Source organism: Sapajus apella, unplaced genomic scaffold (genome assembly GCF_009761245.1).
Source record: "Sapajus apella isolate SASKATOON/1434 unplaced genomic scaffold, GSC_monkey_1.0 scaffold9, whole genome shotgun sequence".
NCBI lineage: Eukaryota > Metazoa > Chordata > Mammalia > Primates > Cebidae > Sapajus > Sapajus apella.
Window position 1 is genome coordinate 856,334 of NW_022436949.1, and position 144,179 is coordinate 1,000,512.

At 40.1% G+C, this 144,179-nt stretch overlaps 3 long non-coding RNA genes and 1 pseudogene across 4 annotated transcripts; 3 read left to right on the forward strand and 1 right to left on the reverse strand.

Moving 5' to 3' along the window:
• Nucleotides 1-32,053: 32,053 nt before the first annotated feature.
• On the reverse strand, nucleotides 32,054-78,555 carry LOC116551248. The gene is made up of 3 exons (XR_004268795.1): nucleotides 78,501-78,555; nucleotides 61,755-61,761; nucleotides 32,054-32,114 (listed from the first exon to the last, which is right to left on the reverse strand). It is a non-coding gene; the product is annotated as an uncharacterized LOC116551248 (long non-coding RNA).
• On the forward strand, nucleotides 50,246-50,769 carry LOC116551246 (annotated as a pseudogene). The gene has a single exon (XR_004268793.1). The product of XR_004268793.1 is annotated as a 10 kDa heat shock protein, mitochondrial pseudogene (transcript).
• Nucleotides 78,502-83,821, forward strand: LOC116551247. The gene is made up of 4 exons (XR_004268794.1): nucleotides 78,502-78,585; nucleotides 81,326-81,419; nucleotides 82,600-82,672; nucleotides 83,039-83,821. It is a non-coding gene; the product is annotated as an uncharacterized LOC116551247 (long non-coding RNA).
• A 5,743-nt stretch (nucleotides 83,822-89,564) lies between these two features.
• LOC116551249 lies at nucleotides 89,565-115,136 on the forward strand. Its single transcript, XR_004268796.1, has 4 exons — nucleotides 89,565-91,511; nucleotides 93,733-93,791; nucleotides 110,550-110,682; nucleotides 114,555-115,136. It is a non-coding gene; the product is annotated as an uncharacterized LOC116551249 (long non-coding RNA).
• Nucleotides 115,137-144,179: the final 29,043 nt, after the last annotated feature.

Sequence of the window (144,179 nt, forward strand, 5' to 3'; positions counted from 1 at the left end):
AGATACTAAAAATTCCCTGTCATTTGAATGAAATTCCTGATACAAGAAAGCATCCTTTGCAGAGCACAGTGGCATCAGAGGTAGAATTTTTAAAGCAAAGAAGTGGATCAGCAATAAAGGAGATTCAGGACAAAGAAAGAAAGAATTTGCACAGAATCAGTGAAGGGATATTTCTTTTAGTAACACCTGGCTAAAAGTTTCTCCAATTGGGAGGTGAGGAAGAATGAGTATTTTACTGTATGTTTACATGCCTAAGTTAACTGTTTAATAGTCTATATGCAGTCAATTCCAAAATAAGCATTAGTTTAGCCATTCTTAGCAGGGGAAACAAAAATTTTAAACCTAAAACCCTTAAAACCCTTTTCTAAAATTAAAAGCAATTCTAAGTCATAATGTTGTTTGAGAAGCCAAGGAAGAAAAGGAATTCTGTATGTCAAGTGCTTTGAATTTTGAAAGTGCTTCACTGCTGAGATAAGGATATTTACATTCTGTGGCCACAGCAACAGAGCCAGAAAGTGCAGTTAAGAGAACGGAGGGGAGGGGGAAAGGCAGTATTTAAATTTAAATTTACACAGGCTTTGTCTGTTATTAAGTTTATTGGAAAAGAGCTAGAAGCTTCTGGACAGACTCGGTAGCTATACGTTTTTTTCCAGAGATATCCATTTAACGTTAACTACAATATTGCTGTTCGATATTCATAGATTGTAACCTTCTACTGCCACATGTACAAAACATTCCATTATTTACTTAAAGCACATTTGTTTTGTAGAAAATGGAATTTGTTACTTAATTTGCAAATAAGGTAACAACCCTGTGCTAATCTATATAAAAATGATCCTCACATTAGTTGGAAAATCCTGCCATTTCAGGAACGTCTGTTTTTTCTTCTTTGTGGGTTGCAAGTAAACTCATGTCTTTAGCAGGTTCAAATCCAAATACAACAGGAGGATTGGTTTCTGTGACATGATAACCTTAATTTGTTGAGCACTTACTGTGTGCCAGGAACTATGTCATGCACGATACCTGCCATTTGCTAATCGCCCTCTATGAGTCAGAGTTCAGCTGGGGAAACAGAGCCATTGTGACTGGTTTGAGTGGAAGCGGCTTATTCAGCAGTGCACTGGAGCTGGCTTGCATGGGCTGCTAATACTCATGTGCATTTCTTCCTAACTCTGAATTTAGGGACTTAATGTTGGCGAACTTGAAAGAAGGGAGTATTTATACCACAAAATCAGCAAAGGCTACAAATCAGGCTTTCTCAGGAGAGCAGGTTTGTTACATATCCCTGCAAGGAGCCAGGAAAGTGAAAGTCTGGAAGAGGATGTTGGAGGGTCAGAGATGCCACTAGTTCTCCTGAAGCACTGGCTCAGGTGGGGAATGCAGAGCTTGCAGAGAAACCAGAAAAGACAAACACATCCACTTGCCAAAGATGCATTGCAAAGGGGAAGTTCTTGGAGAGGAACACGGGAAGCTGCTGCCCTGTGGGGTACAGTTAAACATCTAGTGGTGGGCTTGGTCAGCAGAGTCAGCAGTCAGCAAGACAAACTAGACATGGAGCAGAGCAACGTCAGTGTCCACTGGGATCCAGCAGACTGTATCTCACTCCATCACCATCATCTGCCTGTCCTTCCCCTCTCCTCTGCTTCATTTCTGCCTCCCAAATTTTATGCAGATTCGTTTTTTGCCCAATCTTGTATTGAATCATATAGGAAACAGGTGTCTGAAAAACACAGATCTCAGCCTAATCAAGTTGACATAGCACAATCCAATACATGTCCCAGTAGTGTAACAAAACAGATATTACATCTCCATTTTTCAGAAAAAAAAATCCAAAATCTAGCAAGGTAACTTGTCTGAGGATATGCAATACGTCACTAGGCCTGTTAGAGTCCAGAACTTGTATTCCCTTAACTATAGAATACTGGGAGTCTTGCTTTTTTTTTTTTTTTTTTTTTGGTTAAATAATGACTCTAATAAAATAATCCCATTTCAAAAGTGCAATAGGAAAGCACTTGAGATGGATGAACCCATTTGACAATTATAGTCAACATTTTAGTCCACTGAATGGTCAGGTCAAGTGAGCATTTTTGCAAATGTATCTTAAGGATGCTTAGTTCAGTCTACATAAGCTATAATTTACCCTTAGCTTCTGATGTACAAAGATAAATGACAGGATAGGATTTTTGCCAACAAGGAGCACATAGTCTATTTGGAAAAATAGACATAGAAATAATTTTGGTACCAGACCTTTTAAATTTTTAAATTTTTATTCTTTAGACATGGGGGTCTTACTCTGTTATCTAGGCTGATCTTGAACTCCTGGCCTCAAGCGACCTTCCCACCTCAGCCTCCCAAAGTGTTGGGATTATAGGCACATGCCACCCTGCCTGACCCTAGGCCCAGACCCTGGAATGAGCCTCCAGATTTCTCAGCTCTACCTGCCTGCCAGGGCTGGGATGTTTGCTCCCTGGAGACCCTGGCCTCCGCAGCCACCGTCTGAATCCTATCACCACTGCCCACCTGAGTTTCAGCATGAGCTCTGTGTTGTCTGCTGAAGTGGAGGCCCTAGGGCTTCTTGGTTCAGATCTGACTTGACTGAACTCCAGGTGTGGGCAGGGGAGCTGAGAATTCCCCACCACTCTGACTCTCAGAGGAAGCATCACATTGTTGGCTGTGAAACTGGTTTCTCCAGCAGCTTCCAGGAAGGCCTGACTGTCATAACTCAGAAGTGGTTCTGGGAGTTGACACTTGGTGACCTTTGATCAATGATAAACAGGAGTGGAGGATGCTGGCAGATAAATCATGCCTTCCTGTCTACCACAGACTATTCTGAGGTCCAGTGGTTCCAGAGAGCTGTCTAGAAGTGGGGGTCAAGTGATTGAACAATGGTGTTTTCTAGGAGGATGCAGCCAGTTGAGTAAATTGCCACTTTGTTTATGTCTGCCTCCTTTCCTTCCTATTCTCCTTCTCCCTTCACTGTTACTGCAGTGGGATGGTGCCTCCTCTAAAGCCTTGGACTCTAACCTTTGCCTCAGGCTCTGATCTCTATTTAGCAAAGTAAACAAATGCTAAATAAATGCTAATAGTAGCAAGTGTAAAATACTACTGGGAATGATTGCTAAAAAGTATTCTTTACTTCTGTTTTGATGCTTGGCTTGTGTTTCATTGTTTAAAGCCCAAGCCTTTGATATTTGCTCAGTAACTTCTTAAATTAATCCTTAAGTGTTCACATGCCATGATGTGATATGTTATAACCATCAGTTAATATGTTTTCATTTTAAAAGAGATTTCATTAGGCCAAAGGAATGAGTAGTACATGAATTTCATATTGCGCAGTGTGGAATTCATAGGGAGGAGGGATGCTCAAATCATAGCCCATTGATGATGATCTAATTCATCCCAATATGACAATCTTATGGGTCAGACTTACAGGACTGTATGTTGTAACACTTGTTAAAAATTACGTGAATTACCTATATTGGGATGTAGACAACTACACATTTTATTTGATGGAGCTAGTGGGTGCTTTCTTTAGAAAAAACATGCGACTATTCTACATGGCTAGGAAAAAACAAACAAAAAACCTCACTTTATCCCCAAGATTTGTAGTCTCATCGCCTGGCTCTCATGGTAAAGGCACACCACAATGAGCAGAATATGGGAAAGTAATAGATACTTTGCATTAATGATTAATGTATTAGGAAAATTTAAAAAGTATATTTCAAATCTCAGGGATAACATGCATGTGTTCATATTTTAAATGAGTTTGTCTGGCAACTGCAGAACGGGCAAATTAGCTTCCTTTATTATAAGAGAAGAACTCTCTCCAATTAACTTTGGAGACTAAATCCCAAACTGCAAATAATTGAAAATAAAGGTTAAAAATGAATACGCTGATACAGCAGTCTCTTAGAACAGAATGCATCATCACTATACAATTATAGCTGGGTTTACCAAGTAGAAGATTAAAAGAGAAACTGCCAATTACAACATTTTAGTCACAAAGATTTTCAGCAGAACTTTGTGGTAAAAATTAGGACAATGGTAAAATGGTATATTTAACCTAAATCATCTAAGAGTCTTCACAATAATCAGAATTTTTTTTTTCTATCAAGATTTTACCTTTTCTTTTCTTGGTTAGAGACAGAATCATCTCAATGGAAAATTAGCAGTCACAGAGCAATGTTCAATTTCAGTAAATTATGGCACAATTCTGGTTCTGTATGTTATCAGGAGCCTTTAATGCCATTGCTGCAGGACAATCAGAGATTTTTTCCAGTTCTTGGTACTTGAATTGCAAAGGAGAATATTAATGAGATAAAATCCTGGGATGGAGAAATCTTTCAACTCTGAAACTCTATGCCTGGAAGAATCGTAAGATAGCATTTTCTCTTAAAGTGCCTTTGCTTAAGAAGATCCACAACCCTGATTATTATTCAAACCTAATTTCATCTCACAAAACTTAAGTAAAGGACAATCTTCAAGTTCTGAGGATTATAAAAGATGACAGCATATGGACTTTTGATAAAAAATGCACCAGGGGCAACAGCTGCCCACCAAAAGGCGGCTCAGAGAGGCTGTCAGTCAGAAAAACAGGGAGGCGAGTCAGAGCAAATCACCATGTCAGGCTCACAGGCGAGAAAGCCATTACTCCTTAAATGCTGGTTGCTGTACTGTGTAGATGACATTATGATATTCTTGGTTAGTTATTTAACTGTAGTTTTCATTTAACATTTACGTACTTGAAAAGGCAACCCAAATTACCATTGTCCTGGTTAGGGTTTGGAAACATAGTATAAGGTTCATTTCTTTCCTTCAACCAATATTTATTGAGGGCCTACTATTTACGAGGCACTATGCTAGATTCTGGGGCTGTAAAAATGATTGGGTCCTGATCCCTGTTCTTTAGTAGCTTATAGTCTAGTGGGATATGAAAGTTGGAGGTATAATTAGAGATCATTTAATTTTATAGCTTAGGACTCTTAGGCCGAGAGAGAGCTAGGGGCATATTAAAGGTGACCTGACTTGCTGGAGACAGAACTGAGATGATTCAGGTCCTCTGATTTCCAAAAAAGAGTTCTTGAGAATTCATTACTCATTGATTTATTTACTCATTCAACACATACGTATTGGGTGCCTGCTCTGGGCCTTTCACTTCCTTCTTCTCTTGAGGGTAACACTTTAGCAGTAAAGCTAAGCATCAAAGTGATGAAGAAAGTACAAAATCCTTAAGCCATAACTGAGATCTATAAATAATGTCACGGAAGTTTTTAACAAGTAAATTTAAACAGTATTGCAAGCATCCTCCTGCTGATGGCAGATCATGTTAAATGTAACATGATCAATTCCAGGTAAATCGTGTCCATATCAGTTTTCATTCTTTCCATCTCCATCAGGGTTGATTTCCAGTTGCCCCTGGAACTTATGGATTGTTGAAAAGGCCCATCTGGTTCTAGGTCATCGTCTGCTAGCGCTGTCAATATTTGCTGAGCGGTCTGATTTCCCTCATCCCTGACACTTGTCATTAATTTCCACTGGGATCTGCTGATACCCATGAACCCCCTCTGGTCTGTGCTGCTTGGGTTCCTGCCGCAAAGCCCCTGGTTTGGGATTCCAGGCTTCTCAGGTCATACACTCCTCAGACACACACTCTTCTTTACAGAAAGAAAAAGTTTAAAAAAAATTTTTTTTAAGTATTATCTTAGAATGGAAAATTCATTTGTCTTCTTCCAAATTTGTTGTTTAGGTATAAATATAATGCCTTTAAGTTCTTCGAGGCTTTGTCTTTTGATAGTCAAATGCTAGGATTTTTAGACTGCAACTCTAAGTCCCTCAAGTCATTGCCATAGAGGTGATTGTTGAACTGCTTTGAAACTCAAAAAAATAGTTGACACATTTTTCTTTCAACAACATAACCTGAGGGCAGTGGTAAGGGGTAGGGTGCTGTGTTAGTGATTGCTCAAAGCGGTAATACTTATTTATCATGCCTCATGGTTTCTGTGGGTCAGGCATTCAGATGAGGCACAGTGAAGACAAGTTATCTCTACTCTGCCGTATCTGGGGCCTCAGCTGGAAATCATCAAACGTGATGGGCCGGAATCATCTTAAAGCTTGGAAATGTGGTATCTGGAGGTTGCTGTTGGCTGGGGGCCTAGCCAGGCAGTCAGCTGAAAGAATCTCACATGGCCATGCCATCTATGTGCTGTGGGCTTTTTCACAACATGGTAGCTGCATTCCAAAAGCTAGATTAACAGAGAGGAGAGAGAGAGAAAGAGAGGAGAGCTGGGGAGAAAAAGAGAGGGGTGTGTGTGTGTGACAAAGAGAGAGAGAGAGAGAGAGAGAGAGAGAGAACTAGATGGAAGCCGTATTGTCCTTTATAAGAGACTCTGTCAATCACCCAACATTCTTTTGTCAGTTAGGGCAATTGCAAAGGTCTACTGGTGTGTTCCAGGGGAGGGAATATTAACCCTGTGTCTGGATGGGGAGGCTTATTCATGTCACCTTGTGAGCATATGAAATCGTATATATATTCGATATTGGTGTGGCCATCTTTGGAAAATATAATATGCCAATGAGATTTGGCAGGAAATATATATCCCATAATATTATTTTGTCACATAAAAGACTGCAACTCATAATCATCATCCATGTGTGCAAATGTGGCCCCAAAGTAAAATGTACATTGATGGAGAATCAAGCTCTCCCTTTCTCTCTCTCTTTGTGTCTTTAATCTGTCTTCTTGGGGTAAAAGGCACTTTTCAGTTATTTGTTCTGTAAAGGAACTGTAGGTCTGCAGTGGGCCTGTATCTGTATGGGCCTGCAGAAGAAATAATTCAGCTGAGGGGCATAGGGCAGAAAGAGAGACCAAGGCAAGTTTTAGAGCAGGAGTGAGAGTTTATTAAAAAGTTTAATAAACTTTTTAAGCAGGAATGTAAGGAAGTAAAATATACTCGGAAGAGGCCAAGCCGGTGACTTGCAAGATCAAATGCCCTGCTTGACCTTTGACCTGGGGTTTTATATGGTGGCCTGCTCTGGAGTCTTGCATCACGTCTCCCCTGACAGCAGGGTGGGCTGTCTGCATGCACAATGGCCTGCCAGCACTTGGGAGGGGAGCATGCACAGTGTGTTTACTGGAGCTGTGCACATGCTTGCTTGAGGTGTTCTTCCCTTACCACTTGAATGTCCCTAGGAGGTCACATACCAGTCAAACTCTGCCATTTGCCTCTTAATGTGCTTGCTTGAGCCCACTCGCCCAACTCCTGAGATCTTATCAGGAAGCTGCTGATCACATTTCAGTTCTTTTCTGTCTATTGGGAGATGGCCTTTCCCTGGTGCAGGTTGTGACCAATTATTATTTTAGACAGACAGTTAGCTGCCTGACCATCACCTGACGGTTGCCTGAGATTCCTAGTGTGTGTGTGGCAGGGGGAGCTCTCTCCAGCTCTGCTCATATCTGACTAGTTATCTACTATAACTGGTCTGCCCTAGCACATTTACAAAATAGCTAGGCTTTTCCTCCCTAGTCACTCCTTTTGCTTGTTGCCCATGATGGTTAGTTTTATGTGTTAACTTGACTGGGCTAAGGGATGCCCATGTAGCTGGTAAAACATTATTTCTGGGTGTGCCTGTGAGGGTGTATCTGGAAGAGATTGGCATTTGAATGGGTAGGCTGAGTAGAGACAATCATACAATCCATGGAGGGCAGGCATCATCCCAGTGTGAGCAGGACCTTATCAGTGTATGCAGGTGTCATCTGTTCTGCCCAGTTAGAACAAAAAGGCAGAGGAAGGGCACATTCTCTCTCTCTTCCTGAGTTGGGACATGAGTCTTCTGCTCTCAGAATATCAGCAGCACTCTTGGTTCTCAGGCCTTTGGACTCTCATTGAATTTTACCACTGACTTTCCTGGTTCTCCAGTTTTCAGATGGCAGATGGTGGACCTTCCTGGCCTCCACAACCGTGTGAGCTAATTTCTATAATGAATCTCCTCCTCGCATGTCCCTGTATAGCCTATTGGTTTTGTTTCTCTGGAGAACCCTGACTAATCCATTGCCCTTTCTCTACTTTCCCCAGTGACCGAGTTTGTTTATGCTGAATTTCCCCCAACCCTGTCACCAGTTCCTGCTCATTTTTCCTTCTTTCCTTTCCCATATCAGAATTTAACAATCTAGCCTTTTGCTAGGGAATTAATTGGAGTTCCCATGTCCCTAACTAATAATAGTTTGTTTTTGCTTTTGCCCATGCATTTTAACAGCTGCCTAATTGAAGTATCTGAAGGGAATAACTAATAGTGAGAAACTTAGGTTTTAAAAGCTGACTGCAGGATTCATTTGGGAATAAGATCGGGCAAGGTAGGTGAAACCACTCAATGGCTTCTGATGGTGCCATGCAGATACCATCTGTGTGGCCTGGGCCCAGGGCTGACCTGCTTTCAGCAGGCCTAATTAACAAAAGGAGAAGAATTGCCTTCTTCCCATGTCCATGGGAAGGGGCTGATCTAACAGAATTGTGCAGCCCAGTAATTCTCTTCCAAATGAAACACTTTTACTATTTTATTCTGGTGATAAATTAATGCATGCCTACTCTTAAAAATTTAAACAATTCTTAAATGTATAGAGAAAAAAGGGGAAATCATCTGAAATCTTACCACTCCTACTAAACTGTTGTAATATTTTGGTAAACAGAATTTCGTGTGTTTCCATGTGCTATAGGTATCTGCAGCTATACCCATGTGTAACTGTGTATAAATAGTACACTATACATATAGTTCTCTATCTTATTTTTTCCCTTCAATTATTGGTGGTAGGTTTTTTTTCATGTGTCAATAAATATAGATCCACACCATCATATTTATTGACTGCGGAGTATTCTTCAGTGAGACATACCACAATTTACTTAACTAATCTCTATTGAACACAATTATGCTGATTGCATTTTTTTGATATTATGATCAATGCTCTGAAGAGCTTTCTTGTACATCCATTTTTATCTATTGTTTAAAGATCTCCTTGGGATAAATTCCCATAGGGGAAAATCACTAAACTTTTTTTCTTTTAAAAAGGACAATAGGAAGCCATGGGGGAAAGAAAGCTGAGTTAGCAGCCTAGTTCCAGAGAATTTATGCAACCAAAATGCATAGAGGCCTATGCTGTGTCAGGAGACTAATCTAGACAGCTTGAGATACAAAGATAAAATAAATCTTCAAAAAACTCTAGACTGATAGGGTAGATACACTGACTCTTAAACACATAATTACTACAATGAGATCAAATTCCCAATAGAAGTATGAACAAAATACCATGAGGAAGATAAAAGAAGGCAATTAAACCTGGGCAAGAGAGTTTGGGAAATAATTTAACAGAGAAAGCAACCATTGAATTGGTCCTTCATTAAAGAGGTAAGTGTATTATTTGTGTGGGTTTCTATAACAAAGTACTGCAGACTGAGAGGCTAAAATGATCAAAGTGTATTTTCTCACGGTTCTGAAGGCTGGAAGTTTGAGATCAAGGTGTCAGTAGGGTTGGTTCCTTCTGAGGATCCTGAAGGAAGGATCTATTCCAGGCGTCTCTCTATGGCTTGTAGATGGCTACCTTCATCCTGTGTCTTTACATTGTCTTCTCCCCATATGTGGCTGTGTTCAAATTTTTTCTTTTTATAAGGACATAAGTCACATCAGATTAGGGCCCACTCTAATGACCTTATTTTAACTTTCCTCTGTATTTCTCTCTAAATACAGTCACATTCTGAAGTACTGGGGTTTAGGACTTCAACATACAAATTTGGTGGCGGGGACGGGGGGAGGGGGACACAATGCAGCCCATAAGAGTGAGGGAATGCAGAAATGCTTGTAAAAAGACCCAGAGTCAGGCAGGGGTGCTGTGTGATTATGGAAGACCAAGGAAGCATTGTGATGTAGGTGGAAAAGGTCTATAGGCTGGGAATGTGGAAAGGGAATCCTGACAGGAGATGCATTTATACTGGGAGTCAGGAGCTTGCAAACAGCCCTGAGGAAAGTGGGCTGAGAAATCAGGGATGAGTTTAAGTGGTGGAGCGGCATGGTCAGATTTGTCTTTCATTTAGATGTTGCTGTCAGAATACCAATGTGGGTGAGGATTTGGAGCACCTGATGAGCAGCTGGTGGGATTATAAAATGGAGCAATCATATTGAAAAATAATATGGCACTTCCTTTAGAAGTTAACCATACACCTATGATATGATCACGTATTCCTCTCCTAGGTATTTATTTCAAGAGAAATGAAAGCATGTCTATATAATGATTTGCACATGAATGTTAATAGCAGCTTTATTCATAATTGCCAGAAACTGGAAACAATCCAAACATCCATCAACAGGTGAACAGATAAACAAATTATGGTATATCCATTCAATACAGTACCCCTTAGAAATAAGGAAGGAACCATTAATAACCACATGGGTAAATCTCAAAATAATTATACTGAGAGAAGAAGCCCAAGCCCCAAAAACAAAAATATGATACATATTATAAAATTCTGTTGATATAAAATTTTACAAGATGCAAATTAATCTAGGGATGAAGACTGGGGATGGGTGGGGCAAGGCTGGGAGAGAGGTATTACAAAGGGACATGAGGAAAGTTTTGAGGGTGATATAAATGTTCCCCCTCTTGACCGGGGTGATGTTTTCCTGGGTGTATAAATATGTCAAACTCATCAAATTGTACACTTTAAGTACAGGCAGTCTATTGTATGTCAATTATACCTCAATTAACAAAAAGCAAACAAAACCAAAATAAACAAGAAAAGAGGCATGTCAGTGTATTAAAAAACAGAGCACAGACTTGTGAAAGAGATACCAATTAGGAGATTATTCCAGAAGGCCAGCAAGGGCTTATGAGAGTCTGAATGAGGCTGGGTAGGTGGTGACCACTTGACTCTGCTCTTTTTCTGTTCTGGGACTCAAGATTTTAGGAACTGAACACCTGCAGGCTGCAGAAGGGCACGTTGTCCCTGTGTGATGGGGGAATGTACCAGACTTCCTCCTACTCCCTTGTATATGCTAGCAATAATTTTAGGCATTCATAGCAGTGGTAAGACAGGCAAATAGCTGTTGTGTTCATGAGGGTACGTTTTAGTGAAAGACAAAAAGTAGTAGATAGGGGTAAGCACTATGAAGAAAAAGCAGGGTAAGGGAGCATGTGGTAGATGTGAAGGGATGTGAAAGCTGCTTTAGAGAGGTGTTTAGAAAAGGCTACTCTGAGGTGACATTTGATCTCAGATCTGCATGAAGTGGCATGCTGGGTCCAACCCACAGACCCTAACCCAGCAATGGATAACAAATGCACTCAGACACAGATATCCAATGAAAGAGCCACTCACAAACACTGAAGAGGGTGCTATAAAGAGTCAGCAGCAACAGCCCTCATCAGGTGGTGCTGTGGGCATTTATTCAGTATAGATTTAATGACAGAGGCTTTGAGTCAACACACTTGTGGATAATTAATATGGTCACCCTCCTTGGAGAGAGCAGTCCTACGAATGATTAAAGGCCAGGTTGTGAGGCCTAAAGCAAACACCATTTGTGGGTAATAATATTGTTGACCCCCTGAGTAGAGAGCAGTCATGTGCCTGTAGATGCCCATGGATGTTCAAAGGTCAGTCTTAGGACCATATGAGTAAACACGCTCTTTAGATAAACTCCCTTATGTTGCTTTGTACCTACTCCTGCCTAATTGCCTGAGAGTAAGAACTGCTACCTTTGGCTCATTCCTTCCCGAGGCTTTTGCAAAAACCTCTCAGTCTTCCAAGAAGGTTTGTGTCCTTTTCTATATAATTTTTCTCTTATAATTTCTCCCACCATCCTGACTGAACCCCTACAGTGGTAAAGGGAGGTTAGTTGAGATCAGGGACAAGTACCCTTGGCTAAGAATCTGACAAGTGCAAAGGTCCTGAGGTGGTTGTGGAAGTGGCTTGTCAAGAAGAAGACTGAAGCAGCTAGAAAAGTAGGAAGGGCAACAGCCACGGCTGGAGTAGGTTCCTGATTTGCCACCCACATGTGCCTAGACAAGCCTCCTGGTAACTTACACTGGGCACTTCCTACAACAAAGTTCATGCTAGACTGTTGAAAATGTTAAATACGATTTGAAATATTGTTCATTTTACTGTAGCTTCAATTCTCTTATGCCTTTTTTTAATAATAAGATTGGGATTGATCATAGTATTTGTTGTAATGGGATTTAATCTACATCTTATTAGCTTCTAAGGTGTGAAAAGTCTTACAACAGTGTCTTTATTTACCATCTATCTCAATGCCCATGGTGAGTGGAATCCCAAATTAAAACAAATCTGGTTATGACAGAGAAATGGATACTCAGAAGTGGTTGACAAGTTAAGACCACTGATACATTTCTATTAATATAAATTCTGCCTTTAAAATGGTAGTATTAAGAGGAAGCAACAGGCATTCTCAGCCAGCTATTATGAGGTGAGCATTTCTACATGTCTGAATTAATTCTCTTAACAATCTTGTTATTAACACCATTTTGCAGCTGTAGAAACTGAGGCTTAGAAGCATTACAGGACTTATCCAAGGTCACACAGCTAGGACATACTAAAGCTAGGATTTGAAGTCACATCTGCTGCCTCCTGGCTTGGGTTCCTGTCACTGCACCCTGGCAGTCTTGAGTGCTGTGCCATGACATCCATAATGTCAGGCTGTCATGGACTGAACAGAAGACAGTCCTCTTAAGAAAGCAAACAGCTTCCTTGAGAAAAAGCCCCATGGCTTTATTCTCTTGATCGTCAGACCTACCTATCTGTCTGAATGTTGCAGAGGATCTTGTGCCTGACTTTAGCTGGTCCTCCCTTCTGACAAGAATTCTCCAAAGGGACTGGCGGCAGGAGGCTGGGGGATGTGGCTGGGTCAGCCAGGCATGATTGAACACTGTTCCAGTATCGAGACCTGATAAAAATCTGGGGCTGCTGGGCACTCGATTTTTAAAGTAATCCTGTCAGTTCCCTAATAATAGTAATAAATTAACCAAACAGCAGATTCAGTGGTATTTTATGTCCTAAGGGTATTGCTTTCACACTTCAACTTGATAGCATGATTTATCAAGAGATAAATTACAGCTGGGAATGAATGGATTTACTGATGTCAGGGAGACGACAAGTATATTCTGAAGATGTTACCAGTGATGGGCATGTACCTGACAAGCATGCTTGAAGATCCCCAAACAAAAATGCTTCTCTTCAGAGGCTGAATAACTTTTCGCTTTCTATGTAGGTCATTGCAAGGACAGAAGGATTTTGGTAGTCTAATTAGCTCCTTCCCGAAATCATTGTCACCCAATAGTATTAATTACATTGCTCTTTGTGGGTGGGCTTCTTCCATCACCTTTAAGCCTTTTCTGAAACCAGTAAGGAGGATCAATAAAGAAAGGAATGTGGGGTTGTGCTACTGTGAATGGAAGTTCCTGTGCTACCTCCTCCCACTCCTCCACTCCCAATTCGCCATTACTGTGTATCTATCATTCTTGTTACATAAAGGCACTTGACTAAGACAGAATTTGACTGTTGGATTCACTCACTGAGCACAATCCTCTCATTCCTGGCTGTAAAGGCAGGAGGGATTAGTTCTGGGAAGTTGCTCAGGAGAGTAATCAGAAAGCAGAACTGACAAAGAGAGCCCAGGGAGAGGGCAGAGATGACTTGGGCTCTCTAGTTGAGAAGGACTTCCCTGCAGATATGTGAAGATGGCCTTGAGGTAGGCCTGGAACTGTGAGCTGAGAGTGGGGTTAGCAGACGCCTATGGGTCTATCTAGAGTGAGTACTTTCAAGGAAAGGCATAGTAGAAGAATTCTTGGTGAGGAATGGTCTAATGAATGGGCTCTTAAAGGCTTTTTGAGGTTTTTAATGACAATAAGAAGAGCAGGCTTATTTTTGTGTGTGTGGAAGGGGCACACAGTGATAGGAAGAGCTGGGGGTAGGGCTGGGTGCAAGTGATTAGACCTTAATGGTATCTTGAAGGAAAAATAATTCTAAGCTTGGAGCATCTACTTCATAAAAGAAGCAAGTTAAAGATGCCTTGAGCCTTGGACATTTAAAACATGTTTTAAAAAACAAACTGCAAAGTCTAGGCAATGTACAATTAAGAAGCCAACAAATCAAATTGTGCCCAACAAATCAAAGTGAAAAGTATAAGTCATTAGAAAAAGTAGATGTAGAAATAAGATTTAACTTCAGAAGCAACCAAGCAAATAAGCTCATTAATGAATAGTCCACTCGAGGAACAAATAGGATTTAAAATGCTTTCAGCTTTTGGATGGTTTAAAGCCAGCCATAACTGAGTAGCTATGTACACAGATTAAAAGAAAATGGTGCAATGCAGTTTCTTGTTAAATCTCTGTAAGTTTACCAACAGCCTGAAGCATCTGTCAAAATCTCAGGGAGGTGCTACAAAGAACTATTTTAAATCTCCAAATTCAGGGCACCTGAAGTAGAGGTGCATGTCCTTTTCCTCTTGCAGACAAACAGCTTTGCCATACATAAACAGTGAAAACTATTATAAACATCTAACAGTTTCCACCATATAGTCTGTGTGAACATCTCTGGGCTTGCATTTTTTTAATTGTAAAAATATTTGTTTCATCATCTGTCTTTTTTTCTGACCAAATTCTGGGCACATTTTTATAGGAAAAAAAAATGATCAAGCATGAGACAGGACCCCTGGATTCTGGGGAAGCACTTTGGTTCAGGATAGGCCTTAAAGATAGGACCTTGCCATCTTGACATCTGACTTCCAGATAAATCCTCCAAAAAAGAAAAAAAAAAGCCCTAAGGACGAGAGAAGTCATCTTTAACATGCATATTCTCTTAGAGAAAATATGCCCACGGCTAATGTGAGAGGCAGAGCAGAACTGAACTGTGGCTTTAATTTTTCTACCTGAGAGTCAGAGTTTGTGTGTGGAGATGAATTTTGATAGATGTCATAAAGCAACTGTTGGCCTGATGCTCTTACATTTACCCACACTTCCAGTGAGTGACCCAGCGGGTGCTAATATTGGGAGGCAGGGCCACTGAAGCCAACTGTATTCAAATTGAGGTAGACAGAAACCCAGATTTGGCTACCTGCCAGCCTGCTCTGCTACCTCTTTCTCAACTGACATTAACTCAGGAGTAGAAGTTGGGGCAAGGGATGAATTCTTCTATTTCTTCTGTTATTGACCTTCCTTTGAGACCCAATTTAGCCCAAGATGGGTAAGAAAAGTGAGACTGCTGATATTATTTATTTTGACCTCCACCCAGAAACATACTGCTTCAGGCTTTCATCTTTTTTGGACCAATTGACACAAGTGTTATTTTTTGTTTTGTTTGATTTGGCTTAAAATGGTGGTTATCATTTTTTTTTCTGCCTTTGGTTTGTTGAAGCAAAAGTTGCTATGAGTCACAAACTTTGCCTGCTTTACATAGCCATTTAACTATATTAGAAAATTACATTAAATATATTAAAAATAATATTTTATAATAGTAAATATATTAAAAATTATACTGCAGGAACAAATGGGAAGAAATAGCACCATTTTAAAGTAAAGTATAACATACCATTTATTAAACAACTTGCCCTATGAATTTTCACAAACAACAAACTGAACATTCCCATGTAAGCCCCACCCAGGTAAAGAAATAGAAAATTAACAGAACCCCCAGTTTCACCCCTTGTCCTCCTTTTAATTTCTTTCTGACAAAAATGACCACTGTTTTGACTTTCATCACAGATCACTTTAAAAAAATCCACTTTAGGCTGGGTGAGGTGGCTCATCCCTGTAATCCCAGCACTTTGGGGGTGCCAAGGAAGGAGCTTCACTTGAGCCTAAGAGTTCACCACCAGCCTGGGCAACACAATGAAACTCAGTCTCTATAAAAATAAATAAAATTAGCACACACCTGTAGTCCCAACTTCTATATTCTGGAAGTGACGTGGGAGGATCACTTGTACCTGGGAGGTTGAGGCTTCAGTGAGCTGTGATCATGCCACTGCTTTCCAGGTCAGGCAACAGAGCAAGACCTTGTCTCAAAATAAAAAAAAATTTTTTTTAAGTAAATAAATTTTAAAAAATTACTTTGACTAAATAATGTCATACAGTTTGTATTGTTGTGTCTATATTCTTTCAACATTATGGTTATGAGAGTCATTAGTGTTGTTGCTATAGCAAAAGTCCAGTGATTCTTATTGCTTTAGTATTTCATCTGGTGAACTCGCCACAGTTCATTTACACTTCCTACTGTGGATGAACATGTGGAATGTTGACAGCTTTTGCCTATGATGAATAATGTTGCAACGTACATTCTTGTACATATCTTTTGCTAAACATACGTACCATTAGTGTTGGCTGTACACTTAGGAGTGGAATTGATGGGCCAAAGAGTGCACATATGTTTAGCATTGCTAAATACTGAATAATTTTCCAATGTGATGGTGGCAATTAATGTTCTGGTTCAAGAGTTTGGCTCTATAGTCTTACCATTACTTGATGTTGTGCCTTCTACATTTTAGCCCTTCTGGTAGCTGTACAAATGGCTTCATTTCTGAGAATATATATTGTCTAACACAATAGTTAAAAACTTTTTTAAAAAGCTATGAATATTTGTGTTTTAAGATTAAATAATATCCTGAGAGAGACAAATCCATGGATGACCTCACAGGGGAATACTGGTGACACAGAATTTATGTAAGAACAATGTTTTGAGGATAGATGGTCTAAATTATTCTATGAAAGATGTGCAGAATTGCTTTAAAATGTGGGACTTTAGAATTTTAATAACAACAAAACATTTTTCAGTCAGTTTCATGCTCTTGGGCATTTTGAAGATTTGCGATCAATACATCGCAGGATATTTGACCACTGGTTAAGCTACATAGCACACAAAAAAATGCTTGCAATAGAGCCTGTTCATATGCTAAACACTCTGAAGCATTGTTCCCTTAGGTAATCTAAATTCTGCTGTTATTTATTAATTCACCTTCCATTATTTCTACAAACTTTAAGTTTTGGAAGGAAGTCTACATGTATTTCTCATGGTATTAGAGCTGTTAAAATATGCCAGCCATTACTTAAAAATCACATTGAACTTATTCACAAAGTGCCTTCCTCTGTGCCGACCATGCAGCAGCATCTGATTCCAAATGTCAGTTAGGAATGCATTTGGTGCAATAACAAACAAATTGACCAAGAGTAGCTCAAGCAACATGCTTATTTTTCTCCCATAATGAGAGAGACATATTTGCTGGTTTCAAGATATATTTACCAGCTAGTTGCTGGTATTGTTTCAGCTATTCAGCAACGTGATTAGGCATCTGGCTTTCAATCATTCTACTCCAGCATCCTTCATGCACTAACTTTCATACTTGTGCTATTGCTTTGTGGTTGTAAGATGGCTGCTCTACTTCTGGCATCACATCTGCATTCAAGAAGCAAAAGAAGAAAAGAGGGGGTGATTACAGCTATATATTTCCTATTTATCAAGAAAAGGAAAGAGCCTCCAAAGACTTCTGCTTATAACTCTGTATGAATTATCTATTCTGTAGAACAAATAACCCTCAAAATCAGTGGTGAAACAATCACCACAATACTGCAGGGAATAAGACAGATGAAAGCAAAAACCAAATAATTATTATAATTTCTATGGATCAGGAATTCCATTGAGGCTTAGCTAGGTGAGTTTGGCTCAGGATCTTTCATGGAGCTGCAGCGAGGATGTTGGCAGGAGCTGCAATCATCTGAAGACATGACTGGGGCTCGGGAGTCTACTTCTAAGATGTTTCACTTCCAAGATGAGCCTTACTCACAGGCTTCCTGATGAGTTTTCAGAACATGGCAGTTAGCTCCCTTCAAAGCCAGTCACTTGAGAGGCAGAGAGGCAGAAATCACATTATTTTATGAACTAGCCTTACAAGACTCACACTATGTTTTGAATATAGCCTCTCCAAAATTCAGGTGTTGCCAATGTGATATTATTAAGAGATGGATCCTTTCAGAGTTGATTAGGCCAAGGAGGCTTCTTCCTTATGAATGGGATTATGACTCTTTTAAAAGAGGCTTCACACAGTGTTCAGCTAGCACACTCGCTTGCTCCTCTGCTTTCTGCCATGTGAAGACATAGCAAGAAGCCCCTCACCAGACACCAAATGCTAGTGTCTTGATCTCGAACTTCCAGCCTCCAGAACTGTGAGAAATAAAGTTCTGTTCTTTAGGAGTTATCCAGTCTCAGGTGATTTTGTTATAGCAGCATAAAAGAGACTAAGACAGTTATTTCTATCTTTTAAAGGAAGAAGAACTAAATAACGTGTGGACACATTTTTAAACCACTACTGCCTCATTCACCAAAATGGATTCACTTCTTCAGTCTAATTACAGTGGAGCCTAGGAAGTAAATTATCATTGGAGGTTATGCCCATTCTTCCCTTAAACAAATCAGAGGCTCAGCAAAAAGAAAGATCATTGCAAAGGCAACTATCTCAAGAATCTGTATGGAGTTCTTGAGAACTTCACCAAATAATTCTAGAGTTGATCTGAAAAAGTAAACAGGTTAGAATGTATGTAAATATTTTTAAAAAGACTTTTTGAGGGTGAACAGGAAGATGACCAGACCTACTAGGCTTCAAAATGCAAGATGAACCAATATATAGGCAAATGAATGGAAAATAATATATAGTACATACATAGATCCTAATTAATAGGAAACTAAGATTGAAAGGGATAAATTTTTAAATAAATGATATTGAAAAATATCTATTTACATTTACATTCTTGTTATATAATGGAGTAAATTCTAGATCAATTAAAAAGTAAAACATGAAAAAGATAACAACTTAAAGAAATTAAAATGAACTTGTGGTAAATATTTACCTGATCCAAAATGGGGAAGGACTATCTAAGCATATGTACAATGGAACAGATAGCAAAATAAAAGATTGATTTTAATATTTAAAATTAAAAACTTTGTGTCAAAACATTATAAAACTTTAAAAGCAAATGAAGAGATTGTGCATTATTGATATTTCAATGGGATATATTAGCAAAAAAAATACCTTCCCTTTGCTTGAGGTCTATGGGTCTTTTCTATGGAGTAAATATTTCAGAAATTAAAAATAAAACGGCAGGAATATGTTTGTATTAGTCCATTTTTCACACTGCTGATAAAGACATACCCAAGACTGGGCAATTTACAAAAGAAAGAGGTTTATTGGACTTAAGTTCCACATGGCTGGGGAGGCCTCAAATTATGGCCAAAGGCAAGGAGGAGCAAGTCATATCTTATGTGGATGGCAGGAGGCAAAGAGAGAGCTCGTACAGAGAAACTCTTATTTTTAAAACCATCAGATCTCGTGAGACCCATTCAGTATTACGAGAACAGCACAGGAAAGACCTGCCCCCATGACTCAATCATCTCTGCCCAGGTTCCTCCCACAACACATGGGAGTTATGGGAGCTACAAGATAAGATTTGGGTGGGGACACAGAGCCAAACCATATTATTCAGCCCCTGGCTCCTCCCAAGTCTCATATGTTCACATTTCAAAACCAATCATGCCTTTCAAAGTCTCAACTCATTTCAGCATTAACTCAAAAGTTTACAGTCCAAAGTCTCATCTGAGACAAGGCAAGTCCCTTCCGCCTATGGGCCTATAAAATCAAAAGCAAGTTAGTTACTTCCTAGATACAATGGGGGTATAGTCATTGGGTAAATACATCTCTTCCAAATGGGAGAAATTGGACAAAACAACGGGGCTACAGGACATGCAAATCCAAAATCCAGTGAGGCAGTCAAATCTTAAACCTACAAAATCATCTCCTTTGATTCTCACATCCAGGTTATGGTGATGTAAGAAGTAGGTTCCCATACTCTTGGGCAACTCCACCCCTGTGGCTTTGCAGGGTATGGACTCCCTCCCAGCTGCCTTCACAGGCTGACATTGAGCATCTGAGGCTTTTCCAGGTGCACAATGCAAACTGTCAGTGGATCTAACATTCTGGGGTCTGGAGGACGGTGGCCCTCTTCTCACAGCTCCACTAGGCAGTGCTCCAGTGAGGACTCTGTGTGGGGGCTCCAACCCCACATTTCCCTCCTGCACTGCCCCCGCAGAGGATTTCCATGAGGACCCTGCCCCTATAGCAAACTTCTGCTTAGACATCCAGGCATTTTCATACATCTTCTGAAATCTAGGCAGAGGTTCTCAAACCTCAATTCTTGACTTCTGTGCACTCAAAGGCTCAACAGCATGTAGAAGCTGCCAAGGCGTGAGGCTTGCACCCTCTGAAGCCATGGCCTGAGCTTTACATTGGCCCCTTTCAGCCATGGCTGGAGTAGCTGTGACACAGGGCACCAAGTTTCTAGGCTATACACAGCATGGGGACCCTAGGCCCTGCCCATGAAACCACTTTTTCCTCCTAGCCCTCTGATGGGAGGGGCTGCTGTGAGAACCTCTGACATGCCCTGGAGACATTTTCCTCCTTGTTTTGGAGATTAACATTCAGCTCCTAGTTACTTCTGCAAAGTTCTAAAGCTGGCTTGAATTTCTCCTCAGAAAATGGGTTTTTCTTTTCTATTGCATTGTCAGGCTGCAAATTTTCCAAACTTTTATGGTCTGCCTTCCTTATAAAACTGAATGCCTTCAATAACACCCAAGTCACCTCTTGAATGCTTTGCTGCTTAGAAATTTCTTCTGCCAGATACCCTAAATCATCTCTGTCAAGTTCAAAGTTCCACAAATCTAGGGCAGGGGCAAAATGCCACCAGTCCCTTTGCTAATATATAACAAGAATCACCTTTGCTCCAGGTCCCGAACAAATTTCTTATCTCCATCTGAGACCACTTTAGCCCGGATTTCATTGTCCATATCATTATCAGCATTTTTGTGAAAGCCATTCAACAAGTCTCTAGGGAGTTTCAAACACTCCCACACTTTCCTGTCTTCTTCTGAGCCCTTCAAACTGTTCCAACCTCTGCCTGTTGCCTAGTTCCAAAGTCACTTCCACATTTTTGGGTATCTTTTCAGCAGTGCCCCACTCTACTGGTACCAATTTACTGTATTAGTCTAGTTCTTACTGCTGATAAAGACATACCTGAGACTAGGTAATTTAGAGGTTTATTGGATTTACAGTTCCATATGGCTGAGGAGGCCTTACAATAATGGGGGAAGGCAAGGAGGAGCAAGTCACATCTTACATGGATGGCAGCAGGCAAAGAGAGAGCTTGTGCTGAGAAATTCCTGTTTTTAAAACCATCAGATCTCACAGAACCCATTCGCTACCATAAGAATAGCATAGGAAAGACCTGCCCCCATAATTCAACCATCTCCCGTTGGGTTCCTCCCATAACACGTGAGAATTACAGACCTACATGATAAGATTTGAGTGTGGACACAGAGCCAAACCATATCAGGGTTAATATGTAATAAGTGACTATAACTGATAATAAGACTTCTGTTTTCTTAATAAAATAGGCAAAACCATAAACCTAGAATTCATACAAGAGATAGAACAAATGGCTAATAAACAGGAATGGATGGCCAGCCTCCTTAGTAAACCATTCTGACACAAATGAAAACAGAAACAAAACTTAATATTTTATCTATCAGAGTAACACAAATTGTTTAATGTAAATATTCAGGGCTGGCCAGGCTGTGGTGAAAGGGAATTATTTAACACTGCTAGTTAATTTTACAGTCTTCACCAAGAGCCTTCAACATGTTTATACTTTTTTATCTGATAATTTCCTTTATAGGAGTCTAGTCTAAGGAAATAACAGTAATACACTTAAAATGTATGTATAAAATGGTGTGTCTTAATATGATTTATAGTAGAAACAAAATTATCTAATTGTTCCCAATAAACCCATGGCTAAACAAATCATGGACTGTCCATATGACGGGATATAAGTGCTGTTAAAATATTTTAATGAGTTTCAGTGACTTTGAATAATGTTTATGACACAATTTCAATTATAAAAGCAACACAGAACATAAAGTATATGTGATATATAAACTATAGAATAAGTATTATATAAGAGTAAAAAAGTTTCGGAGAAAATAGAAGAAAATGCTTACAGTGTTTTCTAAGAACCATTTTTTGGAGGATTGTAAGATTCTGAAACTTGTGTCTCATTTAGATTTATGTATTTTCTGCAATGTATTGCTTTCATGATGAGAAAAAAGTGCTTTGTAAACTCTAAATGAACGATTTTAATTATATCATTTCACCTGTCTCACTGCTCTGGGGAGTTGCTGTGTGTGTGTGTGTGTGTGTGTCTGTGTGTGTGTGTGTGTGTGTGTGAGAGAGAGAGAGAGAGAGAATTTGATTTGTGTCCTATAATTCTAGGAAATATATGTATAAAAATGGTAAAACTCATTTTGTTAGGAAGTGGTAGATTAAATCCAACAATAATGCATTAACTCTTTCAGGCCACTTAGGGACCAATTAGTGAATTATGCTAAGGGGTATTAAATTGTATCCTACTAGCTTGGAGGAGACCAGGCATGTCCCGGAGCTCTAACTCATATCACCACTGGGAAGTGATTCAAATCTGGGAAGAAGCTGGCTCATTGAATATTAATTGAATGGGTGAATAAATGAAGGGAAGGCAAAGAAGGGAGCTAACAAGCTAACACTTATTGATTATTTACTATGTGCCAGGGGCTTCCCATTTATTATTTCATTTAATTCTCATGGCAGCCTTATGAGGCCATGTATTATTATTATTATCATTTTATGGGAGAGGAAGCTGAATGTATACCCCAAACATAAAGAGTTTCCTGCCCTTCCTGTGGGGAAGATGCTGGTGCTGACTTTAGATAGTCACTTATTTGCTGTGATCAGGAATATAATATCCTTCTTGGACCCACAGAGTCTTCTTTTAGCCTGGCTGATTTGTAAAATTCTATAGTTCAAGATAGCATTCCTCTGCAGAGTGTGGCTTTTCTGAGTATTCCACAGTAGTTAGTATCCTTGGGAAGACTGGGTGGGAAAGAGATCTGGGCAGTGGAAAACGCTTTGGGATATCAGTCATTTACACTGAAATAAGGCTAAATTTCATGTTGCTTTCTGAGAACTATATTTAGTTAAAAATGAAAAAAGTAGAATGAAGCGGAGGAGAGGAAAAGATTGCCGGGCACCTGAGAGCACAAAAAGGAATGCTCCAAAGGTAGAAAAAGACACAGAATAAGGGGCCAGGGATTACTACCTGCTAACTGGTGGTATTGCTAGAGTGCCTAGAAACCACTGCAGTCCTTTAATTTCCTAAAGGCAAATGGCAGGCATTTGCAAGATAGTTGTCTGGGCTGCCTGGCAGAGATGGTTTTTGTGCCTCGGAGTAAAGGAAATTGGTTTCTAAAGAGAATGTATTCCTGACTTGTTTCATTAACAAGAAGCTGTAGCCCAGGAAATCGTAAATGGTACCTGAAACTGATGTAAGCAAACACAGTATCAGAGTGGAATCCATTTCTTACAGTACTCCTGGGCCAGGAAAAGAGTTCCGTACTCTGAGTATTTCTATTTAGAAGTTCTTTTACATCTGAGAGGGAGCATTTTTCTGTACAGGTGGTGAGACACAGTTTTACATTTTGGACAATTAACAGTTTTCAGTACAAAGTTCTCCATGTCTATAATTTTAATTTCAAAAGACAGACTTTAAGACATAAAATGAAAGTTCTAAAAGAAGCCTTTTTATTCTTTTCTGTTTCTTAGTTTGGGTACTTTATATTTAGGCTTTCAAGGAACAAGGGGGCAGAATTTTTCTTTTTAGAAAGAGAATCCAAACAAATGACAACTTTAAATAGATTTACACCCAAATTATACACTGTAAGTCTACAAGCAACTTTATAAAATAGCATCCACATAGCCTTTTGTATTGTGATCATTTGTATGATACTGAAACTCCTGTAGGAAGGAGAAAATAATGATTAGGCTTAAGCAAAGTGAAAAGATATTTTCTCAGCTGGAAGTTGTTAATACTTCAGCTGATAGAGAGTTGGAAAATAACTCCTCTGTTATGTGTTTAAAAAATAAATACACAAGCAGTGGAATAATTCACAGGAAGGGAAATCGCAGGAGGGAGATAACAGCCAAGCAGATCTGAGGCTGATCGTTTTCCTGCTTGTGGGGATGATGCTCTTTTGCCCTAAGTCTTGGGCTGACAGCTCTTCTGGACGAAGTCTCCAGTCCTTTGGGCCTTGCTGTCTTGGAGTAAATACTAAATAGCCAAGTCAGTGGAGGGCTTTACATTTTCATAGAAGACATAATTATTGGAGACATAGGCAGAGCATTCAGAATTCTAAACCTCCTCTGTACTTAAAAATATTAAATATAACTTCTTTTCTTTCTCGCTGTAAAAACAATACATGTTCATGGAAAACTTAAAAAATATGAAGAAGCAAAACGAAGAGGCTAGAGAATAATTCTACTAGTGAGAAACTCACCAGTTAGAAGTAGACTGTCTCAATTTTTCTCTTCTTTAATCCAGTGGGAGTATATTTTACAAAAAGTTTTCTTCAGATGGTATGTGCAGTTTTATAATCTTTTTGGGTCTACTCCCCAGTGCGTTCTGATGGGTAATAGTTAAATGTCTACACTCTGGAATCAGATCCAACAGAAGGTAGAATGCTGCCCCTGCTACTTACCTTCTAGGAGACATAAGTCTCCATTTTCTCTTCTGCAAAATGAAGATAATGTTACTTGGATTGAAAGGTGTTTGTGAGGATAGAGATAATGTCTGTAAAGTGCTCGGCATTCAGCAAATTTTCAATAAATGGCAGCCATTACAATTTTTCTTTCTGTCCTTCTTTTTCTATCTCTACCACATTGGTGTCTTGCTTTGTTTTTTGCTCTCTTTAATATTAAAATTGCATATGCCATTCAAACACACACACACACACACACACACACATCTATTATCTATTATCTATCTATCTTAGGATTTAACTTGACGAGGAAAAGAGTACGATTTTTCACCTGGGTATGATCATCTGCTTTAAGGAAAAGCATACTGAATAGGTTTGGGTGCTGCTTATATTTTGCCTTAGAATCTATAAAGATTGAGGATGTTTTGGACAGGTCAGGATAGTGTGGCATTCCAACATCTTGATTACCAGGTTTTGCTGTATCTGTCTCTTCAAGTAAGATAAAGACTTGAGCTAATAGTAATCAAGATCTCACTTCTCTGATACAGGGCTCCAAGGACTGAGAGAATGATGTCTTTACTGCTACTTCTGTTTTAACAATTTTTGAGGAGAGGGAAGTGTGGGGCCCAGGCCCTGTTTTGATGCAGGGAAGTGACATGAAAAAGTTGAGCCCCTAATCAAGGATGAAAGCTGCTTTGGGACACATTTCCCTTGTTCAGACTGGACGCTTCTGACTTTCCCTGGGACAAGCGAATGACGGGCTCTGTGCAGTAACTGTTAAGTCATGGACTAACAGCAATCATGTATAGTGGCATATCTACTGTCCGTCATATTTACTTTCGGGGAATGCAGTAGGACAATAGGTGAAGCATGCACAATGGCCCTTACTTCTCCTTTGTTTCCTGCACTCAGTAAGTGGAGCAGTTTCTTTGTCAACGTGTCTGGTGTAACGGAATGCACTACTTAGTTGGTCAACATGAGTGGGCCTGGGAAACCTGAGAAAGATACTTTGGCTAAGTGCAGTGGCTCATGCCTGTAATCTCAGCACTTTCAGAGGTCCATATGGGAAGGTTGCTTGAGAATAGGAGTTTGAGACCAGCTTTGGCAACATAGTGAGACTCTGTCTCTACATAAAGTTAAAAAAAAAAAAATAGCTGGGCATGGTGGTGCATGATGCCTGTAGTCTCAGCTACTCAGGAGACTGAGATGGGAGGATCGCTTGAGCCCAAGGGATTGAGGCTGCCATGAGCCGTGACCGTGCCACTGCACTCTAGCCTAGGTGACGAAGCAAGATCCAGTCTCTAAAATAAAAATAAAAATAAAAAAAGATTTTTTATGACTGAATTTTCAAGTATACACAAGATTGGAGAGAATAGTACAAATGAACCCATGAACTCACCAATGTCAGAAGAGTTCAACATCTTCCCAATTTTGTTTCGTCTTTTGCCCCTTGCCTCACTTGTTACCACAGTATTCTAAAGCAAATATCAGAAAAGAAATGCTCTAAGTACTTCTGTAGCTATCTCTAAAAGATAAGGACATTAAAAAAACCCATAATCACAATCCTATTCATACCTAACAAAACTAGTATCCTTTATATCACCTAATGTCTATTTCAAGTTCAGATTTTCCTGATTACCTCAAAAAAACCCTGTCAGTTTGTTCAACTCCAATCAAAGCCTACACATTGCACTTGATTGTTAGTTCTTATAAAATGCTTTAATTAAAACAATTCTTCTCCTCCTCCCCTATTTTAACACAATTTAGTTTTTGAATAAACTGGATGATTTCTTCCTTGGAATCAGGGATGACTTCGGATGAGCTGTTTTTTTCAGGCCGTAAGATTTTTGGCTAGCTTGGAGGTCAAATGTAATAGGAGGTCAAATGAAATAGGAGGTCAAACAATGTAATAGAAGTGTGTCTGTGAACATGTTAATGTCACCCATCATGGTGAGATCAGATGATTGAGTGATGGGACTTGGGAGAACAGCTTCAGCCACGAGATATGGAGTTGAGAATCACTGCTCAAAGGGAACTTCTTATGCAGAGAAACTTAAAATGATATTCTGGCAAGACAGCTGCCTTGTGAATGATCTCATTGATCACACTTCTGTTCTTTTAAGAACTCCTCCCGCCGGACGTAGTGGCTCAGACCTGTAATCCCAGCACCTTGGGAGACTGAGGCGGGTGGATCACGAAGTCAGGAGTTCAAGACCAGCCTGGCCAAGACTGAAACCCCGTCTCTACTAAAAATACAAAAATTAGCCAGGCATGGTGGCACGTGCTTGTAATTCCAACTACTCAAGAGGCTAAGGCAGAGGTACCAGTGGGCTGAGATAGTGCCACTGCACTTCAGCCTGTGCAACAGTCTGAGATTCCATCTCAAAAAAAAAAAAAAAAAAAATAGAATCCCTCCCTGGTCTACTGGTGGTATGGTGTGTGAGCCTGGTCTTCACACTCTTTTGTGTGTACTGACTCTACTGTCCCCCAGCAGCTATGGCTGGATTTTGTTGGTAATGCCCTGGCTTTCCCCTGTAAGACTCCCTTGGCATTTCTAATGAGCACTTTGGGAGTGGTTATTCACATACTTACTATGTGCTCTGTGGAAGAACAGATGTGTGGTGATGCCATTTAAACCATTTCTGCTTTCTATCCCAAATTCAAACAGACTAAGTATCTATAGTTTTTTAAAGCTGCTTAGCTGATTCTTCGGACTTTGAAGCCAGACAATCCTGGTAGGAACTGAAAAACAGAAACGAATTCTTTGTTAAGCTGACCTCTGGGTTACTCCGGCATTGTGCCATTGTTGGTCCTAAATGGTTAGGAATGGGGTTAGAAATGGGGCATAAAGCGGTGCTCTGGCTTCCCGCACAGCCTGTGCCTACGTGGACTGCTCAATGTTTCTTGAACCTACTTCATGATTTTCCACCGTCGCATGCTGCTTTCGGTTTTAGAAATGCGCTCCTTCTTTGTCTCTTTGAAATCTCTTCGAGGTTCTGTTAAGGAGACGACTCCTTCATGAGGCCTGTCCTGAGCTCCCCAACCAGCGGTGCTTTTCTCTCCTCTGAGCTTTCAAAGCACTGACATTCAATGGACCCGCTGGGACTAGAACTTGTGCAAAGCCTCCTGCCACTTGTCCTCTTTCCTCTAAGCCCCTCTGAAGCTCATGGCTAGGTATTGGACCAAAGAGAAAGGGACACACCACCAACTGGCCAGTAAAGAAGCAAAACTAACCTAGAATGCCAGTATGTAATGATGAGCACTCGGTGAAGTTTTCTTACGTATACCTTGTTTGTGAGTGAAAATTTGAGTTCAGTTCAGTACACTTGCTTAACTTTTTTTTTTTTTTTTTTTGAGGCGGAGTTTCGCTCTTGTTGCCCAGGCTGGAGTGCAATGGTGCGATTTTGGCTTACTGCAACCTCCACCTCCCAGGTGCAAGTGATTCTGCTGCCCCAGCTTCTGGAGTAGCTGGGATTGCAGGTGTGCACCACCATGGCTAGCTAATTTTTGTATTTGTTTTTTAGTAGAGACAGGACTTCACCATGTTGCCAGGCTGGTTTCAAACTCCTGATCTCAGGCGATCCACCTGCCTCAGCCTCCCAAAGTGCTGGGATTATAGGCATAAACCACGGAGCCCAGCCAACTTTATTTTTAATGTTTGCTATGAGCTAAAGATGATGTGAGACACTGAGAATACAAAGAATAATAATAACCTAAATGTTACAATGCTTATGATACATCACACCATGTTCTAAGCACTTTATAGTTATTATTCACTTAATCCTCATAACAATGCTATGAAGTTGGTGCTATTATTATCTCTAAGATTTTCTCCCCAAAATAGAGGCATTGAGAGGTTAAACAAGTTACCCAGGTTACACAAGCTGTAGGTAACACAGCTGAGATTTGAACCAAAGCAGTCTTGCTCCAAGATAAATAAGACATAGTCCTTTAGTCTCCAACTGCTTAGAGTCTGAGGATCCTAACCAAAAGTGCATTATGGTTCTTTTTCAGTCTCAGAATCACAGACACATTTCACAGACCTGGATGTAACCACCAATGGGGTGCAGTGTAAGCTTTGGGTTAGCAGACTGTTGGACCAGGCCACAGCTGAGACAAGTGTTGAGAAGTGGTTGTCTTAGCATGCCTCAGAGAGGCAGTTGTCAATAAGGGCTGGGCTGAGCTCCCCGTTAAACTGCAAATCCTTATGCAGAGGGCATTGTCCATCAGACGGGACTAGGAGCATCACTGCATAAGGAGACTGGTCCTTCCCTTAGGAATTTTCGTTTTGTTCTGGTTCACCGTCATCATCAGCGAATGTAAATGCACAGTGCCATTTTGTGGTATAGACTCATTGCTATAAGAACTGCTCTAAGGAGATCCTGACATATAAATAACCATTTGGATATTTCCTTAGAATTTCCTTCCAAAGTAACCGATCATGCTTCAGTGATGAAACTCTGCTAAACTGAAGCCATGTGGAATTGGAGCCAAATGCTAGGACAACATAGCAATCTCCACAAACATTTCTTTGGGGATTCGGGAATGTTCAGAGTAACCCTGCATCTTAAACACTGTGTTTTTTAGCCAAATGGGTTTTCTGAGAAAGAAGAGGTTTTAAGAGCGTCTCTGGAGATAAATGAGCATATAATCATCTGCTCTAGGGGGAAATGGTTCCAAAGCTCTGGCATAAATCTGGGAAGTTGTTGCTTAGAAACAACTAATGTTGTGTAACTCTCTTCCCTGGACAACCATTTAGGGTCTCCATAATTTGCTCACTTCTACCCACAGTTTCTAAACCTTTAACCGCAGGTGAGAGTTCCTAATCTCCTTCCCCAGTGAGCACTGTAGCAAACAATCTTTCTCATCTCCCTAGAGATTAAGCACTTGGTGGGGACTGATCCTCTTCTTCTTATGTGAGATTCTGTTGAGATGGCAGAGACAAGATAAGTCATGACAGAACCACTTGGGGTTCCATGACATTTTTCCTGCTCTGCCCATGACTCAGGAGTTTCCTGGGATGCAAAATTTTCAGTGCTAAAGCCAGAATGGTGGTTTCCCTAAGTAGGGACATGAACAGCTCTCCAAGAGAGGACACAGCTCCATGGCCTCTGGGCTCTAGACAGCTCAGAGTTCCTCCCCCAGCATCATCTGTAGAGGACAATTCAGAGCACAGTCTCTGTTGAATTGTCCAGTGATTGTTCTTTCAAAGAAAGATTCCCCCATAGAGTTACATTAGAGAAACTGTTGGAAATATTACACACAGCCAGATTCAGTTCAGCTCATTCAATTTTCTCAGTGTATCAAGCCTACAACACATGACACTGAACTAGAGGCTGGGGATACGAAGATGAACAAAGCACAGTCTTGCTCACTAGGAGCTCTGAGTCTAATGGAAGAGATGAAAATGTAAACAAAGGAGAACTTTTCACTATGAGAAATAATAGTGAATAGTAATAGAAGTGGCAGACAAGGTGTGGGGAATGAACATTAATAGGGTAGTTAATTACTTGAAGTCAAGAAAGGCATTACAGAAAATTGATACTTCAGTGGACAGATTGAGAATGAGTCAGTGTTTGCCCATTGGACAGAGGAACAAAAGCACAGAGACAAAAATTGATCTGGTCAAGCAGACACTTTCTGGTATATTTAGGGAACTAACAGATAAGGTCTGAATACAGAGTTTGAGACAGAAGGAATGGTAGGAGAGGAGGCCGGAGGCAAGGGGCGTGCGAGAGAGACCATGAATGACATCGTATGAAATTGTAGTAATTACTGTTGGCCACCTACCCAGCACATTTTCCCACTTTGTTAATTCTGGTCAGGTGATCCACCCCCCACCCCCGCCATAGTTGAAGACTTCTTTAAGCCAATCACAATGATCTAACTTCTCTTGTCAGTGGCTTGTTTAAGATTTGTACAGGGACAAAAGAGATGCCAAGAGATGTGTGTCTGTTGAGAGTTCTGCAGGAAAAGATGCTCTACTCTCCCACCAGAAGCTGCCATGTTTGCATGTGAGGCAGCCATCTTGTGACTATGAGGATGGCTGGCTTGAAGATTAGCTGACTTGCTGAGGGTGATAGAGCAGAAAGATGAAAAGCGCCTGGGGCCTTGGAGTCACTTTCCCTTAGAAAAGTGACATTTTGTTATGTGGAATAAGAATTCTTCCTCATTGTTTCATCCATTTTGAATAGAGATTTCTGTTAAAGAAGGTTTAAAACACAAATTAGATGGCATAATGTGTTGCAAAGTTGAGACTTTAGGTGACAGGAGAAAAGGAGTAATGTCATGAGTTTCGTTATAGGACATCAACTTTTAATTAGGAGCCACGTTTCTTGCATTTAAATTTTAGGTGCAGAAACTCATTCATTTATTCACCTAGACCTTGTTTTGAACTTTATATGACGCATCATTTTAGATGCTGAAGATGTGTTGTCAAATAAGATAGGATATCCCTTCTTAGGGGACTTGCAGCTTCTTAGTGGAGATAGGTAAGTAAATCAATTTCACTGTGGCAGGTGAAGCTGTGGCAGGTGCTTTGATAAAGTTACCCCCAGGGGACTGTAGTCATGCTCTAAGGGCTCCTAAGTCAGTCTTATAGATTGTGGAACATTTATCAAGGCTGTGTGATTGGACTGAACCAGTTGAAGACTCCTAGACCAGTAACTAGTCATCTGGAGAACTCCCTCTGGGCCTGTGCACCCTCCCATCCTTGACTTACATGTTTCCACTGTGGTTCCTCTGACTTCAACTCATTTCTGGATGGTGGAGACCTTTTTATGTACTCATCTGGTCTCAGCTCTGCTAGATTTAGTTTCTTGCTTTAGTCTCTTGGATTGACTAGTTCGAGTCTTCTAAGTTGCGTTTTTGTTGGTTCTAGCTTCCAGACTCTTTCTGAGCAGGTGTTCGTCTAGTTTTGATTTCACAGATTTTGGCTTTTTGCTGTCTATTTTTAGATATGTTCTGATTCAGGAATTATCTGCTGAACACTTCCAGCCTGTCTGGTTCTCCACACCTTGCCTTTCACATAGTCTATACATGGCATTAGTTGTCAGGGCACATAGGTTCAGAGTACTAATAATGACTGCGGCTCAGTCATGTCGTTGTTTTGGGACTGATGTAGAAAGTTAGATTGGTAAAGAAAACTTTGAAGTAGGTAAAAATTAAACAGAAAATAATTGCCATCTTCCTTCTTGGCATCTTTGTTTTTAGGGGGTTTTGGGGGGATCTCAAGACTTTTCAAACATCCAGAGAAGCTATATATGCATAACAGTGTAACGTCCCATTTACTAAAATTATTTGCATTATGAATGATGTTGTTTAATGTGGGGACAGTATTAACAACCTGTTAATATTATGTAAAAATCCTTTTTTCTACAGGGTGAAAGATAAAGAAGAGTCTGTGGCTCATGCAGCCTTCCTGAAAATTGATTATGTGAGGTATCCACAGAGAGGTAAGGACTGTGAGAGGTAGGTGGCTTTTCTTAGGGCCCCTTATAGTATTAAAATAGCTTAATGTTTACCCTCTAGGATTACAGAGCTTGGAATTCAGTAAGTAATGCCAGGCTTGGTGGCTTAGGCCTGTAATCCCAGCACTGTGGGAGACTGAGGCAGGAAGATTGCTTGAGGCCAGGAGTTCAAGACCAGCCTGGGCAATTTGTTTCTTAAAAGAAAATTAGCCAGGTATGGTGGCACACACTTGTCATCTCAGCTACTTGGGAGGCAAGAGGATCTGCCTGAGGCAAGAGGATCTCTTGAGCCCGGGAGTTCAAGGCTGCAGGGAACTCTGATTGTGCCACTGCCCTCTAGCACCCCAGCCTGGGTGACAGAGTGAGACCCTGTCTTTATAAAAAGAATGAAAGTCAGTAGGTAAAAGAGGTTTAAGTAAACAGAAGACACAGAGGTGCATAATATGCATATATTACTTTTAAAAAATTAGAGATCCCAAATATTAAGCTTCTCTCAATGAATATATTTATTTTCAGAAAGAATAACTCTAATGAGCTTATAAAAACAATATAGCTCAATATAAAGAAGTCAAGTAGCAAAGAAAGGTACAAAGAAGAAAGAAAAATGGTCACTCCATATTCTGCTATACGGAAATAGCCATCATTAACAAAGGGCAGTATCATCCTATGTATCTCTCTATATAGAAATACAGACAGAAAAAAAAATACAGTAAAACTGAGTTTGGAATATTCTATATAACATGATCTAAAATAAAAAAATATTAACTGTACTTAATTTTAAAAATTCTAAAACAGTAAAATAAAGCAAATTAAGTACAAGAAATATTAATTCCTGAAATATTTTCTAAAGTTTAAAAAATAAGATATAAAAGAATATTAAAAGATTGGTGTCATGATACTTTTTAACTTAATATGTCAAATATAGGGAGTATTTATTAACTAAATATTAAGAAAACTAGGGAAACTGCTATATTACTGTTTTTATGTAATTTCTCTATATATAACATTTGGTGTTTGTAACCGTTGCAGTGTATTATGACAGTTATTTTGCCTTGTTTTGTATGTAAATGAATTCAGTGCTTATAACCAGCCCTTTTTCCATGGCCTCTCTATTTTTGAGATTTTTGTTTGATCGGCATAGTCATGACCGAATTTCTTCAAGGAGTAGGATGCTCCCTCAAAGAATGGCTGTGATTCTTTGTTTGCTTCTGCCCCTCAGAACTCTGGAGACTTTGCCTGACTCTGTATCACTAATTTCTCTAGCAGTATGTGCTCTTCATCTGCATTCCTTCTTCATTTTCAAAGTAGCTATATCTCAGCTTTGAAAATTGCTAATGATTAATATTTATCTTATGAAATATTAATTGTATAGTACCTACCTGATGTTAGTGGGTATCAGGCTACCTACCAGGTAGAAGTATTACGTAGATTGGCTACTGATGTGGAGCAATCACCAATTTGTTAGTTTTCTTGCCTGGGTGGTGTGGGAGGCTCCCCATTCAGCTCAGTTCTAGGAGCAGCTGTTGCCCACTCAAACGTCCCACATGTCACAGTCTCACTGTGTTGAACTCTGACCATTACTGCCTTCTCTTCCTTCTTTACCCAGCTTTCCATCTGTTGGTTTCTCTTAGGTAGGATGAGAAGTCCCACTGAACATTGTTTCTCCTGAGTCCACCTGTTACTCTGCAAAGTCTATCTGCACCTCTAAAGGGCTATTTGCTTCTTGCTGCCTACCACATTTGTACATCTTATTTTTGCAAACAAAGTTGTATTTGGCTTGGCCTCTATGACGGACCTGCACAATATTTCAACAAACAGATAATTGCCTTATTTTCTAATGGTTAAGAATGGTACACAAAAATATGAATTTCTCCCTTCTCCTGAAATATCAATGATTTGATGATACTGGGACCACATTCCCATAGTCATCTAGAGGTAGGATGGCCTGCTCCAAAATGCCATAGTCCCCACTCCCCCTGATTCTCTTTGACATAGCCTGTGTCAGCCACTTACATTAGATGCTGTCCCACTGTAAGATTTGAATGTGTAATCACTGTTTAAGCAAAGCATCTTGCGATTAAACTTTTTGGGAATAGGGTGATAGCTTATTGGGTAAACCTTCTGAGTGATTATTTATGGAGCACCTGTTACATATCTGGCACTGTGTCAGATGCTAGAGATATAAGACAACAAGATATAGTCACCACTGCTAAGGAGTTCTGTCTAGTCTAGTGTGGCAAATAAACAGCCAACATATAGAAATTGTATCTTTTGACCTGTGCCTCTGTTATATATATAAACAATCTGTCAAGGCGTTCATAAAAAATACAACTAGTTCTAAAGCATGTTTTAGGAATAAGAGTGATCCCATCTTGGAGTCTTCAGGGCAAAGTATTTGAGCTGGTTCTTAGTGGTTTTGGAGTCTTTTAATTGACAGGTGGGTGAAAATTGAATGCCCCCAGAGGAGACAAGGCCATAGACAAACCAGGGCAGAGAGATGAACAAGAGAGGAGAGGAGCTGGGCACTGCAGCAAACAGTGCTGCTAGCAGGAACTAAGGCTTCATTTTTGGCAGTTGGGAAAGATATGGCTTGAAAAGTAAGTTGGGGTGAGATGGGTAATGCTAAGATTTGAGTTTTATCCTTCATACAGTGACAAGTGACTTCAGGATATAATGAGGGGAATGACACAATCAAAGAAAGGTTTTTGTTGGATTAGATATTCTACTCAAGCAGGATAAATTAAAAAGAGAGAAATGCGATGAAACTAAAATTTATGAACTACTTGTTAGATACAAAGTACTGTGATGTTAAAAAAAGAAAAACCTGGACACTTATGGGATTTTCTCCCCTAATATCTGAATTTTAAGATATGTTTTGATGTGTGTATCAATATATTCATTATGTGATACTTGGTGAACCCTTTCAAACGGAAGACTCGTGTCTTTTTTAGTGCAGGAATGCCTTTATTTCTTTGATTATTGATCTTTTGAATACTCTGATCTCTCTTTCCGGAATTCCTGTTACACATAAGTAATAGATCATCTGGATCATCCCCCCCGTGTTTCTTATTGATTTAATACTTTACCACCTTTATCTCTTATACTCTAAGTTATGCGGAAACTTCTTGAACTTGTGCTACAATTAAATTATTCAGTTTTAATACATAAGCCATTTGCTATGTACTGCATTGATTGCATTCTACAAGTTATCTGTCATTTTTAACCACTAATAAATATTTTCTGATGTCAAAAAATAAAATAGCATTATAAATGATATTTAAAAAAATGCTCTATGAAGTTATCTCACTTAAATCCTCAGGAATATACCCGTAGGAGGCATTTTTATTTCTATTTTAAAGAAAAAAACACTAAGGTTCAAAAAGTTTATGAGTCTTACCTAAAGTCTCAAATCTAGAATGTGAATGTGCCTGGAATAGCTTTCCTGTCTGACTTCAAAAAACATGGTTTGATCCCTTCCCCAATATCATGAGGAAGGGCTGCATCATGGAGAGCTCATAATAATTATTATGCTTGTATCACATGTACCAAGACACTAAAGAGATAAAAATGCACAACTTATTCAGGGTCCAATTTCCATCCTTCTGACCTTCTAATTTTTGGAGAGAATTTTATAGGCTTGGAGAAGGCTGTAAAGTATATCCTTTAATCCTCAACTGGTCTATTAGATCCTGACCAGAACAGCTGGAGCAAAGACTCTGAAAATGCATATTTCATTAGTAAACTTTCATATTTAATTTCTTCATATCCAAAGAGAGTCTTTTAAGCTCTCAAGGGAAGGAAGAAAAGGTGGGCAAGTTGTGACAAGTGTAATGAGACTCTTCTGCTCCAAATTATTCAGAGCACTTTAGCCATCTGCTTGGCCCAGAATCGCCACGCTGGCAGATACCAGTAGAGAACAAAGGCAGTGGTTTTTGGAGTGGTCTAGCGCAGTGGACCTTCTTTTCACCTGCCTGCAGGCATGTGCATGCGTGTTTGTGTGTGTGCATATACTAGTCACACTGACACAGCTGTTAGAATAAGCTCAAAGTTTTCCTATCTTAATCTTCAGGATCTTCTTCTCTCTAGTGCCAGGTAATAATATATATACACATATATATGTATAGATTTATATATTTTGTATATATAAAATCTAGAGATGCAAATATTCACTTAAATGATTTAGAAATACCTTTAAACAGTTTTATAGAAAAACTGTGAGAAACACAGTTTAAAAAGCTAGCTCAAAGGTATTGTGAGTAGATTTTAGGAAGATAATTTTGATTTGATTTTTTAAAATTATACTTTAAGTTCTGGGGTACATGTGCAGATCTTGCAGGATTGTTACATAGGTATACACATGCCATGGTGGTTTGTTGCCTCCTGTATGTATCTAGGAAGGAGAGAGGAAAAAGCCTTAGAGGGTATGCTAGCTAGGAGATTGTGGGACAGGTCCAGGATTTCCCTGGTTCCACTTATGCACAATTCCCATTCCACTTCTTCAGTTCTTGGTTGACTAGAGGCGGACCTGGGTCACCAGCAGCCTCAGGAGCCATTTCCTGTTTCTTTGTGTTTCATCTTAGTACAAAGAAAAAGGCCACAGCACCAATGTATGGGAAATAGGGCTAAACATGTTTTCCAGCTTCTTCTTCAGTGTACCTGGACTTGTCAACATCTAGTTTTGCTATGGAAGAGCAATTCATTGAGACTATTGCATCAAATAGTATTGAACATTCATCAGTCACAATAATTACGATTAAGGCTTAATGTGAATGACAGCTAGTGGCTCTAGGTTTCTGCTATGTATGACAGCAATCTGGCAAAAACCTGTAACAGCCTTAGGGATAATGGTTGGACCAGAGCATGGCATCTTCCAACTATATGCAGGGTGTTAAGTTTGGTTTTGAATGCCACACTGCGGAAGTGACAGGAACACATTTGAGCACATGAAATGAGGAGAGCAATGAAAACTAGACAGGAAGTGCCCAGATACTGGAGGTACCGCCAATGCTTCATCTATAGGAAAGAACCTGAAGGGGAACATTGTCACCTGGGGTAGACTGGTTGTGTGCTGTTTCAGGAAAAGATAAATGCATGCTAGAAGTGAGTTCTATGGAAGGAATAACTTTTCTAACAATGACTAAATGGGCTACTATAAAGGTAGTGAGCTCCCAAGCATCAGAAATGCTCAAATGTATGCACCAGATGACCTACATCACTGATTCTGTGATCTTCTGATTTACTAGAGCCTTGCACGTGACTTATTTAAACAAGTCCATGTACAGCTGCCAGCTATGGTTGATGCCTCTTTCCTTTCCTCACAGTCTCCTCAACCCAATCTAAGCTGGCTTCCATTCCAGCAACCTCATGGAGATTGCTTCTGTCAAGGCCACCAGCATCTCTCAGTCACCAAACCCCAATATTCTCTGTCCCTAACAGATTTCACTTTTTCAGAAGCATTTAGCACAATGGTAATTCCTACTTTCTAAAACTAGATTCTCCTACTGGCTGCCATGAACTTATATTAACCCAGTGGTTTCCTTCCTACCTTACTGACTTTCATTTTGCTCTCCTTTGCTAATTATTCATCTTCTGCTCAACATCTCAATGTTGGCATGCTCTAGGGCTCCCCTTACGATTCCCTGTTCTTCTCTGTATTGATTCTATGCAGTGGTTTTAAAACATGTGTACAAACTCCTTGACACTCCTCTCATCCAGAAGTGAGATCTATGTCTTCTCCCCTTGAATTTGGGTTGAACATAGTAATTCATTTGTAATCATTAGAATGCAGCAGGAGAGATGATTTGTAACACCAAGGGCTAAGTCTAAAAGACCATGAAGTGTCCAACTGGTTTTCTTGGGACATTAGTCTTAGGAATCCTGAGCTTCCCGCACTAAGTTGGTCACACTGAGAGGAAGCCCAAGCCCCTCAAGAGGCCATGTGTAGTGCTCCCACTCAGGACTCAGGCATCATGGAGCAGAGATAAGCCTTCCTGCTTCCCTGTTGTGCTCTGCCAAATTTTTGACCCACCATGAGCATAGAAAATGGTTGCTTTAAGTCATTAAAGTTTGGGGTGGCTTGCTATGCAGCAACACAACCAATACATTCCCTAAGGGGGCTCTTGCTGTAGCATGACTTTAAGTACCGCCTATAAAAGCTTATGAGTTCCAAACCCACTTTCCAGCCCCGACCTGTTCCCTGAACTCCAGGGTTTTTTTCTAGGGTTTTTATGGCGTTAGGTCTTATGTTTAAATCTTTAGTCCATCTGGAGTCGTTCTTTCACACTGGTCCTCTAAAATTCCATTTTCCACACAGTCGCCTATATTAGTTATTTATTACTGTGTAGCAAATTACCCCCCAAATGCAGTAACTCCAAACAATAATATTGATTATCTCACAGTTACTGTGGGTCAGAAATCTGGGCACAGCTTATCTGGGTTCTCTGGCAATGATCTCAAAGCTTGACTGAGAGAGAGCTCTGTCAATGGATTGACCAGTGCCTCTTAGCTCACTCATGTGATTATTGGCAGGATTCAGTTTTACCAAGGGCCCAGCTTCCTCACGGACTGTTGGCTGGAATCCTGTGGTTCCTTGTCATGTGGGACTCTCCCTAAAGCAGCGTACAACATGGCAGTAGGCTTCATGAGGGAGAAGGAAAGAGAAGGAGTTACAAAACGCAAGTGAGAGCGTTTTGTAACTTAATCATGGAAGTGACACCCCATCACTATTGCCATGTTCTGTTAGAAACAAGTCGCTCAGTCTGGCCCACTCTCAAGGAGAGGGGTTCATACAATAGTGTGCATACCAGAAGGTGGGAGCACTGAGGGCCATGTCAGAAGCTGCCTAACATATAGCCCCAGAGTGATATTTTAAAATCATAAATCACCCCTCCTTAAATCATATCACACTCCTCCAATAGCTTTTAAAACTTCCAATATTTGTAGGAACATGGATGAACCTGGAAACCATCATTCTCAGCAAACTGACAGAAGAGCAGAAGATCAAACACCGCATGTTCTCACTCATAGGCGTGTGTTGAACAATGAGAACACATGGACACAGGGAGGGGAGCACTACACACTGGGGTCAGTTGGGGGGAAACAGGGGAGGGACGGTGGGGGGTGGGGAGCTGGGGAGAGATAGCAAGGGGAGAAATGCCAGATGTAGGTGATGGGGAGGAAGGCAGCAAATCACACTGCCACGTGTGTTCCTATGCAACAATTTTGCATGTTCTTCACATGTACGCCAAAACCTAAAATGCGATAAAATAAATAAATGGGGAAAAAAAAAAACTTCCAATAGTTTTTGCTACTCTTCAGAATGAAATCTGATATCCCATTGTTTTCCAGAGCCTCACATGTCTAGCCCCTGCTTGCTTGTCTCACTTCTAATTTTAGGATGCTTTATTTCATCAATTTCACTCTAGCTTCTTGTTTTGCTTTCTGTTTCTTGAATTCTCCAAGTATGCTCCTTCCTTGGGGCTGTGCATTAGGTGTTCCACCTTTTGGATCACTTTCCCTGTTTATGTGGAGATGGCTGGGTTTTCTCATGTAGGTCTCCACTTCAATGTCACTTCCTCAGAGAGACATCCCTGACTGCTCAGCTTAAGTGGATCTCTAACCTCTATCACATTAACCGCTTTCATTCTCCACATTGCTCTTATTCCTATTTCACAACATTCTTATTTCTGTATTCACTGTTTTACTCACCATCTGCCTCTTTCTTCCCTTCTCTCCCCTAAGTAGAACAAATTTAATGAATTGACCAGTTCCAACTTTGGCTCATTCACTCTACACCTTTAGAGATGTATTAGAGTAATAGAGACTGATTACTAATATCAGTCTCTATTAATAGAATTGGCAGTTACTCTCTGGTGATTTTCATTACTGCACAATTTTCTGTACTACTACTACACAATTTTCATTACTAAGTTTATAACAATGGCTAACAGTTATATGATTCTTATAAGGTGGCAAATACTGTTTCAAATGCTCAGTTAATCATCACAACACCCACCTTCTACAGATAAAGAAAGCCAGGCACAGAGAGGCTAAGTTGCCCAAGATCATATAGGTAGTAAGTAGGATGGCTGGATCCTACTTTGGAGGATCTAACTTTGGAGTTCTTGCTCTTAATGAGTACACCCTCCTTCCGTTCATAATATGTAAAATTCTGCACCATCTCTCCATCATTACTCAACACAGGAATAGGCAGGTTGCCAAATTTGTGCAATTCCCACCAGTCACTGGAAGGCATTTTTCCCCCCAAGTATGCACAACTTGTTTTTAAATTTGTTTATTGTCTTAACTATACTTCTACCATTTTAGTGCCTGTGTTTCAACTATCTGGGACAGGGAGAGGAGAAATGTTGAAATGTAAAGAGATACTTTCTCCAACGTGCTCTTTGAAGCCATCGTTTTACCCAGGGAACAGATTATGTTTCTAAATATCTCTCAGATCTTCCCAGACCTGGAGTCGCGGGAGGGCTTTCAGAAGTTTTTCTGGCTTTTTGGCAGGAAGAGAACTGTTAGCTTGGTTATGACCTAAAAAAAACACTCCCTTGCTCTAAAGATGTTATTGACTCACGGATACTCTCTGTGTTACACCATCAAACACCCCCCTTGGCTGTAACAGTGTAGGGTTTTTCTGTGTAATTGCTTCATTCTCCGTCCTTGTGGAGCTACCTGTATGGTTCCACTATCCCATCTAGTCCCCGTGCAAACTTCTGTCCACACACATTTTGAAATTTAGCTGGTAATTTTCTAGCAAAGAAATTTCTCTTGCCCAGATGATGATGATCCCATGGCAGACAACAGGGGCAGGCCGGCTGCCAAGCACTGAGGTGGAATAAACATCACCCAGCTTCCCTTTCCCTCCCTTCTGAGAAGGAACAGTGATTTCTTGAGAGTCAGAAAGAAAACAGTGACCAAATGAACACGATTTATTGAAAAAAATGCAAGCCTCTGCTGGGAAATCTGTCAAGAACGTTGTCTCCTCAGGGAGCCCGCCTCTTCTGCTCACTGCACGCAGAAGGCCTGCATGTGGCTGCCATTTTCTTTGGTACCTGCTGTCTCCAGGTAGAAAGGCTGCTATTTTTTGTTTAAGCTGAACATTCATCTGAACAAATAGCAGATGTTGATGAATATTAATTTGCACTTAGATTAATGCTTCAAAGTGTCAATTTAATTTCTGTTTTACTATTCAGGCCCTGATTGCAATGAGCTACTTCAGGATGCTGGGGAGCATACACCTGGCTGGGGGCGGGGCTGGAGGTCTTCAGGGAGTGAAGCCGGGTCTTCGGGCTTTTATCTCTGCAGTGGGACAATTGCAGAGATAAAGTTCTTTCCAGTGGAGTCCAGATGTCCCCTGGAAGTCTCCCAGCTGTGCACTGGTCCGGTGGAGACATGGCAGCTCCTGAGAGACGGGGCAGGGGGCTGGTGCGGAGAGAGAGAGAGAATGAGAATCCCACTGGGAAATAATCTGGGAAGGCTTTGGGGGGTAATGTGTGATATGTCAGGGATTTAGAGAGAGCGAGCACTGAGCAAGTCCTTAAGCTGGGCTCCAGGCTCCGAGTGGGACAGGCTGCTGGGATGGCTGGGATGATCCCCTCATATGGTCTCCTTTTAACATATCTCAGTCCATTTTTGTTGCTGACTTTTTAGGCTCCTGAGAAGTTTACTTCTAATTTGTATCCTCCTAAGTCCACATGGTGAGGGGAACAGAGCATGAATTTGAACTCAGGCATATCAGAGTTTAAGTCTCAGCCCTGGGTCTCAATAGCCTCGCTTTCTTGAGTCTCAGTTTCCTCACTGGTAACACAGAGTTAGTGAGGGAACTAAGTGGTACCTATGTTCCATGCTTATCAAGGACCTGGCACCAAGTGGCACTCAATAAATTAGATCCCTTTCCCCATTCCCTTCTAATAGATAAACTCATTCTCAAAGAATGTAAACCTTTAAATTTTTCCTTATGAAGTTTTCAAATATTTCTCTGTTATAAATGTTTACTTCTTTATGTTGCCCAGTTTCCTGATTCTCTGTCTGACTTATTAGCAACTTGGTAAGTAAACATGACATAAATGTTTCTATTTTGAGTTTTTCTGCCAGAATCATGTGAATGCCATGGCTTTGCTTGTTTTATTAAGAATGCTTATGGCACCATATTCCATATTTGTCTTGTTCTTCCTTGACCTGTATTGCTACTTCTCTGTCAACTGGAGAAATAGCATGGATTTCTGTCGCATTGAGAATTGTCCTTTGTAGGGTGGGCGAGGTGGCTCAGCTGGGCACAGTGGCTCATGCCTGTAATCCTAGGACTTTGGGAGGCAGAGGCGGGTGGATCACTGAGGTCAGGAGTTTGAGACCAGTATGGCCAACCTGGTGAAACCCTGTGTCTACTAAAATACAAAAATTAGCTGGGGGTGGTGGAGGGCACCTGTAATCCCAGCTACTTGGGAGGCTGAGGCAGGAGAATCACTTGAATTCGGGAAGCAGAGTTTCCAGTGAGCCGACATCATGGCATTGCACTCTGTTCACTCTAGCCTGGGCAACAGAGTGAGACTCCATCTCAAAAAAAAAAGAGAGAGAGAATTGCCCTTTGCAGACCCAAACTTGTCCTACCTTGAACTTACCTTACCATTTTGCCTTCTTGTTCTTTCCACCCTGTACACACACTATCATCCCACAGACCCCAGGTTGTGGGCACATAACTAACTGCACTCAAAAGAATCCTGAGTAATGGCAGTGTGTAGGATTTCAAGGTCTAGAGTTCCTGTGGTGGAAACTGTTGATGGCAGGTCTCAGCATGCTCTATGGATTCCCACCTCCCTCTAGTTTTCTCTCTGTTATGTTCATTTCCCAGGGGTACGATAAGAAAGTAACAAAATCTGTGTGGCCGAAAATAACAGAAATTTATTATTTCATAGTTTTGGAGACAAAGTCCAAAATCACAGAGTTGACAGGGCCATGCTCCTTCTGAAGTCTCTAAAGAAGAATACCTTCTTGCTCTTCCAGCTTCTGGTGGTGGCCTTTGATCTTTAGTGTTCCTTATGTCTCTGTCTTCCCATGATGTTATTCTTGTGTTTTCACATCATTTTGTCTCTGTGTGTATTTGTGTCCAAATTTCCCCTTTTTATGAGGATAGTAGTTGTATTGGATTTGGTCTCATCCTAGAGTTAAATTGGTTACATCTAAAGAGACCCTATTTCCAAATAAGGCCATATTGTGAGATATTGATTGTATCTGAGCTCAGGACTTCTTACTTCAAGTCTATTTCATCAGGGCAAAATTGTATTGATTCAGCAACAACCTTCATTTTCTCTTCAACTGTTAACATCTCTATCCTTGACCCTAAGAAATCCTGTCTATCCTTGAGTTCTTTTCTCTGTCAACTTTCTCTGGTCCCTCTGTCTTTATCTTTGGGATTTCTGTGACTCTGACCCCCGCCCTCAGTCTCTGCCAGCAGTTTTGCCTCCTGCTGGGTGCTTTCTCCTCTGCTCTTCTCTTCTGTTTCCTTGCAAGCTCATTTCTTTTCCTTGCCCTTCTCCCTTCCATCTTACTCTCTTGTTACTCTTAATTCTATAAACACTGCAGCATCCTGGTCCCTGATATCATTCACCTATATTGAAAACTGGCTGGTAGTTTTGTCTTTTTTTGTTTGTACATCAACACAATTCTTTACCACTTTTTGACACTCCTCTGTTTTGTTTGTTAGTTTATTTTTTTCAAAGCAACACACATAGCTCCTGGTGTATTTTAAGTAGCCTTAAGACACCACTTTATACTGGAATACAGCCCAGTTTCCTACCTCTGCTGCCTCTTCCAAACACGACATGGGTGTCCTGGGGGATATTGCCTGTCCTTTCCCAAGCACTGAGAGGAGCCCTCTTGCTAATGCTATGGTGTGGTGCTTTTTCAACAAAACTTAAGGAGTATAGGTGGCTGCTCTTTTAATGAGCTTAGTGCCTTCCTGGGAGAGTTGCTTGAACTCATTTGAAGGATTACCTGGCTGGTAGTTCTGCCTGAAAGAATAACTATCCCAAAGTACCTTAGGTAGGTGAAAATATAGTCTACATTTAAAACCTCCAGGAAAGGAGGATGAGTTTAACTCCCTTGATAAAAAGAATCCCCTATTTCAGGGCACCATATTTTCTTCTGCTGTATTGTACATTCTTATGTTCTGAGTGACCTGATCTTCTTTGTCACTTTTAGTTACTGTTTGTGTGCTGGAAAATGTCAAATCTAATTCCCTTGGCTTAATGCCTTGCACAAGCTCCAGATCTACATTTTTAGTTCTCTGCCCTCTACCCGGGTGTCCTGTAGGCACCTCACGCTTAGCTTTCCTCCCTCCCTGGTGTCTTTTCCGCTTGTAGTATAGATTTTGTTACCAGCCTCAGTCACATCCTCTGTCTCCCATGTTATGCAGCATTATCCCTGGTTGTGTTTTCCATCAGTTAGTGAACCCTACCATCCCAGCAGAGGAGGACTCTATTTCTGTTTTCTTCTCATCCTCTTCCTCAGCATTTCTCACTGAACCCCAGGACCTCTGCTAGTCTTCCTCTGCAGTCCCTCTTCATGCCAATCCAAGTATACTTCTTTTGAAAAAGTGAAGTTGACCATGTAACTGTTTTTTTCTTTGAAACTGCTGCTGGTTTCCCGTTGCCTGGGATCAATTTCTAAACTCCATATGTTGTCATTCTGGGCTTCGCAAATCTGACTCTGACTTCCTCGTTCTTCAAACTTTGGCTTTCTATTCTCTCTCTACCCGCAGGCATATGCAACTCTGCCAAACCATGCCTCTCATTGTGTCTTGGAAACAGCATACCCTTTCATGCCTTTGCACTTTTGCATATACTGTTTCCTCTGCTTGAGATGCCCTTTCCTCCCTTCTTTACTGAACAAATTCCTTCTCATCTTTGAGACCTAGTGCAACGTGAAATTCTTGGTAATAGTAGTCATAGAACCCCCCTTGCTAGAGCTAATGTTCCTCTCTACTGCATCCCATGGTGCTTTATTCAGAGTTGCCTGTTGTGACTCTGTACTTTATAATAAGTTGCCTGGTTTCTCCTTTGTCTCCTTCATTAGCCTGCGGACTCACCAACAGCTAGTACAGTGCCTGATGTTCAATAGGAAAGCCATGAATGTTTTTTAGTAATTGAAAGCTTTATAGAATGGAACTCAACTCTGTCTTCTTATCTCCTTTCCTTCTTTTTTTTTTTTTCTCTCCTTGGAGAAAAATCTGAGATAGCATTTCAAAATCTACATCGTACAAACTAGCAAAAAACAAACTAGCTGAGGTTTAAAAAAAGTGGTGTCAATGGAATACTGCTCAGCCATAAAAAAAGAATGAAATCCTGTCTTTTGCAGCAATGTGACAGGATTGGAGGCCATTATCTTAAGTGAAACCATTCAGACACAGAAAAACAAATACCATGTGTCCTTACTTACAGGTGGGAACTAAATAATGTGTACCCATGGACACAGAGTGTGGATTGATGACAATGGAGGCTTGGAGGGTTGGGGGTGAGGTGGGAAGGGGCTGGATGATGGGAGGTTGTTTGGTGGGTACAATGTGCATTGCTGTAGTGGTGCAGACACTGAAGCCTCTGACTTCACCATCTTTCAATATGTCATTGTAGCAAAACTGTACTTTTATCCCACGAATACAATCACATAAAAATAAAACAAGATTTGAAAATGAAATCAAATTAAAAAAAATAAATAAATGTGGTGGGATCAAGTGAGGGATGGGGTTAGTGTATCTGCTGCCTATCTTGAGTACCCCTGTGCTAGAGATGGCTGCAGAACATTTTTCTGAGCTTCCCAGCAGCACAAACAGAGGGTACAAGATCAGTTTCTACAATTATTAGTGCATATGTAACAAAATAACTCCTTGCACTCCAAATCCTGAGACCTGGGAGAAGTTTCTCACAAGGGCACTGTGACTTAGTGAACACTGCCATCTTCTCCCTCCGATTTCCTGGCTGAGCTACAGAAAAAGAGTGTAATATTTGTCCAGTGTTTACATTAATGAGTTTAAATTAGGAAATAAATATATTTTCTTCTGGTTGTGTCTGATGGACAGAGACAGAAAAAAAGCGTGGAGAAGGGAGAGTCACCATTTTTGGATAAAATCCCTGATGGATTGATTCATTCATTTACTCATTCATTCATCAAGCAATAAGTCTTAATTAAATGTCTACTTTATAGGAAACTTCCCTTCCACCTCTAATGTGCAATCTCTCCCATCTTTAAGTTTGGCTGGAAATTATCTTACCACATATCAGCTCTTTCCAATCAAAGGCCAGAGGATGCATCGCCTAAATTGCTTTGTAAGGATTCAGCGCTACGGCTGGAGGTTTTTCAGTGGCAGCTAATGGTTGTCATAGGGAGGAACAAAAATGGCTCTTGGACATGCTTCTTTTTAAGCATCCCGGGAACATTTTCTGGCTCTGGAAAGATTGCTTTCACAGAGCAATTTTAGCCATTATCAACTGAGAATAAAACCTACTTTACAAAATTAAATTAGCTAGTCTTCCCTCCCAGATTCATTTTTCCTCCTTTAGTGAGATGAAACCCATCTCTATTTAGCAGGCCATGTAACCTCTCCTACCTCGTTGTTCAAATCATTTAGAAAAATAAAAAGGCTTTAAAAAAGGAGGTTGCAAATATAAACACTAGTGCAATTAAGATCTCAACTCCATTACATTAATATAACTACTTTGCATGGAGTTCATTATGATGCGCGTCAGGGTTTTAATGTTTTCTCCGGTTTAGTGCTGTCCTTAGTTAGAAGGAAACAGCCTGCTCTAGGAAACAATTGCCTCTTGGGTTGGAAAATAGTTCGAATAGGATTCCATTGTGATTAATTAAACTCACACTTGATAAAGTAGAGAGAACCAAACAGTTGTTCTCAAATCGACAGCATATTCGGTAAATAAAAAAATTTTGTAACACCAAATTTAAATTTTCCTGATGTAATAACATAGTATGGAAATTACTCATCTTTATTTTTCTATTTTTGCTGGAAACGCGGTGAGCCTTTATTTTTTTTTCCCAATACCAAAAATAGAGGCACAAACAAGAATGAGGGAAATTGAAAAAAAGGACTTAATTAGTAAGCGCCGGCATGATAATATGGATATAAGCCTTTATTTTCTCTCCATTACCCGCAAATTATTTCTCCCAAACATTTTATCAGAGAATTCCTCTTCACAGTCAGCTCTAAATGTGTGCTGCCACTGTGAGGAGGGAATGTCCATCTTTCTGCCTCCATAACAGCCTTCCTTCCTGGAAACCAGTCTCCAAATTGAAAAGCAGCTCCTCTCCCATTTCACTTCCTCTCCTGACCTAACCCACGCCTCCGCTCCACTCAGCAGGCCCTTTAGGAAATAACCATTGTCAGCCCTTAGAAATATGAGGCAAGCTACATCAGTGACATTAGAAAACTGTAACTAACATGTCTGAAAGGAAAATAATGAGCCCTGCTTTGGAAAATGTTGTTTTCACTCAGCTTCTCCTTCTCTCTGTCTCCTTATTTTGTCTTTGCCTTGTTTTCCCTCTCCTTATGCCTTTCTTTGTGCCTGTGTTTTTCTGTGTCTGTCCATCCTCCTCAGTAGGTCCATCCATTTCCTCTCCCTGAGCACCACCTCATCCTGGCATCCTTCTTTGCCATCTCTTTCTCCCTCCTCCCTTTTCCCCTCCTCTTAAATTCTAAGTCTCTGGTGGCAATCAAGATCGTTGAAGCCTGCCTGGTGTGGTGGCTCACACCTGTAATCCCAGCACTTTGGAAGGCCAAGGTGGGCGGATCACCTGAGGTCAGGAGATTGAGACCAGCCTGCCTGACATGGTGAAACTCCATCTCTACTAAAAATATAAAAATTAGCTGGGCATAGTGGCATGTGCCTGTAGTCCCAGCTATTTGGGAGGCTGAGGCAGGAGAATTACTTGAACCCAGGAGGCGGAGGTTGCAGTGAGCCAAGATCATGCCACTGCACTTCAGTCTGGGCAACAGGAGTGAGACTCTGTCTCAAAAAATAAAATAAAATAAAATAAAATAAAATAAAATAAAATAAAATAAAAATCCTTGAAGCCAAATAAGGAGTGATGGAGCACGTCTCTGGAGAGTGTCTTGTATTAACTGGCAAGACTCAGGAACTGCTATTAATGAATCAAGGCAGCTCCCCAGGGTCAGCCAGTGTTACTGGGGCAGCACATTCAACTGCTTTCGGTCATCATTAAGAAACTCAGTTTGGGCCTTAAGTGCTGATTTCTTTTCTGATGGAGTGTTGCTCCCAAGGCTGCAGCAGGATCTGTGTGATACTTAAAGTTCCCTCTCTTGGTGTGGTCCTTTGTCGACACTGTCACCGCCATGCCATAGTCCACAGTGAGCTCTGTGAGCTGACCCAGCTGGAGAGGAACACGGGCTGGGATAGGATTTAAACTTACCTTAGCCTTTAGGGGAGGGGTGTCCAGTGTTTTGGCTTCCCTGGGCCACACTGGAAGAAGAATTGTCTTGGGCCACACATAGAATCCACTAAATTAACAGTATCTGATGAGCAATACACAAACAAACAAAAATACACAAAAAATCACAATGTTTTAAGAAAGTTTATGAATTTATGTTGGGGTGCATTCAAAGCTGTCCTGAGCCACATGCTGCCTGCAGGCTTTGTGTTGGATAAGCTTGCTTTAGGGGGCACCAAAGAAATATGTCCCCTTAAACACTTTCTACATTTTGGAGGAAAGCCGGCTTCTCACAGCAGACTGGTAGCTTTCTGATAAACAGCCTACTGGGCTAAGACACCCATAAGCGTACTTGTTTGTGATGTGCAGGCTTGAGAAACAGAATTACCAAAGCATTCTGCAAATCCAAAGAGGTGAAATATGATAGAAACTTTATTGATTTGGCACGCTTGACTCTCCCTTTCTGAGCTTTTGATGAATGTCTAGAATGAATGTATAACAAACACCCATGGTCTAACTGCTGTCTCCTGATTTGTGATTCTTTTTCCCTCCGTGACTTCACAGACCTTGTTTTACAGACTTTTCAAGACAGTTGAAATAATTTATTTTTAAAGAATAATTTATAAAATGAAAACTTAACCCAGGTTTTAGCCTTGTTCACCTACCAAGAATAGAGAAAAAGAGTTTAAAATACTTTTAAAGTCTAGCTATTAGGAAATGTAGTAGCCAAAATTTTTTTTTTTTTTTTTTTGAGACGGTGTTTCACTCATGTTACCCAGGCTGGAGTGCAATGGCGCGATCTCGGCTCACCGCAACCTCCGCCTCCTGGGTTCAGGCAATTCTCCTGCCTCAGCCTCCTGAGTAGCTGGGATTACAGGCATGCACCACCATGCCCAGCTAATTTTTTGTATTTTTAGTAGAGACGGGGTTTCACCATGTTGACCAGGATGGTCTCGATCTCTTGACCTCGTGATCCACCCGCCTCGGCCTCCCAAAGTGCTGGGATTACAGGCTTGAGCCACCGCGCCCGGCCTAGTAGCCAAAAATTTACTTAACTCTGTTATTTCTTACAATTTTTCAGTCCTTGGAGCCATCTATAAAGTTAGAAAAACAAGAATTAGAAAAATCTCAGGTTTGTTCATTCTAAAACATATTTATTAACTACTATGTACCAGTTACTGATATAGGACAAGGATCCTGGGGTGAGTAGGTCATGGTTCTTGCCCTCAAAGAGCTTACAGTCTTCATGGACTTCTCAGAGATTTTATGAGAAAAGTGCACAGTAAATGTCACTTTTCTTCCTTTCACCTGGATATAAGGACTTTCTAAGGACAGTGGGCAAGCTCCCGTCAGAATCCTTTCTTGGCTAGGTACAGTGGCTTACCCTTGTAATCCCAGCACTTTGGGAGGCCAAGGTGGGCAGATCATGAGGTCAGGAGTTCGAGACCAGCCTCACCAACATGGTGAAACCCTATCTCTACTAAAAATACAAGAATTAGGTCAGCATGGTGGTGCATGCCTGTAATCCCAGCTACTCGGGAGGCTGAGGCAGGAGAATTGCTTTAACCTGGGAGGCGAAGGTTTTAGTGAGCTGAGATCATGCCACTGCACCCCAGTCTGGGTGACAGAGCGAGACTCTGGCTCAAAAATTCTTTCTTGCTTTTCACGTGTCGGGAGGGCCGTATCGCGGGTCTCTCCTTGCCACGGTGCGCCAGAGCGGAGTACGAGTCTGAGGCTGAGGGAGTCATGGCAGGACAGGCGTTTAGAAAGTTTCTCCCACTCTTTGACCGAGTATTGGTTGAAAGGAGTGCTGCTGAAACTGTAACCAAAGGAGGCATTATGCTTCCAGAAAAATCTCAAGGAAAAGTATTGCAAGCAACAGTAGTCGCTGTTGGATCGGGTTCTAAAGGAAAGGGTGGAGAGATTCAACCAGTTAGCGTGAAAGTTGGAGATAAAGTTCTTCTCCCAGAATATGGAGGCACCAAAGTAGTTCCAGATGACAAGGATTATTTCCTATTTAGAGATGGTGACATTCTTGGAAAGTACGTAGACTGAAATAAGTCACTATTGAAATGGCATCAATGTGAAGCTGCCCATTCCAATGAAGTTCTGAAATCTTTCATCATGTAAATAATTTCCATATCTCTCTTTTATAATAAACTAATGATAACTGATGAAAAAAAAATTCTTTCTTAAGTGGTCAGGTTTCTTCCTGTTTTGTATTCTTCTTGGTAAAATGGTAGCATCTTTGTACTCATGTATCGCTTTGCATGTACTCTGACTTCTAAACTGTGACCAGGGTATGTTTGTTAAATGCATACATGCATGAAGACCTGAACTGTTTTTAAATTACTTTTAAAAATCAATTCGTCTTTTACTTTGGACCCTATGACCTCTTCCAGGAGGAGAAGGCCATGTCTTTCTCATCTTTGTGTCCCCAGATAATATGTGCTCACAAAAACTCTTGGAGTTACATTTAATTTCGTGCCTCCTTCTTTGGGTATAAAAATGGGATGCTTTTCTCCTTGCCCTCATCCCGGACACACTGGGTGTGGGATTGTTGTGAGGAAATATAAAGTGTGGATCTCAGTGGATCTGAGTAGCTTGGAAAGGGTGGTTTCCGGGGTGAGTGGTGGGAGCCATAATACATTTATGAACAAACATGGCAGTGTGTTTCTGGCCTGGGTGTTCTGCTCTGAAACTTCTGCGGAGACCAATTCTTAGCAACAATTAAGTAAGCATTTTTTTTCCTCCTTCTGCCAGCTTGAAATGAAGGTGTTGGCTACCTTCTGCTTCCTCTAAATTAGCATACTCCTCTCTTGATTGGAGGAATTGTATATAAATCCTCTGTAGGTGCTTGTTCTTCAGCTCTGTAAAGTTTCTCTGGGTCTCTCTTCCCTTCCTTCTCTCTGAACCTCCCTCACATAAGCTCCTCATGGTTCCTAACCCTTCAGGGTTATCACTTTGTCTCACCATCCTCTTGCCTGGTTTAGAGGTGGTAGCCTGATTTTGGAATTCTTAAGATATTACGGCAAGGAACTGCCTCCACAGTTGACTTCTCAACAGTGGCCCAGAGGTGCCTCACCTCACTCTCATCTCTGGTCCATGGAATGCAACCCCTAGGGCTCTCCGCCTTGTCATGTATCTGTGGAGAAAGATGTGATTCCCATAGGATGAGCTGATGCTCAGACTGACTCCAGCTTTCTGAATTAGAGGTGCAGGAGTAGGGGAAGATTGTGGGTGGATCTAAGGTAAGCATCTTTCTGTCTTATTCACAGGACATGCAGCTAGCCTTACTTTCTTGCAGGTATACAGCAGAAGACGTTTGTGGCATCATTTGCATCTCCTTGCTAAAGATAGGCAGGAAGATTATATGCTGCCTCCTAGAAGGGAAATGCTGGGAAACGCCATAAAGAACTTTTTTGGGATTAGGAACTATTGAGAATTCTTGCCTCATTATTAAAAAGATTCTAGAACAGGACAGACCTAAGGAGATACATCTGATCCTGGACTTTCTTTTTGGTGGGTGGGATGGAGTTGTGCTCTGTCACCGAGGCTGGAGTGCAGTGGTGTGATCTCGGCTCACTGCAACCTCTGCCTCCTGGGTTCAAGTGATTCTCCTGCCTCAGCCCCCCAAGTAGCTGAGATTACAGACGCCCACTACCAACCCAGCTAATTTTTGTATTTTTAGTAGAGACGGGATTTTACCATGTTTGTCAGGCTGGTCTCAAACTCCAGACCTCAGGTGACCCACCTGCTTTGGCCCCCAAAAGTGTTGGGATTACAGGCGTAAGCCACTACTCCCAGCCTGATCCTGGACTTTTAAAGTCATTCCTCGACCCGCAGACATTCAGCTCCAGAGAAAGGACAGTGTCAAGGGCAAAAGCAGCAAAAGCTAAAGGTTTTGTAGAGTGTTTAGCACGGCCAACTTAGGGGCCTGGCTCTGTAACTTTTTCTGACTTTTCAGTTGTCTCCTTCAACCATGGGAAGTCTTCTAGATGCCCAAATGCTGGGTTCTGTGTCCTCCCTCTGTGCTTCCGTAGCACACTGTGCCCACAGTTCTGCCAGCACCCAGCACATCCCAGTCCCATGTTTGTGAGACCATAAGAATACTGAATGCAGGGGCTGCACCTTTTCCTGTATATGCCTGCGGATATGTAATATCACACAGGCATTAGAGGCATTCAGCGGGGACTCACTGAATGAGTAGATTAGGCAGCCCTTTACAGCCTGGGTGCTCCACTCTAGGAAAAGCCCTGCAAATGTCTCCAAATGTCTCCAAGGTAACTTGTGCCCAGAATGTGCCTGTGGAGTATTAACTTTAGGGTTTAATTTTTTTCTTTTTAATTCCTACGCAAAGTCTGTGAATGAACATAGTACCTTCTCTTCATGAATTTATAAAGACCATTCTTGTCTTAGCTCCTAGCAAAGACGCACGTTTGATGAGTGTTATTTCTTTTTTGATTATATGCAAACAACACTGGAAGAAGTGGCATTTTACACTGTCCAACTGGAATTAGATAAAAATCTGGAGAAATTTGTGGAGCAGGCTGTTGTACCAGGAGAGAGCACAGAGAGAATTAAACAAGTGAATATTTGAAAAGCACATAGTCAGCACTGTATAAGCCCTTGTTAAATGGAGAAACAAAGCATTACTGCTGTCACTGTTATTATTAGACACTAAAACCTTATGCAGACTAGAACATTATCGCTTGAACCACTGAAGTTCTGATATTTCAAAGAGAAAATGTTTTACATTTTGGAAGTCTCCAAAATACAACATGAAAGTACTGTTGGCTTGAGGTTTATTCTATTTAACACCTTTCAATAGGGCAACATCTGGATGTTATCAAGGCTTGGCAAGATGAGATGCCAAAATTACAAATTCTGGAAATGCTGTGCATTAGGCACTCTTGTCTTTGCCTGTAATTGCCTTAAAGATATAAAAGAGCCTGATTGTAATAACTCCCCTAGTGTAACTATTCTTCATTTCTATTCCACAAGAGAAGATAGCAGGAAGTAGTATCACTCTAAGGGTATGAGTAGGGAGAGGAGGAGCTAATCCTTAAATATGTGTGCCCTGCATTTCGAATAAGCCCTGAACAACAGAGCAAAAGTATTACCGGTAATCTTATATATATCCCTTAACCTATTAACTGGAATAATTGTTGCACTAAGATAAGACGCCCCTAAGTATTCCAGGCTAGGTGGCCCTAGGTCAGGAAGCATTTATTATTTATTTCCTAAAGTCCTGTTCTCTAGTGATAGGGATGGAAATTTGGCAGACTGGGTCTCCCCTTGTCAAGCAAGTGAAATGGTTGCTTCATTTTTAATCTGGTTCCTTTGCCCTGACAGATAAATCTGAAGAGTGCTGTTAAGAATGTGATGAATTGGGCTTCTGGTGATGTCTGTGGGAGAGGGAGCAAGATACAGCAGCCTGGAACTACTTTCATTGCACACAATTGCAGGCCTTTTAAAATGAAATTGGTAGAGCCAACCATTTCCGAGAAGACTTAAGCAAAGAGAAAAATCTGTCTCAAACATGCCTTGAATTCACTCAGTGCACTTCATCTCTCTTTTCAGGGAATGTGTCAAGGGTCTTTGGATTGAGCTGGAATGATGGGAAACGCTTGAGTACTATTGTGGCTGAATTAATTTGGCCCCTGGGGACCATGATGCTTTGTGAGCAGAGAAATGGGTGCTTCTGTGTTACAGTTCAACAGCTCTAGTTGGATGTGAGCTGTATAAAATGAGAGGGTAAGGCATGTCTGAGTCACCCTTGGTGTCATGTGGCCAGATACCATGCCTGCCAAGCATAAACATAAGCAGCAGTTTAATCCTCATTTGAGTAATCTGAGCTGAGGAGATAGCCAAACTGTGTGATAGCTGTTCCCAACTAGACTTTTGTTTCAGACCTAAAGATATTTTAGATTGAATGCTACATATGATGAGGAATCATGGCAGATTTTTAGCAGAGAATTGATAGAATTTGATTTATGTTTAGAGAGAACAAAAGGGGAGTGGATGTAGTGGCTCACGCCTATAATCCCAGGACTTTGGGAGGCCAAGGTGGGTGGATTGCCTGAGGTCAGGAGTTCGAGACCTCGCTAATGTGGTGAAACCCCATCTCTAACTAAAAATACAAAAATTAGCCAGGTGTGGTGAGGAGGTCAGGAGTTCGAGACCTTGCTAATGTGGTGAAACCCCATCTCTACTAAAAATACAAAAAATAGCCAGGTGTGGTGCTGGGCGCCTATAATCCCAGCTACTTGGGAGGCTGAGGCAGGAGAATCTCTTGAACCCAGGAAGTGGAGGTTGCAGTGAGCCGAGATCACACCACTGCACTCCAGCCTGGGCGACAGAGTGAGACTCCAAAAAGAAAGAAAGAATGAACAAAAGCGGTAAACCAGTCAGGGTTTGGTCAGGAGACAGACACCACAATGCACAGTTATGAGCCACATAACAACATTTCTGTCGAACACAGACTGCATATATGGTGGTGGTCCCATAGAATACAATACTATATTTTTACCATGCCTTTTCTATGTTTAGGTGTGTTTGAATGTACAAATGCCGTTGTGTTACAATTATCTACCACATTCAGTACAGTAACATGCTGTACAGGTTTGTAGCCTAGAAGCAAGAGACTATGCCGTATGGCCTAGGGTTGTAGAAGGCTACGCTGTCTTCCAGGTTTGTGTAAGCACCTGCCATGATGTTCACACAATGATGAAATTGCCTAACAACAGAATTCTCAGAACATATCTCCATCATTAAATGAGACATGACTAATAGTTTGGACAGGGAAAACTGAATCCTGCATAAAAATAGGAACTAATTAAAGGGTATTACCTACTAAGAAGTATAAAGGGAATGCTCAAGACAACTGGGGTGAGATACAGGGGGCAGTCACTAGGCAGATGGCTGAAAGACAGCATTCAAAGAAGGCATAAGCTTGGAGGAGGTCCTTCCAGTTCAGTTTCAAGGCTGTGATTCATTTAATGTGGTCTAGTAGATGTCAGAGAAGTCCACTGAAATGAGGCAGGATGGGCTGCCGAGCAGGAAGCCACCTGTTATGGTGACGGTGAAACCCTTTGGAGGGTTTGCGTTATCAGGTCTGCTGCCTGCTGCTGCCAAGGGAGCTGCTGGTGGCGAGGAAGCAGCTCAGTGGTTTGTAAGAATAGAGCTGGAACCAGAAGAAAGCCCCTTCCTCGTGCAGTGTCCCATTAGCGCCCTCTATTGACAAGGCCTAACATTGTACCCGCTAACGAAAGAAATCAGGTCCAGCTCCAGTTACCATAATGTAGGGCAGAGATGGGCCTATGTGGGCCTCAAAGACAGTAAACTGGAACAGGCATAAGTGGTGAAGTTAAGATTGTCTTGGAAAGGGGAGAGAAGGTTGGAGTGGGTGGAGCTACGGATAAAACTAGGATGAGACTGAGCGATGCACTGACCATGGTCCTGAAGCGTGGCTGGAACAGTGAGGATGGACCCAAGGGGAATTAGAAGGATACTGAGGGTATAGATTAAATAGATCTCTGTGGCGAATGAGCCAGAGATGGGCCAGAGGGAAATGGCAGGGATGCACTCTAGGTTTGGTGGCCTTCATATCTGGGAAAAATAGCAGGCTTCGGCTTCAAGGGAAGATAATGAATTGTTCGGACTTGTCAATTTATGGTACCTGTAGGTTATCCTAAGATTTAGAATTTCCTGGAAAAAGCACAACAGATTCAAATATGTAGTGGGGCTATAGAGTTCCACAACTGATACAAAACTCACATATAAAGAAAAGGAATAAAAAACAAATTTCCACCTTAAGAAGAAATTCAACAAAATTTATTTTCAGAAATAAACTTTCTTCAAATTCATAAAAATCTAATGAATTTTCATTAAAGCTTGAGCCTGTAGTACTTGTTTTTTTATAATATGGGAAGTTGTAATTTAATTTTAAAAAGATTTAGAGGTGGGATTTCACTATCTTTCCCAGGCTGGACTTGAACTCCTGGGCTTAAGGGATCCTCCCATCAACTTCTAGAGTAGCTGGGATTACAGATATGCACTGAAACTGTAATTTAAGTAAAGATCACCATTACAGATTAGTGTATTTGTGTGGATGTGTTTTTGTATGGAGTTTTGTTGTTGTTGCGTACAGAAAGAAACTTAAAAAGCCTGTACATAATTTCCAAGTGAATGAACTTTCTATATTAAACAGAGTAGAAAATATAATATTTTTACACGCTGTTACATTTTATTGCAGGCCAAAAGCTGGTTCACTCTTTTCTATATATACACATATACCCAAAGGAAGGAGGTGGAGCTAATGGGCTGAGAAATCAAAAAACAAAAGCAAAACTAAGCAAAACAAGTATAATTTTTTCTCAGCTCTCATTTCTCGAACCACACATTATAGCACTTAGTTGTATTTTGTATTTTGTGTCTAGTTGCTTCCTGTATGTAAATCCTGCTTTCTCTTTTATACTAATTCCTAGAGGGAAGGACATATACCACATGCTATTTATTCTTCACAGTTTAATAAGAACTTATTAATAAAGAATTCATTTTTATTGTTCAACACATGCTTACTAAGCATCATTCTGAGCCAACACACACCCAGGTGATCCTTGGAACAAACGTGAAAAACACACAGTTCTTGTCCTTGAGGTGCTCATGATTTAAATGAAGAAAAATGTAAAATTTGGCCATTTTGACAAAACATATTTGGGCACTTAAAGAGATGATCCATTCTTTGGTCAGACTCTTGAATTTTGAAAGGCTCTTTAACAAAAGGATCCAGGAAGTACCGTCCATTCTTCCCACCAAAGTTTGTGAGTTTACTGGGTATCAGACACCATGTGGGCTAATCAGAACTCCAGTAGAATTTGTATGCAAAAATCAAATGAATGTTCCCATATTATATGTGTAGGGAACCAGCCCTACATCACCCGTGGATACCCCATGTTTGGTGGTGACAAAGGAATGAGAAAAAGACAGATTAAGGGGCCATCACCCATTACTTTGGAGGAGACAGTGAAGGCCCTGAACTCTGATCATCCACACTGTTTGTTGGTTACAATCACTTTGATCTACAGGGGAGGGGTGGAGTGATGGTGGGGAGAATCAGTGAGCCAGAACTGGTGTGCCATCCTAAGGATTGATAACAGTCTCGGTTTGGGAGTTTCACAAAAAAAGAACATGTGGTTATATTTAGTTTATTATCTATGTACAGCTGGTGGAACATGGACCTTACAAGAAGCCTGCAAGTCTGGCTACATCATAGTGCTATAAAGGGATTTTACGTCCTTGAGCACAATGTTTATGTAAGAGAGCCGAGGTCACCCTGCACTGGAACTTAAGGCATGGAGAGGCCTTCCTCCTCAGAGGCCTCCTGCAGTCTTCTGCAGTTTGTTGTTCCTTGTTTATGTGTTACTCATAACCAACTTACATAGGCACTCTGTAAGTCCTTTCTCCTTTACTGCTTTTCCCAACAATATGGAATTGTACTGGAGAGAACATCAGAACAGTCTAAAGCCTTATAAACTTGACAAGAACGTTGGGAAGAATAATGATCCTCAAAATGCTTTGAACACAGAAAGTACCAACATAAGTGCTAATTATTATTATTAGCCCCAAGACCTTTTTCCTTTTCCCTGTACTGTTAGATCTATCATAAACTTTCTTAACTTCAAGGGAAAGTATGTTCTTTACATGAGTATTTTTGCGAAGTCAAATGCTAATCTATGCATTTATGGAAAAACACCTCTTTTGTTATTCTTTTTATCCTCCCTTGAGGGCAGACATTGTGTCATTTACCTATTCTGTAAGGTACCTAGCAAAGCAATGTGCGTTATGTTACTCTATGTTGGCAATGGCTGGCTTGCCTTAAAAAGAAGCAAAATATATATTTAGAATCTTATCTGGGGCCATGCATGGTGGCATGCCCCAGTAGTCCCAGCTACTGGGGAGGCTGTGGTGGGAGGATCACCTGAGCCTCAGGAAATTGAGGCGTCAGTGAGCCATGATTTTGCCACTGCACCCCAACCTGGGTAATGAAGCGAGACCCTGTCTCAAAACAAACAAAAAACTCAACAACAACAACAGCAACAACAACAAGAAAACCCAAAAGAATCTTAGCTAGGACTGCAAACTAGTGAGATTTAAAAATAACAGAACGTAGGTAATCTAAAAAGATTTGCATTTTAAAGTGGTCACTAGGGGAGACTATAGAGTCTGCGCTATCAGAGCTCGGTCATCACTCCAAATATTTTGGCTTCCCTCATCTGGAATTGCCTTCAGAACCACTTGTGAAAACCATGTTAAAAGCTAGTGTCATTACTTTATTTAACACCTGATACACAGAAAAGAACATGAGAGACCAAAAGTGAAAAATGTATCCAAAGGGAGTGCTCTGTGTTGGGGTGTGCAAGGCTCAGAGAGTCAATGAGTTAGAAACACATTTGCAGTGATATGAAGCAAATCATTCTAATGCTATACACACCCACATAAACTCGAGAAAATTTCAAACACAAGCATTGAAAGATCTTAAAGCATTTTAAAATTTCAAATTTCTGTTATACTAGATCTTGTGGGGAAAAAAATCAAAATCATGTTTAAACCACATTCACTGAAGAAAGAAAGAAGACAAATAGGGAGAATAACCTCCACACACCCCCACCCCCAACACACACACACAGACACACACACACAGACACACACACACACAGACACACACACACACACACATGCACACACACTCTCTCTTTCTCTCTCTCTCTCCCCCTCTCTGCTCTCTTTCTAGGAGCCCAATCAAATGTTCTGAAAAACCAGCTAAGGACCACCACTTCTGCTAGGTTGTTTCCTTCTTTCTTTCTTCCACCACATGAGACAATAATAGTCAGAAACTTTTGGTTACTTTCTACCATTTTCCAGTCAACTCATTTGTTGCCTGCAAGAGGAAAGAGAACTGGAACATAGAGCTGGCTGGTCACAGGCTTTTATTTCTTTCCCTATCTCATACGTCTTTTTAAGGCTTGTATTGGTTTGCTAATGTTTCTGTAACAAAGTCCCGCAAACTATGTGGCTTCAACAACAGAAATTTATTGTCTCACAGTTCTGGAGGCCAGAAGTCCAAGATGAAGGTGTTGACAGGGTTGTTTTTTTTCTTAAGACGTGGGAAGAATCTGTTCCATGACTCTCCCCTAACTTCTGGTGGTTTGCTGGCAATCTTGCTGCTATTTCTTGGCTCGTAGATATATCACCTTGATCTCTGCCTTGATATTCACTTGCTGTTTTTTTCTGTGTGTATGTCTGCCTCCAGAATTCCCCTTTTAATGGGACACCAGTCATATCAGATTAAGGCAAACTCTAATAATCTCATTTCAACTTGATTATCTTTGTAAGACCCTATTTCTAAATAAGGTCACATTCTGAAGTACTTGGGGTTAGGACTTCAGCATATAAATTTGTGGGGAACACATTTGACCCATAACAGGCTAGAGTGAGGGTGGACAGAGAAATGCAAATGTGGGAAACAGAAAGCTTAACAGGTAGACTCTTTGCACCATGACATATATAAACAGGAAGTTGTTCTTCTCACTTTCATAAATTGTCATACTAATAAGAGTCTGAGCTAAGACACCTTTATCATATCCATCTCAGGTAAATTTCTGTATCACTTTGCTTGTACCTATGACATTCATTATTTTCTGCCTGGTACTCAGTTTATTATGTGCACAATTTATTTCTCTTATCAAACTATAAATTCCTTGAAAGCAGTATCTAATCAATCTCTGTTTCTGTTTCTTGACCTAGCACAGTACCTTGAACATGATTGATATTCAATAAATTATCATTGAATCCATAAATGGCTGCCCATACTTTATAGTTACAAAGTTCAAAAAGTGTATAAACTCACTGTTAAGCACTATGTTGGTCAGGATAAGTTAGGTTGTGCTGCAGAATCAAACAACTCCAAATTCTCAGTGACTTAATACAACAAAGTTTATTTCTTGCTGATGCAAAACTTCCTACAACTCCAGGCAGTTCCTTAAACTGGTCATCCTCCATGTGGAAGCAAAGTATCCTAAAAAATTTCATCTTAGCATTAAGCAAGCCAGAAACGTCAAATGTCAATCTCATACACCCTTTCTTTTTCCCTAAAAAAAGTATCCTAGATTAGCATTGTGTTTTGTACAGCATTTACTGAGCCTTACTATGTGCCAGGCAGTATTGTAGATACTGGGATCCAACAGTGAAAAAAACATACTAGAGGATACATTTCTATATAGAACAAGGAGAAAAAAAGGAGTGACCAAATAATGAGATATTTGCAAAGAATTGTAAATACCATAAAGAAAGTAGAACAGGATAATATTGCATAAAATAACTCTCCTGTGATCTCAGTGCCAGTATGTTCTAAAAATCTTAGTCTTCTATTAGAAAATTAGTCATGGGAAAATTGACTCACACAAAATATTTAAGAAAAGAAAAAATTTCTAAAAAATTTCTAAAAGGATACACATACACTCTATTTCAGCTCTCTATTGCTGTAGAATAAACCACTCTGAAACTTAGTGGCTTAAAACAATAACAATTTTACATTTACTCACAATTCTCTGATTTGAATAAGACTTGGTGGGAAAACCTCATCCGTGCTCCCTATCTGTTGGACTGTGCTCCATATCCAGAATGTCTTTTTTATTCACATGACTATTGACTCAGTTGAATATCTAAAGTGTAATGGCTCTCTGAGTGTCTCTATCTCCACATATCTACTCCAAATGGCTAGCTTAGGCTTCCTCACAGTATGGCAGCTGGGTTTCAAGATGGAGAATTCCAGGAAAATACGCTCAAGTGCCTATCCTTTGCTTGCATCACACTTGCTAATGTCCTGTATACTAAAGGTAGTCACATAGTCATCCCTAGAGTCAACCTGGCAGAGAACTACACAAGGGCATGATAAGAGAAATGGTTCATTGAGAGCTACCAAAATATCTTTTTATCACTGTCAACCATCTGGCCTCTAATAATTCTCATTCCTCCTGCAATACACTCTGCTTTTGCTGAGATGCCCATAACCTCATTCTATTACAGCATGAGATTCAAACTTGAAGTCTATAATCTCATCATCTAAATCAGATCCCAGTGAAGGATGAGGCTTCTTAGGTATAATCACTTTTGATCTAAATACCTGTGAACTGAACAGATGAAGAGATAAGTTATATTCCCCCTCCTGCCCATAACCATCAACATATTATGGTGAAGCAAGGACTGAAAAACGGCAATAAAAGGTTCCATTCAAAAAGGGGTAAATGGGAGAAGTATAGCAGTTACCAATCTGTAGCAATCTGCAATCTAACTGGGTACATATTTTCAGATCTTAGGGCCTAGTTCTGATATCTGAAAGTGATTCATTATGGCTCATGCTTACAACTGAATGACTTTCAGTCTTCATCCTGCTTATAGAGGGTTGAGAGTACAGAGGCTTCTTTTTATTTTGAAATGCTTCTGTTCAATCTGGGAATGTTGTGCTAGTACAATTTTCTTTAAAACTTTGTGGGTTTCTTATGTATCTTATTAGGGATTAACTTCATTAGACAAAAGTTATACCCATAAAACTCTTTGAAACCAACTCCTTTCTAATTTTGCTTGCAAGTCAGGGTGCTATGGAACAATATTCTTACTATTTTTAGAAGATTCTTTTTTTCTAGTTGAGTTTGAGGCAAGTTGTGAGGATTCTTAGGAGCCCCTTTTTCTATCCAAGGGAGTTTATAGGTCAGAGCCCTAAATCTTTCTGAGATCTCACAAACAGTATTATTGATTTGATCTTTACTTTGAGGCCCTATTTTATTGGCAGTGTCCTGGATTTGATATGAAGCAGTTTTTTACTTTGAGAATATTTCTCCAGCAAACACTGGGGATGAGAATTTATTTTTGAACCCCAAAGCCTTTGCATTTTCTTCAAATTTTTCTTTAAAACAGAATAGCTAATTCTTTAGTTCATCTTACACTTCCCATAACTTAACTTAGGCAACTAAATACAGCTAAAAGTTGCAAGATGCTACTTTAAACATTCTGCATGGATATCTTCATAGTTGGATCCACAAGTTAATTAGATATCTTATCTATTTTGCACATTATTGGTGGTAACAGTTTTGCTAATGAATCTACCCATCCATAACTTGGGGTTTCTTTTCTTTAACTTCCAGAAAGCAATTTCCCCTTTGTTCTTTTAACTAATATTAAATGTCTTCTTGAGATTTATCAGTTCTCCACCTATTGCATAATTCCGCATCCCTCATGTGTTGGCTTTTTGTTGTAGCAGTACTCCACTTTGGGTATCAATTTCTGACTTCCAGGTTACTTCAGGGACTGTTTTACCAAGTGTTCTGCCAGCACATGATGCAAGTTCTCTTTTCTCCAGTGTCTGATAGCTGTTTTATCACTGCCCTTCCACTCTTCACTAATGCAGAAACTCAAACAAAAATCTCTCAAGTTATATCCTTAGGGCAATAAGTACACATTTAATTTAGTCCCCTGTATTTTCTGGATCATCATTTTCTGCACTGTAAAGTCATAATTGCAGTTATTAAAATTTCTCAATTGCCAAATATTCCATTTTCTTAGAAAGATTACAATCAATAATTGCCTTTCTTTCCTTTCTTTTCTCCCTGCCCTCTGCCTCCTCACCCTTCTTCCTTTCTTCCTCCCTCCCTCCCTCTGTACCTACCTCCCTTCCTTCCTTCCTCCCTTCTTCCTTCCTTCTATCTATGTACATATTATTTGGCTCTTGGGTGCAGATGTAAATACATTTTTTTCTTCCATGATACTTACTGTCTAGTAAGAAACTTACTTGTTATTTATCTTAAAAAATATATTAACCAGAAAATCTATGTTGGTTATTGGACAACCCAAGGGAAAATTTCAAAGCAAACAAATCTTGCCTTTGGCTCACCTCACTTCCCCTGTTGGCAAACTTTTCTCCACTTTTGGAAACCCGGTCACTGAGGTCTACTGTTTTTTATTTTTCCTAGGAAGCCTTTGTCCTTTGCTTGATTTCTTCCAGAACAGGCCTCAGAAACTATCCATAGTTTTCCTGCTTTTCTTTTCACTAATACGTATATATCTCTACCTTCTTCTTTGATTTCCTCAGGGACTTGGTCTTGACTAAATTTTCCCAAGTTGTTTTTTTTTTTTTCCCCAGTAATGCAATATTGGGTCATCGTTGTTTTCTCTGATAAAATGGTAACATTTAGACAGATATTTTTTCTATAGATGAAACATGCTAACATAAAGAATGTCTAAAATTATGACTGGCATATGAGGAAGATATGTGGCGGTAAACTGGCCTTTCTGACTTCCTGAAGTTGTCATGGCAACTCCATGTGGCTTCTGTCTCCCCTCCTGGGATGCTCCATGTGACCAGGCCCTTGTGCTGGACAAGGCATGCTTTTAAGTGTGGATAGAACCAGTGGCTGTGCAATTAAATTTTTCCAATTTGTTTTCAGGACAGAGAGGTTTGCAGTGTAGGTCTGGCTTTGTACCCTTACTTAAGGAGTCATCTTCTGGCTCCTCAAGGACCTGAAGGAACCTAATTAGCCACATAGTAAAATCTGTACTTTGTGGGCACCAGACGCTTGATAGCAAGTGTAAGTAACTTTGTGACCAGCATTTGCTTTTTATATTTATTTGAAATAAATCTATGTTATCTCTTCTGTGTATTTGACATCTGAAGAAAAAGATTTCTGACCACACCCTTTTTCTCTGGTACCATTTTCTTTTATAATTGTTTATAATGTAGTCTGCTGCAGCTGGTCCGGACATCAGAGGGGAATCATAAGACAGGGAGTATGGGCCTGGCAGGGTTTCAGCTCTTTACCTGCATTGGGATTATTATTATTATTATTATTATTATTATTATTATTATTGAGACTCTGTTGCCAGGCTGGAGTGCAGTGGTGCAACCTCTACCTCCTGTGTTCAAGTGATTCTCTTGCCTCAGCCTCCCAAATACCTGGGACTACAGGTGTGCACCACCACACCCAGCTAATTATTGTATTTTTAGTAGAGACAGGGTTTCACCATGTTGGCCAGGATGGTCTCAATCTCTTGACCTCGTGATCTGCCTCCTCGGCCTCCCAAAGTACTGGGATTACAGGTGTGAGCAGCAATGTCGGCCTAGGAGTTTTATCTGTGAGGATTAAGTGAGGTGTCAGGACCCAAGGAAGACAGCTGGGCTGAGGGGGATGCCCTCGAGTCTGTTCCCAGGGAGGAGGTGGCCAGAAGCTGCTGTAGCCAGGCTCTGCCTCTTGCTACCTATGGGACCTGTCGGGTGTGGAAACAAATACATTTCTATAAATGTGGAATGATCTCAAATGAAGAGAAGAATGAGAAAAGCTCACTTGATCTCTTTGATAGTAGTTTCTTTGTTTTTGTTGTTGTTTTGAGACAGGGTCTCACTCTCTTACCCAGGCTGGAGTGCAGTGGCATAGTCACAGCTCATCACAGCCTCCACGTCCTGTGCTAAAGCGATCTTCCCACTTCAGCCTTCTGAGTAGCTGGGACTATAGGCATGTGCCACCACGTCTGTCTAATTTTCTTTTTTTTTTTCTTTTGTAAAACTGAGGTCTCACTATGTTGCCCAGGCTGGTTTCAAACTCCTGGGCTCAAGTGATCCTCCCGTCTTGGCCTCCCAAAGTGCTTGGATTACAGCAGTGAGCCATTGCAGGCAGTCTTCAGTGATAGTTTATCTTAAAGTATAAAATGTGGATAGTAACATCTGCCCAGCCTTCCCAAAGATGAATTATATTTACAGTTCTGACCATCTTGGGGATGAAGGTGTTCATAATTTCTGAGAGTTTCTGCAAACCAAAACAAAAATATCTTCCTGCAGGGAGGAGCAGGTTTCTCTGACTTTCTGACTCAGCTTGAGTTCTCTTTGGTGGGCAAGTAAAATTGCTTTTCTGTGCTTCTTTGAGAGCAAGTTGAAACCCAGACAGGGAGGGACATTCCTTTGTACATTTACTGCTACCTGGAAGAATTTTCTTTTTCTTTCTTATGGGAATAAAAATAGGATCAAAAAATGTTCTTTTTCTTTAGGGGTAGTTAGGTGTGAAACAGCTTAAAACCATAATCTAAACAGTTATGACAAAGCTACTTCTTTTTTCTGGGAGGAAAGGTATAATCCTATTATCTTTGTGTGGTTATCAGCACCACTTGAAATTCCAATTAGTGCAGCTAATCACCATGGGCTCCTCTAGTACTTAGCTGGCAAATAGCTAAGTCTAATTAATACTTTGGAGTGGTAGGTAAATGGCATTTATTTTACTCCTGTAGACACATTTTCTAAGATTTTGATTTGGGGCTTTTTTCATTGCAAATGGACATTTTTAAAGAGGAACAACAACAACAATGAAATTCTGTATGAAACTAACAAAATAAGATCCTAAGTGCTCTTATCCAATCTAAAAGGAACCAGAGAGAAAGACAGTCCACTCACTCTTCAGTCAAAGACATACTTCTTATCCACTTATTGTTAAAAAAGTAAATCTATAAAATAGGAGATGATTTTTTTCATTTGAATACAGATTTGTAAAGAGGTATATTACCATTTGACTCTTTAACAATTATTTGATTAGAAACAGGATAGAATATTATATTACTAATAACTTGGACCTCTGAGCTTTTTAGTGCAAAGGACTTAGAGCCTGGAATCTCTGGCAAGTCCATTATAATAGCCTGGCTGACCTCCATGAAAAATGATACCTTTCCTGTGGCCAGTGAGCGTCTTATTTACTTATTTGTTTGTTTTTAATAAATATATTAATTGTTTTGAGGCAGAGTCTCACTTTGTTACCCAGGCTGGAGTGCAGTGGAGCAGTCTTAGCTCACTGCAACCTCCACCTCCCTGGTTCAAGTGATTCTTCTGCCTCAGTCTCCTGAGTAGCTGCAATTACAGGCACCCACCACCATGCCTGAATAATTTTTGTATTTTTAGTAGAGATGGGGTTTCACCATGTTGGCCAGGCTGGTCTTGAACTCCTGACCTCAAGTGATCCACCTACCTCAGACTTGGAAAGTGCTGTGATTACAGGTATGAGCCACCACGCCTGGCCCCAGTAGGTATTTTAAACTTGAACTTGGCTGAGGGGCAATCCCTGTTCTTCCATGTAGAAACTCTGTTAGCAACATCCTGTAACTGTCAATTCAGAGTGCCATTGTCTCCTGTCCTAGTGAGGTTCTGGAGTTGATTTAGATGAGGGTCAGCTTCACAGGGTGAAGCAAGGCTTGATCAACTGTCCAATGTTACCTATTGCCCCATGTTGACCACTGTGGTCCACACATGTCTTGGAGAAAGAGACTGGAGGGTTCACAACTTAGTCAAACTCACTGTGTCTTTTGGCAAATCCATTCTTATAGTTGGTCATAATTGTCCCATCAATGTTTGAAAATAAGCACTACAATATTAACCCAAAGAGTAAGGGTGTATTAGCTCATTTTCATGCCACTGATAAACACATACCCAAAACCGGGAACAAAAAAAAGGTTTAATTGGACTTTCGGTTCCACGTGGCTGGGGAGGCCTCAGAGTCATGGCAAAAGGTGAATGGCACTTCTTACACAGTGGTGGCAAGAGAAAAATCAGGAAGAGGCAAAAACAGAAACTCCTGATAAACCCATCAGATCTTGTGAGACTTAATTCACTATCACGAGAATAACATGTGAAAGACGGCCCCCCATGATTCAGTTACCTCCTCCTGGGTCCCTCCCATAACATGTGGAAATTCTGGAAGATACAATTAAGTTAAGATTTGGGTGAGGACACAGCCAAACCATATCATTCTGCCCCTGGCTGCTCCAAATGTCACGTTCTCACATTTCAAAACCAATTATGCCTTCCCAACAGTCCCCCAAAGTCTTAACTCATTTGAGCGTTAACCTAAAAGTTCATAGTCCAGAGTCTCATCCAAGACAAGGCAAGTCCCTTCCACCTATGAGCCCATAAAATCAAAAGTAAGCTAGCTAGTTCCTAGATACAACAGGGGTACAAGTATTGGGTAAATACAGCCCTTTTCAAATGGGAGAAACTGGCCAAAAGAAAGGGCTACAGGCCCCATGCAAGTCCAAAATTCAGCAGGGCAGTCAAATTTTAAAGCTCCAAAATGATCTCCTTTGACGCCAAGTCTAACAACCAGGTCACACTGATGCAAGAGGTGGGTTCCCAAAGTCTTGGGCAGCTCTGTCACAGTGGCTTTGCAGGGTACAGCCTCCTTCCTGGCTGTCTTCACCGGCTGGCATTGAGGGTTGGAGGCTTTTCCAGGTGCACAATGCAAGCTGTCAGTGGATCTACATTCTGGGGTCTGGAGGACAGTGGCCCTCTTCTCACAGCTCCACTAGGCAGTGCCCCAGTAGGGACTCTGTGTGGGGGCTCTGACCCCACATTTCCCTTTCTCACTGCCCTAGCAGAAGTTTTCCATGAGGGTCCTGCCTCTGCAGCAAACAGTTGACTGGGCATCCAAAACATCTTCTGAAATCTAGGCAGAAGTTCCCAAACCTCAGTTCTTGACTTCTGTGAACCTGCAGGCTCGACACCACATGGGAGCTGCCAAGGCTTGGGGCTGCCAACCTCTGAAGCCACAGCCTAAGCTCTCTGTGGCCCTTTTCAGCCATGGCTAGAGTGGGTGGGACACAGGGCACCAAGTCCCTAGTCTGCACACAGCATAGGGACCCTGGGCCTGGCCCAGGAAACTACTTTTTCATTCTGGGACTCTGGGCCTGTGATGGGAGGGGCTGGGGCTGCCTTGAAGGTCTCTGACATGGCCTGGAGATGTTTTCCCCATGGCCTTGGGGATTAACAGTAGGCTCCTTGTTACTTATACAAATTTCTGTAGCTGGCTTGACTTTCTTCCCAGAAAATTGGTTTTTCTTTTCTATTGCATTGTCAGGCTGCAAATTTTCCAAACTTTTATGCTCTGCTTCCCTTATAAAACTAAATGCCTTTAACAGCATTGAAGTCATATCTCAAATGCTTTGCTGCTTAGAAATTTCTTCCACTAGATACCCTAAATCATCTTTGTTTTTTTTTCCCCCATTTATTTTATTGCATTTTAGGTTTTGGGGTACATGTGAAGAACATGCAAAATTGTTGCACAGGTACACACGTGGCAGTGTGATTTGCTGCCTTCCTTCCCATCACCTACATCTGACATTTCTCCCCCTGCTATCTGTCCCCAGCTCCCCACCCCGCACCATCCCTCCCCTATTTCCCTCCAACTGACCCCAGTGTGTAGTGCTCCCCTCCCTGTGTCCATGTGTTCTCACTGTTCAACACCCGCCTATGAGTGAGAACATGCGGTGTTTGATCTTCTGCTCTTCTGTCAGTTTGCTGAGAATGATGGTTTCCAGGTTCATCCATGTCCCTACAAAGGACACAAACTCATCGTTTTTGATGGCTGCATAATATTCCATGGTGTATATGTGCCACATTTTCCCTATCCAGTCTATCGTCGATGGGCATTTGGGTTGGTTCCAGGTCTTTGCTATTGTAAACAGTGCTGCAATGAACATTCGTGTGCACGTGTCCTTATAGTAGAACGATTTGTAATCCTTTGGATATATACCCAGTAATGGGATTGCTGGGTCAAATGGAATTTCTATTTCTAGGTCCTTGAGGAATCGCCACACTGTCTTCCACAATGGCTGAACTAATTTACTCTCCCACCAACAGTGTAAAAGTGTTCCTATTTCTCCACATCTCTCCAGCATCTGTTGTCTCCAGATTTTTTTAATGATCGCCATTCTAACTGGCGTGAGATGGTATCTCAATGTAGTTTTGATTTGCATTTCTCTGATGACCAGTGATGATGAGCATTTTTTCATATGTTTGTTGGCCTCATGTATGCCTTCTTTTGTAAAGTGTCTGTTCATATCCTTTGCCCACTTTTGAATGGGCTTGTTAGTTTTTTTCTTGTAAATCTGTTTTAGTTCTTTGTAAATTCTGGATATCAGCCCTTTGTCAGATGGGTAAACTGCAAAAATTTTTTCCCATTCTGTTGGTTGCCAATTCACTCTAATGACTGTTTCTTTTGCTGTACAGAAGCTGTGGAGTTTGATTAGGTCCCATTTGTCTATTTTGGCTTTTGTTGTCAATGCTTTTGGTGTTTTGGTCATGAAGTCCTTGCCTACACCTATGTCCTGAATGGTTTTGCCTAGATTTTCTTCTAGGGTTTTTATGGTGTTAGGTCTTATGTTTAAGTCTTTAATCCATCTGGAGTTAATTTTAGTGTAAGGTGTCAGGAAGGGGTCCAGTTTCTGCGTTCTGCACATGGCTAGCCAGCTTTCCCAACACCATTTATTGAACAGGGAATCCTTTCCCCATTGCTTGTTTTTGTCTGGTTTGTCAAAGATCAGATGGTTGTAGATATGTTGTGTTGCCTCCGAGACCTCTGTTCTGTTCCATTGGTCTATATCTCTGTTTTGGTACCAGTACCATGCTGTTTTGATTACTGTAGCCTTGTAGTATAGTTTGAAGTCCAGTAGTGTGATGCCCCCTGCTTTGTTCTTTTTGCTTAGAATTGACTTGGCTATGCGGGCTCTCTTTTGGTTCCATATGAAGTTTAAGGTGGTTTTTTCCAGTTTGGCGAAGAAGGTCATTGGTAGCTTGATGGGGATAGCATTGAATCTGTAAATTACTTTGGGCAGTATGGCCATTTTCACGATATTGATTCTTCCTTACCATGAACATGGAATGTTTCTCCATCTGTTTGTGTCCTCTCTTATTTCGTTGAGCAGTGGCTTGTAGTTCTCCTTGAAGAGGTCTTTTACGTTCCTTGTTAGTTGTATTCCTAGGTATTTTATTCTCTTTGAGGCAATTGTGAATGGAAGTTTGTTCTTGATTTGGCTCTCTTTAAGTCTGTTATTGGTGTATAGGAATGCCTGTGAATTTTGCACATTGATTTTGTATCCTGAGACTTTGCTGAACTTGCTTATCAGTTTCAGGAGGCTTGGGGCTGAGATGATGGGGTCTTCTAGATATACAATCATGTTGTCTGCAAATGGAGACAATTTGACTTCCTCCTTTCCTATTTGAATGCCCTTTATTTCTTTTTCTTGCCTGATTGCTCTGGCTAGAACTTCTAATACTATATTCAATAGCAGTGGTGAGAGAGGGCATCCTTGTCTGGTGCCACATTTCAAGGGGAATGTTTCCAGTTTTTGCCCATTCAGTATGATATTGGCTGTTGGTTTGTCATAAACAGCTTTTATTATTTTGAGATACGTTCCATCAATATCTAGCTTATTGAGGGCTTTTAGCATAAAGGGCTGTTGGATTTTGTCAAAGGCCATTTCTGCATCAATTGAGATAATCATGTGGTTTTTGTCTTTGTTTCTGTTTATGTGGTGAATTACGTTTATAGACTTGCGTATGTTGAACCAGCCTTGCATCCCCGGGATGAAGCCTACTTGATCATGGTGGATAAGCTTTTTGATGTGCTGTTGCAATCGGCTTGTCAGTATTTTATTGAAGATTTTTGCATCTATGTTCATCATGGATATTGGCCTGAAGTTTCCTTTTCTTGTTGAGTCTTTACCGGGTTTTGGAATCAGGATGATGTTGGTGTCATAAAATGATTTGGGAAGAATTCCCTCTTTTTGTATTGTTTGGAATAGTTTCAGAAGAAATGGTACCAGCTCCTCTTTGTATGTCTGGTAGAATTCAGCTGTGAACCCATCTGGACCTGGGCTTTTTTTGGGTGGTAAGCTCTTAATTGATGCCTCAACTTCAGACCTTGTTATGGGTCTGTTCGGGGTTTCGGCTTCTTCCTGGTTTAGGCTTGGCAGGAGGCAAGTGTCCAGGAATTTATCCATTTCTTCCAGGTTTATTAGTTTGTGTGCATAGAGTTGTTTGTAATAATCTCTGATGATGGTTTGAATTTCTGTGGAATCTGTGGTGATATCCCCTTTATCGTTTTTTATTGCATCAATTTGGTTATTCTCTCTTTTCTTTTTTATTAATCTGGCTAGTGGTCTGTCTATTTTGTTGATCTTTTCAAAAAACAAGCTCCTGGATTTATTGATTTTTTGAAGGGTTTTTTGTGTCTCTATCTCCTTCAGTTCTGCTCTGATCTTAGCTATTTCTTGTCTTCTGCTAGACTTTGAGTTTTTTTGATCTTGCTCCTCTAGCTCCTTCAGTTTTGACGATAGTGTGTCAATTTTTGATCTCTCCTTGCTTCTCATGTGGGCACTCATTGCTATATATTTTCCTCTAGAGACTGCTTTAAATGTGTCCCAGAGATTCTGGTATGTTGTGTCTTCATTCTCATTGGTTTCAAAGAACATCTTTATTTCTGCCTTCATTTCATTGTTTATCCAGTCAACATTCAAGAGCAAGTTGTTCAGTTTCCATGAAGCTGTGCGGTTCTGGGTTAGTTTTTGAATTCTGAGGTCTAGCTTGATTGCACTGTGGTCTGAGAGACTATTTGTTACGATTTCCGTTCTTTTGCATTTGCTGAAGAGTGATTTACTCCCAATTATGTGGTCAATTTTAGAGTAGGTGTGATGTGGTGCTGAGAAGAATGTATATTCTATGGATTTGGGGTGGAGAGTTCTGTAAATGTCTATTAGGTTTGCTTGGTCCAGGTCTGAGTTCAAGTCCTGGATATCCTTGTTAATTTTCTGTCTGGTTGATCTGTCTAATGTTGACAATGGGGTGTTAAAGTCTCCCACTATTATTGTGTGGGAGTCTAAGTCTCTTTGTAAGTCATTAAGAACTTGCCTTATGTATCTGGGTGCTCCTGTATTGGGTGCGTATATATTTAGGATCATTAGCTCTTCTTGTTGCATTGATCCTTTTACCATTATGTAATGTCCCTCTTTGTCTCTTATTATCTTTGTGGCTTTAAAGTCTAATTTATCAGAGATGAGAATTGCAACTCCTGCTTTTTTTTGCTCTCCATTTGCTTGGTAAATCTTCCTCCATCCCTTTATTTTGGGCCTTTGTGTATCCTTGCATGTGAGATGGGTTTCCTGGATACAGCACACCGATGGGTTTTGTCTTTTTATCCAATTTGCCAGTCTGTGTCTTTTGATTGGGGCATTTAGTCCATTTACATTTAGGGTTAATATTGTTATGTGTGAATTTGATACTGCCATTTTGGTGCTAGCTGGGTGTTTTGCCCTTTAGTTTAGCTGGTACTTGTTGTTCCTTTATATGTGTAGAGCCTCTTTCAGGAGCTCTTGTAGAGCTGGCCTGGTGGTGATGAAATCTCTGAGTACTTGCATGTTCCCAAAGGATTTTATTTTTCCTTCACTTATGAAGCTTAGTTTGGCTGGATAGGAGATTCTGGGTTGAAAGTTCTTTTCTTTAAGGATGTTGAATATTGGCCCCCACTCTCTTCTGGCTTGTAGGGTTTCTGCTGAGAGATCTGCTGTGAGTCTGATGGGCTTCCCTTTGTGGGTAACCTGACCTTTCTCTCTGGCTGCCCTTAGTATTTTCTCCTTCATTTCGATCCTGGTGAATCTGACGATTTTGTGCCTTGGGGTTGCTCTTCTTGACAAATAACTTTGTGGTGTTCTCTGTATTTCCTGGACTTGAATGTTTGCCTGCCTTGCTAGGTTGGGGAAGTTTTCCTGGATAATATCCTGAAGAACATTTTCCAGCTTGGATTCATTCTCTTCGTCGCATTCAGGTACACCTATCAAACGTAGATTAGGTCTTTTCACATAGTCCCACATTTCTTGGAGACTTTGTTCATTCCTTTTTCCCCTTTTTTCTCCAGTCTTGCCTTCCCGTTTTATTTCATTGAGTTGATCTTCGACCTCTGATATCCTTTCTTCTGCTTGGTCAAGTCTGCTATTAATACTTGTGCATGGTTCGCGAAGTTCTTGTGTTGCATTTTTCAGCTCCATCAATTCACTTATATTCCTTTCTATTTTGTCCATTTTCGTTAGCATTTCATCAAATCTTTTTTCAATGTTCTTAGTTTCTTTGCATTTGGTTAGAACATGTTCTTTAAGTTCACAGAAGTTTCTTACTACCCACCTTCTGAAGTCTGATTCTGTCATTTCATCACATTCGTTCTTCCTCCAACCTTGTTCCCTTGCTGTAAGGAGTTGTGATCCCTTGTAGGAGGAGAGGTGTTCTGGTTTCGGGTGTTTTCATCCTTTTTGTGCTGATTTCTTCCCATCTTTAAGGATTTATCCACCTGTCGACTTTGTAGTTGCTGGCTTTCAGATTGGGTCTCAAATCTTTCAGATTGACGTTCTGTTTGTTGATGATGAGGTTATTTCTGTTTCTTGGTTTTCCTTCTGACAGTCTGGCCCCTCTGCTGTAGGTCTGCTGAGGTTCACTCCAGGCCCTGCTTGCCTGGGGTTCACTTGCAGCAGCTGCTGAACAGTAAGGGTTGTTACCAGTTTTCTTCTTCTGCTATCTTTGTCCCAGAAAGATACCCGCCTAGCGTCAATCTGATCTCTCCTTTATGAGGTGTCTCTTTGGATATATAGGGGTCAGGGAGCTGCTTGAGGAGACGGTCTCTTCTTTATAGGAGCTCAAATGGTGAGCTGTGAGCTCTGTTGTTGTTCATTCAGTGCTGCTGGGCAGGTACGTTTAGGTCAGCTGCAGCAGAACTCATAAACTGCTTTTTGTTCCCAGGTGCTGTGTCCCAGGGATTTAGGGCTTTATTTATGAGTTTCTGTTATGCTGCCGCCTTCTTTTTTTTTTTCCTTCAGACCTGCCCTGCCCAGCAAGGAGGCAGCCTAGTCACTATCGGCCTATAGAGGCTTTGCTGAGCTGCTGTGGGCTCCGCCCCGCTGCCGAGTGAACTTCCCTGCAGTCCTGTTTATATGGGTGTAGTTAGAACTGCTTTGGCGATGGTGGCCTGCCTCTGTTGAGGCGGAGTCTCTCTGCTGTGGCGGTTTGCCTTGGCAACAGCGGGCTGCCTCAGCAATGGCGGGTTGCCTTGGCAACGGCGGGCTACCTCAGCAATGGCAGGTTGCCTTGGCAACGGCGGGCTGCCTCGGTAATGGCGGATGCCCCTCCCCCACAGAGCTGGACCGTCCCGGGTTCAGCTGCGCTTTCTGTGAAACTCTCAATCCAGAGTTTCTGGTTGCTGTTCTTTTGTGGGGGTGGGACCTGCCGAGCCTGATCGCCTGGCTCCCTGCCTCAGTTCCTTTTTTAAGTTGGTGTTCCAGTCGCCTGTTGAAGAGGCACCGGAGTCTGTTTGTTTTCCCCTGCAGCCACTCACTGCGACGGCTTAAACAGCGGCACTGGGGTTTGTGGCGCCTTTTTTTTTTTTTGCCCTGGAATCTACTGTCCTGGTTCTTTGCTCAGTCCTCTTTTTAAACAGACGAATGGGCGACTTCCCGTGGCTCCAATCGCCAGCCAAAAGGGCACCCGGACTGGTGTATTTTGTATGGAGAACCGCTGCTCTGGGGCGCCGACAAAGCAGCTATGTGGGGCAAAGCAGCGGCGCTGGCCGGCACAGCCATGTTGGCCGAAACAGCCGCGCTGGCGACCGTGGAGCTCCTCTGCCTGGGAATTTCCTAGCCTGTGGGCAATAAAAATGCGGCGTCCACTCACCCTCTGCGCTTTCACTGGGAGCTGCAATCCTGAGCTGTTCCTAAACGGCCATCTTGGATCCTCCTCGCCCCTAAATCATCTTTCTTAAATTCAAAGTCCCACAAATCTCTAGGGCAGGGGCGAAATGCCACCAGTCTCTTAGTTAAAACATAACAAGAACCACCTTTGCTCCAGTTCCCAACAAGTTCCTCCTCCATCTGAGACCACCTCAACCTGGCCCTTATTGTTCCTTTCACTATTAGCATGTTTGTCAAAGCCATTCAACAAGTCTCTAGGAGGTTCAAAACTTTCTCACATTTTCCTGTCTTCTTCTGAGCCCTTCAAACTGTTCCAACCTCCGCCTGTTACCTAGTTCCAAAGTCATTTCCACATTTTCAGGTATCTTTTCTGCAACATCTCACTTCTGGTACCAATTTATTCTATTAGTTTGTTTTCACATTGCTGATAAAGACATACCCAAAACTGGGAACAAAAAGAGATTTAATTGGACTTACATTTCCATATCACTGGGGAGGCCTCAGAATCATGATGAGATGCAAAAGGCACACCTTGCATGGTGGCAGCAAGAGAGAAATGAGGAAGAAGCAAAAGCGGAAACTCCTGATAAACCCATCTGATCTTGTGAGACTTATTCACTATTACAAGAATAGCACAAGAAAGACCAGCCCCCATGATTCAATTACCTCCCCTTGGTTACTCCCATAACTCGTGGGAATTCTGGGAGATACCATTCAAGCTGATATTTGGGCTTGGACACAGCCAAGCCATATCACTGGGTCTGAATTTCTTTTAAGGCTGTCTCTCTATAGGCCTGGGGGATTCCTATGCACATGTCCTAGAGTAACATGTTTATAATTAAAGAGTTGCTTTGTTCTTCTCCCTTGAAAAAAGTCCATATTTGTAGAGAGTACCAGAGTTTCTAAACCAGAAAAGGCTGTAGAGAGGATAATTAGTCTCAAAGAGTTGCAAATTTCTTTGGTTTTGAGCACAAGCCTTTGGCTGGGTGCTGGTCTGGGAACAGGGGATGCTTGTTTTTAAGACACAAATTCTGTGTTTAATTTTTGGAAATATGAAAGGGTAGGATGTTTACTGGGGAAGGGATTTAAAACCTTTTGTAGGCATTTTGAGTTTTGCAGATAAAGGCAATCTGCACCACAGTTCTTAGGCAAAGTAGTTCTGCAAGCAGCTCTCACAGGACTAGAGAGCCGCTCCCCAATGTGTAGCCATTATTCTGTATAATTATGGATATTTTCCCTTCCAAAAATATTTTTTTTTTCTAGAAGCTGCTGTTTCAAAGGCTTTCAATTCTGTGTGTCATTATCAAATAATCTTTTTTGTACTCGGGTGTTTATTATTGGATTGCAACAACGATAAAGCTCTAGGGGTTTTGTCTCCTTTGGTATGCTAATTAGCCAGTTTCCTTTTGATCTTTTCTCACTGAAAAGAGTGAAAAGCTATCTCGGTAAGGAATCTTAGTGCTGTACATTCATCTCCTCATCTCCATAATCTGAGGATCAGAGGAAGACAACAATTTTACTTCTGAATGAGAGCTACTAGAGGCTTTAGTTAGAGCTCTCTGCTGCCAAATAGTCTCACTGGCACCTGGAGTTGGGCAGCATGGAGGAAGTCACAGAGGGGGAGAAAGGCACAAATATTTCACGTGGCAGAGTGAGTTCAGTTGCTTTATTGTTTCTTGAAGCATTCAATCCATAAAAATCTATGTCATTTTGCCTAATTTTTGAATTTTAGATTTCTTTATCCTATTGATATATTTTTAGTGGCAACAATTGAATATTTAGTTGGAAGAAAATGGCCTGAATAGTGGGAAGAAATTATGCTGCCTACAAAATCCATTGGATGATAAGCTGCTTTTCAAAAGACACAGTACATTCACATATGCAGAGTAATCGGGGAAAATGCTGTGGCTCTTGTGGTCTGGAGGCACATGTACTGGATTATGTTTAGGAATGGATGGGAAGAAAAAAGTTAGTAGATTCTTAGTTTGATTGTTTATTGGTCTACTGTGGTTGTGAAGATTTACCTTTTTATTAAGATCTAAGGACTTAGGACACAGTCTGGGAAGTTGAGTGGGAAATTTCATAATTAATATCATCACTTAACATCTACTGAGAATGCACTAAGAGGGCAGCATTGCATTACGAGGAACAAGCATGTTGATATTTAAATACTGTAGTCACAGGACCTATACCCAGCCCCTGCAGGTACACATTCACACACGTATGCACACATTTTAGGTTTAGCTACAGGCCATCACTGTTTTTGCAAGTAAAAAGTAATTTCAGATGGCTCAATGGAACACATTTTACTGTTTGGGAGGTGTCACCAGGGTAATCAAGTTTTATTTATTTATTTTTTAGAAAGTGCTTGTATGTCCAAAAGAGTATTGACTCCTTTAAAACTGTACCAACTGGTCTAATTTCAAAAATACTGCCACAGCTGTGGACATTTTTTGAATAGTCCTAAACCTGAGGTGTTTCATTTCCTCAATGTTTAGAAACCCTTCAAAGACGGGTTTAAATTTTGGGAATAAAGGAGAGTCATCAAAATCACCTCTTGTATGTAAAAACACTTTATACTGTATAAAACTGCTGAATGAGAGCTACTATTTTGAGTGTTCTTTTAAATAAGCAAAATTTGAGTGCAATGCTTTCCTTGGGTGCCATAGCAACCACTAGTGCCTTACAATTTTTGATTCAGAAGATACTTTGAGGTCATCTGGTTGAACAATCCTTAAGCTCTATTGAACTTAGTAATTATCAGAGGAATTACAAATGCAGTTTTGAGCACCTTAAAGATTCTGATTTATTAGACTTAGAAAAGACCGGGAAATCTATGTTTTCACTAAGTTTGTCAAGTGATTCCAATGCAGGAGATGGTCAGCTATGCTTGGAATGGCTGCTCTTGTCTATAGAGATAGATGCTGAAATTCAGCAACCCACTAGAAATAATTCCGCTACACAGAAACTGATCCAGAGCAGAATACCAGACTCCCAGACTCCCAGGAGAGCCTTCAGAAGGGAATTCTCTGGTTTGAATCACAGTATGATACTTAACAGATACATGGCATTCAACCACTTTTAAAACCATTTTTAAAGCCCATGTTTTCTCATATGTAAAATGAGGATAGTTCTGATATCAATCTCACAGTGTTGTGTCCTGAAAATTGCTTACAGTGGTGTCTGGTAGATAGTAATTGCTTAATAAACATCACCTACTCTGTGTTTATCTAGAGAATTATATTATGGCTCTCTGAATTTAGTTCCTTTTCTATACTTGTCACTTTTTATGATTTCTCCCCTGCACTTTCACCCTCCTTCTTTTTACAGGCATCTCATCTTGGCATTCTTTCCCCATGACTTTGATCCCACCTTGGTTCCTGGTACTGCCACCAGACTGGAGTCATTGAAAGGTAACAATCAGTTATAATAACTCTTTGGAATCCTCCCTGAGAGGAACAGCTGGGTCTTTTCACATTTTGTCTTTATGCCCAATTAACCTCTAACTACAGCCCTACTGGGTTGTTATTAAAAAAAAAATCCTTAGCTAGTGTGCAGAGATTGAAGGTATCAGCTCAGAAATTCCCTCTTTATGCCACATGAGTGGAGGGCAGAGAGCAGGATGTAGAGAAAAGCAGCCAGCACAGCTGGTGGCATCTGCACTTGCCCACGGGCTCTTCAGACCTCGCTCTGAAGCCAGAGGCGCTAATGATGGTGCCAGAGGGAGGAAGGCAGCATGAGGCATCCACGCAAGGTGCCAATGAAGCACTTGTGTCTCTTCCCCATCTGTTCCCATCACCCATACACCCTCCCATTTGTTCACAAATAAATAGGCAATGGGCAACTAAATGCTGCCTGAGCTACCTGATGCTGTTAATTACTAGGACTGTTTAGAGCCAATTATCTCCACAAAAGCAAAACATCTTCATGTAGTATTCCAAATGGAAACTGTTTCGTCTGGGGGGCAGAGACAAATTGAACACCATGGCTTAGTTCAAGATAAAAGGGCTCTTGTTTGGCATGGATTTCAAAGACCTATTTGTTGCCTTTTTGTTTCTTTTAATTTTTGTTGTAGCTTTGCAGATGCCCCAACTACTAAAAATATAGCAGGCATGATTGGGGCATGATACTTCGTAAAGATAGATTTGTATATGTCTTTTAATCTGTATATATATGTAATGTGTACATGTAATACATACGTAATAGATGCAGAATGTATATTATCACTTTTACAAATCGGATCTTATTCTTAGTTTGAATACTATAAGCATTTCCCTATTCATTCAATCTCCCTCAATATCCACTTGGCTAAAGGGTGTCATGTAAACTATGCAGAACCTCTGTGTAACACAATTGTCCATCTATCTATTCAAACTCTGGTGGAAATCTAGTCTAGGACTTCATTTATTTAGTACAAATGATTAGACGAAAACTTTGAGTTAATTCTCTTATCTTTAGTATAAGTGAAATGATGCTTACATAAGACAAATGAAGTGTAGATCTGAAATAATTATCTGATTTTCTGGTCAAAATATTTCAACTAAGGAAAAAGCTAAGCTATGAATAATACATATTTTCTGCTGCTCTGATTAGTGTCATTGGACAATTGCTCAGCTCTTCCCTTTTTGTTCACATGTACAAGCTGAGTCATTTCTCTCCCATGTCACTATTGATAGGAAAAAAGATAATTTGTATGGAAAGCAATGTGCATGATTTCAGTCACTTTTCTAAATGATGGAAGCTTCCACAATGAAGTCAAGCACCTGGAAGAGAAGGATGCTGATAAATGCATATCTAAGCATGGACCCACCTGGGAAAGGCTGAATTTCCTTGGGCATGCTTCTAATTTCCTCTTGGTTTCTCCAAAGGGCAGGACCACATGACATGGAAAACATCTGCATATTGACTCATCCTGGATAAAGTTCATGTGAACTAGAGAGTTTTGCCATATTCTTTTAGTCATTCATTCACTTGCCATAAGGATGCAGTGGAGTTTCAAGTATGGCTAAGGTAGAATCCATGGGAAACACAAAGTTTTTATTTGTTCCCTTGAGTTAGAGAAGCCATACAGAGAAAATTCAAGGCCTAAGAGGTGTTGCTTTAAACAGTCCCAGTTTTGTGATTATGACATACTTTTCTGAGATTTAAATATATCAAGATTATTTTTGATAACACCTGCCAGTTATCCTTAATATTTAGCAGACATTTGGATGTGTACAGTAGTATGTGTTGGTATCAAACGAGACTTCAATTTATAGTACATAGATTGCTACTAGATGATGACCACAATATCCTCAGTCACAACTGGTGACTGAGCTGAAGCTCATTTGGTACCCCCATTTCATCATGTGACTGCCAGGTAATAGCTATTCTGAAAAGGAGGTCTCTTCACTGAGCTGCCTCCCAGCTTGTTAAGTGTGTGTGTGTGTGTGTGTGTGTGTGTGTGTGTGTTTGTGTCTGTGTATGTGACAGAGAGACAGAGAATATGTATGGGTGAACACGTATGCAAACATGTGAGTGTGCATAATGGGAGTGAATGTACATATATGTGAGTGTATGTGGGTGTCTGTGTGTGTGAACATGTGTCTTCAGAATGCTCATAATATAGATCATCATAAGCCTCTTGATGCCCTGCAGAGAATTGAGAGACTCTTCTAGAGAAAGTTATTAAAATTATAGAGCAGTTGAGTAATTCTAGTAACCCAGCACATTCCTAAATGTACTTTTGAAAAGGAGTTTATTGAAAAGAAATAGACCCTTTTCAATAAGCCCTAGGTTCTATCATACTATGAGGCAACGTTTGGACAGTGTCCATGGTAATCTGTGCAGTAGTCCATGCTGCATTCATTTTAAATTGTTCTTTTTAAGAATAGAATTAAATGGCTGCTCACAAACAGGACTGAGCAATTTCTGAGTGGGAGAAGATTCTTCAGTTCTTTACCCATGTGATCTGTAAAACTGATGTGGGTGTAGAACATTTCTGCCCAGAATATCATTATACATCACATGGGGATATTTTAGAATAAATATTTTCATTTTTTCTTATGAAAAAAATGTATTTATTGCTAAAATCCTTTTGGAAAATGAACCAAAAAATAGATTATTATTTTTCATATTTCTTATAAAACCTTCTCTGAAATGTCCCCATTCCAGCTCCTTTTAGAGGTTGTGACATCCAAGGATGGTTTCATAATGGCTGTGTTCTGGTGAGCTTTCCTAATTTCAGACTGGGTCTTCATGACATGTGGTGAGTGCAACTCCACTAGATGTCTTTTTAAGTCTCTGGAAACTTGATTTTTTTTTTCTTCTTAGCCAGTTAGGCCTATTCAACAGGTATTTATTAAGAAAATTTTGGGTCATCTACAATGACAGGTTCTGGGGAGAAAATGATGAATATAATCTAGGACTCTCAAGATGCTCTCAGAGTAGTAAGGGAGGCATTTTCTAAGAAAGAGCCTAATTAAGTGAAATGATAACACAAAGGAGTTCTTTTCATGGCAATATGGAAGTTTTACAGAAGGAATGATATAGGAGCTGAGGCCTGAGTGATGGATATGAATTTGTCATGTGACAGAGTATTATAGGGGGGAGTTAGAAAACATTCCAGGTTAAGCACTGGACGTATAAAAAGAAGCCCAGCTGCTGAATTTCCATTTTCAGAGCTAAGTAGTCACAATTCAAGACCTATTTATTATTTTTCCTCCTTTCTCAGTCACTATTCTAGTCTTGCAATTTTCTGTCCTCTCCTGTGCCTGATTGTCTTCCAAGGTCTTCTGAATCAAGCACTTCACTCACTGTAAAAATAGAAGACATCCAGCCTAATAAGGAGCAACTCTTTTCTGCTGTGAGTTTATTATGCTGCCTTCTTTGTCTAGGACAAACTAATTTCTTGGTTTAGAACTTTTTTGGCAGTGGGGTGAGGGGGCAGATTGGAGGCCAAAATAATGCTTTATATTCCCCAAAGCTACTTCAGCCTCTGTGTAACAGCCCAGAAAAAGGACAAACCCTCCACTCCCATAGGAAAGGCAAACAGTTTGGGTAACCTACAGTTCTGGACAGAGCTTATCCTAGGCTGTGTAACTTCAAGATGCTCACTTTACATCAAGGCTAGTTTGAAATTGGTCTCTACTTGCTTTTTCTTTCATGTTTTGAATTGTGAGTCATTGGGGTTTAAGTGCCCTTTAGATGTCTTAAAATGGGCAAGTCAATAAAACCAGACCAAAACAAAAGAACACAAACCTCCAAAAAGCGTGTTGTCTGATATTGCAACACACTTAGCCTTTTGTGCATAGGCATGGAGCAAAAGTGCTACGTTTGTAAACAGCAAGTGAAGATTTCTTGGAGTTAGGTAATGAAGGTATCAACAAGGGGCTAGAGCAAATGTTCTTCTGAAAACATCAACCATGTTCTGTTCTGTTTCATACTAGGTGGGACTGTAAATCTGCAGAAGTCAGAAAACAGCCTCCCTTCAGGCTCATGTGAAATGCTTAAAGACGTCAGGTAGTACCAGTCTTGGTTACAATGTTATACAGCAAACAAGGCCAAATTGTGGTTTAATTCCTGCATGTGTGTTGATTCGTGTTGATTTATGTAGAACAAGGATTCAGTTTATGACCCCTGAGATGATCTATTCTTGTACTAACACCCGTTTTGTCCTTTGTGTTGCATAAATGATACTCTCCTTTTGTCTAAGAGGTAATTTTCCTGTGTGGTGTGAGAATATAATTCTTTCTATCCTTTTGGTTCTGGAGAACTTTCATATTTTTTCCTCTGTTTTCTTTAATTCCATAGTGTAATCTAAACACGGGAAATGTGGTGTGCAGACCCTGGACCGATTGACATTATTTATGGTGATGCTTCTTCTAGGCAATTGCTGCAGAAATGAGAGACATCAGACCCTAACTGGCAAGAGGCATCTGGAGCCACTGGCTTCCATTGTCTTCCACATTTTTGATTTCTTCTTTGCTACTGTACAAAGATTCTGTGATTGGATAGACAATTCAGGTTAGTTCTACAAATATTTATCAAATATATGTGTAAGACTCTGTATTAGGTGTGTGGGGGTTGGGGAAGTGGAGGGAATAGCATTATGGGCAAAGATAAATAAGAATCTGTTCTTGTCTACAAGGATCCTAACATTTTGAAGGGGAAATGTTGACTTATAAACAAGAAGGAATAAAAATAGTTTTATAGTAGAAGCATAAGCACAGTGCCCTGGCAACTTAGAGAAAAGGAAATCTTCAGAAAAGCCAATTTCTTTTGAGCTGTAAAAATCCTTACAAACTGGAACTTATTACTTTTAGCTTGATATATACTTTCTGGGGCTGTAATATGAATAGATCCAGCTTCATTTCACATGTATATTTCAAAATTGCCTCTGGTTTTGGATATTTGTGGCAAAGCATTTTATAGACTGTGCTGGTTCCAAAGGCAGGTAGTATGTAGATTAATAGTTTTGAGAAAGCAAAGTAGGTTAGAAAAAGCAACTTTTTCAAGTATCCTTTGTTTGGATGACTTTATATTGTATGCTGTCTCAGACATCAATACCTTCAACTGTGGCTCAGGAAGTTTTGCTCATCAATCCATTTCACTTCTTATTAAATATTGTATTTTCTTAACATGGAATACATGGATGAGCTTTACGGAACCTATATACTCACTGTAAGTATATGCAAAAAATCTATGTACTTTTTTTTTTTTTTTTTTTTTTGAGATAGAGTCTTTCTGTGTTGCCCAGACTGGAATGCAGCGACCCCATCTCGGCTCACTGCAGCCTCAAGTGACTCTCCTGCCTCAGCCTCTTGAGTAGCTGGGATTACAGAGACCTACCACCATGCCCTGCTATTTTTTTTGTTTTTGTTTTTTGTATTTTTAGTAGAGACAGGTTTTCACCATGTTGGCAAGGCTGGTCTCAAACTCCTGATCTCAAATAATCTGCCCGCCTCAGCCTCCCAATGTGCTGGGATTACAGACATAAGCCACTATGCCTGGCCTGCTATTACTATTTTTTGAGACTGAGTCTCCTTTTGTTGCCTAGGCTGGAGTGCAGTGGCACAATCTCAGCTCACTGCAACCTCTGCCTCCCAGGTTCAAGCAATTCTTATGCCTCAGCCTCTCAAGTAGCTGGGATTACAGGTGCCCACCACCACTCCCAGCTAATTTTCGTATTTTTAGTAGAGACAGGGTTTTACCATGTTGGCCAGGCTGGTCTTGAACTTCTGACTTCAAGTGATCCTCTTTCCTTGGCCTCCCAAAGTGTTGGGATTCAGGCATGAGCTACCATGTCTAGCCCTACATTTTTCTGGAGAGCACATTCTCTTCATCAGAGTCTCAAAAACACTCATGAACTATATGATGTAAAACTACCATATGTTCTCCCTTCATGATTTTATTCACTCTAAGTATTTCAATACTTACTAAATGTTGATGACTTTAAAACCAGTATTTCTAGCCTAAACCTCTTCTGAGTTTTATTCTTACATATCTAAATGTTTACCAGCCATCTTTACTTTTTTGGGCCAATAGCACAAACTCACCAATTTCAAGATTAAATTCATGGTCTTTCCTTCTAAATCTTCCTGCTCACACATTTTCTGTCTTCATTGGTACCACCAACATCTACTCAATTACCCAAGATAGAAAACTAAGGATCATTTTGCTAATTCTTATGTGTCTTTTAAGATAACTCAAATATCACTTACTTAAGAAAGCCCCTCTTGACCACCCAAGACATGGTGATTGATCTCTTTTGGGTTCCCATAGCACCCTGTACATATCTCCATCATTGTTCAGCCACATATTAATAATCGATTAATTTTTCTGGTTCCCTCATTAGTCTGTAGGCTCCTTGAGAGAAATGACCCATCTCTTGTTTGGCTTTTGGATTTGTAACTCAGCAGTGAGCCCAGAGTCAAACACTCAGTAAATGCTTAGAAAAGAATTAATTAAGAGGATGAGCTAGGGGTATTCCATGACTATCCACCATATATGGCTTCCTGAAGTTCAGACATAGTGATAGCGACTTAAAATATTCTGATTTCATGGCCCATGAAAGTGCAGAAGGAAGAAAACTTTGTCTAGTGTGGTTGCTAACATGAAATTATCTGAAAAGTCAGACCTTAATGCTGATTCTGTTACTCAGTAGGAGGGGAATGCTAACTGTGTAGTAATAGCCCGTATTCTAAGTGTCCTTTTTAAACTTGAAAATCTTCCTCTCCGGGGAAAAAAATTCTGTTAAGTTAAACATTTAGCTTTTAAAAAAATAATGTTTCAGAATCAAGTAATTAATAATTCATAGCATCTTATGGCAATTTATGTTAAATAGAAGTACAAAATTCCTGCATTCTGGTGGAAGCATAAAGGACAAGCATAGTAATACTTCGTCCATTGTTGTTTAAGATAGAAACACTTTTAAAATAGGGACTAATTAAAAGGAATTAGTGTATGTCTCTCCGTCCTTCACCTACCAAACCTCTTTTCAAGCCATTGTAGTGAGTTTTTTTGTTCCTTGTAGTCAAATGAATCAGAATTTTGTGTCCTCTTCCCTCCTCCTGCGTTAAGAGCAAGGGAGTGCTCCCTCCTACTCTATGCCATGTAAAAGGACTTGAGAGAAAGTACGGTGTTTGTCAGAAGGGAAGCCTGACATCTCACCCCGGCTGTTAGCTGAGCTATAGAATCCCATCTGTTCTTGCAATACCATGAGAGCACAGTCAAGAGTGCAGAGAGAATCTAGAGAGAAGTCAAACTGTATCCTCTAGAGTCTGGACCTAGAGATCACGCCCTGGCTATAGCTTGGAAAATCTTAAAAGCAAGAGGCTTGTGGAGAAGACTTGAAGGTAGAGCAATGAAAGAAGGCCACAGTGAGAGCATCATATACATCCAGATTTTGAAGAGACAGAGGTTTTCTCATGGGCTAACTGGACACTGTGACAAATTTAGAGGTATCTTGAAAGTCCACTGCCTAAGAGATCTGATGATCAGTACAAGATGACGTCAATAGACAGGCTGAATGGTGTATACCACTGGAGCAGGGAATGAGGTGCGTAGTCTGGGAATGGTGTTGGAGATGCTATGTGTGTGTGTGCATGTTTGTGTTTGCATGTGTATGTTTTGGGTTGGGTTTTTTCTTCCTAGCCCCATCCTCAGCCCCACTCCATCCCACTTCTTTAGAAGCTAGAAAAATAAGTTAGCAGGTTGGGCACGGGGGCTTATGCCTGTAATCCCTGCATTTTGGAAGGCTGAGGTGGGTGGATCACTTGAGGTAAGGAGTTTGAGACCAGCCTGGCCAACATGTTGAAACCCTATCTCTACTAAAAATACAAAAAATTAGCTGGGCATGGTGGTGCACAACTGTAATCACAGCTATGGAAGCTGAGGCAGGAGAATTGCTTGAACCAGGGAGGCAGAGGTTGCAGTGAGCTGAGATCATGCCATTGTACTCCAGCCTGGGTGACAGAGCAAGAATCTGTCTCAAAAAAAAAAGAAAGAAAGAAAAAGAAGTTGGCAATGGGACAGGCAAAGGAATAAGGATGATCTAGCTACCTAGCTAAAAAGCTGCTATCTTTGTCTGCTTGTGCTACAATAACAAAATACTTGAGACTGGGTAACTTACAAAGAAAACAAAAATTTATTTATTTATCATATTTCCAGATGCAGGGAGGTCCAAGATCAAGGGACCGGGAGATTCAGTGTCTGGTGAGGGCTCTGTCTCTGCTTCTAGGATGGTGCTTTGAATGCTCTGTCCTCACTTGACAGAAGGACAAAAAGGGAGGAACTGTTCCCCCATACCACTTTTTATAAAAGCATCCATCACCTCCTGAAGGCTTCACCTCTTAATACTATCACATTGGGATTAAATATCAACATGTGAATTTTTGAAGGACACATTTAGCCCACAGCAGCTGTATTACTGAAATGATCAGAGTATCTGTTGTACTCAATGCTGTGGAGGCCTTTCCAGGCCTCCTTTTCACCTAATGCATCAATCTGTCAGCTTCTATAAGTGGTTGCTGCTAATAGCTCACAGCTTTCCCGTGCTGCTGAGAATTGTGCTTGGCCAAATAGGAGCCATCTCACCCAGGAAGCTATGAATGCCCCCTTAGTAAACCTAAGACATCTAGTATTTTATAGGATTTGTCAAATTTCTTCTGCTGCTGGCATAGAATGTTAGAACCGTTAGAAGCATTTTGGGGGGCTGTCTATTCCTAGCAATCATGAACTAAAAACATCTAAACAAAATATATTTTCTAAAAAGTCTGTTTGAAACAATTAAAGAGCTACCAAAGTAACTAAAACTTGAGTGCCCAAGGTCTTGGAGAGAAGAAAAGTGCACAGAGGATATGATTTTCAGGGATGCTTTTCCCTTTAAGGCATTTGCCAATTCCAAAGCAGCAGCAGAGAGGCTGAGAAATTGAGCAGCAATTGATGGCTGAAAGCTCAAGGAGGCAAAAGAACTCCTGGTGGTCTCACAGGCTAGTGGACAAAAGCTGGAATTCAGAGCCAGCTCAAGGAGGGCGATCTTGGCAAACCCTCCAGGGTTTTAACTAAGATTTTGGATCTGCTACTCCATAGGAGTGAGGGTGGACGAGAAATAGACCAGCCCCACAAAGCTGAGCACAGATTTAAATCAGTTCATTCTCAAGTCAGAGTAAGATCATCTTTCCTTACCCTGTCAGAAGCAAAAGTAAATGCTGTCTTGAAGAAGTTGACGTTATCCAGAATCCCAAATGACTTTTCAAACTTTTGTATATCATGTGTGTCATTTAATAAAAAGTTACCAGAGCAGTGGTAGAATGGTGAACTAAAACCATCTGTACAAAATGTACTTTCTAAAAAGTCTGTTTGAAGCAATTTGAGAAAAGCTTAATGTTTCTGAAAACCAGGAGGAAAAAACAGTAAAAACAGACTTGGAGGCGATCCATGTATTGAAATTATCTTACATAAACTTCATAAATCTGATAAAAATAAAAAGCAAGATAGAGAATTTAAGAGAATAAAAACTTTTTAAAAATCAAAAAGGAATTCTAGAAATGAAAACAACAGACATTAATAACTCCATAGATAGGTTTAATAGCCGACCAAAACAAAAACCAAAAAACCAAAACCCGATAAAAAAAGAATTGGAGACAAACTAGATGTTTTTGTATGCAGAACAAGGACAAAGACGGCCTTTTAATGAAAACTTTTTCTTTTAATGTGCAAACTTACAAAAGGTTGTTCCTTTGTAGAAAATATTAATTATTAAATAATAGTAATCATGCCAGTAAATAATGAATTGGATGGTGATACTTGATGCTTCTCCTTCCATCCCTCTGTTGATGATCATAAGCTTCTAATGCCAAAAACATTAAAAATTTGTCATACTAGAGACCTTAAGAAGCCCATGAGGTCAAGAGTTAAGCTATGGCATTAGTTACTGTGCTCTGAAGACTGTAGTCTAACATAGCGTGTTAACACAAATTAAGTGTCATAGATCAATCACAAGAGCTAAATTTAGGGAATTAAGGAGCTCATTTACTCCTCCCGTAGCCCTACCATAGCTTTAACCTCCAAGACAAACTACCACCTCATCAGCTGCAAAACACTGCTGGCTTCTATTGGAAATGCAAAATGTTTCCTTGATGTTAGGATGAAGGGCTGTGTTTGTAATATTGTGCTCATAAAACAAACTTCATTCTTTCTCAAGTAATTGGCTTCCTGCTGACAGGAGCTCTAAAGAGATGTCTGACAAGAGTTTGAATTGGTGTGTTAGTACCTTTCTTATGTATTTCTCTCCATGCTCTGTTTATATTTCCTCCTGTTGGCACACTCTTCTTCACTTGGTAAAGATGAGTTTGGATTTCTAATGTTTTCTTGCATAGACTTATTAGTGATCTGTAGTTGTGCAGTGTTCTAATGACTGTACAACTGTAAAATTTGTGGGTAGGCTAGAACACATTAAATCATAAGGTCCTGGTCTGAGCAGCTCCAAATGTCCCTAGAATTTTGGCACCAGAACAGGTTTTCTTTTTGTGGTATCCTTTTGTTTGTGCTAAAAGACTCACTTGGATTTTATAGGATGCAAAAGACAGTTCTGTTTTCAGTGTCCTGCCCTTTAACCTACTATAGAACACAATTTGAATGTTCTTTTGGAGGACAGATCAAACCTACTTCTCATAAGTGGGTGTTGAACAACGAGAACACATGGACACAGGGAAGGGAACATCACACACTGGGGCCTGTTGGGGGGTGGCGGCTAGGGGAGGGATAGCAGAAGGTAGGAGGATAGGGGAGGAATAGCATTAGGAAAAAGACCTAATGTAGATGGCAGGGGGATGGATGTAGCAAACCACCATAGCACATGTATACGTATGTAACAAACCTGCATGTTCTGCACATGTACCCTGGAACTTAAAGTATAATAATAAAAAAAAGTGATTACTTTGGGGGAAAACATTCCAGATCCTAAAGTGCTGAAGCTGAGGTGGTTCTGAGACACATGTTAGTAGGTAACTAAATCAGAATGAAAACATTTATGAAGATGACTGTCATGTTGAAGCAATTGAGGTGCTGAAATTCCTTGGTATCAGGGTCACTTGTGGAGTCAGGGCTCAGGGATGCTGTGGATGAAATAATGAACGAAAGAATTTAGAAATAAGTTTTTGCATCCATCCTTAGAATAACACCCCCTCCTCATTCTCACACATTCCCAAGCCATGGGGTAGGATTACCGTGACAAAATGAGTTCCTAGCAAACTCTTTAAAGACTAGAGGAAGGAAATCTGAAATATCTTCTGCCTTCTATTTATCAGTTTGGAAAGCTTACATTTAAAGTATCTGACTGTAATGCAGATTTTAAATATATAAAGTAAAACAGCAGTGTGAGACTCGAGTGCATAAAGGCAGGACCGAATTTCATGAAAATCAATTGGGATGCCTTACTAAGAGCATATTGTCTTAACAATGGAAAGGTCTAAATTCCAAGCTTCCTTTTCCCATTTTCTTGTCCTATGTCCAAATTAAAGAAAATCACTTGATTTTCCTGGGCTGCTTCTTCATGTGTAACATGAAGCATTTGGAAAAGTGTTAAAGAGCCCATGAGCCTATGAATTATGCGTTGGGTATTTATCAGACTTGGATTAGTGTGTTATAAGAAACCAACATGTTTAGGCCGGGTTGATAGTCTAAATATTTACCAACCCTATAGTATAAGTACTCACCAATCAAAATGGAGGCTTGCTGTAAACAGCCAGTAGCTCTGCCCCTGTGCATGTTAGGTAAATATCAACTACACTTTTGGGAATGGAACCCTGGAATCAAATTGTTGAAGGAGAAAAACCTTAGGATTCACCAGTCCATCTTCCTGATTTTACACACTGTTTCATCCTCTGTTAAATAAGAACATTGTGATATTAAAAAATTGCAGCAAAAGTATGACACAAATGCATGAAGGCTTAGATACATGAGTGGATATCCCAATAAATGTGGTAGATTAATATAATAATGGCATTAATGAATCACAGCTCCTTGTATCTGCACCCTCTATTAATCCTCTCTCACGTTAACTCTGGGCTCAGCCATGTGAGCCCACATGGTTTTGGTGGTAATGGGACATTAGCAAATGTGACACAAGCAGAGGCTCAACAAATGCTTGCTCATTAGTGTTTACCCTATCTTTTGTTACTTTGGATCATAGCCACTATTAGGAGAAGACTTCTGGCCTCCTGGTGACATATGGCCCAACTGACAGCCAGCACCACCCACCAGACTTGTGAGTGAGAGGATTAGACTAACAAACACCATTTGAGCTGACAGATGACTATGGCAACATGAGTGACCCCAGGTGACATCAGAAAAGATACTAACCAGCTGAGCTCAGCCCAAACTGCTGACCCACAGAATCAGAGCAAATTATTTAGTGGTTACTTAAGCCACTAAATATTGGGGTTTGATTCACCACAACAGATACTTGACACAAAAAGAGAAGGATCTATAAGTTGGGGAGGGACACGCTGAAGGGGAAGTTGATGTGAGGAAAGATGGTGGTGATCTCTTCCACCATTTTCCTAATTGAAGTTGGGATCAAGGATTTCTGTCTAGTTACTATGAACAGGTCTCTTGCTTCCCAGATTGACCAGGGAGCTCCTTCTTATTCATCTTTCTGTTCAAGCACACTTAGTTTCAGGAAAAACTCACTGGTTGAGTCCTAATCACTCTCAGCAAAGAAATACAGGTGGAATTTCCTGCTTCTATTTCCCTTTCAGAATGTGACAAGGAACAGCTGTTCTGGTCTTTTCTTGTTGATTCAGCAGCAAAAATATTCATGGAATACTATGAGAATAAACAGAGTTCTTGGGAAAAGGTAAGAAGATAAGATCTAAAAATGACTGAAAAACATGAAAGATGTTTTTCCAAATGTCCACTTACAACCTGCAACCTTCCTGCTTTCAACACTACTTTGATATAATTAAAAAAAAACCAATTGTATCATTGTGCTAAAGCTTCTGAAACCTTCCCTTTGGCAACCACAGGTCAAAGAGTTCATATAAAACGAAGCCTTAAGGACTTCTGCTTTTTGTCATAAATCACTCTTAAATTGGACAAATATATGAGGCAACTGTTTTTAAGTATCAACAAGCAGCACAATTCCCAAGAGAAGGGAAAGACTCTCTCAATGTTCATCTCACTCTGTGCCTAATTTTCCAGCTGTGGCACAGGAAGCTGGAGTTTCACACAAAACATAGTGGTGCAGCTGAGCTGAAGGGGCAGGATAAGAGGTCAGGGCTGCTCAAGTGGTGAGTAGCTGCATATACGGCAGTAAGAAGGAAAGAATTGTGCTGGGTCATGAGAGTTGGAGAGAGACGTCTTTATAGGAGTTCCCATGAGTTCTTGCCTGTTGACTGAGATGCATAGTGTGGGGCAAGATCATACAGGGCATGCTGCTGTGGGGCTGATAGTTAGAACAGAGACACAAGACAGAACATCACTGGAAGGTGCTGGAGCTCTGGCCCAGACTGAGGAGAGAGTTCTTATGAATACCTGTATTTGTTTGTTCTCCACTGCTAATACAGACATACTTGAGACTGGGTAATTTATAAAGGAAAGAGGCTTAATTGACTCACAGTTCTGCATGGCTGGGGAGGCTTCAGGAAACTTACAATCATGGTGGAAGGGGAAGCAAACAGGTCCTTCTTCACGTGGCAGCAGGAAGGAGCAGTGCTGAGCAAAGAGGGTAAAAGCCCCTTATAAAACCATCAGATCTCATGAGAACTCACTAGCACGAGAAAAGCATGGGGAGACCACCATCATAATCTAATTACTTCCCACAAGATTCTTCTCCCAACATGTGTGGGGATTACAATTCAGATTGCAATTTGAATTACAATTCAAGATAAGATTTGGGGACACAGAGCCAGAACACGTCAATGCCCCAGGCATTCATCTGAGATACCTGAAAGGTCACACTTTAGAATAAAGGATCATGTCTTGCAGTAGGTCCTACTTTGCACCTACCTTGATAAAGCCTAGAAAATCAAGCTTTGACAAGATTTGCAGGGGAGACAGAATTTGGAGATTGAGTATACTAAGTTGGGGAAATGAGAAATAGTAGGGCTTTCACAGGCTAATAAGTTCAAATTTACTATCCAGTACTTAAATTATCAAGGGCATCACGAGAAGAAAAATTAATAAACTAATATTTTTGATTAACATAGATGCAAAATTTAAAAAACGTAGCAAATCAAAACCAGTAATATATAAAAAAGGTAGGATGTCATGCACAAATCAGGCTGGTCTTAGGTATATAAGACTAGTTTAACATTTGAAAACTAATATATGTAATTAACCACCCTAAAAAAAGAGAAAAGAATAATAATATGATAATCTCTCAATAAATACCAAAAAAATTGACAAAATTTAACACCCACATATGATAAAATCTGTCAACAAATTAAGAATAAAAAGGAATGTTCTAAAACCAATAAAGAGCTTATTCAATATATCTATAGCAAATATCATAGTTAGTAGTGAAACATCGAATGCTTTTCTCTTAGACTGGGAAGAGGGCAAGGATGTCTGATCTCACCTCTTTTATTCAGTGCTATACTGGAAGTACTAGCCAGTGGAATAAAGCAAGACAAAGGAATAAAAGGGATAAAGATACGAAGGAAGAAGTGAGTTTGTCTCAGTTCACAAATGCCATAATTATCTATTTTGAAAAGTCAAGAAGTCTACAAAATATAAACAAAAAACCCAATTAGAATTAATGAATAAATTTAGTAATGCCTCAGGATAAATCCAATTAAGAAAAAAACCTATATGTCGATATATTAGCAACAAACAATTATTTAAAAAAGTAGTGTTTAGTATAGTGTCAAAAAACATAAAATACTTTAAAATAAATATAACAAGCATAAAAATCTTTCGTATTGAAAACAACAAACAACTCTGAGAGAAACTTAAAAAATTCTAAATAAAGAGATATATCATCTGTATTGGTTGACAGTCTCAATATTGTTGACTTTTTTTTCTAAATTAAAATATAGATTCAATGCAATCCCAACCATTTTTTTTTTTTTTTGCAGAAATGAAGAAGCTGATTCTAATGTTTGCACACAAATGCAAAAGGCCTGGAATAATCAAGGTAATTTTAAACAAGAGAAATAATGTGAAGGACTTATACTATCTGGTTTCAAATCTTACTATAAGTGTAAAAGTAATCAATCCTATTAGAATCAAGTATGGAATTGTCAGAAGGACAGACATATAATCAATGGGATAAAACAGAATTCAGAAATAGAGCCACCCATATATGATCAATCCATTTTGGCAAAGGCAGCAAGATAATTTAATAGAAAAGGGACACCTTTTTAAACAAATGATACAGAAAAAACTTGATAATCTTTTGAAAAAATAAATATTTACCCCTACTCTCTACTACACAGAAAAATTAAATTAAAATGGATGAGAGATCTAAATGTCAAAGCTAAAACTATCAAACTTCTAGAAAGCAAAGTGGAAGAAAATCTGTGTCAAGTTAGAAGAGAAAAAGATTTTCTAGATAGAATACAAAAAGAAATAATCATCAACATAAAAGAGGATAATTTGAACTTCATCAAAATAAAAATCTTCAAGTACACTGTTAAAGGCAATCATAGACTGAAAAAAAATACAATGGATATTTCTGACCAATAACTTGTAATCAGAATATACAACAAACCTTTACAACTCAGCAATAAGAATCAAACAAGTCATTAAAAAATGGGAAAAGACTTAGCACTTCACAACGGACACAAAGAACTTTTGCACTTTAATAAGATGTTAAGAAGATAATTCCTTACAACAGAAAAAATATTTGAAGAAACACTGTACGAGTAAAATATAGAAATGGTCCATAAGGACATGGAAAGACTTTCAACATCATTATTCATCAGGAAAATAAAAATTAAAACCATGGAGAAATATCACTTCACGCATACCTGAATGTTATAAATTTGAGACTGTAAATAGAAAATGCCAGTGAGGATATGGAGCAACTGGAAGCCTCACACACTGCTGGTGGAATGTGAAATTGCACACCATGATGGAAAATAGTTTGACAGTTATACAATTAAGTATGCAATTACTATATACTCTGGCAATTGCACTTGTAGGCTATTTACCTCCCTATCTTCAAGATAGAGAACATGACCACAAAAATATATGTTCACAAATGTTCATGGCTGCTTTATTCCTATGAGCCAAAAACTGTAAACAATTTAAATGTCTACATAGATGAATAATAAACATAAGATGGTATATTCATATGATAGAATGCTACTCAACAATAAACAACAAGAAAACAAAACTGAAATACATGGAACAACATGAATGCATCTCGGAAATACTCTACAGAGTGAAAGAAGAAAAACACAAAAGACAACATGTTGTGTGATTCAAATTCTTTAAAATTTAAAAACTGGTAAAAGTAACATATAGTGATAGGATTCAGATCAGGAGTTGCTTGGAATGGGACTGACTACTAAGTGGCACTGAAGGAACTTTCTAGGATGATGGAAATATTCTACCTACAGCTTAACTGTGGTGGCAATAGATACAGGTGTATACCCTTGTCAAAACTCATTGAGCTGTACACCTAAAATATATGCATTTAATTGTATGTAAAAGTTGATTAAAAAATGAACACCCTTTATCAATCAAAATAACAAAACAACAGCGAGAAAAATAAAGCCTTCAGGAATGCTTCATTGAGTAGCCCTCTTACTGAAAAAAATAGGAATTATTTTTCATTTCCAATCAGTTATGAGGAATATAAAATATTGAATAACAATATCATAAAATTTAAGAAGAACGTGACTTTTAACTCAAATACAACTATGATTAAATCTTTTCATGTTAACAAATTCAAATGTCACAAAGGCAGGAGAGAGAGGCATTAGTTACCCCATCTTCATATTAAAGAAAAATGGTTTAACTTCCAGTTTAATGGAATTAGAAAAAAAAAAGAAAAACACCCTCAGAGAGGTTTTAAATAGCTTATCTAGAGTTAATGTGGAAACTGGGATTCAAACTCAGATATTTTGGCACTAAATTCAATGTCCTTTCCACTATACTATGCTGTTTCTCTTCTTATGCATCCCCTTGAAAATATTTTCAAGAACCAAAGCTAACCATATCCTTTCTGCTGCTAGGCCTTAAATTGCATTTCCTTTGATGCTATTAGATAGAAAAAGGTTTTTTCAGTTGGCAATGAGTTTTTTTCTGAAATCTTCTCAATCACTAGCTTTCCAAAGATGTGGCGATCTTTATCTTCCTTGCAGGAGGTTTGGAATTTTTGAACAGTCAAATTAAATTAAATCTTATAACAGCATTTTCTCTCCCCAACCTGCATTGCTAATGAGAGTAGAAATTGGTACAATATTTCTGGAGAGCCAGTTGGCAATATGTATCAAAACTCTTGGCATATTCTTGGACTGCGCAATTCCCCTTCTGGGAATTTATCCCAAGGCAATTATTAGAGACGTGTGTATGGATGTGTGCATGAGGATGTAACATTATTCACAATAGCAAAAAATTGAAAACAATTTCAACGTCTGTGTCAGAAACTGTTTTTTTCTTTCCATTCCCATCTCTTCTTCCTTAACATAAGAATGCTGGTTTGTAGTTGTACATGGTCGCCCAGTAACACATTACATACCTTGACCGCTTTTTATGGCTCATTTGTGGTCATTCAAAATATTGTATGTGACTGCTAAGAACATGCCTTGCAGGGAGGTTTTCTTTGACCTTTTCCCTTCCAGCCTACTGGATTGTGAATGTGATGGCTGGACTTGAAGCATATATGTTGAAACATGGGGCAACAGTCTGAGGATGATGGAACCACGAAACACAAGGACTCTCTGGGTCCTGGCACTGTGGGAATCACCATGCAATCCTGGAGTCTTGTTTTGCATAAACAAATATAAACTTCAGTCTAGTTTAAGCAACTGTATTTTAAATTTCCTGTCACAAATAGCCAAATCAAATCCCAACAAATGCAGTGTTTAACAGCAAAGGGATAGTTAAATTATGGTATAGGCATAGGGTAGAATCCCAAGCAACTGCTAAAATGACATGAAAAAATTTACCAAGAGAAAAAAAATAAGTGACATACAAAAGAAGGATACATAATATTTACAAATGTTTTTATTACATTAAATATATATATATACACACACATATATATGTATATACCAGCAAGTTTAATTGCAATTCACTAATTTTAAAGAAAAAGGATATAATAACAGATAAATTTTAAAATGTAGGAATTAAATATTGAGGAAGTCTTGTCCATGTGCATTTAAAAAAATATGCTACAGTTGTTATATGGATGCATAAATAGTTATGATCACTCTTAAAACTGTATGTGAGCCAGTTATTTAGTAGATGGGTGAATGTATATACTTTATAGCTCCTACTCAAAAAGGATGAGAAGCAGAGGGACATTCTAAAGATGACATCTAGCGGTTGCTGTGGTAACCTTATAGGCTACATGTTAGAAATCTTTTCTGTCAGTTTCTAGAGTTGAAATTGACATATTCTTAGCTTTAAAATATAAGAACAAGGCAATAACTGGCCATTGTTAACCCTTACAGGGTGAATTTGTGATGACTATTCAGCCTACAGAGAGTAGTAGAGTCACAGTGGAAGTGTTCAAGAGCAGCCCTACAATGATTAAAGGAATCTAAAACCTGTGCTAGAATTTTCATGGCAACCTTAAAGAACTGTCGCTGCAGCCAACAATAAAAGCTCATGTTTATTACAGAGCACTTACTATTCAACAGGCACAGTGGTAAATACTTTATAAACACCATCTCATTTACATTTTATAGTACTTTTAAAAAGTAGCATTGTTATTGTTATTTTATAAAAGAGAACAAAATGAGACTTAGAGAATTTAGCTGAATTTTTCTAAGCTCCATCATTAGGACAGGATTGTGCCAGCATTCAAACCCAGGTCATCCATCCACATTCTTAAGCACTGCTCTATCCAGTGTCCAGGTGGTTGCCATGAAACCCGGTCTGGGTCTATTATAAACATGCCCCTTTGAGGGAGATACTCTGCAGCGATACTGGCTTATCCAGTCTAGCCTTAATCATCTACACTCATTAAACAACAACCACTTTGACTACGACACTGTTGTGATTTCTCCAAGTATGATGTACCCTTGTTATGACATTGAAATATACGACTAAGCTTATAATTGTGTCACATCATAATTTTATTTTGAAGCCTAGCTGTAAAGTCAGGCAGAATGGCTAAATGGGGTAAGCCTAAAAAGTGTGGCAGGGAAGACGCTGCACAGCTGAGGCAATGAGAGGATGCTTCCCTGAAGAGCTGACCTTGGAATAAGCTCTAAAGCCTAGCTCCTCGGAGAGCAGCTATGGAGGGGCAGCAATGGCTTGCCTTGTTTAATGTGCAGCATCTTAGACCCTACCCTACATGTACTGAATGAGAATTTGCATTTTAACAAGAACCTCATGAGATTTGCAGGCACATTGAGGTTTGAAAAGCACTGCCTTAAAGAGTGGATAGCATTTCAGCAGCACATGCAGAGGGAACAGCACAGGGAATGGCAAGAGCAGAGGTACAGTGGTGGGAAAGAACAAAGCCATTTTGGAAGAATGTCCTATCTGGTTGAGCTGTGGCACAAACTGGAATGAAAGATGGTGAGTAGTGGGAAGATAGGTAGGACGGAATTCATGGAGGGCTTAAGAACTACATCTTGTTTTGGAGGTAATGGAATAACAAAGTTTTTGTTCAGAAGGTGATGTAATTTTTTTTAGTTGACTAGACTCTTAAAATTTATAAAACATGTAAGCTTTGTGATACATTCAGAACTTAACCTTTGGGTAAGATGTGACTCCACGCTTTCCCTTTAGTCTTCACATTCCCAAACAAATCTGTTATTAATAGGTATTAATTTTATGGAGGTTATTAAAAGAGAATGAAGTGAATGCTGATGGCAAAAAGGAAGACTTCTAAATTCTACACCTATCATGCATTTACTGTTAGGGATTTGATGGTTAAACTGACCTAGGAGATTTAAAAACCCGAACAATCTTGTTCTTCATGAGTAGTTAGAACAAGCAGACAAAGTGTATTGTCCCTCTGTATTCTGCGTGGGTCAGGCTCTCCTTTAGTCTCTCATTCTGAGAAGGGCTCCCAAATCCCCCCAGGCTTCTTTGATGAGGAATCTGTGAGAGACAGAAGCTATTTTGTAAAGCTGTCAGCTGTCCTGAATAAGGCAGCCAGGAATAAGAGAAACAGATAAGAGGTACATTCTCAGGCATGAGGGGGAGACTTGTCTGCCTTGGATTAAAAGGAGAAGGGAAGAGGATTTTGGAGGGCGGGTGAGTCGACTGAATGGAATCTTCATCTGCAGGCTGGCAGCAGCATTACAGACACAAAATGAGCCAACAAAGACACCCTATGATTGGTCGAGGGACAAAGACAAGGAAGGGATGAGTGCAGCTAGACACAGGATGCTTCATATCAGGAGCAGTTGCATTTCTCAGGGAGGGTGAGTTGGAGGGAAAAGGAGAAAGGTAAAAATCAAAATATCTGCTCCAGTTCCTTGGGCCTTGCTAACTAGTATATTCTTTGTTCCCACCAGTTGGTGACTTAACCAGTTCCCTTAAGGAAGCTCAAAGACTGATACAACTGCCGGGTCCCACAAGTCAGGTGTTGGGAATTTGCATTGCTCTCAGTCAGCACTGGGTATAGCCGCTCAAAATCCGACTGTGTGATACAGTTAACCTTCCCCAACAAATATAATGACAGATAACTGCAATTAACCTCATCTGGAAAAGGGAAACCTACACATGGTGAGGTGGGCTATGCCATTATCCACAGCGCATAAGAATATCCTGTTGGCCAGAGATTCAGGACTGCTTACCCTGCCGGAGGTGTGTGTTCCTCACATGACCTCCCCAGATTCTGGTCATAATAGTGTTCTTTTTTCTTTCTGTTTTTTTTTGAGACAGAGTCTTGCTCTGTTGCCAGGCGCTGGGCTGCAGTGCAGTGGCACAATCTCGGCTCACTGCAACCTTCACCTCCTGGTTTTAAGCAATTCTCCTGCCTCAGCCTCCCGAGTAGCTGGGACAGGCATGCATCACCATGCCCAGCTAATTTTTGTACTTTTTAGTAGAGATGGGGTTTCACCGTGGTCTTGATCTCTTGACCTCATAATCCGCCCACCTCGGCCTCCCAAAGTGCTGGGATTACAGGAGTGAGCCACCGTGCGCGGCCGACAGTAGTCTTTCTTAGCTTTTGTCCTTTGTGACCACATCTAAGCTGGTCGTTAGGGATATTTCAGGGACTTTGCCAAGGTAACAGGTCATTTTTAATTGGGTGTTCAGCTGTCACTGTCTCTTGTTTGCCAGGTAGAAGTTTAGTGTTTATTTGCATTTGATTAACTCCACAATCCAAGCTGGAGATAGTTTGAATTTACTCCCAGCCTAGGGATTTTCATCTTCGAGTAATGGATCTTGATGATTTGTTCATGCCCTTAGCCCTCAGCTTAAATGACTTCTCCCTGGGCCTCTTCAGGGCCATTCAGAACAATTTCCTGGGGCAGAGGTCACAGCTAATAGACCCCTTTTGCCCCCAGGTTGCATTCCAGGGTTGGCTTTTTGCTGAGGCTTGACTGTCATTTTTCTTCAATTAGATATGCCAGACTTATGGGGATTTTGAAAGAGATGTCGGGCTCAAGGCTCTGTGATGCTTCATTCATCTCCTTGATTATGTTGTCCTTTCATTTTCTTGCACTAACTTCACTTTGATGGGAAAAATTTTGCATATTCTGTTTTTAAAACTTGCCAGGTTGCTGACTTTCGTTCTCTCAGGTTGTTGACCTTAGTCAGAATGGGTCTATTTTAGTGATATTATATTTTCTTCTCTTTCTGCTTTCAGAGGGACTATGTTCAGTAGAAGACTAAATTTGTCTTACAAATGTATATGATCCCTTCCAATTCCTGACTACTTGGTCTTTGGCTTTAACAGAAACATAGCCTGAGTCTCAAAATATGAGCAGTGGTTTACCAGCAGCTGTGCAAACACATAAGAAGAATGCAGATCAGCCTCTCAACTTAGTATTGATAGTTCTCCATGAACCTCTTCCTAGATCCTCTCAGCTAATCACTCTTGTTAGGGTCTTTTACTTACAATTTTTTCCTGATTTGGAATTTGTTCTGTTTGTGTAGGGAGTTAGTGACAGAAATCCAACCACTAATTGGCTTCAACATAGTGGGGAAGCTTATTTCACTTAAATGAAAAGTTCATTTGGAGATCAGGTATGGCTGGATCTAAAAGCCATCTCAGCTTTTCTTTGCAAAACATTGATTTTATTCTCAGGCAAGCACTTCCAACCTGGCAGTTTCACATCCCAGCCTTTGTCTTCTGAACTCAGCAACTCCAGGGGGAAAATATCTCTTTCATAGTAGTTGCAGCAATAACCTGGAGGTGATGCCCATTGGCTAAGAAGGACCTGGGTTGGGACACATGCACCAGCTGGGATAAGTCACTGTAGCTAGTTGGATGGAATGCTCTGGTCTGGCTAAGCCTATGTCATGTGGCCATCCTAACAGCAAGGGTGGGGAGTCTATTGCATGATTAATTTGGTGAAGAGATGAATTCTTAAAAAAAACAAAACCAAAAACTGGATGCTAAGCAGGAAAAAACAACAAATGTCTTTCATGTCCTGATAGGTCAGTTTTGAAACTGATCCAAGAAACCAGTTTTTATACCCAAAGAAACTCTGCAGTTAAAAAAATTAAATATAGAAAAAATATAAATATTCTAAAAAACCAATTTTATTATATGTGGCTGGACTGACTCTGAAATATTATTTAACAAGTGCTGAAGTCTCATGTAATATACTAGTTCCACATACTAAGCCTCTGATCCTTTAGTCGGTCTTCTGGTTTTGAATTCAGATGATGTTATGTGGTAAGTATTTCATAGAAATGGTAGGAAATGGTGGAAGCTTCACCAGTATTCCACAAATATTAATGGGCCCCTTTCATGCTGTAGGCATGGAACTGGAGACAGGGATACAAATTTGATGAAGACATGGTTCATACTCTAGAAGGACTCAGAATGGGGGTAAGAATATAATTTAAATAAATAAATCACAATGTATTGTGAAATGCCTGTAACAAAGGACACCGTTGTCTCCTGAAGTCTCACAAGTTGCCAAGCACTGTGCTTTTTCCTTCTTCCACATTTTCTTCCTTAAATTTCAAAGCAACTCCTCAAGGTAGGCATTATTCCCTGAAGACGTTGAGGTTTGGAGAGATGAAGTCTTTTTGGTCAACCAGCTAGTGAGTAGCAGGGAGATTTGGGAATTCTATTTGGAAATACTTTATTTCTCAGTATTTGGGGATACTACAAAAGCATGAACATTCTTTAAGCCATCCACAAGCTTTGGGGCCATTTATTTATTTCATCTCCGTCTTGTAGAGCTTATCTGTCATGAAGTCTTACTAATTCTTCCTAAGCAATGTTTATGAGGTCTCACCCTATACTTCTTCCTACTCATGGGTCAGGCTTTCAACATCCTGTACCTAGATTGCAAGGACACTTTAAATGACCTTTTTAGTTACAGTCTCTCTTTAATTCATTCTGCTACTAAGTGGGTTTTTGAGGTTGGCAGAAGTTATATACCATACAATACTGCCCTGATCATTTATTTAATAAATATTTATTACAAGGCAGTCATTGTGCTGGATGCTGCTTTAAAGCTTCACATAAAGCCCAATCATTTTTAAGGATTTTGTCAATGTTTAGAAAGACAGTCCTCTTTATTATCCTAATAAAACACACATCAATAGTCCTTTGCTCCACAAACCTCAATGGTTTCTCACTGCTGCCTTAAAAGTGTTGAAAATTTTTAGCTTAGGATCAAGGCCTTCCTCAGCTATGCCACCCACTCATACTCATTCTGCCTGTTGTTCTTGACCTGTCCACTGCAACCAGCTGGCTGACTCAGTCCATGTAGGGTCTGTGCCTGCCCTTCTCCATATCTTCTTGTTCACACCATTCATAGGTTCTCCCCATTACTGGAAATTCTGGCTCTTTGTGATCTTTCTTGCTTTTTTTTTTTTTTTTTTTTTTTGAGACCAAGTTTTGCTCTGTCACCCAAGCTGGAGTGCAGTGGTATGATCTCAGCTCACTGCAACCTCTGCCTCCTGGGTTCAAGTGATTCTCCTCCCTCAGCCTCCTCAGTAGCTGGGAATACAGATGCGCAGCACCACCCCCAGCTCATTTTCATATTTTTAGTAGAGATGAGGTTTCAACATGTTGCCCAGGCTGGTCTTGAACTCATTGCCTCAAGTGACCTACCCACCTCCCAAAATGCTGGAATTACAGGTATGAGCCACTGCCTGTGGCCTGATGGTAATCTTAACTGTAAACTCTGAGATGGCTTCTTGTTTGTACTTCCTGCACTTTGTCTGTGTCATTGGCACTTGTGACCTCTTCTAGACTATGATGAGTTTATTTTTTTAATGTGTATTTTCTTCTAACAAGGCTGTTTGTTTTATTGCATCACCAATATGTGATTAAACATCTGTTGAAAAAGGGCTTGAAAGTGCTCTAATTACTGGTGGACATGAGCTTATGTGTAGAATAGGAATAGAAGGACTCAGCTAAGAGGAAAAGAGATGGGGACAAACTAAGGCACAGATGAAAAATTGCTTCTTAGTCTTTTTTATTTTTATCCTTTTTTAGATAAAGGGTCTCACTCTGTTGCCTAGGCTGGAGTGCAGTGCCATGATCATAGCTCTCTGCAGCCTTGAACTCCTGGGCTCAAGAGACCCTTGCCCTCAGCTTCCTGAGTAGCTGGAGCTGCCAAGTGTACAACACCATGCCTGGCTTTTTTTCGTGTGTGTGTGTGTGTGTGTGACTTTTTGTAGAGATAGGGTATTGCTATGCTGCCTAAGCTGGTTTTAAACTCCTGGCTGTAAGTAATCCACCTGCCTCCACCTCCCAAAGTGCTGGGATTACAAACATAATCCACTGCACCTGGCCCCTCAGTCTTTATTCTTCATCTTGCTTTGATACATTCTCTGGTGAAGGGGAAAGCCTCTTGCCTTCAGGGTGGGAAGCACACAAAGTAGGAACCAATAACTGAAAGTCAAGTACTAAAGTCAATTTTACTAACTCACTTTGGATTAAAAATAGCAATTTTTTTTTTTTTAAGATGAAGTCTCGCTCTGTCGCCCAGGCTGGAGTGCAGTGGCACAATTTCAGTTCATTGCAACCTCCACCTCTCAGGTTTAAGCGATTCTCCTGCCTTGGCCTCCTGAGTAGTTGGGATTACAGGTGTGTGTCACCACTCCTGGCTAATTTTTGTATTTTTAGTAAAGACGGGGTTTTACTATGTTGGTCAAGCTGGTCTCAAACTCCTGATCTCGTGATCCATCTGCCTCAGGCTCCCAAGTGCTGAGATTACAGGCATGAGCCACTGCGCCCGGCCAATACAATGTTTTTTTTTAAATTATTCATTGATTTAATTTCCTTCATGCAGAGATTTTAATAATACCGGTAGTTTAAGAAGTAATTTTATATGGGATTTAAGATTACATAGTTTTGATAATATCTTTATTAACATAACGATCTTTATGGGAAACTTTTTTGCTAAGTGAAGACTACATCAGTTAAATCCTTATTTTATGTTAAGGGGATCTTGTGATTAGTGTTGATATTTTATAGAGGTTTTCTGTGATTTTCTCTGGGTTAAAGCACCTAAGTAGTGAATAAAATATCATTTGTTTCTGTGCTACTCTTGTAGAGGGTGTTTTGGCTGACTTCAGGGCTGAAGTATTTTCTCTGAAATGATTTTACAGGAAAAAGACCAGCAATTTGCTGATAACTTTTTTTTTAAAATAAATAACTGCTTATTCAAGACATAATAACAAATTGATTATACAATGGGATAACAGGAATGTGAGATAATGACACTTGTTATGAAATAAAACAGTTTCTCTCTGCTTTGGAGACTCACACTGCTGAAGATTGACTTTAGTTTTTTCAAGGAATAATTAAAAAAATAAGAAAAACTGTTAAGTTGATTCGTTTTCTTTCAGTCTTAATAACTTCAATTTCTGGAACTTACTTCTTGAAGACAGCAACATTGCACTTGATAACATTTTGCTCATTCATCTCCAGAATGCTTGTTCAGTTGAGAAATGAAAATGGGTCTCAGTACAGTACATAGAGTGACTTGTTCTAAATGGCACTAAAACAGTTTCTGGCCTAGGGAATTATTAGTTCAGGGTCCTGTATAAGTTGATGCTTACTCTGAAACAAGGATGCAATAATCCAGCCAAATTTGCAGATTAGAAATGTTCTTATGGCTTATTTTTTTCCCTAGTCATATGTTATTGGTTTTTTTGTGATAGGAAAGGGGAAATGTGCACAGGCACAGACATGATTCTGCATTAGGGAGCTAATATTTTCCCATGTTTTTGATGCAAGTTGCTTTTGTTTACATACAGTGTGCTCTAGTGTGTGATGTATTGGTGTTATATGTTCAATAACACAGAAAATATTTTATTTAAATGATTGGAATATAAATCCTGTTTTCCAGATCTGATTTCTTGACATTTTGGGGGAAGATGAGCATATCTGTTGCTTTTGTTTTAGGAACAAAAGTAAACTCTGTAGGGACTGCACCAAAATCCTCACCCTTTAAAACCAAACTAAGAGGAGCAAATAGTTGCTTCATTCACCTTTTGGTCTTCCTGTGGTATGGTATCCCCCTTCAGTCTATTGTTTGTTTTGCTTTATCTTTGACTGCAAGAGAGATCAAAATACATTTTTTTGGAATTACATTTTGGCAATATGCTGGGAAATGGGAATACACATAACATAAAGCAATTTTTTTCCACAGTGCTTTTAATATGGAGACAGATTTTTATCTAATAGAGCCAACAGAATGTAACAAGAGTGCACCAGCAGCCCAGAGCTGTAAACACAGCTTCCTGATGACATATCCCTAGGGGGACAGATCATACAGTTTCTATATTATTCAGCCTGTCATTCTACTGGCACATAACTGATTTTTGCTTCAGAAAAATGTTTCTTTTCTGAAACTCCAGCTGTCCTTCATTCATAAAGCAGTGTTTTAATAAGGTGGTTGTTTAGGATGAAACAATGATACCACTAATAATGAATCACTAACAATACAGCACACTTCTTATCATGGATGGTCTACTGTATGCCAAACAGCTGGAGGAAACGTGGGGGAAAATGCAATCAAGCATTTAAATATCATAGCTGGATGTTTCCAAACATAAATATCCAGATGCTTATCTTTGTGGAGGTAATATGTTTGATTGCCTGCTTTTAAAAATATTTTATCTGGATCTTTTGATGTTCTGTAGATGGAGTCATGGACTATTCTTCATTTTCAGTATGCTGAATGATTTTTTGATCATGATGATTAGAAAAACAGTAATGTTGAAGACTAGCAGAGGCTAGGCCTGGCAGGATTTGTGTGAACTAAAGGAGAAGAGGAAGACATGAGACATGGACTGTGGTTAAATGGGTCCCTCTCCTGGCTAATGCATATGGAAGCAGGCACCTTTTAAAGACATCAGCTGAAGCCGATTCAGTTTTCAGTTAAGGGACATATAGCAATTATGTTGTTTGGTGGAAGAACCAGGTTCTCTTGTCTTCCCTGAGACCCAGAGGCTGAATAACCAGGAGCTTCCAGAAATATTAAGTTATAAGCAAGAAAGAAAAGTGTCCAATGTGCCATTGAAGACATTGGCTTAAAAGAAGTCTGTTCTTACCATGCTGAAGTACAGCTCTTCTCTTCCACAGACAGATGCCTCATTAGGCAAAATTAAAAATCTAGGAAAATAAAGTGCTTTCCCTTTTTAGGATCTCAGAGTACCGCACTCAAATGAACTCATGCTTCCCACTATATTTCTCCAATACCGGTTATTGGTACTTACAATTAGAGTCATTGCCAAATGCTTCACTAAATGAAAACCCCTGAAAATTAATTATCTCATCAAAAATGGCTCACTTTCAGAACCGGATTCATAAGTCCTGGCACCAAAATAAATGCCAACTCCCTCCTAAGAATGAAAGGAAAAATAATCATTTACTGACGTGTCCCTGCAGGGATCAATAACATTACAGATCATGGAGGAGACAAGAATAGCCTGGGCAAATTAATAACTCAGCCTCCTCACTGATTTGAGATGACTAGCTAAATAGCATTCTGCACTGATGAGGACTCTGTGGCATGAGGAACAATGTCATCATTAACATGTGAGAGTGTTTAGCATTTTGAACACTTCACACATAAAGAGAACTTAACACAGGACTATTTACTGGGCTTTAGACAGATGGTTTAATGTTTTTTTAGCCCTCAGCCTATCAGACCACCCGTGGTTTCCTTCAGCCAAGGGCTTTTAAAAAATAATTGGTCTATAGCAATTTTCTAACAAGACTGACTGCAATATATTTCTCTAAATCTTTTTCTTACCCTTAACTATCGCTTGCTGTGGTTTGTGGTTGACAGACTTCCCTGACACTGATTCCTTACATATAAGTAATTACTGACATAAAAGGAGATGAGGGGGCTGAAATATCATTAATGGTTCCTTCACTGCAGAAAAAGCTATTTAGAAATGATTGTTTTGAAAAACAGTTCTTCCCTGATTAGACATTGCCTGACACTCTAGAAGATGTTTCCCAAAAATCTTTCAATACAGGAAATGGCAACCCAACATAGATGGGTAATTGTCGGGGGCAGAGGATGCATTGCACTGAGCATATATGTGTTTATCTTAAAATGGTAAAGAAGGACAACTGTGCCTCTGTGTGGGAAATATGTGAGTGTGCTTAGAAAGAAATAAAGTGGCTGTGGATCCCTCCTCTTATTGTCAAAATGAGAGGCCAGTATAACGGAAAAGCAAGCAGGATGTGTTTTTATAGTGCAAACTTCTGCAGGGATCTTAATGATCACCTACACTGCTCTGGCCACTGGTCAGCTCTTCATGCCCTTCTTTGAGTCCTTTTCATGAAACAGCATGGCCCAGAGGACCAGAGACTGTGGACTGGCCCAAACCGTTGCTTATTTGCATATTCTTCTGTATGTAGCTTCCCTGGTAGGGTTCTGAAGAGGCATGCTTAGGCTTGGGGCAGAGAAAGCCAGTATACAGCAGAGAGGGCTTAGTGATGAGATGTTCTAAGGGAAAAGTGTCCTGTGACTGAGCACATGGGAGGGCTTGAGAGGCCTGAAAGTCTTAGTGCAGAGCCCGCGATTGGCATTTCTCTTTGAGAAATAAATGTGTCTCGCTGGAGTCTCAGATTTCCTGCTGACACTTCACGCAGGGTTGGATTGGAGTCCTTGCTGATTCTGTGGCTGCTGCTAGTGTCAGGATTTTGCACCAATACTGTCAATTTCCTCACCTGTGAGGGAGACGCACCGGCACCAGCATCGGTGTTTCGTCTGATCACGTCCAGTTTAATTCCCAGCGCAAGGTGCCAAGTCAGTTTAACCTGATGAAGCAATTTAACAGCTCTCTGCTTTGGGTGCTCGAAGACGACGGGCAGCTGACCGTTGGGGACGCAGCCTGGACCGCGAGCGGCTGTGCGGTCAGGCCCCGCAGTGCGTGCTGGCCATCGACTAGGTCACCTTCTCACGGGAGCAGTTCCGGCTGTTGCACGTGGAAGTGGAGGTGAGGGACGTCAATGACCACGCGCCGCTCTTCTCCTGGGCCCAGATCCCGGTGGAGGTGTCCGAGGGTGCGGCCCTGGGCACGCGCATCCCCCTGGGGGTGCTGGTGGACGAGGACGTGGGCGCCAACGGGCTGCAGAGCGTGCGCCTGGCCGAGCCGCACAGCCTCTTGTGAGTGGAACTGCAGACGCGCCTCACTCTTCGCTGCTGCCGCCGTCGCCGCGCTCGGGGGAGCGGACGCAGCTCGTCGGCGGGAGCTGGGACGCCAGAGGCTGGGGCCGCTTCGCTGGTCCTGGAGTGGGCGGCGCGCGAGAGCCTGGTGGCTCTGGTCAGCACCTCGGACAGGGACTCGGGCACCCACGGGCAGGTGCGCTGCGCCCTCTACCGGCACAAGCACTTCAGGCTGCAGCCGGCCTACGCGGGCAGCTACCTGGTGGTGACCGCGGCGTCGCAGGACCGCGAGCGCATCCCGGAGTACAACCTGACGCTGGTGACCGAGGACACGGTGCGCGTGTGGGCGACGAGAACGACAACCTGTCCCTGTTGACGTGGCGGGTCTACGAGGTGTAGGAGCGCGAGAACGACCTGCCGGCTTCTACCTGGCCACGGTGGCCACCCGGGACTCGGACCTGGGCCGCAATAGCCAGGTCACCTACAGGCTGCTGGAGGCCACGGTGGGCCGCGTCGGGGGCGCAGTGTCCACTTATGCCTATTCGACCCAACTATTGGGGGGCTGCGTGCTCGACTGCGCTTTGACTGCAGGAGCTGGCGGAGATGCAGGGGCGTCTGGAGGCGCTCGACCGCAGCTCTCAGCCGCGCTCGGGCCTGGCCATAGTACGCTGCAGGTGGAGGACCAGAACGACCACGTGCCCTGCCTGGTGGCCCCGCTGCTCCTCAGTGGCTCAGCCCAGCTGCCTCTGCCTCGGGATCCGCCACTGGGTTACCTGCTGAACCGTCTGCAAGCAAAAGACGCGGACGAGGGTGACAATGCTGAGCTGACTTACATCGTCCTCGGCAGCGACGGTGGCCCCGGGATGCTGGCGCTGCACTCGGCTCTGCAGCACCGCCTACCCCGTAGCCCGCCCGCCAGCTGACTGCAGTCATCGAGGTGAGGGACGGAGGCCGGCCCACTCTGTCGTGCAGGGCCACATTGTTTCTCGTGCCCGCGTGCCCGGCGCCACCTGGCGCAGAAGTGGTGCTGATGCCGCCTATGCTGCCGCACGGGGGAGGGGAGCCGTACATCAGGCAGGGAATGGGAGGGCAGCTTGAACCCCACCTGTTCTGGGTCAGTGTTTTGGCCAGCGGCTGCGTCCTTTTCCTAGTGGCGATCGTCACTGTGACTTGTCCCTGCCAAGGAACGTGAAGAAGCTCCGTGGGCACTGCCCAAGCAGATTTCAGGCAACGAGTGACCACTTTGGTCCACTTGTCAGAGCTATAGGGGCTGACTCTGGGGGCTTCCGCTCTAGGTTCTTTGTGGGCACACGGCCAGTTTCCATTTCCATAGGGGCCCAGGGGGTCGAGTCTGTGGAGAATTCCCAGGCTGAGGTTAGTGAGGTGTCTTGGAACTCCTCTTGTCGGGAGGGGAGCAGGATTGCATGGGCCCAGGTATGGCACCCCTGGCATTTTTAATGTTCTCATTCACCTGGAGTAGATTTTCATGCTAGGAGCCTTATGAAAATTCAGGGCCTGATTTGGGACTTCAAATGGCTGATATTTCTTCGTTTGTTCGTCGGTTTATTTGAAAGGAAAAATTATCCACAGACAAGGTTAGAGGGAGGCTTGAGAGTCACATGCTCATTCATGAAGGCCCATGTCTGTTTCTGCTGTTTTTGCCTATGGTAACTTCCTTTAGGTACAATTTGGATACAGTCGTCCCTCAGGGTTAATGCTGTGTTTCTAAAGCACTCCAGATGAGGAATGCAGCCCCTGCTCTGTCAAATTTGATATCTGACAATGAAATGTTATTAACTGCCGCTCTCACCCCCTTTTAAAAATAGGGTTTAATCTCAGTTCCTTTTCATTCCTCATCCCCTTATGGAGAAAATAAATCTGTGGCAAGTTTAAGGTAATTTCAGAATATTTATTGTTATCTCTAAGCAATATGTTTGATGTTTTACACATTTTTATGGATAGCAAAGTAATTGTTTCATTTTCACTTTCAGTATACGTTCAAATCTAGATGAATTCAGTGTGAAGGACAGTGGAAAAGGAGACGGTGAATTGAATGACAGCCATTTGGATATCAGCAGAGAGAGCTTCAAGAAAACATTCTATCAAATGATTGTAAAATAAGGGGTAAGTTCAAACCTGTGACTTTGAAGCTCTTCTTCTCAAAGCATCATAAGACCCATTCCTGACTCAACTGCAATACCAAATAAGTGGCCCCAACTATGTATTCATAGAGGGAGTGTCTCGGTCATTTCAGGTTTCTTTAACAAGATACCATAGACTGGGTGGCTTAAGCAACAAACATCTATTTCTCATAATAGATAATGAATTTTATATAGACTAGGATTTCATTTGCTGGGAACATATGAGTACTGTATGTGATTTGGTTTGGCTTTGCATTGTTTATAGAATGCTGCACCAATGCAACCTCTATCCAGTCCATCTGCTGTGTCATTTGGGGGTTATGCTTCAGGCCCAATTCCCTGTGATGGTGTCTGATTCTGGAGTGGTAGCTCCTGTGGTGATTTTCAGTTATGAGGTGTTTTGTGTTCATCTCCATGAAAATGGGCACTAGATTTTTAGTCCCTCAAAGAAAATATCTTACTCAAAGGGGAGTCCTAATGGCATGTCCTACTGACTCAAATGCCTCTTCACCATAACAGATGTTTTTGCACAATCTACGTTCAGTTCCTTTGACTTTTTTTTTTAAGGAGGGGCTTCTAGAAGCAACTGCCTCCTGGTTACCTTCCTCTGAATATTCTCTAGTGGTCAGTGTCTTTTCTAAAATGAGGAACATGGAGTTGTACACAATGATTCAGCACCAGCCTCTCGTCTGAGGTCCAAATTTGTATATACAATTGCTTACTCACCATCTCCATTTAGATTCTGAATGGACATGCTATACATTCAAAACTAAACTCTTGGTTCCCATTCTCCAAACCTCTTTTTCCTCTAGTGTCGCTATCTCAGTAAAAGTGACACACCTATTCAGCTAGTTGCTTGCTCTGGCTTAAATCCTTGGTGTTATTCTTGATTTGTTTCTTCCTACACACAACTTTCAATCCATCAGCAAATTCTGTTGAATTTTCTTTCAAAATATTTTTCCATCAATTCACTTCTTACCACCTTCATTACTACCACTCTACCCTACGCACTGTCATCACTTGCCTGACAATGGCAGTAGCCTCAAACCTGGCCCCTCTGCTTCTACTCTTGCCCTCTTGAAGACTATTCTGCATATGAGAACTGGACTGGTCTCTTACTTCATAAATCAGGTCACATTACTCATTCTCCAAACACTTGTCACTTAAATGAAATCCCAAATCCTTACCATGGTGTCTCAATTACTATTTTTTTTTTTTTGAGACAGAATTTCACTCTTGTTACCCAGGCTGGAGTGCAATGGCGCCATCTCGGCTCACCACAACCTCCGCCTCCTGGGTTCAGGCAATTCTCCTGCATCAGCCTCCTGAGTAGCTGGGATTACAGGCACGCGCCACCATGCCCAGCTGATTTTTTTTGTATTTTTAGTAGAGACGGGGTTTCACCATGTTGGCCAGGATGGTCTCGATCTCTTGACCTCGTGATCCACCCGCCTCGGCCTCCCAAACTGCTGGGATTACAGGCGTGAGCCACCGCACCCAGCTTCAATTACTATTGCTGCGTAACAAACCAGGCTAAAATGTAGCGGCATAAAATAACCATTTTATTATGCTCATGGATTCTGTGTCAATTTAGACAAGGTACAGCAGGGATGGGTTATCTTTGTTTCAAAGTATCTGGGGCCTTAGCTGGGATGATATAAAGGTTGGAGGCTGGAACCATCTGAAAGCTTCTTTAGTTACACACCAGGTATGTGGGCTGGGATAAGCCAAGGTCTAGGACAGCTGACTTGGTGGAGTAGGAAAAAGGGAGACTTCATATTCTCTTTACAGGTGGCTTGACTTCTCACAGCCTGGCAGCCTCTGCAAAGTCACATGACAGCTTGGGCTGCAAACATGAATGATTCATCTAACAGGACAGAAGTCACATCCTCTTTTATGACCCAGCTTCTGAAATGACGTGGTCATTTCCATCATCTTCTATGGTCCAGGCTGTCTTAAGCCCACCCATATTCAAGTGGAGGGGACAAAGACCCTATGCCTAGAAAAATTTCAAAGAGTTTTGAGGGCCATGTTTGTAAATCAGCCACACATGACTCTTAAGTCCGGCATTATCTGGCCCTTGGCTCTTCTACCTGATTTCTTATCCCTCTTTCCCGGGATGCTTTAGATCAACTTATTGGCCTTCTTATGTTCTTTGAATATACAAAGTATCTTTCCATCTCAGACCTCAGGGTCTTGCTGTTCCCTCACCTGGTAAGCTTTCTCTAGATAGCCATATTGCTTCCCACCTTCATTTAGGCATTTGTTCACATGTCTATCTAATCAAAGAGGTCTTCCAAACCTCAGATTGCCTCTCCTCCCTGTCACTCCCCATCTTCTTTACTCTGCTTTATTTTCCTTCATAGCATTTCTCACTCCCCAGCATTATTTATATATTTATTTGTTTATTATTTGTCCCTTGTTCCTTGTTGAATGGCCACCATCAGACATATACCAAAACAACAAAACAGAGGAAAATAAAAATCAGCAAATTTACTGAGTGGATAAATGAAAGGTGTGGTCTAATCAGCACATACATTGAAACTTGTTTGACTAGTTCTTATGATCATATTGCTCTTTAGATTAGGGTAAAATTGTATTGGTATTTTTTGGAAGTTCCATTGTGCTCCCCAACTTTCTGAAAAACTTTAGTGCCACCTTAAAACTTGAAGATTCTATAGTGAGTTTGTATCCAGATCATTTAGTGTTAAATTAGCCTTTTCAAAAGAATCAAAGTACCAAAACTCCTACTGCTTATGTTTTCTATTTAGGAAATTACCAGCTTATTCTTGTCTTGACTCAGTTTCTTCTTCCTAATATAGGCAAGCCCTCTGAATCCATGATAGCTCAAAGTGCTGCCGTGGCAAATGATAATATGATCAAGGCAATGCATTCAATCTGAGAGAATATTTTTTCTTAGTAATAACTGTCACAACATTTCTTCTTACCTGTATTCAACAAAAATCATTTATTTGTTTAATAACATTTACAGAGGACTCTTTATGTACCAGAAACTGTTCTAGGTACCTTATAAATATTGGAGTGATGGATTCATACACCAATGCTATTAGGCAGGTACTATCATTTGAACCCATTTCACATGTGGGAAACTGAGGCACGGAGCTGTTCGAGTAATTTGGTAGAGGCCACTCAGCTGTGAGGTGGGCAGAGCTTAGTGTCTAACCTTGGAAGTCTGGCTCCAGAGTTCGTGCTTTTAATGTTCTGCTGTAGCATATTTTTCTGCAGGTTTTTAAACACTTATTTTATGAGTCTTTTAAAGATTTAGGACCAGTTTATATTCCTGAGGATGTGTTTGAGTTTGAATGAGATACTCTGATTTATGGTTTGGTTTATCCTCTAACTCTCTACTGCATTTTCTTGTAAAACTTTTAGTGGGATTATTGAAAGGATGACATCTGGGTAATAGCAAGAGAATTGAATTAGACGCCAATAGTGAGGAGATAAGAAGTTTATTGAAAATATTTTAATTTTTTTGCATCTCACTCTTAACAGTTAACACAGAGAATGAATGAATGAGTAAATACACTACTATCCCTCAGAAGCTTCATTGTAATTTCACCCATTCTTCCCACCAAACCTGTATCAAAGAGTCCAGCAAATAATTTAATTGACTTGTTGAATTTTATTTCCACTTCATTTCCTCAGTACACCAGCAGGTGGAGGTGCAAGTCATTGATAGAAAAGCCAGAGGAAGGCAAAAAGAAGCAAACAGCTAGAAAGCCAGCCAGTCCCTGAACAACTGAATACTGTTTACATTTTAAAGTATATTTCTATGTAGCATTCAAAATTTTCTCCTTTTTTTGAATTTTAAACTAGTCTTTTTTTTTCCCCAAGTTTTATTTCAGATTACTCAGGATAAAAGATATTCAAGGATCCTGAAAAATTAAACCAGGAATTTCAAACCAGCAAACATTTTTCATCCCATCATGAAAGTAGGAACAGGACTGAACTTTCTTCAAGCACCCTTTACACTCACATTTCCCAGATGAAAAATACAAATTTCCAACCGGAACACTCAGAACTCAATTGATGTTATTTTCAAGTCTGTGCCTCCCAAGTGAAGGGCTGCCAAGTGTCTGTGACAGAGTTCAGAACTGCAGGCCAGCAGTGCCACTTCCGCCTTCTTGGACAGAATGATAAATTAAATCATCCTTCAGTGGACAGACCACCTTCACATACTTCAGAAATAGCCACTTCATTCTAAAATGCTGCAATTCATATAGATGGTCATTTCTGTCAAGTGTTTACAAGCCAGGTTACATGCATGAGCCTCTTAGTTTTGATATACATTTTCTTAAATCAGGTTGACAATCCATGACACAGCACAGGACGATTTTATAGAATCTAGGATATTTTACCAAAAAGTCTTAGAAGTGGTCTTTATTGCCATGAATATAATAAATGAGCATGTATTTTGTATTCGAGTACCTTTTATGAATATAAATAAAATATTCAGTCTAGCTACTCTTTTACATTTGAATGTTTATGTGATTCTACTGGAAATATAATTCAACTTCAGAATAACTTTAGGTTGAATTAAGAACCAGTACCCTGACCTTAATCATAAGGCCCAGTGGGGAGGAAGAGGAAGCTGTGAGCAGGCAGTATGGGAGTGGGGGGTGCTCAAATTGTCTCTCTAGCCTGACATCTGAGAGGGTTGTTGAGTATTTCATGGGTATAACAGTGGCAGATTTTGGCAATGGGTGAAAATCAAATGGCAGTGGCTGGCGATGTGTTTTTGGGCACTTATCCCATTCACAGCATCAGCTTAATAACAGGCTGGGGCTACAGGGAGCAGCGTGGTGAGAGAGAGAGAGATGGGGAGAGAGAGAGTGTGTCTTATGACCTCAGCCATCTGGGTGAGAGCTCCTAGCAGGACTCCTTCCTAGCTATGAACAAGATGCTAGGAGAAAACTGAGGCAGAAGAGCAAGGATAAAAGGAAGAGTTGGGCCCAAAATGCAGCGACTCAGAGGCTACTTGAGTAGCTGGGCTTCATCCGGGTCCAACCAGATCCAGGGCCAGCAAGGCTGGTTGATGAGATGGAAGCACCTGATTTGTGTCTTGTTTTCTGCAAGATTGGCTCAGGCTGTGGGAAGAATTGAGTTTGCAAAGTGCAGGATGTTTTGTGTCTCCAACTAGAAGAGCCTGGGGTCATTAAGATTTGATGGGCAGGAACTGTACTGCCCAATACAATAGCAACTAGCCATGTGTGGCTGTTTAAATAAATTACAACTCAATATAATGAAGAATGCTTCAGGCTCGGGCAGAGCCACTATAAAATGTTCCCATCACCCCAGAACATTCTTTTGGAACTAGAAGAAGGAGGAGGCCAGAGGTCCGTCTTCGCAGGCTGGGAGCTGAAGGTAGCCAATGACCCACTATCTTTGCTCAGTACATAAATGGGGAACTGTGTGGTTTTGTCTGTTTTCCACACTTCTAAGTGTGGAGAACTAACTAGTTCATGGCGGCCTTTTAATGGTTCATGTATTTTGAAATGGATTGACACATTATTCGTTATATAATCTTTGAAACACGTCTAAAGGCAAGAATTCTTAGCGGTAGAAGGTTTTCTGCAGGCTGGAGAATTTCTAAAGGCTCCTCTGCTATGCTAGCTAGCACCTTAAATTTATCGTCCTCATATTCAGCCCGATGACTTTAGAGATTTTGTAGCAATAGTCATGATAAAACCTACATACTTTTATTCCTAAACTCTCCCAGAATGATTCAGCAATTTTTAAAACCGGAAATTTATTCCTTAGCCATGCTCAGGCAAGAAGGAAGAACTTCAATCCTCTGGCCACTGGCCTCCCATGGAAAATTACTGCGGTTGGAAATTAGTTTCTGAGTCCCGTGTTATCTTCCAAGAGTCAGTGTGTCCTTTGAAATGTCAGCTTTCCAGATCAGGTGGTCTAGGCCCCAGAGAGACTGTGGCGAATGTGAATGTTCCTTACTTTATCTGATACATATCTTAAAAGTAAAATGGATACCTGTCTTTTGCGTTACATCTAATAATGTTTAAAAGTTTTAATTTTTTTATGTGAATGAATCCTGGGGGAAACACTTTTTAAAAGCCAAGAATCTAAAATTTTTCATCAAATTTATAAACATAGAATTTGATATTTTTACTTTTCTTAAAATGAGGCTTACATGTGTTTGTGATATTAGCTTCTACCTTAATTAGGATTCCTGAAGCAATTTATAACTCCTGAATCTTGTCTGTTTATGATTGCATTCTCAGGAATAATAATAGGCAATCTTTATCAAACAGTATGTTCAAGATTCTATGCTAAATGCTCTACATGAATTACTGTTTTTACACCTTGTAACAATCCTAGGAGGTAATTACATTACTACCTCAATTTTATAGATGAGGAAACAAGTTTAAAGGGAGAATATATTTGAGGTTACACAATAAGCAAATGAACTTAGAGTTTAAAAAATTATGGTATAGGCTGGGTGCAGGGGTTCATGCCTGTCATTCTATCACTTTGGGAGGCCAAGCAGGTGGATCTTTTGAGCCCAGGAATTCGAGATCAGCCTGGGCAACATGGTGAAACACCATTTCTACAAAAAAACAAAAAAAAAGTAGATGTGCACAGTGGTGCGTGCCTGTAGTCCCAGCTTTTCAGGAGGCTGATGTGGGAGAATCACTTGAGCCTGGGGAAGTTGAGGCTGCAGTTAACCATGATACCACTGTACTCCAGCCTGGGTGACAGAGGCAGACCCTGTCTCAGAAAAAAAAAATTATGGTATAATGCTAAAGTGCATGGATTTTGAGTTTAAAGCCAGATGAAATTTTATATGTACCCACTCTTGTAACCACCACCCAGGTCAAGGTTTGGAATATTTCCAGATCCCTAAATAGCTCCCACATATACCTTCCTGGGCAATACCTCTTCCAGAAGTAACTACTATTTAGAATATAAAAACTGATATAGCCATTATGGAAAACAGTATTGAGGTTCCTTAAAAAATTAAAAATAGAGCTGCCATACGATCCAGCAACCTCACTTCTGGGTATAAACCCAAAGGAAACAAAACTGAAACCACTGATTTGAAAAGGTATCCACACCCCTAATGTTCATTGTGACATTATATATAATAGCCAAGATATGGAATCAGCCTAAATGTCTATACATTGATAAGTAGATAAAGAAATTTTGATATATATAATGGAATATTATTCAGCCTTAAAGAAGAAAATCTTAACCATTTGCAACAATATGGATGAAAGCGGAAGACATTAAGCTAATGTCACAGTCACAGAAAGAAAAATATTGCATGATTTCACTTACGCGTGCAATCTAAAGTCAAATTCATAGAAGCAAAGAGTGGAATGGTCGTGTGCTAGGTGAGCGGGAGGGGAAACGGGGGATGTTGGTCAAAGGGTACAAAGTTTCAGTGAGGATGAATACATTCTAGAGACTAATGTTCAGCATAGTGACTATAGTTAATAATGCTGTATTTGATGCTTGAGATTTGCTAAGTGAATGTATCTTACATGTCCTCACCATACACAGAAAAGATATATGATTTTTAGCTTGAATATAGTAATCATTTTCCTATGTGTATGTATATAACATCTTAATATACAGCTTGAATATATAAAATTTCAATTAAAAATTTAAAAGAGGTAACTATTATTGAAACTTTTCTCACTATTATGTGTTCTCACCACACAGAAAAAATATCTGATTTTTAGCTTGAATGTAGTCATCAGCTTCCTATGTCCGTGTATATAACAACATCATAATATACAGCTTAAATACATAAAATTTCAATTAAAAAATGTAGAAGTGGTAACTTATTCAAACCTTTTTCACTATTTTTGCTGTACTTAAACTTCATATAAATGATACAATTTATGCTTTTGGGTCCGGTTCAAAATGATGTCTATGAACTTCATCCATGCTGTGTATACCGCAGTTTGTTCATTCTCACTGCTGTATTCATTGTATGCACTTACCACAATTTATCCATTCTATAGTTGATGGACATTAGGACAGTTTTCACTTCTTGACTTTTGTGAATAATGAATTTGTACATCTTTTTGGTGGGCATAAACACTCATTTCTGTTGGCTATATCCCCAGAAGTAGAATTGTTGTGTTAAAGAGTGACGTATCTAGGATTTGAACCTTGAATTTTTTTTTCTTTGAGGCTAGGTTTCACTTTGTTGCCCAGGCTGATTTTGAACTCCTAGGCACCAGCGGTCCCCCTGTCTCATCCTCCCTAGCAGCTGGGATTACAGGCGTGCACCCCTGCACCCAGCTTGAACCTTGAGTTTTCTGGCTCCACTATTATCTGTTGTGCAACAATCATTACGTCAGTAATAGCTAATAAAGACTGAGAGCCCTCTATGAGGTCTTTAAGCTCTTGTTTTCTAAGCAGGATATTGATTCAATAGAGAACTTTCTATAAGCTTAATAACAGCAGAGGGAAGTCTTATATTTGTTCAACAAATAAGAGTCTTTTACATTATCATTAAATAGCTGATGTATTACAATATACGTGGAACACTTAGTAGCTTCTCTTTGAAAAGCCCATGATAATACCCATCTTTGACAGACTTGTTTTACTCATTGAAATGTATACAGTAAGAGTAAGCAATTGATCATTCATTTACTTGTATACTGTAATTAGCCAAGGAAGAAACAAATCAGTTTAAAACCAATTTCCATAGTCTACACATGCACAGGAATTGATTGCAGACTTGAATTTGCTGAATAAAAGTGAAGCTGGCTAATCTCAATTTGTATTTCATCGAGTAAATGTCAGCTATTGATTTCTGTAGCTTACTACTGAGGCAATCTGTCTATCATTCTTTAAAGGCAGCACGGCACAATCACTATGCAGTTTAATTAGGTGTGGTCTATTCATTTCACTGTTTGAGGAAGATGAAATATTTAGCTGTAGTGGAAGGAAAAACCTCAGCCAGCTGCCTGTTCTATCACCCTCTTTCAGACTGGTACTCATCTTAATTTAATGCCCATTGATTCTTATTGTTAGATGTTGTACAGAGTAGCCCTTTTGTAATGTGCTGTTAGAAGATGAAGCTAAAATGGACTTTACAGGCTAACTGAACTCTCTCACGCTTTCTTGAACTCTTGACAACACAGCATTACATTCTGGGGGAATGACTTGACCTGTGTGTTATAGAATAGGTTTCCACAGTGTGCCTGGTTTCCTTAAAGGGTAATCCATGTTGCCATTGTCCTACAGGATTTGTATTTGACAAGTTGCAATGCCTTTTTTCCTGGCACAACACAGAAGGTGTAATGTTGAACTATATCTGAACACTATTTATGTAAAAAATGGCCTGAAATAACAATAACGTCTTCTTTCTCAAAAGAAATATCATAATCTCTTTATCTCTTTGTTTTTGGTTTCCTCACCTGTAAAGTGGAGATAATAGTACCTAGTTTGTTGCTATTTTATGGCAGGTAAATGAGACAGTATGTATAAAATGCAAAGAGCAATGCCTTTCACATAGTAATAACTTAATATTTATTATTATTAATGTTGGAAGTTTTTTAAATGGAGCCTTGCTCTGTTGCCCAGGCTGGAGTGTGGTGATGCGATCTCAGCTCACTGCAACCTCTGGCTCCTGGGATCAAGCAATTCTCCTGCCTCAGCCTCCCAAGTGGCTAGGGTTACAGGTATCCACACTATGCCCTGCTAATTTTGTATTTTTAGTAGATACGAGGTTTCACCATGTTGCCCAGGTTGATCTCGAATTCCTGACCTCAGGTGATCTGCCTGCCTTGGCCTCCCAAAATGCTGAGATTACAGGTGTGAGCTACCAGGCCTGGCCAAAAATATTTGTAATGTTATTATTTTTCATTTTTTCTTCCTTTGTTTAAATTGGCATCCTATTCTAAACATTCCTACATCGTTCTCTATTTCTTTCTGCTTGGTGCATGAATACTTTCCATCGTTTTTTGGTTGGTTGCCATTATTATTTTTTAATAGGTGAGCAAAAATTGTTTAAATCCCTGGGGATCATATTTTTGACAGTAGTATCAGAGTGATTTAAAAATATTCTTTATAGGGACTTTTTTTTTTTTTTTTTTTACAATAGTTCTTAAAAAGTTAGATCAGTTGGTCATTTGGTCTACAGCTATATTTCAAGCCAGTGGCAATCTTGACAGACATATGAGGGCATTTAAATTGAAAGATAGGAGTCCAGTAATAATAAGCATACTGATCCTTTAATTTCAAGATTATACAGTAATCTCATAAAAGTAGATATCTCCCTTTTACTTGCTTTGTCACGTGTTAATGTGCCATTTAATTGAGCCTGTAGGCCACCTGCTCGGTATCCCAAATACTTCCATTAGGGTGTACAGAGTAAACCCTAATGGAAGTATTACTTAATACCTGCAAGAGGCATTAAGTAATAAAAGGGTGAATGATCAGCTTCTAGCTCAGGCCACTGTAGCTGGGGAGAGTATTGATAGTGAGGCATTGCTAAATAATAAGAGAGTCTTCCAGAAAGGACTTAACCTGAAAAGTATTTTTCTTCCCTCTAAAACCAGAAAAACCTATAGACCATCTCCCACGTAACCCAGAAGACATTCACAGACATTTAGGGACATTTTTGCAGACATGTTTTAAAAGGCATGTGCTCTGGTCTTTGCTTGGTGTTAAGCTTCATCTCTTGTCACCTTCTTGCTTGCACTTCCTGCCTAAGTATCATCGTAGAAAGGGCAGCCACAGAGACAATAAATCAAGCTCTGATCCCAGGAGCCAAACCCACCAGTATCCACTCAAGAGTCTTTAGGGAAATGGGTACCTGAAATGCATGAGTAACTGGTTCATTTGAGTCCATGTCCCTGAGCAACCTTCCTCCTTCTGCTAATGACTTAGTGTTCTATGTAGGTATGTCTTTAGGGAGAGAATGGGCTGGGCGTGTAAGAGCATGCATTGTGTTCTTGTGCAAATTAGCATTGTATATTACATTGTGTTTTGGTGTTATACATTAGTTCCATGAGGTTGAGTTGATGTGATTCTGCTATTCAGAGAAGGATCTCGTTCATATTGCTGAACCACCAGGTTCTGGGTCTGCATATCTGAAAGCTGGACCCTGTATTATGGCCAACTGACAAAGATAATAAGTGCAAGTCCCTGAGGCCTCCTAGAGGACAGCCCACTGGTCCTTCCTTAGGCACTATTCTACCCTGATCCCGTCCTTGGACACGGCAGAGTGTGGACTATCCTTTCTTAATTATGTCCATTAGGCATGATGATGGAGTAATAACTAACATCAGTATAGCTCCTCCTGTGTACAATCTGTGAGTCAGGTACCATCATTCTTTCTCCTCCATATAAGAAAACTGGGAATAAATCACTTAACAAAGTCACAGAACCAGTGTGTGGCGAAGCTTCAGTGCCAGGGCATGTCTTCTGGATTCCGCGCATATTCCACGCTGCCTTCCTGCCTTTCCTTTGCTTTATTTGTTCTTCCTTTTATTTTGTGTATAGGCTTACAAACCAAAGTATCAAAAACCCCATTTTGGTAGTTTCTTTGCTCAAATCACCAGGAGCAAATGAACAGCCTAAATGCACATTCAGCCACTTGAAGCTGTGATCGGGTCCTTGGTTGAGCACTGCTCATCCATCATGCGTGCTCCTGATAGACATGACAGGTCTTGCACAAAGAGGAGCTTTTTTCCTCTGTTGGTGGTGCTTCCCTTGAGGCATGCTATGTTTCAGGGCCCTGTTGAGATTTTGATTAAAAAAGACAGATATTGTGCAACTCCATTAATGTTCTTTTTCTCCTGTAGCAAAATGTAGGCTCTTGCAACTTTCTCAAGGGAATTTAATTTTCCATGTCTGTGGGTAAATTTAATTTTGAGTTTTACATAAAATACTAGAAAACAGTTAGTGGCCTGGTCATGGGTTTATACGTGTGATTCAATGATACTTTGAGGTGATTTTAACCTGTTTGCAACCTATTTTGTCACTGTTGTTCTGTAATCCACAAACCACTAACTTTCTAAAATGAAACTACTTTTTTAAAATACAAAGTGCCTAAAGCATTTAACTTTCTTCTGCCCTCCTCTATCTAGTTATGTCATCTGACTTATTTTTATATTGCTCCCTGCAGAGGAAGAAAACCCTAAGCTAAGAAACTATGAAAATCCGTTTTGAAAGCACTAAGTGCATAATAACTAATGTGAAGGCAGCATGTTATACACCTGAACAACTCTATAACTCCTCCAATGATACTGTGCCCTTGTTTATATAGATATAGCTCAATGCCCCAGTCTTCATCTAGCTCAATGGATATGTAATTTTCATTAATTAATTCTGAGACTTACGTCAGCTTTGTGAATAACCTGAGTATTTTCCTTCCCCCCTCTCTATGGTTTTAGTTTTTTACCTCCTATATACTGTTTGTTTTTTCCTACTCGTTAGTGTTTTTCTAGTGTTAGAGCTAAAAAAGAAGAGTGATGAAAGTCAAACATATATATTTGACTTTTTTGTGATTTGGTCAATCAAGTGCTTTAGAAAAGTAGTCAAATATATCAAGCAACCAGTACAAAGTTTAGAGCCTCAGTTTCTACGAATATTTTTCTAGATACATGAAATAAATTGGAGTAGGGAGTAGATAAGAATACTAGCTTTCTGCAACTGTTAGCAATTTTATCCCATAAGGGTATTTTTTTCCCCTGGCATCCCACACACTCATACTTATAATTCCATGCAGTTGACTGCCCACATTTCCTCAGAAGGACTAATATAAAACTTGGAGAATAGTTGAGCTAGATATCCAAGTTCATGTTTTAAAAAAGCTTAAGATTATTGACTATGAGAGTCACATTTATAGACTTCACTTTAAACATAAATATATAGAAAAGTGGAAGAATCCAGTTTTATGCAATGAGATTTTTTTGAACAGTTGCTATAGCTGAAACGCATGCTTTCCAAAGCAAACCAAAGAGATTCAATGAAAAAACATTTTTCATGGACTGAAGTTTAGTAATTTCAGTTACTTAGATTAGCTTATGTAAAAAAGGTCACACATGCATGTTCTATCAGCTTTAGAGCTTGTCCATATTCAGTTGGACTCGTGAGCCCCTTTTACAGTTTCCCTTCTTGCTAAGCACCTGCTCTGCCCAGAGGGGAAGGAGACAGCTGATCTTGGGGACAGACTGGGACCCAGCTGTCTGAAAGGAGGGAACTTTCCTATAGCCAACTGCTCCTTTTTTAGTGAGCTCCCCATCAAACACCGAAGTCCTGGAAAGATGAAGGATTTGCTGCTGTCCCTGGTGGTTGAGATGGTTGTCCCTGATGATTCAGATAGCTCCCATCTTCCATTTTGTAGAAGCTTGGGCTGGGATGTTTTGGCAAATGGAAAATATATACTGTGATCTTATTTCATTCATTATTCCCTCCCCATTTTCTCTTTATGCTTAAGATTTGATCAAGTTAGAAGTATTAAAAGTCTGATCTTTATGCAGCCTGTACAGCGACACAGATAAACTTTTGCCTTCTCCCTGTTTAGGGTTGTTATGGACTGAATATCTGTGTGCCACCAATTTATATGTTGAAACCCTAACTCCAAATATGATGGTATTAGGAGGTGGGACTTTGGAGAGATAATTGGGTCATGAGAGTGGAGTCTCATGAATGGGATTAGTGCCCAAATAAAAGAGGCCCTACAGATCTTTTTCATCTTCTTGCTGCTGAGGATATAATGAGAATCTAGTACAGTGTTCAATCGGGAAGAGGGCCCTAACCAGGACCCAGTGATGCTGGCATTCTGGCTTGAGCTTCCAGACCTCAGAATTGGGGGAAATAAATTTCTGTTGCTTATAAGCCATCCAGTTTATGGTATTCTGTTATAGCAAGCCTGAACTAAGATAAAGGCCTTTGTGATTATCTTGTTTGACATCAGTAGACTTTCAGAAAATACTTGTTAAATAATGAGATGATTAAGCTGAGAAAAGTGTTAAGTAAATGAAAATTTCATTTAAATAGAATTAGCATACTTTTATGTCCATATTTTATTTTAAAGTCAGTATGAACGTGCTGAAGGCATGCTTCTTTCTTTTTTCGCCTAGATGAAGTAGAGTCAAGCTTTACCACTTCCTTAGTGAAGGATGAATGAAAATCTATGTGGCATCATATGTAGTTCAGCCACTCTGAGTATCAGCATATTTTAAGTCTGTTGTTTGTGTTGCAAAAACGTAGGCATAAATTCACCTGCTTGCAGAAGATCTTGTTCTGAAGACCTGTAGAGTTTGTGTTAGAAAATGATTAGATGTGCTTGAAATTGGGTTGCATGAATATGGCTTGGTAGCCTGCAGACTTTCCACAAGGAGAAGTGACTTTAGGCTGTGAATGTCAGTATGTGTGCCAGGCATAGGACTGAGTCTTTCTGTTCCATAGCTCTAGTCTTCGCGGAATTCTAAAAGGTAGATATTATCACCCTCATTTTAAGATGAGAAAACCAGCCTCAGAAGTTAAGTGACTTACCTAAGGGTACAAGTTATAAAATCGTCAAACTGGAATTTTAATTATGTATGTCTGCTTTGAGAGTTCAAATATTGTTTTACTATATTTTGCTGCCTTTTTGGTAAACACAGCCGTCACATTCTTTGGATCTGCTGATGTTTCAGACATATATCAATAAACACAGTGGCAAATGTATTATGCACCATTAAACAAAGTGTTTCACACACGTCACTAAACACAGTTAAATGGAGACCGTGAGCCACTAAGCACAGTTTTTCATGCATACATTATTAAACCCAATATGCCCCCAGTGACTAAGGTTCTAATTTTGAATTATAGCCAGTTGTGTTTTTAGTGGTTAGGTGTCAGAAAACAAACAAAAAATCTTATATATCAATAATCTCCTGGCAAGCTGCCTGTGATTCATCTTAATATGTACACTTCTCCTTTCAGCGGGTTATCTGATATGCAGCCCATACATTCTTTTAGATACCCTAAAATGTATCTAAAGATCAAGGCAAGCCTTTTTTGATCTTTATACCTGGAATGAATTACTCTGCCCTCCCAGACTTGCTTTTACTATACTTGGCTTTGGATGTGAGCCAGAGGGCCAACAGGGGCAACAGTATCAGAGAAGAAGTTATAAAACTCACAATTATACTTATTGTAAGGGTGTTTTTGTCGATTTCCCCCATTAGTTCTTTCAGTTTTTGCTTCCTGTATTTTGAGGCTATGCAATTTTTCTGGTAGATTGTTGTATCTTTCTGCCAGATTGACCCTTTTGTTATTATAAAATCCCTATTTATCTCTAGTAATGCTTCTTTCTTTCCTTACAAAGTTAAAAAAATTTAATTGCAAAAAACATGTAAAATTTACCATCTTAACCATTTTAAAGTGTATAACTGGGAAGTGTTAGGTATATTCACACTGTTGTGCTCTAATAATGCTTATTTCTTAAAATCTACTTTAAATGATAGTAAAGCATATCAATTTTTTGTTCATTATTTTCATTTTTTTACTTTGAATATTTGCATGTCCATATATTAAAGGTACATCTCTTGTAAGCAGCATAGTTTTTTAAAAATAAATATATCCTGAAAATTTTAGTCTGAGAAAAGCTCATTTATATTTATGTAATTACAATTTCATATACTTAAATTTACTATTTTGCTGTTTGTTTTCTTTATAGATGACATATTATAATCTGTATAGATTGTTTTGTTTTTCTTCTGGTGGTTAGCCTAGAGATGACAGCATGCATATTAGATTTAAGATAATCTATGAATTATAATTTTTTGTCACTTCCTGAAAAATGTCAGAATGAAGAACAGTTTGCATTGACCCCTCTCTTATCCTTTGTGCTTTTGTCACATATTTTAATTTCACATATACAGGATACTTCATAAGCTAATATTTGTATTATTTCATATGGTCAATATCTATTTAGTTTGACCCACCTATTTATTTTTTATTACTCTTAATACATTTCTGTTACCACCTGGGTTCATTTTCTTCTGCTTGAGAAACTCACCTTAATAATTCTTTTCCTCTGAACCTGATGGATAAGAATTCCATGCATTTCATTTGTCCAAAAACATCGTTCTTTCTTTTCCATTTAAAAACAAAACATAACTATAACACATATGCAGAAAAATGTACACATCATAAACATACAGCTCAAAGAATCTTCACAAACTGAAAATCAGCGCTGTGTAAAAGCTCAAGAAAGATAACTGACTAGCATTCCAGGAGCTCCTCATGCTCCGTCCAGTCACTATTCCTTCCAAAGGATGTCCATTCTCTGACTCCTACCATCATAGATTGCATTTGCCTATTTTTGAATTTTGTATACATGGAATATGTTATATGCTCTTTTATGACTGACTGACTTTTATCAGTTATATTTGTGAACTTGCGACATTCACTGATATTTTTGCATGTAGTTATATAAAGCTGGTGCTTATCTGTGTAGTATTCCATTGTGTGGATATATAGATATTTATTTATCAACTATTTGGGTAGTTGCCAATTTTGGCTGATTTACATACAGTGTTGCTATGAATATTTTAGTACAAAATTCACATTCTTCTCACATGAAAAATATATTCTCCCCATCCTAACAGCCCTCAAATGTTAACTCATTCCAGCATCAACTCCAAGTTCAAACTCTCATCTAAATATCATCTAAATCAAGTATGGAGGACTTGATATATGATTCATCCTGAGTTAAAATTCCTCTCCAGCTATAAACCTGTGAAATCAGATAAATTATGTGCTTCTAAAATACTATGGTGGGACTGGCATAGAATAGACATTCTTATTCTAAAAAGGAGAAATCAGAAAGAAGGGGTGATGGATCCCAAGTAAGCTAAAAAACCCAGGAGTAAATTCCATTAGGCCTTAAGGCTAGAGAATAATTCTCTTTGGCTTGATGCTCTGCTTTCTGGCCCCACTGGAGTGACGGTTTCTCCTCTGTGGTCTCAGGCAGCAGCCCTATCCCCAAGACTGGTTGACGGCCTTGACCTTGAGGCACTGAGTGGTGGCAGACAGGCCATTGACCCCAAGGAGGAGCACACTTGTCCCTGGGGCCGGTCTGTGTGTTCTGGGCCTGTGGGGGGAGTGGCACTCCTGCCAATCTCTGAATAGTCTTCCACGTCATCTATTCTTTTTCCTGAAGGATGATGCATGTTTCTAGTCAAATAGCATCACTGTCCCGTCCTGTGAAATCTCAGAAGTCCAACAGCCTTCCTGCATTTTGCCCATGCTGGCACTGTTTCTCCTGAGACCGTCTCACCTCTGCTCCTAGTTTCTGCTGACAGGGCTGCTTGGATCCATGGGTGATCTCTGTTTGGGGTGATGTTCCAGCCACACCCTTGGTGTTTTCTTCGTAACTTGCATTATACTTTTCTTTTCTTTTTTTTTTTTTTTTTTTTTTTTTTTTTGCAAAATGGACAGGCTGAGAATTTTCCAAATCTTTAAGTTCATATTCCTTTTTGCTTAACAACTTCTTCAATTGATCTTTCTCCTCTCACATTTAAGCAGTAAGGAGAAAGTAGGCCACACCTTCAACACTTTGTGTAAATATCTCTTCAGCTAAATATCCAATTTTACTGCTGGCAAAGTTTTACCATCTACAAAACCCTAGAAAACAATTCAGCCCAGTTCTTTGCCACTTTATAATAATTATAATAACAAAGATTGCCTGTTCTCTATTGTACAAGAACCTATTCTTTACTTACTCTAAGGCCTCACTAGAATCACATTTAATGTCCATATTCCTGCCAACCTGTCTCAAAAACTCTTTGACCCTGTACCTACTACCCAGTCCTAAAGCCACTTCAGTACTTTTAGATAATTGTTTTAGCAGTGCAGCAAAGTACCAAAATCTGTTTTAGTCTGCTAAGGCTGCCATAATGAAATACTACAGGCTGGGCTTAAGCAATGGAAATTTATTTTCTCATCATTCTAAAAGCTGAGTCCAAAATCAAGGTGCCAGTAGTGCAGCTTTCTCCTGAGGCCTCTCCCCTTGGCATGCAGGTGGCTGCCTTTTCTCTGTGTCCTCATATAATCTTCTCCCTGCGCACATGTACTCCTAGTGTCATTTCTCCTAAGGAAATCAGTCCTATTGGATTAAGGCCTCATCCTTATAATCTCATTTAACCTTAATTACATCCTTAAAGACCCTATTTCAAAGATGATTACACTGAAGCCTGAGACTTCAACATATGAATTTTGGGAGGACACAATTTGGTGCTTAACAGGGCTTCAGTTACATTGTTTTTCCCATGCAGATATTCAACAGGCCCAGCACTATTTAGTCTGAAGATAAACACTTATGCACTGAATTGGTTTTGCCATTATTATTAACCAGGTGGCCACGTATGTAACATCATGTTTCTTAGGTCTGTATTCTTTTCCATAGGCTGGTTTGTCTATTACTGCATCATTACCTTGCTGACTGTATAATAGGTTTTAATATATGATAGAATAAGATTTCAACTTTGTTCTTCTTCTAAATTATTCTGTTTATTCTTGACTTTATTTTTATAAGAATAATCTAAATTTTGTCAAGATAATGGCTGAAATTTTATTGTGATTGCACTGAATCTATAGGTCTTAAAAAATGTCTCTCATCAGTGTAGAGGATATATTTGAGCATATTTAAGACCTCTATACTTCTTTAGATTTAACTCTAAGAATTTATGTTCTTTGATGCTGTTGCAAAATACCTTATTACATGTTTTATAAGATATTTTTGTAAGAGATGGATTTCTAGGTTGACAGTTGTTTTCTTTTAGCACTTAAAATGATACTCTACTATCTTCTGGATGCTATTATTTTATTTCTGAGAAGTTGCTGTCAGTCCTGTTATTGCACCTTTGAAGGTAATGTGTCATATTTTCTTTGACTGCTTTTCAGAGTTTCCTCTTCATCTTTGTTTTTCAATGGTTTTACTATGTTAGTTAGTTACCAAAGATGTTCCTCTAATGAATTATGCCTCGTAGTATTTATGCCCTTATGTGCTTCTCCTTTAATCTATAGCTGTGTGACACCTCTGACTAGTAAAGTACACCTGCTTTGGCACTGCATTGCTTCCAAAGCCCAGGCATAAGAAGTCTTGCTCCTTGCTTGGCTTATTGGAACACTCACTATTGGAATGCTCCCGTGGGAAACTGTTCAGAAGTGCAACTCCTCTGAGACCACTGTGCTGTAAGAGAGTCCAGCCACATAGAGAAGCCCTGAAAGATCCTAGAATACATGTTTCTACTGGGAGGAGAGAAAGAGGAGAAGATAGGGAGAGAGAGACAGAATGAGAGAGAGAAACTCTGAGATAAAACATACAAGACTGAGCCATTTTGGAAATCCAGCCTATTCCAGCTTTCAAATGGTGATAGTCTTGGCACCATTGTCTGCAGCTGCATGAAAGACCCAAGCAAGAACTGTGTAGCTGAAGTTGGTTAATTTACAGAACTAGGAAAGCTGTTATAATAACAATTGTTTTAATACCCTAAGTTATGGTATGGTTAGTTATACCTAAACAGATAAATGGAACAGAAAATAATAGCTAGATTATTTTCTGGGTGTGGTTGTGACTAAACCATAAAAAATGTGGCTTCCACTTTGGAACAAGGAGCAGGAGGAGAATGAAAGATGCTCATGGAGGTGCTCATGGAAACTTGAAGGACAGTGGAGGGTCTGTAATTAGAGCCTGGAGGAAAGAAAACTCAGGCTATATAGTGTCAGAAAATTTAGGAGAACTGTCGTCTGATATATGGACAATAGAAAATACTCCTAATGAAATAGTAAAACTGTGTATGGATATTGCCACAGTAAATGTCAAAAGGAAAATTGGTTATTTTTTAACCATCTATAATAAGGTAAAGAGGAAGAAAGAGAAGTGCTAAGGAAGAAATTTTCTAATATAAAGCAGAAATTAGAGAAGATATAAATAACGTAGGGCTTAGTAAGTGTAACAATAAAACTGTATTAGCCTTAGCCACTCCATATTGTAAAGGCTGTCAATATAACACCTCATCTCAGGGTAAAAATTATTTCAGATAATTATTAATGCAGTGCCACTGCATTCTAGTTGGGTGACAGTGCAACTGTAAGACATTAAGATTTCAGAAAGATTTAAGAGCGTGCCTTACAGACCATTTGAATTAGACAAAAAATTTTCTACGAATCTTAAGGGTGTTATGTCTCAGCAGTCTCACCTTTAGCACAGGGCAAACTGGGGCCTGAATCAGATTTCTGAGTGAAGTTTTTGGTTATTGGGGTGAACCCCACTACTATTCGTAGGAAACCTATACAATCTTTAAGAGAATTGTGTAGACAGAAACATCATAAACTTGGACTAAAAGTCATCTGGGAAATTGCACTTCACAAATATTATCTATATTCAGGCTTGATGTAAGTGTTGCTGTATGTCTGGCTTCTCATTATGGGAAATTCAGAAATCAGCAAAGGTTTTAGAGGGCACATAATATAAAATGTTGACTCACTTCCCTACAATTCTTTTTTTGTTCAGAATCTTGTTGTGGCTGATCTAATTTTTTGCATTGTACTCATTTTGTAATTGCTCTTAGTAGGAAGCTTGGTCTAATGCAAGCTACATGGTTCAAGCAATAGTCCCTCAAAGTTAAGCAATCCAAGCTTTTATTTTGAGAACATGCCTCCATATGCAATACTATTTTTTGAAGGATCCAAAAAAGAATTTCTCTCTGGTCTCAGCACCAAGAAGAGTGATGCTTCTAATTAGCCAGTGCATTTTTATTAAAAAGATAAACTGTGTAAATATTCTGTTATCCACTCTGCATTTCTGTTTTATTTGTAACATATGGTATTTTATTAGATACATATTTTTTTCCTGGGTGAATAGCAACTTCATATATGTCCTTTCTCATGTATTTATTCACTATACTATACTTTTAGAGTCTTTTAAAAGTCTGCTTTGGAATAAGATAAAATATTGATATAGTTTGGCTGTGTCCCCACCCAAATCTTATCTTTGTAGCTTTCATAATTCCCCCATGGCATGGGAAGGACTTGGTGGGAGGTAATTGAATAAGGGAGGTGGGTCTTTCCCATGCTGTTCTTATAATAGTGAATAAGTCTCATGAGATCTGATGGTTTTATAAAGGGGAGTTCTCCTGGACATGCTCTCTTGCCCGCTGCCATGTAAGAGGTATCTTTGCTTCTCCTTTGCCTTCCACCATGATTGTGAGGCCTCCTCAGCCATGTGGAACTGAGTCCATTAAACCTCTTTCCTTTATAAATTACCCAGTCTTGGGTATGTCTTTATTATCAGCATGAAAACAGACTAATACAAATACAACTTAAGAAACAATGACAAATTTTCAGATTTGGCTGTAGGAAAGTTAATAAAAGTTTAGCAATTACAGAGAACTTTTTCTTACAGGTTAACCAATGTGTCTAAGATGATGCTTACAGGCAGGTGTGGTGGCTTCACACCTATCATCCCAGCCCTTTGGAAGACTGTGGGAGGAGGATTCCTTGAGCCCTGGAGTTCAAGACCAATCTGGGCAACATAGGGAAACTCCCATTTCTAAAATTAGCTGGGCTTGGTGGCACACACCTATTGTCTCAGCTCCATGTGAGACTGAGGTGGGAGAATTATTTGAGCCTGGGAGGTTGAGGCTGCAGTGCCACTGCATTCCAGCCTGGGTAACAGGTTGAAAAAAAATAGCTAATGTTTTCATAATCATGAGAAATATTTTAAACAAAATGTGGGTAACTTTGGTCAGATTCTTTGAATGATCTATACTACTCCCTAAATACAAACTTTTCATCCATGGGAGGTGTATCAACCTGGATTTTCAGGTAATAAATGACCTCTTCCAAGACTCTAAAAATATCACTCATAACTTGGAAAATAATAGTTAAATATTAGGGCCAAACACTTAATTCACTGTCAGAAGGAGATTCATGCTATCGCTAGAACTCTACTGTTTAGGTGTTTTGACAAACAGGCTGTACTAATTCAAATACATTAAATTGCAGTATAAACAGAATGATAACAAGGTATTGTTTAATTCAGTTAATTTGTCTAAGGAATAGTCCTATGAATAGCTTACAAAGCATGTTAATTTTAAAATCTAATTCAAAGCATGTCTAAGGAATAGACTTCTATGCACAGTAGCTTACACAGCATGAAAATTTCAAAATTTAATTCATATAATCTGTATGTGATAAGTAAATCTGTATGTGATAAGCTAATATGCCAGTAACAGTTCCTCTTAGCCTTCCCTTTATTTTTCATTCCTTTCCTCTTTCCCGTTACTCATGGTGTATCATTCCAATACTTGGGCCAAATAAACAGGTCAGAAAGCATGGTATTTCTATTGTTGAATTATAGGCATGGGGCGTTGATAAAACATTTGACAACTGTTTGGCATGGGTGCCAGTCAATCAGAACAGCTTCCTCATCAATCAGAACAGTGCCTAACTGACATGGTTTGGATCTGTGTCGCTACCAAATCTCAGGTTGAATTGTCACCCCAGTGGGACTTGGTGGGAGGTGATTGGATCATGGGGGTGGTTTCTCCTGAATGGTTTAGTACCGTCCCTGTTGGTACTGTCCTCACAATAGTGAGTGAGTTCTCATGAGATCCAGTCATTTCAAAGTATGTAGCACCTCCTTCCTCTCTTTTGTACCTGCTCCCACCATGTAAGATGTCTGCTTTTCCTTTGCCTTCTGCCATGATAGAAAGCTTCCTGAGGCCTCCCCCAAAGCAGAAGCTGCTATGCTTCCTATATAGCCTGCAGAACTGTGGGCCAATTAACCCTCTCTTCTTTATAAATTACCCAGTCTCAGGTATTTCTTTATAGCAATGAGAGGATGGACTAATATATAAACCATTCAGAAAGGCTACTTAATCAATCAGAAAAGAAACCCACCGTGAAAAACAGATACGACTGTAGCTGTGCATAGAAGCCAAACATGAGCTCTGGTTATGGTTATTATTATTATTTTTAAACAGAGGAAAAGTAACAAAGTAAGAAGTTAAAACTCAATTCTCCTACTCCCATAGTCTGTTGCCTGCTAGATCATATCATTATGAAATAGACTACTTTTTATGTTTATTTTTCTGTTGCAAGATGTTTAAAGCAGAAGCTGCCATAAGTGAAAAACTGTCTTAATACAATTCTTTTCAAGTTAAAAAAGGATTTAGAAAGAAAACGTTTTACCTTATCACACTCTTTCTTTTTCTTGAAGGAAGTATTCAGGGTAATGAAGCAGCTGGTGAGTTTTGAGGAAGAGGAATAGGAGCAAGAAGATAATTTGAGTTTTTTTCTTTATCATTTAAATGGATACAACATGTATGGTTGTATTAATGAAAAGAATGTATCTTAGGCAAAAAAAAAATACCCCTCGCAATGTAGAAAAATATCTTCAATTTAATGAGATAATTTGCTTGAGGAAAATGTTAGATACTTAAAGGAGGAAAGATAAGTTTAATTAGATTGTATGTGGTGCTGGGGCTAGGTTAGCTGGTGGAAGGGAGTGAAAGCTGTATGATTTGGCATGGAATCAGGATTTTGTGGTTGGGAGGAAAATTAGATGCCATCATATCCTGCTACCTCTCATTTTACTGGAAGAAATAAACATCCAGAGAGGTTAAATGGCTTGCTCAGGATCACACATCTAATTAATTATCTAAGTAGAAGGAGAGCCTACTTCTTGAATCAATTAATATTTTTAGATTGTGTGTACATAGTACCAAAATGACTGATTAATTCTTGATCTAAAACAACAGCTACAACACTTGAGTGGGCAGTGCTCCTGTAGTCCCAGCCACTTGGGAGGCTTAAGTGGGAGGAGTTCAAGGCTGCAATGTACTGTAATAATTGCTTTGCGAGCAGCCACTGCACTCTAGCCTGGGCAACATGGCACGACCCCATCTCTTAAAGAAAAAAAAAAGAAACCAAGCACTTGGGAAATTTCGTCCCTCTTCCCTGAGGTTTTCCGGCTGCTCCTGCACCTACCTGGACTCACAATGCATGGAATCGGAATAGCATGTCTCTCTACCCACAAACCTCCTTTGCCCTGTATCCAGCCTTCACAGTTGTCAACTGAGAGCTAAGGTAGCTGTCACATACTTGACAATGAAATTTCAGAGGTGTTTTTTATTTCTCTCAACCTTTTGGGGGATAATTGCTTATGGCTATGCACATCTACCATCTTAACTATTTTTAAGTGTACTGTTCAATAGTGTTAAATACACTCAAATGGTTGTACAACAAATCTCCAGAACTCTTCATCTTGCAAAACTGAAACACTGTATCCATTAAACAATTCTTCAGAGTCTCCTTCCCCTACTTTGCTTCTCTATGAATTTGAGCATTTTAGATGCCTCCTATAAGTAGAATCACACAGTTTTTGTCTTTGTGACTTTTCACTTAGCACAATATTCTTAAGATTTATCCACACTGTAGCATGTGATGGAATTTCCTTTTAAAGGCTGAATAACTTTGCATTGTATGAATAGACCACATTTTGTATTTTGATTCTTCCATTGATGGACACTTGGATTGCTTCCATCTATCCCCTGTTTAGCCATTTTGGATGTGCACAGACAGTTCCAAAGTGTTCACAGTAACACAATGGAATCATTAGTGTTACCTATGTGATCCTAGTGTTACAAAGGAGTAAACTGCATGCTACTTTTACAAATTTAATGCAATATGATGCTTTGTCTTCACAAACTTACACAGCTATGGGGTGAGACAGAGCTGTGTGGTGAGAGAAGGGACTTAAAACGGGCCTGAAGCATGATGTTCAAAGCCACAGAGATTTCTTAACATTTATGAATTTTGGAAATGAAAGGCACTTTAAAGAAGGTAAGGGTAGATTTAAGCATTTGGATTTTAGCATCAGGTACACCTAGGCTCAGGTCTGCGGAGATTTATTAGCTGTGTGATTAGAAGTAGATTATTTAAATTCTGGGATAGGAAATGTAGCATCTCCTTCATGGAGTTACTGAGGATTAAATGAGACAACATAAAGTGGCTCACAAAGTCCGTTTTACAGAATGAGTACTCAATCAATTCTAGCTAATGGTAGAATCTTCTCACTTGACAGATAAAGAAGTTGAACCTCAGAAAGAAACATGACTTTCTTATGATCACACAGACAAAACCACAAAATTGGCATTTGAATTACATCTAAAAAATAATGAGGGGGTCTATTTTTTTTTCTTTCTTCTTTTAATTGTACTTTAGGTTCTGGGGTACATGTGCAGATCATGCAGGATTGTTGCATAGGTATATACATGGCAAGGTGGTTTGCTGCCTTAATCCCCCCATCACCTGTGTCTGATATTTCTCCCCATGTTATCCCTCTCCACCCTCAGCTGTCCCTCCCCTAGCTCCCCCACAACTGACTGCAGTGTGTGATGCTCCCTTCCCTGTGTCCACGTGTTCTAATTGTTCAACACCCACCTATGAGTGAGAACATGCGGTGTTTGGTTATCTGTTCTTGTGTCGGTTTGCTGAGAATGATGGTTTCCAGACTTATCCATGTCCCTATGAAGGACATGAATTCATCATTTTTTATGGCTGCGTATTATTCTATGGTGTATATGTGCCACATTTTCTTTATCCAGTCCGTTGTTGATGGACATTTGGGCTGGTTCCAGGTCTTTGCTATTGTAAACAGTGCCACAGTGAACATATGTGTGCATGTGTCTTTATAATAGAACAATATATAATTCTTTGGGTAAATACCCAGTAATGGGATTGCTGGGTCAAATGGTATTTCTATTTCTAGGTCCTTGAGGAATCGCCACACTGTCTTCCACAATGGTTGCACTAACTTGCACTCCTACCAACAGTGTAAAAGTGTTCCTATTTCTCCACATCCTCTTCAACATCTATTGTCTCTGATTTTTTAATGATCGCCATTCTAATTGGCGTGAGATGGTATCTCAATGTTGTTTTGATTTGCATTTCTCTAATGACCAGTGATGATGAGCATTTTTTCATATGTTTGTTGGCCTCATGGATGTCTTCTTTTGTAAAGTGTCTGTTCATATCTTTTGCCCACTTTGGAATGGGTTTGTTTGTTTTTTTCTTGTAAATCTGTTTTAGTTCTTTGTAGATTCTGGATATTAGCACTTTGTCAGATGGGTAGATTGCAAAAATTTTTTCCCATTCTGTTGGTTGCTGCTGATTCACTCTAATGACTGTTTCTTTTGCTGTGCAGAAGCTCTGGAGTTTAATTAGACCCCGTTTGTCTATTTTGGCTTTTGTTGCCAGTGCTTTTGGTGTTTTAGTCATGAATTCCTTGCCTGTGCCTATGTCCTGAATGGTTTTGCCTAGGTTTTCTTCTAGGGTTTTTATGGTGTTAGGTCTTATGTTTAAGTCTTTAATCCATCTGGAGTGGATTTTAGTGTAAGGTATCAGGAAGGGGTCCAGTTTCTGCTTTCTGTACATTGCTGGCCAGTTTTCCCAATACCATTTATTAAACAGGGAATCCTTTCCCCATTGCTTGTTTTTGTCAGGTTTGTCAAAGATCAGATGATTGTAGATATGTGGTGTTGCTTCTGAGGCCTCTGTTCTGTTCCATTGGTCTATATCTCTGTTTTATTACTAGTACTATGCTGTTTTGATTACTGTGGCCTTGTAGTATAGTTTGAAGTCAGGCAACATGATGCCTCCAGCTTTGTTCTTTTTGCTTAGGATTGTTTTGGCTATGTGGGCTATCTTTTTGGTTCCGTATGAAGTTTGAAGTGGTGTTTTCCAGTTCTGTGAAGAAGGTAGCTTGATTGGGATAGCGTTGAATCTATAAATTACTTTGGGCAGTAAGGCCATTTTCATAATGTTGATTCTTCCCAACTATAGCATGGAATGATTTTCTGTTTGTGTCCTCTCTTATTACATTGAGCAGTGGTTTGTAGTTCTCCTTGAAGAGGTCTTTTACATTCTTTGTTAGTTGTATTCCTAGGTATTTTATTCTCTTTGTAGCAATTGTGAATGGGAGTTCGCTTATGATTTGGTCCTCGTTTGTCTGTTATTGGTGTATAGAAATGCTTGTGATTTCTGCATGTTGATTTTGCATCCTGAGACTTTGTTGAAGTTGCTTATCAGCTTAAGGAGATTTTGAGCTGAGATGATGGGGTCTTCTAAATATACAATCATGTCGTTTGCAAATAGAGACAATTTTGCTTCCTCTTTTCCTAATTGAATATTCTTTATTTTTTTTTCTTGCCTGTTTGCTGTGGCAAGAACTTCCAATACTATATTGAATAGGAGTGATGAGAGAGAGCATCCTTGTCTTGTGTCAGATTTCAAAGGGAATGCTTCCAGTTTTTGCCCATTCAGTATGATACTGGCTGTGGGTCTGTCGTAAAAGCTTTTATTATTTTCTGATACATTCCATCAATACCTAATTTATCGAGGGTTTTTAGCATAAAGGGCTGTTGAATTTTGTTGAAGGCCTTCTCTGCATCTATTGAGGTAATCATGTGGTTTTTTTCTTTGGTTCTGTTTATGTGAAGGATTACGTTTATAAATTTGCATATATTGAACCAGGCTTGCATCCCTGGGATGAAGCTTACTTGATCCTGATGGATAAGCGTTTTGATTTCCTGTTGCATTCAGTTTGCCAGTATTTTATTGAAGATTTTTGTGTCGATGTTCATCACAGATATTGGCCTGAAGTTTTCTTTTCTAGTTGCATCTCTGCCCGGTTTTGGTAACAGGATGATGTTCTCATAAAATGAGTTGGGGAGGATTCCCTCTTTTTGGATTGTTTGGAATAGTTTCAGAAGGAATGGTACCAGCTCCTCTTTGTATATCTGGTAGAATTCAGCTGTAAACCCATCTGGACCTCAGCTTTTTTTAGTTGGTAGGCTATTAATTGCTGCCTCAACTTCAGCCCTTGTTATTGGCCTATTCACAGTTTCAACTTCTTCCTGGTTTAGTCTTGGGAGAGTGCAAGTGTCCAGGAATTTATCCATTTCTTCCGGATTTACTGGTTTGTGTGCACAGAGTTGTTTGTAGTAATCTCTGATGGTGGTTTGTATTTCTGTGGAACCAATGGCGATACCCCTTTTATCATTTTTTATTCGCATCTATTTGATTCTTCTCTCTCTTCTTTTTTATTAGTCTGGTTAGCGGTCTATCTATATTGTTGATTTTCAAAAAAACTAGCTCCTGGATTCGTTGGTTTTTTTTCTGAAGGGTTTTTTGTGTCTCTATCTCCTTCAGTTCTGCTCTGATCTTAGTTATTTCTTGTCTTCTGCTAGCTTTTGAGTTTTTTTTTTTTTTTAATCTTGCTCCTCTAACTCTTTTAATTTTGATAGTAGGGTGTTGATTTTAGACCTTTCCTTGCTACTCATGTGGGCATTTATTGCTGTGAATTTCCCTCTAGACACGGCTTTAAATGTGTCCCAGAGATTCTGGTATGGTGTGTCTTCATTCTTGTTGGTCTTGAAGAACATCTTTATTTCTGCCTTCATTTAATTATTTATCCAGTCCAAATTCAGGAGCCAATTGTTCATTTTCCAGGAAGTTAGGTGGTTTTGAGTTAGTTTCTTAATCCTGAGTTCTAATTTGATTGCACTGTGGTCTGAGAGACTGTTTATGATGTCCATTCTTTTACATTTGTTGAGTGATTTACTTCCAATTATGTGGTCAGTTTTAGAGTAAGTGTGATGTGGTGCTAAGAAGAATGTATATTCTGTGGATTTGGGGTTGAGAGTTCTGTAAATGTCTATTAAGTTCACTTGGTCCAGGTCTGTGTTCAAGTCCTGGATTTCCTTGTTGATTTTCTGTCTTGTTGATCTGTCTAATATTGATAGTGGAGTGCTAAAGTCTCCCATTGTTATTTTGTTGGAGTCTAAGTCTCTTTGTAGGTCGTTAAGGACTTGCTTTATATATCTGGGTGCTCCTGTATTGGGTGCATATATATTTAGAATAGTAGCTTTTATTGTTGTTTTGATCCTTTTACCACTATGTAATGCCTTTCTTTGTCTCTTTTGATTTTTGTTGGGTTAATGTCCATTTTATCAGAGACTTGGATTGCCACTCCTGCTTTTTTTGCTCTCCATTTGCTTGGTAAATCTTCTTCCATCCCTTTATTTTGAGTCTATGTGTGTCTTTGCATGTGAGATGGGTCTCCTGAACACAGCACACCAATGGTTCTAGGCTTTTAATCCAATTTTCCAGTCTGTGTCTTTTGATTAGGGCATTTAGTCCATTTACATTTAATGTTAATATTATGTGTGAATTTGATCCTGCCATTTTGTTACTGGTTGGTTGGTTGGTTGTTTTGCCCTTTGGTTGTCATAATTTCTTCATTGTGCCATTGGTCTTTACCATTTGGTTCTTTTTTGCAGTGGCTGTTACTGGTTTTTCTTTTCTGTGTTTAGTGCTTACTTCAGGAGCTCTTGTAGGGCAGGTATGGTAGTGACAAAATCTCTCAGCAATTGCTTGTCTGTAAAGGATTTTATTTCTCCTTATGAAGCTTAGTTTGGCTGGATATGAAATTCTGGGTTGAAAGTTCTTTTCTTTAAGGATGTTGAACATTGGCCCCCCACTCTCTTCAGGCTTGTAGGGTTTCTGTGGAGAGATCAGCTGTGAGTCTGATGGGCTTCCCTTTGTGGGTGACCCGATCTTTCTCTCTGGATGCTCAAAGCATTTTTTCCTTCATTTCAACCCTGGTGAACCTGACAATTATGTGCCTTGGGGTTGCTCTTCTAGAGGAGTATCGTTGTGGTGTTCTCTGTATTTCCTGTATTTGAATGTTGGCCTGCATTGCTAGGTTGGGGAAGTTCTCCTGGATAATATCCTGTAGAGTGTTTTCCAGCTTGGATTCATTCTCCCCATCCTCTTCCAGTACACTGATCAAACATAGATTAGGTCTTTTCACGTAATCCTATATTTCGTGAAGGCTTTGTTCATTTCTTTTTACTCTTTGCTCTCTTTTCTTGCCTTCTCATTTTATTTCATTGAGTTGATCTTCAATTTCTGATATCCTTTCTTCTGCTTCATCTATTCGGCTATTGAAACTTACGTATGCTTCGTGAAGTTCTTGTGCTATGTTTTTCAGCTCCATCAAGTTGTTTATGTTCTTCTCTAAGCTGGTTATTTTAGTTAGCATTTCATCTAACCTTTTTTCAAAGTTTTTAGTTTCTTTGCATTGGGATAGAACATGTTCCTTTAACTCAGAAGTTTGTTATTACCCATCTTCTGAAGCCTGCTTATGTCAATTCATCAAATTCGTTCTCTGTCCAGCTTTGTTCCCTTGCTGGTGAGGAGTTGTGATCTTGTGGTGGGGGAGACGCATTCTGGTTTTTGATGATTTCATTCTTCTTGCACTGCTCTCTTCCCATCTAGTTGGATTTATATAGCTTTGATCTCAGGTAGCTGCTTGGGAAGGTGGCCTTTCCTTTGCCTTCCTGCAGAGGCGCTGCTAGGCTGCCATGGATTCAGTGGAACTGCTGTGTCTTTTATTTACTCAGGAAAATTAGGTCACCTTCTCAATGGTGGCTGCCCTTCCTCCAACTGAGCTTGATCATTCCTGGCCACTCTCTAACTGATGTTCTGGGTGCGAAACTCTGGAGCGAGAGTTTTTTAGTCTGCTGGGCTTTGTGCCGGGGGACCCGTCCTGCTATATGGGCTGTTTCCCCGCTTTCGGTTCCCCTTCTTTCTTTGGGGGTGGGTAGCTCTGTCCACCTGGCTTTCTGGGCTTTCATGTCAGCTCATGCTTCTGCCTAGATCTATGCTGACAGCCCTGGCACCAGCTGAAGTTGCCGTTCTGCTCTGTTCAGGCAGCTCACTGAGGCTTTTCAGCCTGGCGAAGATCTCCTGTTCTGTGGGTTGTAAAGGGCTTTGGTGGAGCACTGTATCTGAACCAAAGTCCCAGAGGGGGAGATCCCCCATCCTCCGGTCAGTTGTATGCACCTCCTGGGAAGGGCACTGTCCCACCTTGCCTCAACTTGCCCTATTTGGTTTATATCCACTGTCCAACCAGACGCACAAAACAAACCTGGTACCTCGTTTGGAATTGTGGAGACCACTGGGTTTCTGTGTCTCTCTCACTGGGAGCTGCTTTCTGGAGCTGCTTCTTATTCAGCCATCTTGGGATCCCCACTCGAGAGGGGTCTATTTTCAACAAATCATCTTTCTTGCAGTGGAACTTTGCTAAGTCATTATTGAATGCTCACAGACACTCATGCCTGCCAAAAACATGGCAAATACTTTTTCACATCTTGTTAATTGGTTCTGTTAATTAATCATTCAATGAATTCCTTCATTCAATAGCTGTTGAGTGCCTATCATGTGACAACCACTGTATGAGCAATGGGGACCTAACCGTCATGTGGAGGAGACAGGCAAGTATGCTAAGTGTTTGGTGGTGACAAATCCACAGAGAACATAAGAGGAGAGGTGCCTAACCCGCACATGTGGTGTCAGGAAGGGTGTAGGAAACTGGAGTGGGCATGTGACCAGGCCCCAGTTTACTGTCTACATAAAACCACTTAAGCCTGCATTTGCCTTTCAATCTAGTAAGAGAGTTACTCCATAAACAGCAACTGAGAACTGAATTTGAAAGTGCAGTGTGTGTATCAAATGCTAGGGGCACGGTAAAGGGAGTGACTGATTCTGCCTGAAGTACATTAGGGAGGGATGATGATATGGCTGGAGAGAGGGCTTAACCAAGGAGCTGACAAAGGAGGTAAGTCTTGTAGGATGAGGAGGATATCACTATGCAGAGAAGGAAGGAACAGTTACTCTAGGCAAACCCCCAAGAAGCATGTGGGAGCAGGGCTCCAGATACCTGGGATATAGGTTGTTCACTAGAGGCTGGTGATAGAGTACAGAGAGAGGTGAGCCTGCCATGGGAAAATCTCAGGCCTTACCTGCTGATGAGTATAGTGGGGATTTGTTAACATTTAATATCCTGTTTCTGATGCTTGTTCACAAAGAAGTTCTAATCCTTCAGGGTATCCCATGCCCAAAGTCTCTCCCAGGTATTTCTGGGACTTTTCTGGTACCCCCAGAGGCATCTGTCTTGCCAAGACTCAGGATCAGCTGGTCTCAGTTTTCTGCCCTGGTGTTTTCATCGAGTTTGAGTTCACCACTGCTGACTGTGGCCTCCAGCAGAATGTTTTCTACCTAGCCCAGGATACCTTCACTGGTGGCCTCCTTCAACTCTCAAGGCACCAGATCTAACCTATGATCTGTGACTACAAATGGGATTGTGGGGATAGATCAAGCTGTCTCCTCTATCCGTGCATGTGTGTGCGTGTGTGTGTGTGTATGTGTGTCAGAGTACTGTAAGGCTGTATTTCTTGAAGTTGGAATCCTGTATTCTCTCCTGAATACTCTTCAGCTTGTATTCTATACTCTTCCTTCATTAGAACTTAAAGTCGTCCTCCAGGTGCAAAGAGAAGACGTTTACCATTCTGTCTTCTCTGACTTAATCTCCCACTAGTACACAGACATCACCTTATTAATGCACCATTATTTTCCTCTTGTTTTTGTCAACAGTGACCAAAAAAAAAATCCCTGGATGCATATAAAGAAATGAAAACAGATACTTGGTCAGGGGATGTCTGCCTCGTGTCCCATCCTTCTGTTTCTCAATTTTGATCCAGCCAATAGCTGTGGAAGGCCTCTCATTGCCTAGCTGAGAAGTTCCAGCATTCAGTAAATAATTACTGAATGTAACTGACTCTTCTGCAGGAAAGGAGGCTGCTGAGGGTGGCCTCATTTGTTTGTTGGAAGGTGAATTGTGTAACCAGATTTTAGGGGATCCTGTGGATTTTAGAAGAGAGATATTGCTAGAAGACCAAGTAGGAAGCTTTGCGGCCATCAGGATGAGACATGATAGGAGCTTAAGCTAGGAAAGTGGTTGGTAGGGAGTCAGTGATAAGGACAGAATTGAATAAACTACAGGGGCAGGAGAAGTTGGAGGCAGATTCGATGTGGAGAACACAGGATGGATGGTTACTGTGAAGTCTGCCTTGAGAGAATTGGGTGGCTGATGAGGAGATCTGCATCAGCTGACCCATTTTACATAGAGGTTAAGTGATTTGTCCAAGGTCAGTGAACATACTGATAGCTGCATTATGAGTTCTTATTGTGCTAGATACTCCAAACCAGAATAGTTTCTACTTCATTACCCCCTGGCCTTTTCCCATTATATTAAAACTTCTACACACAGAACATACTCAAATAATTTTCTAAAATGTCATTAAAATTAAGAAGGTACTTAAAAGGATGTATAAGAAGCCACATTCAACAAGTACAGAAATAAATTAGAGATGAGAAAATATGAAAATACCTGACCTGCGTGGGTATCTGCATAATATTTAAAATGATCTCATCCATTTAGTTCTAGTGTTTGGTATCCTAATCTGAAATATGAAAAATGTTCTCATGGAGAGGCAGGCAAGCTGAAGGAGGATATCTTAATATACAGTGAAATATAAATTAAAAAGCTCTCTAAAGCTATTAGTAAAA